The 123,964-nt window shown below is 46.1% G+C and overlaps 2 protein-coding genes across 3 annotated transcripts; both read right to left on the reverse strand.

Moving 5' to 3' along the window:
- Positions 1-7,268: 7,268 nt before the first annotated feature.
- On the reverse strand, positions 7,269-21,395 carry DMRT3 (doublesex and mab-3 related transcription factor 3). Its single transcript, XM_074361422.1, has 2 exons — positions 20,565-21,395; positions 7,269-8,950 (listed from the first exon to the last, which is right to left on the reverse strand). Exons 1-2 carry the CDS (start codon positions 21,019-21,021, stop codon positions 7,986-7,988), a joined length of 1,422 nt encoding a protein of 473 aa, XP_074217523.1. The 5' UTR covers positions 21,022-21,395; the 3' UTR covers positions 7,269-7,985.
- Positions 21,396-28,764: 7,369 nt separating this feature from the next.
- DMRT1 (doublesex and mab-3 related transcription factor 1) lies at positions 28,765-121,202 on the reverse strand. Of its 2 annotated transcripts, none has more exons than XM_074361649.1 (5): positions 120,735-121,202; positions 117,309-117,495; positions 85,707-85,990; positions 69,633-69,780; positions 28,765-29,768 (listed from the first exon to the last, which is right to left on the reverse strand). In XM_074361649.1, the coding sequence occupies exons 1-5, from the start codon at positions 121,068-121,070 to the stop codon at positions 29,614-29,616; spliced, it is 1,110 nt and encodes a 369-aa protein (XP_074217750.1). In that variant the 5' UTR covers positions 121,071-121,202; the 3' UTR covers positions 28,765-29,613. The 2 variants fall into 2 exon arrangements, with proteins under 2 accessions (XP_074217750.1, XP_074217751.1); XM_074361650.1 differs by having other exon boundaries at positions 69,633-69,777; positions 120,735-121,201.
- Positions 121,203-123,964: the final 2,762 nt, after the last annotated feature.

Here is a 123,964-nt window from a genome sequence, read left to right on the forward strand (position 1 = left end):
TGAACCTCCATCTCCACTGTCTCCTCCCCCACGCCTTCCCTCCCTCACAAGGAGCCCCCTGTAAGGCAATGGTGTCCTCCACTTACATTTCAAAACCCTTACTGACTGGGTCTAATTCCAAGTTCAGCGGGGGGAAATTCCCCTTGAGACATTTTTCTTGTAACTGATCAAACCAATACATAACCGTGAAAGGTAAGTAACTGTCCCCTCACCTCCAGCCCTGTGGGGATGAGTTACTTCTGAGCATTAGTGCTGACCACACCCCACCTGGGAGCCCCACCGCAGTGGTGTGGACAAGTTCACATGTGCTGATACCCTAAGAGAATATCTCCTTCACCCAGGTGGGTCATGGAAAGATGGGCAGTCTCTTCTCACATATTATGACCAGTAAACTTCGTCTTCTCCTCTCTCACTGGAGGGCTGGATTGGGGTCTAGAAGGCTGTTCTCCAGACAGGAGTGGATTTTGGTGATTCCTGTTGCCACTGTAGATTCTCTTGGGGGAGGGGGATGTCCCCTCCCAGAGGTTTCCATTGAGAAGGTTTGAGGAGAAATCTGGGATCTAGATTGTCTACTGACATCTCAGGGCATTCCAAATCCAGTGATTCACAGACAACACTCGGAGAAACTTTGCATTAAATTATCTTTCTGGTTTTCTATTATTTGTCTAGTAGGTTTAACAGAGATGTGATTTTAAATTATCTCCTTCCTGGTGACTTTAGAGAACTCATATTTGATTTTAATTAGGGAGCCATTTTACTGTCCGCTTACCTGTGATCCCTTCTTGGGGAATCGCTAGTCAACAGCACAACCACCAGCAACATGGAAACTCACTCAGTGGTGAGTTCACTCCTTAATAGGCTGGGGTGTCTCAGGAGTCCCCTGCAGGTCCAGTGTCGCAGGGCTGGGGGTGTGAATGCCTTAGTCCACAGTCACAACTGTCCTGGAGGAGAGATCCTAGAACGCGAGTGAAACAGAACTTAGCAAAGACGCCTCTGATACAGACTCACACCTTTCTTGTTTAGCCAAGGGATTATGACCAAAGAGCAGAGGGAAAACGCTGACTTCACCCACTTTACCTCCACAGACCTCCAGGGGGCAGCAGAGCTGGGAAGAGCATTCATTCTTGTCAGCGGCAGGACGTCGCCCGTCCCACTGTATTGACGGGATGGCTGATAGATAGGGAGGGCAGCGAGGGTTCTGGTTGCTTGAATCCCCAGGATTCTGCAGCCCCATCCGCATTTCCCACCTCTAAGGGAGGCATCTCCAGATCCCAGGAAAAACCAGGGGGCTGAGCAAAGAAAGGCACAAGACCTCTAAAACACCCTGTGAACTCCAAGCCCAAAGAATGAACCCAAAGTGCTGAGACTGAAACCCGAAGCCAGCACTTCCGGGTAGTGCCCTTGGGCAGGTTACTTCTCTGCTTCCTCATTTAACTCAGGGGAACAGTAATGAAGTGAGTTAATAGATGGAATCTTGTAGAAGAATGGCCAGCACAGAGTCAGGGCTTTATAACTGATTGCTCCTGAGTCAAACCATTTTTGGAAAATGCTGGAGACTGGGTAGCGTTGATTTCTGTTGCTTTTGGATTGGATCTAGACAGAGCTTTTAAAATAATACCATCTAACAGGTGCTTTGAATTGCTAATTTGAGTAAGTCAGTGTTAGATTAACAAGATCTTGTCTATGGGTATAAGCATGGATTTATAGAACATGCTGCTGAGAGATGCACACAGGGGACTTTGGCAAATCAAATACTCCATTTAATAGGGAGTTCTGTATGCATCAAGCCCAGGTGCCAATTCCCAGGACTCTCTATGTAATAAAAAATATCTTTCATACTAAACCACATTAGACACAATGTTTCTTGAAAGCTCAGGGTGTGCAGTGAATCACAGCCATTGCTGTGTTGGAGGTGTCTGGCGGGCGGGTTCACAGAAATCTCTGGGAGGGAGGAAACCATGTATGTCAGTATTTGCTGTGGGAGTTCTGATTCCTTCATCAGCTCTGTTTTCCGTATACTGTTGTCTACTCAGGCAGCCCCATATGACCTCTGTCTGCCTGGTGGCTGGTGGCCTGAGCTGGTTTTGGTGCAGGAACAGTCCTTAGAGACACAATGAGATCAGAATGGCGGCCGGAAACAACAAATGCCAGCGGGAAGCATTCACCAAAGGCTAGTTCTCCCCCTTCCTTCCAACATCCAACATCATATTTCTAATCTCAACTCCAGGGAGTGAGATTTTTCTGGACACTCAGTGAACTGAAACAACTTCCTATTTTGTCAAAGAGGACAGGTTGAGGAGATGGGACGGCAAAGACCGATCACCAATTCTTTGTATACTTTGAGCTGTTCTTTTGCAACTCATTCCGTTTCCTTCTCTCTCTCTTTCCCCAAAGTCCCTGCCACACTTTACTACAGCTTTGTGCAGAACAGAAAAAGGCATCTCCCAAAACAGCACCTTTCCTGGTCTGGCAAATTAGGAAAGAACACTCATTCTGGATCTGAGGTCCCATGTGCCCTCTTGGCTGAGCCCCTTGTTGCAAAACACAAAATACACAACCAGCCACAGCAGCCAGTGTCGCCCAGTGCCCCCCAGAGGCAGAGCCTGAGAGGAAGGCCAGGCCCTGCATGGAGAGCCAGTGGTCTGCTGGTGCACACAGAGCCCACCTGTATCACCCCAGGTCCCAAGCCAAGCTCACCTGCCCTCCCTCGGGAGAAGCCGGCACGCTTCTGGTACCACCATATTTGGCTGGAAGACAAGAGATTCCATCTTCCCCAACACAACCTTCCACAGGCCTCTGGAATCTTTCACTTAAATCACAGTGTAAGTATGAGGTCACGTCTAAAACCACCAAGCAGTGACTCAAGTCCTCTGGAGGGATAATTTTTCTGAACAACTGCTGAGTTTACTTTTGCTTAAGTCCAGTGGCTTTGCCGACGGGATATATGAATCTCCTGACACAGCCTAACCACCCCAGCAAGCTCTCAGAATCCAACAGTAAATAAACCCCATTGTACTTGAAGGAAAAACCACTATCCTTGCTTTCCACCCTTCACCCTGAAATTGTAAATGATACTGTGGGGACAATGAACCCATCACTGAAGAGACCATCTGCAAAAGACAAAATTGCCTCTTCCAAGACTCCTCTGCCCTCTAAGATTGGAATTTGGGGAGGATGCATTCAGAAATGATTTTTCTTCCCAGTAATGACAACGCTCAGCACCACATAAGAAATGAAATTGAAGCACTGATCTTATTCTTCAAATACAGGATAGCTTCAGTATTAAAATTAACATATAAATTTAGCATCCATCTTATTTTCAACTCACTTCTGCTGAGTAAATGCACATATAAAGAATGAATCACTGAAACAGTATGCAGCGAAATCAAGTTCATTTTTCAAAGATGTCAGTTCAAATGCAGTCAGCGTCTGTTTTCTGGGCACCCAACAAATGTTCCCAAGACACACCCCCTCCCAATACCTCCCACCGATCCAGCCACAGGGCAACCTGGGGACCTTGGAACACGAGTCCCTGAAGAGCAAAGCCCACAACATATGACCGCTACACTGTGTACCCCTTCCCCAGTCCTCTTCTTTTCATGCAGTTTAGATGTTCCTAGGCTCTCAGAAGCCAGTCAATTACCTGTAAGCGCCTAAACCAGAGGTCCAGAATCACCGCCTGTTTTCCTTGGTACCTGTCGCCTTTCCAGGTTGCTCTACTGTTCATTTCAACCACAGCCAAGAGCCTGGCTAACAAAGGCCTTGCTTCTCAAGACATCTGTGAGACTACTTTTGCTTTCCTCATCATCAAGTGTTGCTATTTCACAACGAGCTATCACCTCACACCTGTTAGAATGACTGTTACCAAAACGACAAGAGCTAATGAGCAAGTGCTGGCGAGGCTGCGGAGAAAAGGAAGCCCTTGTGCGCTGCTGGTGGGAATGAAAACTGGTATAGCCGCCATGGACAACAGTATGGAGGGTCCTCAAAAAGTTAAAAAAACAACTACCATAGGATCCAGCAATTCTACTCCTGGGAACATACCCGAAGGAAAACACTAACTCAAAGAGACACCTGTACTCCACACACACTGCAGCATCATTCACCAGACGTGGACACAGCCCAGGCCGGTCAATGGGCAAATCAATAAAGAACATGTTACTTATTGAGAGAAATAAGCCAGTCACAAAAAGACAGGTATGACATGATCTCACTTATACGTGGAATCTAAAGAAGCCAAACTGATAGAAACAGAGAGTAGATTGGTGGATGCCAGGGGCTGAGGGGTGGAGTAAATGGGTAGATGTTGGTCAAAGTTGTAGAGACTTCCATTTATAAGATGAGTAAGTTCTGGGGATCTAATGTGCAGACAGTGATTATACTTCACGGTACCATATTGTGTACTTCAAAGTGGCTAAGAGAGCAGGTTTTAAATGTTCTCACCACACACACACACACACACAAAAGTGTGAAGTGACGGATGGAGCGACTAGCCTTACCATGGTAATCATCTTGCAATAATGTGCATATATCAAATCATCACACTGTCCATCTTCAGCAAAGCTGTACGTCAATTCCAGTTTGCTAAAGCTGGTGGGCGGGGAGGGTCTGTTGCTCTCTCTCAAAGCTCCAGGGCCAAGCCTGTTTCAAGGTGTCACTACTAAACCAGAAAAGCACAGACCAACTGAAAAACTGGCAGCATTGACAACCGGAGGCACTTTAAGCAGCACTCCCCTTAGGGGGAAGGGTAACACACTTATGCTAATATCTGGTCCTTTACCAGCCAGGAGTTTCCAGAAACTCCAGAAACAGACATTTCTGATCCCAAATGTATACTCAGTCTAAGCATTAACAGTGACACTAAAGCTCCCCGCACTAGCCCTAGGGCGTGAACGAAGGCTGCGTACACGGCCAAGTTTACACTTGCCAGGGGCGCGTGGATGGGAGTGGGGGGTGGGGGGCGAGAACATCAGAGTGTGTATCCATCAGCTCTCTCATGTGGCCTAGATCTAAGAAGGAAACCCAAGGATGTGCTGCAGAACAAGCTGGTTTTCAAATCTTAGTGAGCTGAAGACTCACCTGGAGAGGATAATAAAAATGTAGGTGCTTAGGCTACCAGGGATTCTGAACTCAACAAGTGGGGCCCAGGAATCTCAACCACAAATTAAGCATCAGCGGGTGCCTGGACCACACTTCAGACACAATGACGCAGAACATGACCAAGACACCCACCCTCACATCAGAGATGAACAAAGCATTTACCCCCAGACCAGTAGTCGGCAGGTCCTCACTAGAAGGGGATGGAGGCACTGGTTTAATACAAACCGACTTTCTGTAAGCCAGGCTTGACTCAACTCCAAGTGTGCAGCCAAGGACCCAGGTACTTCATCAGTGTGACAGACGAGATTTAACAAGGAGTTGGTTGATTTTGTTTTTCTCTTCATCCAGGTGTTGTTTCACGTGAAAGAGTAACTGAGTGCCCACGGGCAGAGGAGTGTTTGTTTCCCTGGAATCCTACATGCCACTGCAGCAGAATGGTCTTTGAGAGCTGAGCTAAAGTCTAAGAGGTTTTGCCGCTTTAACCAGAGGAGCCTCTGTTGTCGGGACTGCAGAGGAAGCAAAACTGAAAGCAGGATATAGGATCTTAACACGCAGTTACTCCCTCTGACCCCTGACTACACTGCCTGCACCGAAGTAAACACGTCTTGCTTCAGAAGATTATACTGAGGATCAAACGTCCCTGCAGTAGCCCATGGATAAGCTGTCTTACAGACAGTTCCATTTTGCTGGCCGTTGTAAAAAGAAGGCTAGGACTTTGATGACCTGTGGGCTAAATCAAGCTGTCAGGGTACCGTGTCTTTGGCCAAGTTTTATGCAATCCAGGTCACTCGACCTGAAGATGTAACAGCTGAAGACAGGTTGTTTAGCATCGTTGTCTCATATAGGATCCGTTATCATTGTTCCTTGTTAGATAATTGTAGATAAACTTTAGAGATGAAAATACACTGTGCGAGGTAGGCCCAGATGTTACCAATCACTACCACACGGAGTGTCCTGGACATGTGTCTTTAGAATCAGAGGCTACCGTGTTGTCCTCTCCGGCCCCTCACTTTCTTCCTTTATGTAACACTAATGTTGAAATATAGCCCTAACAACAAACCCTAGTTACTTTTAAGCAGTCTGGTATGTAACCATTTCAATTAAATATACATCAGTCCAACTAATATAAGGAATTTTTTTCCCCTTCAATGACTTCTCAGTCCGAAGGTGCCCAATAGAAATAAAAATCAGATTGTTTGTTTTAAATACCTCTTTTTATCCTGGGACCCAGGCGAGGGTGTTGGGCAGCTGACATCAGCTCCTGTCCCCCACTGAGGGAGCATCTCAGGCCAAGAGGATTTGCCCTTCTCCCTCCCAGACCGAAGAGCCCGTCAGCCCGTTACTCTTGCACTGAGAGCTCTCTGCATCCTTGTCTGTCGAGGCTTTTTATTTATTTTCTTATTTACTTTCCCTTCCATGTTCGTAAGTTTAAGGTCTGACCTCAGCAGTCATCTTTCTTCTCAAGCACTCTGAAGAATGGCAACAGTGAGAAGTGGCTGGCATGGACACCACTGCATGTCATTGTTTTAAAACTTACTTTTTAAAATATCTGGGCAAAGAAGCTTGCCATATACAGCGCCCCCCAAAATGCTTTTAAAATGAAGGGGGAAAGGCCTGGTTTCCAGGGTTTTGCAGTGGTCATCTTCCAAACCAGGATGGCACCTCCTCCAAGAGAGAATGAGGGAATTCACTTCCACATCCCAAATGCAAATAGGAGTATATACTGAACTTAACAGGAGCAACTGCTCTCCTTGGCTGAGTGCTTTCTCTACGTCAGGCAGGCACGGTGCTAAGCGCTTTGCTTACTGCCCACACTGTCCATTGTTTCATTTTCACTTTGTTTCTAATGGGATTCTCCATTACATACTCCCTGCTATTGTGGCCTCACGGGCAGGGAACTCGGGCAATACAAATGCTTACATGCAACAAGTATCTGCTGGAGAACGAATGAATGCACGGAGGGACTGAAATAAGTCTACTCTTGAACAATAAATTCTCGTCTTTCTGAATGCAGCCCCAAAACTTTAGCATTCATATTTCTTGAGGAGTGTCTCATTTAACTGAAACCTCGATCCATGCACTCTTAAGAAGCTTTTACATCAAGGATCTATTTTTAGAGGTCCTCATTCCACAAGGAGAAATGACATAAACCGAGATGATCTCCTTAGTTTATTTTTTTTCTAGACTCCTTAGCATGCTACATGAACCTGACAAAGCTTAATCTTGTGTTCACTTCACAATACATTTCATGCAGTTCACAGCTGTGATTGGTTTCACACTGACATTACACGTTTGGATTCAGCCATGTGAGAAGAATAATTCTTAATGGAGTTTGTCTCTGAAAACTGTCCAAGCTTAAATAAGCACATGAGCAGTTCACTCTATTAAGTACAGTCTCTCTTTAAAATGCAACAAGGATTTTAGCATAGGAATATAAGGTCCCTGTTTATAGTCCATCTGCAACCGAACCACTTCTTTAGGGCTCACATATCCTGAGGAATCCTCTTTCACAAAATTGCATTCAAGTATACTATTTTATTGAACATTCCAGGCCGAGATTAGGAGCAAGGCTGACCTTCAGCTTTACATCCTCAAATAAATCTTCCATGGACCCAAGGCTTTCCCAAGACTATTCTTAGCATTAGACTCTCTTTTACAACAAACATTCAGCACTAAAGCCACAGAGCAGAGCTATTTGGCATTTTCCAGTGAAGTGCAAGAAATTAAATAAGTTATGGTTTTATTGCTAAGGTATAGAATCAAGCACAAGTCACTTTGTCAAACAGAAGGAAAAGGTATACACAGGACGTGGCCTCCCCTCAAGGGGAGCCCAGGGTTCAAACGCACAGAAAACGTCACCTGGTCACCACCCACAGCGCGCCACTTCAGGAGGAGGTGTTGAGTATTCGAGAGTCTGAGGAGTCAGACCTCTCATCATAGTCGTCCTCAGTGTAGATGGACTGCTTTGACACGATGGGACACCCGTCATCAGGGATGGAGATGCGGGGGTCTTCGGGGGTGCGGGCGGGGAGGACGGGCGAGCTCCTGAAGACACTGGTAGAGTTAGTGGGGAAGGGGCTGACGTACTGGGACCTCAGCTGGTACTGCTGCTGCAGCGTCATGGTGTTCCACAGGGTGACGTCGTTGGGCAAAAAGGGGCTCGACTGGTTTCTTGCCAGAGTATTCCTCAGCATCAGAGGGTAGCGGGGCGGCTGGGGGAACGGATGCTGCAGGGGCACGGCCAAGGGGTTGGGGACCACGTTACTCGAGTCGGCAGAAAACCTCAACGTGTCTGGGACTCTGAAGGCTGAGCCCACGGACCATTTGGACGAGGAGATGGGGTAGGAGCTCAGGGTGTGTTCGAAGATGTGCCCATTGGAGGGCAGGACCAGGCCCTCGGGCTCAGCGGGAGTTCGGTCCGCGGCCACGCCGGATGAGCGGCTGGACAGGAGGACCTCCACGGCGCTCACCAGGTCCCCGCCGCAGCCCTTCAGGATCAGCTCGAGCACCGTCGGCTTCTGGTTGGGGAAGATCTTTTTCAACACTTCCAGGGGCGGTCTGTTGGCTTTCAAGCTGAAGGGCAGCGAGACGGTGCCCGAGGGGCCCTCAATCAGGAGGTGATTCTGTTCCCCGGGGTACTTGGGGCTGTCCGGGCGGCTCTCGGAGCTGCCCCCATTTTTCTGGACCGCGTACCCACCTTCGTCCACCGACACGACCTCTGGGCTCTCGGGTGTGAAGCAGCCCTTACTTTTGGCCAGGTCTGGGGAGCTCCGCTGGTCGATGTCTTTGTCACTGAAGGTCTCCGTGTTGTCGGCTGTGCTGCTGTCCCCAAGTCGTTCTTCAGTCAAATCTGAAAAGCAGAGAACAGCGGGGTTACTCCCTTCCTTTCCGGTGTGCATAAAGGGGAATAGATGTGCTCCGGGGAGGGCCCTGTGCTGGCTTTTTGGAAGGGGAACTGCTCTTGGTGGGTTATAACATACTACCGGACTCAAAAAAAAAAAAAAAAAATCCAAACTAGGTCACTGGCAAATGGCAAAAAAAAAAAAAAAAAAAAAAAAAAAAAAAACCTGTAAATAAAAATCTAGAAATCAGAGGGATTCCTCAGAATGATGTGTGCAGGGAAGCCTTCCTTCAACACAGAACAGCAGCACGATACGTACAACCAGAGATGTGGCTGTCTAGCAGTAACCATCTAAAAAGGGACCAGGGACCATCTGTGGGGCTGAGGATAAACACAACCCAGGGAAGAACAGGAAAATGAGCTCAGGCTTGTCTTTTGGCTCCTCTTCTGCAAATGAGGTGGCCGATGTCATCCAAGGATATCATCAGCTGATGCAACACCCTTGTGCCTACAGGAAATTTTTAACGTTTTAAGTCCATTTTCTCATTGGCGGATTCCATGTTACATGTCTTGTGAACTAGCTGTCAGTGTGCTTCAAATCAGGACACCGTGTACAATAGCTAGTGGATACAACTGCCAGAGTGAAGGGAGAAGCCTCTATACATGGAAAACCCTCTTAAAAGGCCACTCAAGGTCCTGGCAGACTTGACTGCCTATAACCTGCACTACAGGGCAAGCAAAATCAGCTGTGAAACCTGGTTGTGGGACAGGCTGCCGGAGAGGAAGACGGAAGCAGCTGGAGAAGACCTGTGAAACGGGCGGGGAGCAAGACCCTCCCCGTGAAACAGGGCGTCCATCACACCAGGACCTGGGCTGCAAGAGGCAGCTATGTTTTCAGGAACTGTTTCATTAGTGAAGTTTATGGACAGGACTTCAAGATACCTTCCTGCACTATATACATTAAAAGAAGAGAGAAACCAAAAAAGCTCCCCAAATAAAGCAGAGATTTACTATGAAGTAAACCAGTTGCGAATTTAACATTTTGATCTTATGCCCACAAAGGCTGGAATTACAGTGCTAGGCAGGCAGAAAGGAAGTAAGAGGTAAGTGAAGACTGGTTTGCTTGCAGAAGCAGATTCTAGCAGATCTTTATAATAAAGGAGTGTATTCTTTATAAACCAGCTATTGCGTATAGCTTGGGTTTTTATCCTTTTAAAAACATGTACCGGCTGTGTCTACTCAAAGCCAATGTTACTGATCTAAAGATGAAAATTATTAATGACCCAGTTGTCGGGCTGTAAACAACGGGTTTGCCTGTGTCTTCTGCTGCCCTGCCCTGAATAGCCTCATTGTCGCCTTCTCTGTGGGCACACCTGATTGTGTGTAGATAAGCAGCCGGTGAAATTTCATCAAAGCAGCTTCTAAAATCCATCTCCTTCTATTTGTTGTTGTTTTTCATTTCAAAAGCCTTAAACAAAAGCCCATTTATAAACGTTCTCCTAATATAACTGTATTAACTACAACGAAAAACAAAACTTTGATTCTTCACAAAGCAATAAACATGTGCTAAGCATAAATACATACTTTAAAAAATATTCTTACATTGTATCAGTGAAACTTTCAATCATAAATCTGATACAAAATCATACTTATCCCAAATTTGCATTTTAAGTAAACTGCTTCTGTTTCCAATACAAAATATCAGGTGTCCACATAGGGATCATTTGCAACCCACACATACTAAGCCATTTTTGCTTTCTGTAGCAACTCTGGGATATGCACAAAAGACCTGTTTTTGTGAGAGAAATCTGACATACTGTCTTCCCGCAATTTCCTAGGACTGGGGACCCAGTTTTCATCTCCTGGGTTAATATGTTATTTGTCCTTGATCCCAATGAGAAAAACAGCAACAAAAAAGCTTTCATGGCTTCATAGTCTAATCAGCTAGACCTGTTTAAACCATCCTGACTCATGACCCCACGCCTACCTCTTGGTATTACTCTATTATTAAACACTTGACAATGAGCAGACAGTGGCAGTATGTTAACTCAGCACTGAACCCAAGGCACAACTGGATTTTGGCCCCTGCTCAGTGGAGCTTGGGAAAACAAGTCAAATAACCTCCCCGGGGAAATATGGACATAAACTAATGTTTTGAACACTGTGCTCCTCTAAACGGTTTTCTTATTTCTTTAACTTTAGCTTTCATCATTTATTATTATCAGTATCAAGTATTTGTATCCTTGTAACTTGCAAGATACTGAGAGAAACAGAATAAAGGGTAGAAGACACCAGGAGGTGTAACACTAGCCTCTGACTGGTGGAATTTATTGCCAAGTTGGGGAGATAAGACACATGTGCAGGGGGGAAAGCAAACATAGGCAGAATTTGCTAGCGGCAAGTATGTACACATTGAACACATATGTTCAGAGCAGCATTAGCCACAAGAGCCAAAACAGTGGAAGCAACCAAGTGTCCATCAATGAGGGATGAATGATAAACAAAATGTGGTCTATACATATAATGGAGTATTATTCAGCCTCAAAAAGCAATGAAATTCTCACCCATGCTACAATGTGGTTGAACCCTGAATACATGCTAAGTGGAAAAAGTCAAACGCAAAAGGACAAATATTCTATGATTCCACTTATATAACATACCTAGAATAGGCAAATTCATAGAGACAGAAGTAAAACGGTGTCACCAGGGGCTGGGGGAGTGGGGAGTGCGGGCTTACTGTCTAATGGGTTCTGAGTTTCAGTTAGAAATGATGAAAAGGTTCTGAAAGTGGAAAGTGGCTGCACAACACTGTGAATGTATTTAATGCCACTATACTGGTTTCAAAAGTTAAAACAGTAAATTTTATGTTATGGGTATTTTACCACAATAAAAAGGTAAAAGAAATATGATATAATATCACAGCAATAAAGGGGGTGGTGAGGTTTTTTTTTAACAAGAAAAACAACTGGTTCTCCTGGGAAATAATGGGTTTGTAAATATAGCCCCAAAGCTCTAAACTTAGATACTTTTAAACAAAATGTGTGAACCTAAAAATAGCTTCCTATTTTAAAAGGTAATTTTCCACACCCCAAACCCTGGATGAGTTACAAACATGGAAGACATTTGGGAGAAATGTTTTGAGGTCTACCACCAAACTCATTCTTCCACAGAACACCACTTCCAGAGCAGAAATTTAGCCAAAAGGGAACTAAGGAATGATGTTCTGGCTAATCTGATATATCTACCATTATGAAAATGTAGTATTTTTTTTAAGATGGTAAAGGATCTACTGTCCCAATCAACTGGATATTGGACAGCAGGATTATAAACCTAACAATAAAAAATTTCACTTTTGTTTCTTGATCTGCAGAACACGCCACAGCGGAATCTTCTATGGGTGCCAGCTTGTTCACCAACTGTGAGCCTCTAGGCTGCATAAAGCTTTGTCTGAATTTTCTCGTACTACCCTTTGCACCTGCCACCGTGACACCCCCCAGTGCAGCAAGCACTTCTGGTCACTTCTCAGAGAGTGATGGGGGATTGGGCTGATTCATCCACTCTCCCTGCGGGTTTCTGGGCTGATCAGCCTCTCCAAAGGGGTGTGTGGGCTGTGGCCAAAAAGTGAGAAAATCTAATAGGATGTCACAGAAATCAAATCTACAAATTCAGAACATTCCAACCAACCGAGTTCAGCACTGTTTATACTGTATTCAAAGGGGAGGCAGAAGGCGCTGAATGAAGCAGTGGTCTTTGTGCACCTGAGCACCGTATGAAGTCCTGCTAAAGGCTGCTGGGTAAGCAGGATCCCAGTCAACATCCACGGTGTTGGGGTTTCAAACCGGGCAAAGGAAGACTACCCTCTCACCTTGTACCAAGAGTAACTCCTCACCCAGCAGTAATTTCTCAAGGGCACAAATTTCTCAAGGGCTCTGCAAATTTACGGGGTCAAGTCTTGGTTGTACTGTTGTACCTAAACTGGAAGTACTGTAAATTATCTAACATAAATACAGACTTTCACATGTAATTACAGAGGGTGAGTTTTGAGCCCAGTGATAAAGTGTAATTTAATAACAGGTATTTCTTTACAACTGTAGATTTTTTCCTAAATGAACTTTATAAATTGTTCATGTTGGTTCAAAACATAAAGGCCTTCCTGGATATAGAAATGTGAAACTGCCAAGTAGCAAAATGAAAAGGAAATACTCCTCAAGTGTTTTAACCTCTTTCTTCTTGAAACTGACACTCTAATTCCTAGCACATAAAGAGTAAGAACATGTTTCAATTGATAATATTTTTAACCCCTAGTATATGTGGATGCTGAAAGCCAAAACTACTAGACTAAAGTAGAAAGAAATCCCTTTCATCTGATATTACAAACCAGTTACAAAAGTGATACAATCTGCTGTTTCTCCAGCTAAACATCTAGATATTTTAAAAATCTTACTAGATGTTCACTTTCAATTCGTGTTTTTCATGATATACAATTACAGCCACCCCTTAAATAAACTCTTCACAAGGGTAAAGAATTTTGTTTAAAGTAGATACTTAATTAAGAAGGAAAAGTTTTCTACGGGAAACAATGCTACCAACTTCAAAATATACATATGCCATAAGATAGCGACAAGACTTCAAGGAGAGAAAATGAACACACACACAACGGTGACTTCCAATATGAAATTACAGTTTACAAAATTTAACTTCCGTTAGTGGATTATTTTTCATATGGAAATGCAGTTCAAAAAATTCTAAGTATTCATTTCAAAGATTTTGAGTAAGCCCATCATCTATGGGAAGCAGACATTCCGCTCAAGACACATAAAAATGAAAACTCTTACTCACTTAGATATGGGGGATTTTACCCACTCTAATTATATCTACAAAAACAAAATACAGCATACATCCAGTGAAACACAAAAACAATGGCATAGAGATGGTTGTTTTCTAGTGCAAATGTCACTGGACATTTTTTTTTCTTTTGAAATCATGTCACGTATTTTGAAACATGGATTGTCACGTCATCATCTGTTCACTTGAGCTTTGGGGAACACACCTCTAAATAACTGTTCCCTGATGGGTCATTTTTAAAGCACACAAATCTTACAGCAATGGCAGGGAAGACGCCTGGGCTGGATAGGGCTTCCAGAAAAGACCACTGCTCAGTCAGAATTCAACAGGAAACACTTTTTACATTTTCTGCTGTCTTTATCTCGTACTAGAAGTGCTGAATCATAGAAAAGTGAATGGTTGAAAACTTAACATATAGCAGGGGATGAATATCAGTCTAAAATCTTTCCTTTTCTTCCTTTGGAGTGGGGAAGGGTGAGTGAAAAGTAAAAATAAACAGTCATGCTTTGCTTTTTAAAAAATCATTAACAACATCGGCTTAATAACAAATGAAGGAATCAGGATGATTCCTTGGGACCAGCATTTGGGGGGACATTGATATAGAAAAGGCTGAACTTAAAAAATAAGATTTGCAACTGTGGACTTTGTAAGTCCAGCAAAAATTTAGTTTTGATCTCTTTCTTGACTCTGAAAGGAATGCTTTTCAGAAGCAGGAGGGAAATTCACTCTACATGTATATTTGGTACTTATAAAAATGGAGCTGGCTACTCATTCATCCATCTACTTAACAAACATTATCAAATCCTTCACTCTGTGCCCATGCACTGTGCTAGGTAAGATTATACAGACATGATCAAAGCATCTGCCTCTTGGCTACTGAGAGCCTTACAATTTACTAGCTAATATTTTGCAAAATTTTCAAGTTATCTGTGCACTGAGTCATATTTTACACTGAAACACAGCAAGGAACCCAAAGGCCAGCAGCTGGGCAGACTGGTGTATTCATGGGAGGGAATATTTTTGTAAACAGTCACATATAAAGGCTATGGGTAGAACATACACTGAACTCAACTAAGTAATAATCAGTGGGAGACAAAAGCAGAACATTGATCCCAGCTTTGTAAAATTTGTTTGCCTAGTCACTGAAATCAAAAAAGAGTAGAGATTCAATTAAAAAAAAACCTGATATTCTGAATGTTAAGTTTTCTGTAATATTGTTATTCAGTGGTTGTGCTTAATTTTTATAGCTGTTTAGCTGTATAATAAAATGCAAAAAAAAATCCTAGTTATGTTTTAGCTACCCTTAGTTTCTTCAGAGAGCAGTAGTCTGCAGTGTTCAGACAAGAGAGTGACTCACTAAAGCCATGTAGGACTCTCGGGGAGGGATGTGACGAGATCCCAAGGTGATGGGCCTGGATTACCATCGTTCCACCACTCAGACCCCAACCTCTGCCACAAGTGAGCACCCATGCAAACTGCAGTGCAAGGCCCACTGTGTCACCAGAGCCTCATCAGCACTAAACATGGGGCTCAGGGACCTGAGGGCCTAATGGTTGAGGGGCCACAACAGGTTAAAAAGCCAAAGAAAGGAAAAGAGCAGGAGGGAAGGAAGAGAAGAGAGGGAAAGGAGAGGCAGGCAGATGAATAGGTTTTCTTGTTCTGTCCGCCTCCCTGTCAGGAAGAAGTGCAACATTTCCAGAAAGAGGCTCCAAGTCCTCCAGGGATGTTGATTTATGAAGATTTACTCCCTTTCCCTCTGTAAAGCTGTTAGCAGAAAGTGCTGACTGGCTGCAGCAAAGAATTTCTCATCAATGCTCTTTGATTGTATTTTGCAAACAAAATGCCTGTTGCTTGGTAACATTTCACTTGAGCCTGACCTTCCCCGAAAGTTATTGCTATCAGATTCGATTTACACTGTCCTCCTGTGATTACTGTAATCTTTTAAACCCGGGAGCTCATCCATCAAGGAAAAGAAAAGTTGGTTGTGTAAGTCGAGAGCAGAGCTCTCGGCCAGATTTATAACCTGGAGGGGGTGTTGGGTGGGAGGTACATTCTGTTCCGGATGGTAGGGGAACTCTGTGGTTCCCAAACATGAAAACGCTCGACTCTGGATTTTTACTAACCCTGTGCTCAGACCCACCAGATGAGTACCAACGCCTCCCTGAGAGAGCCTGCCCCGGCAGCTCCTGCTCCACCTCGGAGAAAGTGGCTGGGAGACTCCCCAGAGCAACCCCTACCCCAAGCACCTCCCCAGGGGCCTTGGGCTGGGCCCACCTCTGTGGCCTGGGGTTGCCAGATAGAACAGCAGAATGCCCAGTTAAACCCGAACTCAGCATAAATCATGCAAAATGCTTTCGTATAAGTATGCCCCATGCAATATCTGACATCCAATTTTTTGTTGTTGATTTGCAGACTTTTTTGGGTAGGGGGGTTGTAAGTCTGGCAACCTACCGAAGCTGGGAGGCACCGGGGCTGGAGCGGGTGGCGGGCGGCGGGCACTGCCCGCGGGGCTGAGAACGAGCGAGGAAGGAGCCGCGGGGACTTCGTGCCAGGGGACAGTGCAGCCACAGGGGAGCGGCGCTGCTGACACCGCGCGGGCGTCCCCGGGGCCCTGAGCCGCTGCCCGCACGCCGCCTTCCACTCGCGGCGCTCGGCCGCTCCGGGGCTGAGAGGCCGGGCGGCCACTCGCTGGACGCCGGCGGGAGAGGCCTGGAGCCAAGACAATCCCGGCGTCCCGCCCTCCAGAGCCACCCCTGGGCTAAGATTTGGAAGAGACCAGTTGGTCTCGCTTATTCCTTTCCATTTGGTTGGTTTTTGTTTTTTAAAGTGCACTCTGAGTCAGGCCCCGTGCCCCAAAACAAACCATCTTAAATAAGCAGATTCCGTTTCAGTTTCATAGCTACACTTCATGAATGGTTTTGAAATCTCCCCCTCTTCTTTGCTTCCAGCCTCTAGTCACAGAGGATTTCCCACCCTTGCCTGGACCAGTGTTCTGGCAATACTCATTATACCTGCAAGTGTGTCTGTTCTTTAAAAAATTAAAACGTAAAATTAGGAAACTGACCAGATAGGACCTAATCAAACTGGAGGTGAAAAGCCCAGAACAAGCATAAAGATGCTAGGAGGTGCCGGAGGTAAAATAAAATAAAGGCAGTTTTCAAAAATCTTCCAACTTCTTTCCTTATAGGTCTCCTGTTCGCTCCTTTTCAGGAGAAACAAGCAGGAAAGGAGATTCCTGTTTAATCCTGCTCTCTTATTCCTAATCAAATATGATGTTTTCGATTTCTTTTCCTTTAAGAAAATTTTAAACAACTTGTTTATGTATTTATTTAATGGCAGATGTAAACCTAGGAAAAATCTGTAGCCACCATGGACCTTTCCTCTCTCAGCTGGAGCAGACCAAGGATACTCTCTAGGAGGAAGAGTTGGAGGTTGGGGAAGGCAGCCAAACACAGGAGTGTAACTTTAGCTTTTCACCTTGGTCGTGACCCTTAACTTTCCTCAGCTCTAGAGCCCATGTCCTGAAAGGCTGGCTTGGCTGGTTGAAGCTGCTGACTCAGATACACTAAGAGCTGAAAGATGTTCACGCTTCCCAAGATATTTTTATGACGGGAAGGGATGGGGGAGTGAGGAGGATGAAGAGGGAATGGAAAGGAAACAAGTCAGAAGGATATATTTAAAGAAGTTTAATTTAGAATTTGGGGTTCAGTCAAAATCTAATAATTCCGGGCCAGTCACAGATGATAATCAAGGAGCAGGGGAAATGCACACTCAAAAAGAAAAAAAAAAGGGATACTTTAATCCATAGCTAGAAGTAATAACATGAAAATACGAACATTCTTCTTAAAAGCACTGCCGCATTGAAAAGGATATTAAACATAATACATTGTTAAATAAAATAATCCCCATTCCTTTAAGGAATCTGAAGCAGAATTTGGGAAAGAAATTTCCTCTGGCTATGAAACTGAGCTTTGCTATGACTGTTACTCCCTAAACAGGGTGATTTTTCCCCAGTGGTGCCCAACAAACATATCCTTCTCTAGGACATGTGCCTTTCTCAGGGATTTCTGGAGAGCAGAAAGGACTCCGTGTGCTTGTGCACCTGCATTCGTACCCAACAACAAAAAAAAGCATGTCTCTACAGCTATGTACTAAAAAGACTAAACCATGTTTTTGACTGAAATCACAAAGAAACATATCTCCATAATTTGTCAGCAGATATTTAGAGACTCCTAACGTTACTGTACACGTGGACATACCATTCGAATAGAGCTTCACTTACTTCTCTACATGTAGTGAGCTACTTGTCCAGAAGCATATCTGATATGCTTCTCAGTATACATGGTATGTTACGTATGAATACATTGTAAGAACAAATGCAAGAAAGGTATAAAACATACAGCAACCAGCAGTTTCATCTAAGCAGTTTTCCCTAACTTAAACTCCAAATGGGCTTTCTCCGTACAAAGCATTGCCTAGAACTGACCCACTTGCGTGCTTGCCTTCTTAATGGAAAACAATGATCTGTTCCTTTCCTGGCCCCCTCACCATCAGATTGGTGACTGGCTTTTTTGGTGACTGGCTTTTTTGTTGTTGTTGAATGGAATTAGGGGGCTCAAACCAATTGAAAGAAGAAAGCAAAAGTTACATAAATGAATGTGTAAGGTGTACAGCAGGACTAGCCGGACACAGCCTTGGTCCCTGATGGCTCCGTCCCCCAGAGCCATCACTCTGACCTCTTGTTGTGGTAAATCCCATTCTCCTTTGCAATTAATTGTCTTCAATTGAGAAGGCGCAGGCTATCCCTGAATACTTGGTTTTGAGTAAAAGAGAGAGCACCAGGTCTGGTTTGTCCAGTTGAAATCAGTCTCCCTCTCCGGTTCTCTCCAAGCATGTATCCTGCTGCTCCTGCTGCAGCTACTGCTCTGCCTTTCTTCCTGCTCTCACTCCCCGCCTCCAAGGGTTGTTTTTGGCTTGGGGACACTTTAAAAGCCATGAACTTTGGCCATCCCAAAGAAAGGTTTGAAAAGCACAGGATGTGTAAAAAATCCCCTCTTGGACAATCCCTGAACCCAATGCGCTATTACTGGGTTGCAGCTGGGCAGGTGGCCACTGCAAAATGCTACCATGGACACAAACTCAGACACTTGCCCCAGTGTTGGGGGAAATGGAGACTGAGAAACTGGAAACAGTGAAGTTAAAAAAAAAAGTTACTGGCATGGATCAGCTTCTAGAACTGAGACAAAACTCTCCTAGTTACTTGCTCTAACTTAAAGGAGAAAAACAAAAAGAAAGTTCTTTCTCCCCAATTACTATTCTTCTGTGGCAAATCCATAAATATGATGAGATCACAAAAGAGAGACAACTGGGGGAGGGCATTACTCAGAAAAATGCTTATATCCTACCTTGTATTTAATATCTACAAAATCCACGTTCAGCAAACTCCTATCTGTCCTTAAAATACCCAGTTCTGCTCTTCACCATAAGATGTTCTCAGAGCTTCAGGTCTAGAGAGCATAACTGAGCAACAGGGCAGCAGAACTGTGCCTGCCAGGCTGCCTACCAGCTCACCCCAAAACAGCGTTTCCCCAGCTCCACACAGCAGCCCAATGCCCAGCAAAGCCTCTCTCTGGAAGCCAGAGGTACTGTCTTTGGGCAAGGGGGAAGTTGGGGAGTTGGCAGAAACTCTATTAGTTCTACCTACAAGGGGGCTCTGGGCCTTCTAGGGCCTTCCATCTCTGAATTCCAGCATACCTCATACCCTCTCCCTGAGAAGATGGGCTTTTATCCTTTGTACATTTGCCCCAGCGAAAAGGAATCATCAAACACCTGTCCACTGAATTCCAAGAGCTTAAAATCAAAGTAGCACTTGGGCTGGGCAGGACAATAAACTAGAAATTCTCCAGGAGAGACTTAGATGGGGTCGGCAAGGCTCCGGAGGCCTGCAGGAGGGAAATCGCTGGAAAGGAGGGGGAAGGGCCGGGTATGCCCACCTCCAGGGCTCAGGGCAGATCCATGCTCTCTAAAGCACGGAAGTGGAGAGGAGAGGGGAAGACAGCAGGAGGCCCAGGCCCACTTAGAACTGGGGAAATCAAGTTTTGTTTATATTTCTTTAAAAGCGCAGAGACTGCTGTGGGCTGCATGTGGAATGGTGTTAAAGGGCCCGGGCGGTTCTGCAAAGAGCTGACTCTGGGCTAACCAGATTCTGGGTCCCCGCTATCAGTCTGGGGGCCTTTCTGGCCCTTTTTACTACTGCTTCTAAATAGGGCTTCTTTCAACAAATTGCAAGAGGCTGGAGGCCACAGCAGGCTTCTAGAAGGGCTTGTAGTTCACTCTAGTTTCCCGGGAAGCTAAGAAGAACACCCCGAGTCAGCCAAGCCTTGGGCCTTGGCTCCTTCCCGACACCTATCCATATCCACCTCTAAATGCAAGGCCCTCTAAAGCCCGCAGCCAGAAAAGCCCGTCCGCCCGCGTGGATTCCACGTTGGCCCTGTCTCGCCCTCTCTATTTACCCGCGCCCCGTTAACCAGGGGAAGGCACCTGGCTCGCCCGAGGCGCCTTTCCCGTGGGCGCCTGGGTTCTACATCGCTGGATCCAGACTGAAGGCCGCTTCTGCCGGGAGAGGAAGGACCGGCTTGGAGGGAGTTGGGGCGGAAGGCCCCTTCGGGCCAACTTCCCCAAAACTCGCCTCCGGGCCTCCCTGACAAAGGCGCAGCAGCCGCTTCGAAGTTTTTTCGCCCACGCGCCGGGCAGGGGCCCGCGCCGCCGCCGCTCTTACCTGGCTTGGCGAGCAGCGTCCCGGGCTGGGGCTCAGCGGCCCAGCGCAGCGCGGCGGCCGCAGCCAACTCGGCGGCGGGGCGCGGCGGCGGCGGCGGCGGCGGCGGCTGAGACGGCTGCGAAGTCGACGGCGGTTGCGGGGCGGCGGCGCCGTCTCCCGGCGGCGGGGGTCCGGGCAGGGCGCGCAGCGAGTCGGGGATGAGGCTCTCCAGGCTCTCGTTGGCCTGCTGCCGCCGCAGCGCCACCTGCGCCGCCATGACCCGCTGCCGCTCGATGATGAGGATGCACTTCTCGCAGGTGCAGTCTTTGAAGCGACAGTAGCGCTTGTGGCCCTTGAGCCAGGACAGCACGCCGTGGTTGCGGCAGCGTGCGCACTTGGGCGTGCGTTGCAGGGGAGCCCGCGGCGGCTGCGACACAGGGCCGCCCATGTACAGGTAGGGGGAGCCGTAGCCGTTCATACCCTGGGCTCCCGGAAGAGCTGGCAGGCTGGCGGTCTGGGGGCGCTGGACGGCGGGGATGTGAGGCCCGCTCGGGGGCGGCCCCCGGGTGGCGCAGTCCTTGGTCCCGCAGTCTCGACGGCCGCGAGCGCTCCGGGGTAGCCGGACGAGCAGCAGCCGTTTTTACAGCTCCCGCGGCGCTCTCAGCCTCAGCCTCCCGGCTGGCGCTCCACCAATCCCACGCCAGTAGCGTCTCCGCCAGCCGCTGCTTTGGCGCGCACGTCCTCCCTCGCCGAGGCGCTGCGGCGGCCAACAGGAACCGGCGAGAGCTCCGGTTCAGGTGTGAGCCTGCTCGACTGCAGCTCCCGCGCGCGCCGGCCCAGCCGGGCACTGCCTCCGCCGCCCTCCCCCCACTCCTTCTCCCTCCCACTGCCACCCCACCCCCACCCCCGGGGTCCTGGTCCCTTGCACTCCCCACCCCACTCCACGCCTGCCTCCTTCCTTCCTGCTCTCGCCCCTCGAGTCCCTGCACTTCAGCTTCCTTGCCACCTGCCGCCAGGCCACTCTCACGGGGGCGCTCACGGCCCCCTCCTCCAAGCTGTCTGCGCTTCCCCAGCCCGCGGCGGGAGGGACTGCAGCGCTCCAAGAGCGGCAGTGCACGCGGGGCGGGGAAGAGAGGACTAGCCCGGGTGAGGGTGGGGGTAGGCGAGGGAGGTGGCAGTTCCCCTTCGCTCTCTTCCCTCCCTCCAGGTCTGATTTGGCTGCACCAAACCCAAGGCCGCTTTTATTCCCATACTTAGTTTCAGAAATGCGGCTCTGGGAGAACCGGTGCCTACTGGAACATTGCAGGTGCACTCGGGGCCCGGCGTGAACTGAGAGGGTTTTAAGTTGGAGGGTTCGGAACCAAGCCCCGCAGCCCCTGGCGGGAAAAGTTGGGGGTAGGGCAGTGGAATTGGTTCGAGAAATTTTGGCTTTCTTGATTTTCTTTTTCAACATTTGTTTCCTTTGCTGCTGTAGAAGAAAACGAATGTTTTTGAAAATCTGCTGGCCCAAAGATGACAACCCATTTTGCAGGCTATTTCAAAGGGAATAACAGCCCCCCCCCCCTTTGGCGCAGAGTTTCTCTACCCTCCTCCCTATGTTTTAATGAAAAAACAGCCTCTGTCCTGAAAGGCCGGGAAGAGCTCTTATGCAGGATTTGCTTAAGTACTGAGTCTAAACTTTCAGAAAGCGAACGAAGAGCCACACTTAGCGCCCCTAAAGTTACCTAATATGATCGCCCCTCTGTCCAGAAATCTTTGAGAGAAACGGAGGTCTGGCATGACCCAATTCAAATCCCCACGGACTCAGTGATCTAGTCATGGATAAGGGATGGGGCCACACACCCCCACCCAGTGTCTATGGGTAGGGGTGGGAGAGGGCCCTTGCACCAGATGACAGCGTAAAACTGTTTAAACTATTTGTGTTTTTCTTATCTCCTACCGGAACCGGTTTGGCCTAAGGCAGACGACCGCCACAAAAACACAGGCACCCTCCGCCAGTGTAAGAATACCCTCCTCCAATGCAATAAACAAACAAACAAACAAAAAAGTAGGTGGATACAGCGGCGCAGAGTAGCACAATGGCTCAGAGCGAAGCAGTCCCGGACTGTTGGTCCGCAAGCTCCTGGGAGCCGACCCTGAACTCCTCTCTCGGCGGTCTGACGAATCGAATGCGAGACAAGAGCATAGACGAGTCTGCTGCAATGGCCAACCGTCAGGCTGTAGAGCGGCCCTTGTCCTCTCAGGGAGGCCGCTTTTCTCTGCCCTGCCCTGGTGGAAGCAAACAAGCAACCCGAAAAAGCCCCTCTGTGTTTGCTGTGAATTCAAGTACCACCAGGTGTTCTAGCAGCCAACCCCTCCGCCTAGAAGGGTGATTCCAGGAGGCGAGGAGGTTTAAAAGGGAACCTGGTCGTGTGCATTTCCCTTGAAGCCTTTGGCTGCACCCCTCCTCCCCTGTTTCTGACTTGCGGGCCAGATGGGCCACGGGAAGGAATCACGTGCACGAGTGATAACCGTGTGAGAGCTGCCTCCAAAGCCGTGTGCGTCTGGCACTATCCCCAGCCCTCCTCCCCACCACCAGCTCGGCGATCCTCTCCTCCCAAACTTCACGGGGAAAGGGGGAAGACAAGCCCTAAAACAAAAGTGGGAGAAACTTCAGAAGCTCTCGGGACTGGAGGTCACCCGCAGCCCCGTGGCTCAGAGGCCGGGAAGTGGGGAGTTGGCAGAGTCGCTTCATGTGAGGAGAGACTTAGAGGGCCTAGAATGACACTGAATCTGGGAACCTTCGCGCTGAAATCTCCAGGTCTCTTGGGAATGCAGGGACCACAACCTTTTTTCAAAGCCAAATTTCTCCTGATTTTCTCCACACAGTGAAACCAACGGGTATAGGGAACTTAGGAGGAAAGTTTTTTTTTTTTTTTTTAAAGGAAAGCAGCAGAGCTCTGTACCAGATTTTAGGGGGCATGTCCACTACCAAGGCGACCTCCTATCCTCCCTGCTCACCTAGCCACCCTATCCCTTTGCCATTCAAACAGTCCGTCATTATTTGGTCCCCGGCCCCAGTTCACTCCGGTGCACATCGGGGGCTGAAATCTAAATACTCATTTGATATAGTGCAATAATCCTTTTCTCATATTTGGTGGGAATGTTTTCCATATCCCAGTATTTGACAACATCGCCCTATAGGGACAGGTTTGTATTTATGTTGGTAAAATGTCCCCTGCCTCAAAGTCTATTGTAACCCAACACCTGACAACCCCGAGTCCCATTTCTGTTTGCAGAAAGGGTTTATTCAAGCACATAATGGGATCCCAGCAGAAAGCCTTTCAGAACAAGGGGCTATGGTAAACTTCACCACATGAACTCCGTTTCCAGGGCTATTAAACTTTTAATTGGAAAATAGCAGAGGAAATTTCAAGGTGACTATAACGTGTTAGCAGTTAGTGTGGAGAAGAAAAGCCGGAGCGGGGATGAATGTAGAAAGCATATGGTCCGAATCACAGGAGGAGCAGCCTGCTTCTACTAAGTCCCCGCGGCTTAGACACTTATGGGAAAAATCATCAAAGAAACTGGAAAGGGAGGGGGAAGGATTACAAGTAAATATAACCTCACTAGACTGGATCCACTCGCGTTCTGCTCTAGGTGGGGGGGGAGGGGTCCGCGTGTTTTCAAACCACAATTAAGAGTTGTTATAGGTATTAACAGCGAAAGGGTGAAAGTGTGTGTATGTGGTTCTCTTTCTCTTGGCGCACAATCTCATGGTGTGTGTGTGTGTCCATATATATATGAAAGTTTGTAATGCAGGTGTCCTTGCTGAGAAACTGAGGATGTTCAGACTCCAAATCTAGAAGTCCTGGTAGTTGCTTATCACCGCAAGCGGCACTTAATCAAAAGGACAGTTTCATATTGTCCCGGATGTATAATACATCAGGAAATTTTCTGCTTTGCTGCATTCTCATGGAAGGGGAGGTCAAGGTTCCTATTCCGCTGTTTAAAACTCGACCACTGTGACGCTGGAGGGTAGGGCCTACAAAAAGCCCTTTAAAAGCAGGAAAACGGGCTCCCTCTCCCCGGGCATGAACTTCTCAGCTCTCACCCTGTCCGTGCCTCTCGGCATCGCTCTCTGGCCAGCTTCATATTGAAAGAGGAGACAAATGTCTAGCGAGGCGGTGGAGAAGCCAGCAGTCACTTTCTTGAGGTGACAATAATGCCCTTGTCTCCTACAATTAAGTGAGAAGAGGCTCGTGTGCACGTCCATGGCATCCCCGAAGCCGCCCTCTGGGGCGCGGGACAGAGGGCGCAGACCGTGCGACCGGGAAGTGACTTAACCTGCGTCTGGCGGGCCCGGGACGCCGCTGAGCCCAAGGAAGATCCTGGACAGTCCCAACCCCACAACATTTGGCAGTGGGAGGCCTTTCGGAGCAAACGGGGGCCCAGAAAGCACAGGTGCTGCTGCTCGGCCCAGTGTATTCTAGAACTCTGGAAGACAACTCTACTCTTAGGCCTGGGAGCAAGCGCTCCCACCTGTGCAGATTCCTCACACACTGCCCAGACACAAGGCCGAGCTCGCCCCCATCTTCTAGGGTGGCTGCAGGGGTGTCTCTCCTACACTCTAACATCTGAGAAGCTCCTTGAGCAGCGACCTCCGCCCCGCTCTTTCAAGGGGAGGGTCTGGAAGAGGGCGCCCTCGGAGCGCTTCTGCCGGGCCTGGGCTGCCGAGCCACCGGGCGCAGATAATCGCTCCCTCATCAGGCCTTGGCCCGGGTGTACTTCTAGCGGAAGACTCGGCGCCCGGGGCTCATAGGCCGAGTCGCACACACCCCGCGGGGCAGCAGGGGGCGGGACTGAGGACGTCGGTCAGGTCCCTACACCCTTTTGGAAGAGAATCCCCGGGACAGCCGGCAAATCTCGTCTGCCTTCTGTGCCAAAAGAAAAATAAAAAGCACGTACCCTCCAAGGTGAAATCAGAAGAGCGCTGACCTTAGAAGTTTTTAAATAATCTTCCCCATGCGACTTAAAAATTTAAAACAAAACCAAAAAAGGCCGACGAAACCACTTTAGGTAATTTAGAGAACCACTCAAAATACAAGACAGTTTCTTTTCCCCACTGTTTGCTCTTGGGGTGCTGGTGCAGTTCTTCCCCAAGAAAAGCCCCCTTTCCAGAACTTTCTTCCTCTTCCCCACTTCCTCCGCAGTCCGGGAACAAAGCTCTGCCCCAGGGAATGTGGTCGGAAGTGAGGGCTTCCGGAGAAGTCCCTTCTCTGTTCAAGAGGACCAGGAATAAAGATGGGAAACGGCCACGCTGCCGCAACCCAGGGAAAGTTGAATGCGAACTCCACGCACCGAGGCCACACTCGCGGGACCGACGCGGCAAGGCCTAGACGCTGTGCTGAGACTCGAAGGGTGCCCCACCCCCGGGGATCTAGGCCGAGACTCCCGGCTCCCTTCGCCCACGCCAGAGACTCCTGGGCGGGGCGACTTCCGGCGCACTCGGGCTCCGCCCACCCAACGCCACGCCCCGCCCCGAGTCCTGCTTGCCAGGCTCATTCGCCCAGGACCCTCCCCAGCTGTCCCGACAGCAGCTTTAGATTTGCCAAAAAGTTTGCAGATATTTTTGCTGAGAGTTGAGGAAGACAACACTTCCGTGAGGGGGGAGAGGGAGGAGGCGCCTTTTAATGATCTCGAGTCGTTGGCGGCTGAGCTTCACGGGCGCCAGATTCCGGGCAAGCAGCACAGGTCTCAGGCCTGGTCCGCGTGCGTGTGCGTGTGGGGAGAAAAGCGGGCAAAAGCCTCTCACAAGTTTCCAAAGCAAACCGCCAAGCGGGGCGGCAGCGTGCGGGGAAGCCTCCGCAACCCCAACCCGAGGGGCGGGCAGGACCAAGCCTGGGAGCCAAGGAAAGATCCCCTTCCCTCGACAGGCTGCCCCCTGGGTTTCTTTGCGACGCGAAGCGCGTTCTGTAAAACGCTTTTAATACCACTTGGTGCCGAGCGTCAGGTGCAATGCAATCCACGTGTGCCTGTGAAGCCGGTTCAGCACTGCCGTTCCCGTGAAGCGGGGAGGGTCTCGATTTCTAAGCGTGGCAGGAGTCTAGTTCCCATGACGTGGGAGGGAGGCGGTGGTGCCGGCTCCTGCCCTTGACCGGAATTGCGGTCTCGTGCGTGGGCTTTGGGGAGTCTTCGCTGCAGATGTATCAGGGATTGTGGCAGCCGGGAGACGAGTGTCTTCAAGCGCGCCCTGGGCCCCGCAGACGGCCTTTTCCGAGGCCCTAGTTCCTCAGAGGGGCGTCCGCTGTACACTAATGGGGTGAGAGGCAGGGGCACCAGGGTGGGCGCGGGCCTGGGGGCCGCGTCAGCTGGAATTGGGTAAGGGTCGCCCTCACTCCCAGCCCCTGCGGGGAGCCGCAGACAGCCCTGGAGAGAGGCATGAGCTTCTTGTCTCCACAGCCTCAAATCGTCTGGCGGCAGCTTGCCCAGAACCCGGGAGAGGAAGGCCCCGCGCGCCTGCCTTGGTTTCCCCGCGCAGGAGCAGTGACACCCGACACGCCCACAGCAGTGCGCACTCACACACTGCGCACTGCGCCGCTGCCACCCCAGAGCACGCGGCCTCGCTGTTACAGGTTTCCGTTCAAGGGAGCAGAGCTCAGAGAAACTGATCGCCCCTCAAATGTGGGCATTAAAATACGGTTAAAATCCAGTAGCCAAAACTTGCTGTGTGCGCTCTACCTTGTGTTCAGAATGTGGTAAGTTCCTTACGCAGTCTGCCTGGGCCAGGCCCTGGGCTTGCCTGGCGCCCTCCTCCCTAACGATCAGTAAGCCCCTGTGAAGGAAACCTGAGCATCGCAGGGCCGCTCCACCCCACCAGGCGCAGGAGGAAGGCCCCAGGTCCCTATTTTACGGGGCTATTCGGTGGAGAAGAACCTTCCCAAGACTCCACTTGGACTCGTCGCGGTCTTAGGGCCTGGCCCTTGCGCTGGGAGTGGCCTTTCTGGGGCTGGATCGTTGATAGGCGCTCCCACGCGGCGGCTGCCTGGATTGAGAACCCGACTCAGCGATAGAAGCAGGTGGACCCTCGGGGCGTAGACCAGAGGGGTCTCTCCGAAGGGCTGGCGCTGCCCACGCGATAAGTGTGGTTCCCAAAGCTCAAGCGGCAGGAGTCGAGCTCCGGGCGGCAGTTTGCGCACAGCCTTGGAAACCAGAACCTGGTGCCCTGGGGGCACCAGGGGCCCGGAGGGTGCTCAGTCGAGTCTGAGAGCGCGCTGGCACGCTTATCCGGCCTCCGTCATGGCTTTCCAGAAATGTAGGGGCACTGAAGGGGGCTGTGCTGGGAGAGGGCGCGCGCGCGCGCGCACCCACCCCCACCCCCCCATTTGGGGCATGCCGAGTTTCTCCATCAAAAACACCGGGCAAAATTAGTGTGTTGGGGTCGTTTATGGAATGGTAAGAACTGGAAGACTCCTGGATCCGCAGAAGCCAGGATTATTCAAAGAAATGGAGAGGAGTCTGGGCAGTGGACAGCGAGTGCGCAGGTGAGCAAGGGATCTTCATCTGTAAGAAGCCACCATTAACGCTTTGGAGGTGGTGACTCGACTGCCCAGACCTTCCCTGCGCGCCCTGCAGCCGCCCAGCGTCACCGTCACAATAGCTACAGCCGCCCCGAAGGGCACTCGGCTGCAGTAGCAGCAGCCTGACAAGTGTGATAAAATGATCTTCCTTAACTAAACTCGTAAAGCACTGGGCAATAAAACTCAATCTTCTGTAAAATCCAATTAAGTCATTATCTGACTGATTGTATCTTTAATTGAAAACAGAAGTGACAGTAAATTTCTGTGATATATCAGGATCAATCGATACCGCTATACGATTCAGCCCCAAGAAGTGATTTATAATGTCAAACCTATATAGGTAACTCCACATTATTCTCTCTAAAACCACTGGTGGATGAAATTAAGAGTAAGTGCATTTAATAAAAAACAAGATGGTCAGGTTATTGATTACAACAGATGGGGGTGAAATCAAATAGATGTTTTCAAAGCACAGAGCGAAGAAAATACAAGTAATTTCTTTTTTCCTGTTTAATACCTCTCACCAAATATACACACAAGAAAATTCAGTCATCAATAACATTTTTATTTCAGGTACAGCTGCAACTACACAGAACAATGAATTTTTTTTTAGACTAGTTTCATTTCAGGATGGCTTCTGTTACATAAGGAAGTACTTCACAAGCAATTTTTAACAAAATAATGAACTCAGAAATCTGTAGTAACTTTTAAAGATGTACTTATTTTCAAATCAGCTTACAACCTAACGTTACAAAATAATCTAGATTGCATCCATTTTTTTCTTGTAGTAGAATATGTATCGTAAACTCTTATTCTGAAGAAACATACAGGAAATTTCTGCATTACTAGGGTTACTTTAAATTGTACTGCTTTCAAATTACCCTTTACAGAAAAGGCAGCAATTCTCAAAGGCATTAATTTTTCCTTCTGACTATATTTCAGTCATGTTTTGGATTTGAGGAGATGGGATGGGGCTTGGCTTTTCCAACAGCAACACAAACATACAGTATTTCTATTTCCTCTAACCTTCTGCAGATTTCAAAAATAATCACTAACTGTCTGCTCTTCTCACCAGTCAGGTATTTTGGCTAAATTTATATTTTTGCAGTTGTATTAAAATACTAAATTTCAAAAAACCTAAGGCACCTAGGATTTCATTTTAAAACTAAAATATCTAATTATGACACATTTAGATTCAAGTGTACTGCTCTGCTTGAGTGAATTATTGTACTTCTTTAAAACTACATGTAAACTAGTGTCATAAAAAATGAGGGGCACAACAACTATCTGAGATTGAACTCCGTGAGCAAAGCACTTAATTGTTGCAGATAGCAGTCACAGATCCTAAACTATTCCAAATGTGTTCTAGCCTCTGGGCTAAGCTCTACGGAGTAAAAACCAAATGCATCCTCAACAGTTAAGTTGGCAACGTAAGTCAAAAAGCAAAATGTTAACAACAAACCCTGTGTATGAATGGAACAAGCCTGCGGCTCCAAATGAACGCCAAACGCTTACTCGTCGTCCTCGATGACGGGAGTGACCGCGAAGCTGCTGGGCTCCGAGGCGGGCTCGCACTCGAGCACTCCCTTTGTGCTCTCGTTGCTGATAGGAGAGCTGCTGGAGAGGGAAACCAAGCCCGAATCTTGGCTGCTAGGTGGCGAGAATACTGGGAAGTGGAGACAGAGGGAGAAGAGTGAGTTACAAGTGGCTAGTATTTCTGTATTCGGTGTTCAGTTAGGTTCCAACAAAGAAAAAGGTACTCCGCAATTTCTATGTTGAAAGCGTTTTTATAGACACCAATTAAAATCCCCAGAGCTTCTTCAGAATAAAAAAAAAAACCACAGCATTATCTATTTAACTTAAGAGGTTAGTTAGGTAGCAGTGTTTCAATTTTATGTTCATTAAAAACAGTCTGCTCCCCCCTCTTTGGGGAAACTATTTCCACCCTTAACTGAGCCCCTCCCCTTTATATAAAGGATGCTAACAGAAGGAGCCTTGTCAAACGATCCATCTGACAAATTACCCCAAGCAAGATCAAACCAAGTCATTTCCACCGTTTGACAGGTAACCCTAGTTTCTCAGTATATAGCAAGTGAAGGTGAGAGCTTATCAACGTCCCTGTTATTTCCTTGGAGAGAGGGAAACTAGCACTTGGAGGGGGTGGTTAGCATACATAACTTGTAAAAGGTAAAAAGCAGTAAATGGGAAGGAAACCTTTTTAAAAACACAAAAAGTAAAAGAAATTAAATTATGTAACACTGAAACAGAAGTCAGGTAAGTCAGGTAAAGGTTTTAACAGCAAACTCATAAACATAAAACGTCACTGGGAAACCAACATTAAATATGAAGAATGCAAAAGTAATAATATGTTGGACAATTTTTGCAACCTTACAAGCCACAGTAGATACAAAATTTAAGCAAAAGGGTCTCTGACCTTCTTAACCTTAGCCGAGTTTAGATCCATCCCCAGAACTCCCTTCCTGCCTAGTGTGAATGTAATTAAGGGGAAGCTGCAGTGGTAATTTCTCTCCTCATTAACTTCCTGATTGGTTTCAGCCTCAGGATTTTGCCGGGCAGTAGTTTGTCACCAATTCCAAATGGCCAATCGTTAATACTAATGTTTGTGTAACTAACTGCCAGCATCTGCCACGGCTTCTTGTACAACAATAATGGTGAAAGGGTACATTAGTGCTCCTGTGTTAATTCAGCTTGTGTTCATCAATAGGGAAATCTATGATGTAATTAGCAAAATGCACTGGGAGCTGAGTGCTGAAGTCATTTGTAGAGAACTAAATCATAGTAGAAGCTGTACTGGGTCCTGATGTGTTTGCCATCAATACTTATTATGTTTGGAATTTAATAAGGTATATTACCATGCTGAAAAGAGACCTTTTTACAAGAGAACACTATTTACGCTTGTTATGGGTTTGGAAAAGGTTTGCTGCAGCTGGTGGAACGACACAGAAATAAAAGAACAGAGCTGGGATTTAAGCAGCTGATCTTTAACCACTCTACTGGACCAAATTATTCCAGAAAGCCCCTTTCTTCTAACATGACGTACATAGAGACAGACAGATGGAGAGTTTTGGATAGTTACCTCAATATCCAAAAAGGAAAGGAGTGATCTGAAAACTGAGTAAGTTAAAATTTTTGAAAAACAATCTAGGTAGTTTCCTGATAAGCAATTTACTTTTGATATTGATATTATTTGTTCAGTTTTTAGTAACATAAATAAAAAGCAAGCAGGGTACTAGTTTGTAAGCTTTAAAAAAAAAAGGAAAAAGCAGTTAAATAGTACTTTATAGATACCCCAAAAAGCATGTGCATGTGTGTATAAATATATAATAGCAACTCCCTTAAACTGGGAACTTATGAAACATGAAACCTTCATTTTACTGCAGTTCATAAAGGTTGCTCACTAAATTTGAATTGTTACATGGATGTTAATTTCCCCACAAATCCAAGATAATTTATGAATTGTGTTACATGCTCAGGGATGTTGTATACACAGGGGACAGCAGACTTTGCTCAGACATCTTGTTTCTACACACAGATCTGAAGCACCAAGAGCCAACCAGAATCTGTGAGTTAATCTGCCCACCCTCATTCCCACACCTCAAACCAGTGATAGAAGGTCCTCTGAATAGAAGAGATGGGGAAAGGAGGGCACTTTTACTGACTGCTTCTTGTATGCCACTTACTTTAATAATGAGTGTTTACATTTAACCCTCAAACCATCGCTGAGAATTATTCTCCCTACTTTACAAAGGGGACCCTGTGGAAGCTGCCAAGGGCAGAGCAGCACTGGTCAGCCCCACCTTCTGGCCTGTTCTCACCCCTGCACCATCCCACCCTTGGGTGCCACATTTAGTCACTGGCCACGGAACCTTCCCAACTTCTGTGTGCGTTTAAGGAAGCAAAATATAACTGACCCTTGTCAGTTTACTGCAGAGGCTATAAAGGGTAACAGGTAAGCGTCCCCCAGACATGTTCTGAGCCCTGAGTTTGCCTTCTGCTTAGAGTTAACAGCTGACCTAGGGGTACCCCTCCACTCCTCATTCAGCCCACTTGGGACTGAAAAAGGGAGGGACAGGAATTCTGCAAAAGAAAGGAATTTTGGGATAGCCCTTTTTGCTCTCACTTTCCTTGTAGATATTTTCTTTAAAAGTGTTCCTGTGACCTGGGGCTACAAAAACACACACAGTGGGTCACCTGCACAGACTAAGGGAGGCTCTGAGCATACTCAACGCATGACTGCACTCCAGAGGAGATGCAAATAAAGGAACTCAACCTGTTTGGGAAAATACCTGTATTTTTAAAAGCTTTTCTCCATTCAAAATTTAAATCTAGTTCATTTTACTTTCATTTGTTCGAGGCTTAGCATTGTCTTTGAATAATAGGCTGTTGAAGTTAGAGATAGTATCTGTCTGTTTAACTCATTCTGTGTAGCACCTTGTAAAAGTAGTTCCAAGTGCATGAAAGATCTAGTAAGTGTTTATCTTAGTGACTAATGTCCAAAATTTATTTTACTATCATCCTTAAATCTAGTCCCTCGGGTACCCTCTTCCTTTAAATGCAGCTTCATTAAACTTTATTGGGGGGAAAGAGTAATAATTGGTCATTTAAAATCATTTTATACCAATTTTTAAAAAGCCAAAATTCTTTTTGCTTGTTGATTCTAATGAGCCCTGCAGAAGGCTAATTTCAACTCAAAAGTTTCCCCTTCATTATTTTGTAAAAATACTAATGCCTAGTGTCCATGGGACTGTGGGGAAAGATACGCTGTTAGTCGCACTGGAAATTGGTTCAATCTTTCTGGACAGCAATCTAGTGACATAGAATAAGAACCGTAAAACTGTTCATACCCCTTGACCTGGTAATTCCACTCTGGGGAATAAACCCAAAGAAAGAAAGAATAATTGGCCGGGAGATGCTCAACACACTACTATTTGCATGAGTGAAGACTGAGCGCTTTGCTCTGGTGCCGGGGGTGGGGCAGGGATGGGGGCAGCTGTGTTGGGCCTGGGGGGCAGGAAGCTCTCACAGGCAATAAACAATTCAGGATTATGCTACCCTGTAATCATCCATAGGCTCCCAGCATTTATAGACAGGGAAGAAATGACTTCTGGAGAGAAGAGACTAGAGACTGAAAAGTAAGAAAAGGACAAAAAGGGAGGACGTGCCCATCTGATCTGTTTTCGTGTTACAATGAAAGGAGACTAAACCCTGAGGCTGACCCTTGTTTGAACCAGCAAGCCCAGTATCTGTTTTCTCTCAAGCAGCCTATTTGTCTACAGGAGCTAAATGGTCTTTCTTTTATTATATTTTAAAACGAACAAAAAAACCTTACACATAATCACTCTTACCAATGTAGGGGGAAAGGATGAAGTCAGTGATGCCATCTAACTACCAATATTCTTTTTGGAAAGCCTTAGAGACTTCCCCTAAAACCCACCTCTCTAAAAACAAAGCAAAACAAAAACCAATCTAACTGCTAAATCTTTTGACATTGCAAAGACCCCTGACTTTTAACTTGAATGATCTGTTGGAAGTCAATGGACCGGAAGGAATAATTCTCTTCCAGCGATGTGAGAAAACAGGATATTCATGCTGGAGAAAAAAAAATTTTTCTTTTACTATCTGTTAAGTACTATTAAACTCCCACTAAGAAACCATTTTAAAAATCAAAATGCAAGTGGCACTCTTCAACTGTTAGCAACTCTTCACCTAGATGCTGACAGGAAAAAAAAACAAAAGTGCTGGCCTCTTTAGCTTCCTAGAGTTTGCAGGCCCAGGAGTCTGATGAAAAGCTGATGAAAATGTCTCAAACAAGGAATTCTTCCGCTTAGTGATAACCATAGTGTTTGGAAATAAAATCATGCCCAATCAATACCACTTAGCAGATATTTAATGTTTCACAATAGAACTCTTTTCCAGAGTGGAACTCTGCCCTTCTCACTAACATTGAAAATAATTAGGATTATCTCAGCTATCCGAGGCTTGGCAGGTTCAGTTTGTACTTTCAAACAGCATTAATTCTTGGCACTCAGAGCAAGGGATAAAAGGTAAAGATATGAATGGAGATCTTTATTCCACCTGATCTATTATGGATTAGCTCATTCTTTTCCAGTTCATGCCTGCACTCTAGTGAAGAGGAAGGCTAAGCTGTAACTGATGTAATTAGAAACCACAAGCTGAGAAGAGAATAGCCCTTTATTAATCTCCCCCATTTACTATACATTTACTAAAAAAATAATAATCTTTGAAACAATTAAGCGTGCTTTTTTCCACCTATGTGTAATTAAAGAGCAGTGACAAGAGAGAGGGGCTGTTGGGGATTATGCTTTCCCTGAAAACATTATCTTAATTGTCAGCTCTAAAATCTAACACCAGTTTTGAGAGGCGCCGGCTCTGCACTCTGTGTTGTGGAGAGAAGTGGCCAAGCTGTCACACAGGAGAGCTCCTGTCTGTGGAAGGAGGCACATGCCTGGTGCTCCCTCCTGGCTACAACTACAACACCCTGTGCAACCCCTGGGCAAAGCCATCTTCACAAACGAGGGGGACGGATAACAGAAAGCACATAGTTTTCCACCCGCGGCACTGCCTCTCTCCCTCTAAAGTTCATGTACAACATGGATACACAATTCACAAGATAATACTCTAACTTTTTAATTCTCAAAATAAACTGAAGTCTTTCGAGCATCCTTAAGCGGCGCATGGGAGAGCGTGCTGGCCTGGGAGCATGAGGACCTGGGCTCACGGGCTGGCCCTGCTGTCGCTGCAGACCCACTAGCCCGGTGCTGAGGGCTCTGGCGAGAATCTCAGAGTTCAACTGAGACACGAAGGGAAAGACGCTCTTTTGTCTATAAAGTGGTGAGTGCACAAAAAGGGAAAAGAGAAGAAACTGTTCAGCTTCCCACCTCGCCTGGGACCCAGGCAGTATCATCTCAGGTCCAGACATTCCTTCTCGGCCCCGACTCCCACCCTCCGCCACAGACCCTTCTGCACCCCCCACTCCCTGTTTATTTCATAGAAGGGGAGGTCACCAAAACCAGCTCAAGTCTCAAAGCAAGCCTGTGAACAAGCAATGTGTCTGTGACAGCCGCCTGACCCTGGCAGGCACTCACACCCTCAAAGTACCTCGTCATCCACACCTCCCAAGACACCTCTTGCCCACCAGCAGCGGGGATGCCCCGTGGCCTCTCTCTCACCCTCAGTGTGGCCCGAGTTGTGCAGACTCTTCTTCCATGAACTCATTTCTTCCCGCACCCCTCCTGAAGTGGGCAAGTGTGCGCGCAAGGGGTTAACTCACTGTGCCTGGCGCAGCTGGCTGGTCTCATCCAGGGAGGCAGCACTGAGTGAAACACACTCCAAACACTCAAAGGTGCTCTAATCCACTGTGCTTTACCCAAAATATACTCCATCTCAAAACCTAAAAAGTGTGGCTCTTTCTTCTCTTTGGTGACAACATTCTGACGTAAGTCCTCAGACTGACTAACTCTGCTCCGTTTTCCCCATCAGTGAAATAAGCACAAAGTGGACTCTGAAGAAATCCCCTATGCTACCTGGTGATGGGATTAGCATCAGACCCCCATCTGTAAAATGAGGCCAACCGCAGGCCATTGTGATAATTACTGAGTACATATTTAGTTTTCTTACTTCCTTTGTCTGCAGAGTCAGTACTTTAAAGTCAGAAGATTCTTGCTTTTGAAGGTGCCAGAATCCAATCAGGATTTAGCACAAGGTCTGTTCCCTCTGGGCCACACATCCATGGGCCTTGAGAGAGCTAGGAACCAGGAATACACATTTACTTCATTTGGGGAACAACATAATCTTTCTCTGGACAACAGGTCCCTCCTTACATAAGCTCTGCCTTTTTCATTTTTTTGAGAGGAGGGTGAGAAGATGGCTGGTGTCAAATGAAAATCAAGGAGCAGAATGCCTCTCGACATGCTTTATAAACCATACAAAAAATAATGTTATTATCCAATGGTCAAGCAAGCCCTTCCTTCAGACAGCAGTATCTGAAAGCAGGAAGATCTCTTTTTTTTTGAGCTTAAGTTTGTCCTCAAAAATAAAGTTGAAAACTCTGGGAAGTCCTGGGCACAGGCTTTAATGTCCCGAAAGAAGTAGGGGTCTCATGGTTCTTAATCTACAATTATTAAGTACCTGGAGCCCTGGGCTACCAGAAGCTGACCCTCAGTCAGAAGGCAACAAAGGACTGGGGTGAGGTGTGTGGACTTTGGAGGAGGACCTTCTCCTATTAACCTAAGACCTTAGACAAGTGCCCTACCTTCTCCGTGCCTGTTTCCTCATCTGTAAAATGGGCACAGGATAGAGCACTTCGGATGGTTCTATATAAAGTGCTGGGGCCCCGTTAAGCCTGATGCATCTGAAAAGCCCACATGACAACTGTACACAGCTTTACCACTTAGTCACCCACATGTGTGGCCTGCAGCACCTGAGCACTAGATGCCATCTGAACCGAGCCCGACTCCTAGCATCACTTCCCCACCTTCATCCTCCCCTCTGCTGCCCTCTTCCATGCTCCCGCTGCCCTGCTTAGTCTTTCTTCAGTGCTTGTCATCTCTGGTCCAGCTTCTCATCTCTAGGGAGGCAGACCATTTTCCCACCACATACGTGCACAGATAAGGGCAAGAGGGCTGAGGGGTCCTGCCCTGCCCAGCTCTGCTCATTTCAGAGGGTCTGTTAGGCTGGATTGAGCCCACCTCCCAACAGCAGCCACCTGAGAATCTGTGGAAAGACCATGAACTCTGCCATCAGACACTGGCACCTCAATAACACCTTTGAGCCTCAATTTCTTTCACTGTAAAAAGGAGGATAATGATGTATTTCACAAAGCTGCTTTGAGGATGGCAGAGATGGTATATGACAAAATCATCTGTAGAGGTGAAGACATCTCCCCTGGCCTGAGAGTGTGTGCTTCTTCAGGGGAAAAGCGTGACTTAGTCTCCAGACTACATTGCCTAAGACAGGACCAAGAAATTAGCAGAATTTTTATTAAGCACTGGTTGAGAAAGGAAAGAAAAAAAAAAAAAAAGAATTAGTGGCCAGTTTCAATTTCGATGTTCAGGGAAAGGTAACTTTTACTTTATTCGTCCCTCTTTACACACCAGAGGGCTGAAAGCTAAGATGAATTCCACACTGAAACCCAAGCCTGTTATTTTGTGCTTTTCCCGGGACTTCAGGTGCACATGACATTTCCTGCGGTTGGGCCAACGGGAAGGGACTTGGCTGAGCCGGGCCGGGGCCGGGAGCCAGACAACCACCTCCCGGCAGAAACAGGAAGTCTGCCAGGTGGAACACTGACACCTGCTAAACTGAAACCCAGCTGAGAACATCTACGGCACACAATCTGGTCCGGCAAGGTGCGGCGCAGCCAGCGAGTGCTGAGTAACGACTGCGCCAGGGGGAGAGACCGAGACCGTGCAAATGCATCTTCACTAGACACGCTGCCCCCACGCGGCAGGGCTAACCCGCGCACTGGCAAAGGCAGTGCGAGTCTCAAACCAGCTTTGAGGATTTTAAAGTGCCAGGTTTATATCTCATTCCATCTGTGTTTACTCCAAAGACTCTGGGCATCAAGGCAAAAAGAAAAGCCACAAATACACCCTAGAATGTGATCTCAGCTGGGGCTGAGGCCCAGGAGTCTGGCTTCCGGCCCGCAGGACCACGTTCCTTGGGGACTCGGCAATGCAAGGCAGGCCAAGTGCCTGCATGGTGCCAGGACAGTGTGGTCACACGTGCAACTGCATCTGGAAACAGAGTTTAAATGTGTGATCATCTCAAGAGCTGAGGCAGACCAGGCAAACAAGAGGCTCTACAAGTCACCTCTGGAACAGATTTTCCATTTGATTCAGGGAAAGCTGTGGCATTTGCCATCCCAGAAACTAGGGTGCCTCTGTCCAGCTGTTTTGCAACAAGAGAAATTTTTTAAAGTAGCCTTGCTGAGAGTTTTCTTCACACTGAAAAGAACGAACCGCAGATGCTTCAGCCTTAAAGGATAATATATGATGGAAATCTCAACCTTCACAGATGTCTTGTTAAGACAAAGAAAAAGGATTAAAGTGTTGGAGACCACACCACTGCCAGGAGAGCCGGTCATGAAGAGAATGAACACAGCTGCCTTCTGACTGGGGCCCCAAATGAGCTCAGTTTCCAGCTAATCCACCAGCCTGGGGTCAACCTTTCACTTTGGAATTAGATCATCTCCGATAAAACATATTTAACAAAGTATGTATGTAATATGTGCAGCTTTAGCTGTATGGGTTTTAGGGTACTCTTTCATTTAAAAATATTCTGATTCTTTGCAACTAAATGAATATACAGGAAGTTCATGACCCATTTCTCAAGTAGAATGTGAGTAAAACTCACAGCTTATAATTTGAAAATAAATACCACGCCTCAAGTGCTATGCTAGTAGCAGGGTAGAAGATTGTGTCTGGTAAATTATTTTATCTTTTCTATTAGGAGAGTCTGCCTTCTTCAAAAGGCAATGCAAAACTTCACCAGTATCAGCTGCTTATGCTATGCCAATTTCTTCTCTTTCTTTCTAACTAGCATCACAGGAAATTTAAGATGAGTAATTATTAATATTTTTATCTGGCACAGAAGAAGTAAGCAAACACCAAGACACACTTAAATACAACATGTATCAGATGAAATCAACCAGGATAGAAAATTCCAGGCATTTCCAGGCAGGAGAATACATGCCTATTCAGTCACACAGGTTATTCTACCTCCTAAATTCAACACAGCCATCATGGATGGATAAGGTAGTTCAGATTACAGGCTCAAGAATACACTCTTTTGGAACAATTCACGTTAAGGGTAAAGAGAAAAAAAACAGCACAAACTGTCTTTCCTGAAGAGTATTTGCACACTTTGCATAAGACACCCATACTTAATATTTTCATATATGTATTTCTTAAAACATTTTTTTGTTTGTTTAAAATGCCACCTGTTCAGTCAGACCCCAAGAAAAGACTTGAGCCTTTAAAAAGCTGCGGTGATATAAGGCATTCAGGAAATGTGACTGCGCCCTCCCCTCTCCAGGGGTTCACGATATTTTTTAATTGCTTCAGGAGAGAAGACATCGTGTTTTGACAAGTATTTTAGTTTGCTTTCAAGAAAAGATTTTCTTTTTTCCCCCAGCCGCATCCTGTCTGAAGCCAAACTTAACCGTAGTCTTTTTTTAGGGGCTTCTCAGAATAACGCCTGGTCTCTTGGGTGAGGAGCTTCTGGGCAGGGCCTGCTGGTGCTGGTCAGCCAGGCTCAGCCTCAACCAAATGAAGGAAACCCATGCTGGCAGGTATTGACCAAAGCGTAAGACAATTTTTATTTAAGTCTTCCTCCCACTAGTCCAAAAATTGGTCTTCTTTCAGGATTTAGTTTTCTGTTTAGGAAAATTTTTCTATTGTGGTAAAATACAGATAACAAAAAAGTTATCCCTTTAACCACTTTTAAGTGTAACGGTTCAGTGGTATTAAGTATCTCCCAGTGTTGTGCAAACTTCACCAGCCCGCCATCTCCAGGACTTTTTCATCTTCCCAAACTGAAACCCTGTACCTGTTAACAATAAGTCTGTGTTCTGTCTGCGCAGCCCCTGGTAACCACCCTTCTACTTTCTAAATATAACTACTCCAGCCACCTTATGTAAGTGGCATCACACAGTGGTTGTTTTTGTGGCTGGTTTACTACACTTAGCATAATGTCTTTAAGGTTCACCTATGGTGTAGCATGTGGCAGAATTTCTTCCCTTTTTGGGGGCTGAATAATCGCCTACTGTGTGTACCATCACATTCTGTCTACCCAGTCATTCATCAGTGGACACAGGGGTTGTATCCGCCTTCTGGCTATTGTGAATAGTGCTGCTATGAAAACTGGTGTTCAAATATTTGTTCAGGTCCCTCTTTTCCATTCTTTTGTGTATGCTCCCAGAAGTAGAGTGGCTGGATCATGTGTTACTTCTATTTTGAAGCTTCTGAGGAGCCACCACACAGTTCTCCCCAGTAGGGGCACCATTTCACATTCGCACCAGCAACGCACCAGGGCTCCAATTCTCCACATCTTCAGCCACCCTTCTTATTCTGCTGCTGCTGCTGTTGTGGTTTAAATGATAACTATCCTAATGGTGTGATTTGTGGGATTTTGTTTTCTGACTCTTTTCTAGTAATCCTTTCCTCCATTTCTTCCTACTATTCCCCAACCCTGACCCGCCACCCTGTCTCTGATTACCACCAAACTTAACTGAAGAGCCGGCCCACTGCCCATCACTCACTGGGTTATGCCTGGCAAGCTGCTGGCTGTTTCATTCCTAGAAAAGCTTCCTTGAGGTCACTCATGACCTGCTGGTCCCCAAAGCCCACAGCCTGTTGTGGTCTTTTCCTCTTTGCCCTGGAGCTCTGACACCTGACATGCCCCCTCCCCTCACCTCCCTCAGTTGCCCTCCAGGCTTTCTCCCCCGACTATCACTTCTCCTGCCCAAACCCTGGGCACAGACTCTCCTAACTACTCCAGCTGGTACCCTTAGGTCACACAAGCTTTAAATATCACCTCCTTGCAAATGACTTCACAACTATCTCCTGCCCTGGTTTCTCAGTGAGAACTACTTATGTATTTGAAATATCGGCTGAACATCTCCACCTGGATGAGCTTACACACACACACACACACACACACACACACACACACACACACACATGCACATGTTTAGAACTGAAACCATCATCTCCTCCTACGATGAACCTGCCACCCCCTCTCCCTTGGGTCCTGAGCACGCCCACTTCCCCTGCAGCTCAGGGTCTCTCTCAGACCCCTTTCTACCCCCCACATCTAAGCTGCTGCTGAGTCCTGCTCTCCTGAACTGCACAGAAGCTCCCACACATCCCCTTTCCACGGCCCTCATCCGCCAGCCATCTGATCACCCTGTCCAGTCTTTACTTCACTCTAATTCCCCCAGGATGGCCACTTAGTTATTCTTCCAGAAGCATGTGTCTAACAAGATGTTTTCCCTAAACAAACACCTTTGGAGGCTTCTGAAGAAGTCCCATCTCACTGGCCTGGTGTCTGAGGGGCAACCTGATTCCCCACGTCTCCCTGCAGGGAAGCCATGTTCCAGACTCGCTCCTGCTCTCGATCCCCGCACTGACCTGGGTTCCCTGCCTCTGACACCCAGCTCACGCTGGTCCCACTGCCTCCCCAGTCTCCACAGGTCAGCCCGGCTCCAGAGCTAGCTTCCCTAAACCTTCCTGTGGCACTCTCACCCTCCCACCGTCTTCCATCACTGACCTAACAACTGCCCCCCAGCAACAGGCCACGGTCCACTTCAGACTTCGGTGGAGGCCCTCTGGGAGCCGCCAGCTGAAGGCCTCACCCCTGGCCGGCGCTCCGCAAGTGGTGGTGAGGAACGAATGAACGGTCAGTCTCACCGGTCAGAGCCGGCCAATCTGTTTCCCAGACCCCAACCAACACAGCCAGAGTACTAAACAAGTGAGCACAGAAGGAACGGGGGTGGGGGGCAGCGCTAATGGCAGGAGAGAAGTGACAGCCGCCAGCCCACGTCACGGAAGGGGCAAGGAAACCTAAAAAGCGGGTGGGGAACCAGGTGAGCTGGGAGCACAAAAACAGATGTCTGTGGCAATGAACCCGAACCCTCAAGGAAGGTTCAACATCCTGAGGTGAGAAAGAAAAGAATCCATTTTGTAAAGGTGGGGAGGCAGAGAACTTTGGCAATTGCTGGAGAAATTATCAGTTATTTGGAAAACTCATTTAATCAGAGCAGATCATTTCTCAATGATGGTGAATTAGTGTGACTTTATGAACCTATTCTTAAACCCAGTCCTTGGATGAACATAACATCCCTCTGGACACCCAGAGAAATATCAGGACGGAAGCTGGAAGACTGAAAGGTATATAGACTTTTTTTTTCTCCAAAGCAAAAGAATCTTATAAAAACTACCACCTTAAAAACTAGGTAATATGGTGCCGTCAGATAGATTTTGAATAGACTGCTTTCATTATTATTGACTGACTGATGACTGACTGACTGAAGATGTGACAACACAAAGCTTGATTCAACAGATGTACATAGAACTCTGGCCCCAACCACAAGCAAATCTACCCCCCTCCCCAAGCACCCCTGAAACATTAGCACAGAATGACCATGTACCAATCTACAAAGCAACTCTCCACAAATTTCACAGATGTGTATCTTTCAAACCTTTGAAGTCTTGGGAGATTTAAGCCTGTAGTCTATCAGAAGAACAACTAAGGAATAAAACTCTCAACTTTAAAAAATGACAAACAAGAAGAATATAAATTTCACTGACTCTGACTACCCAACAGGCCAGTATTTGGTCACAAGATAATTGATTTCGCCCTCAATGCTACTGTTGAAAGTATTTAAGTGCCAGAGCACTGGCTCCAACCCACACACTCCTCCTCGGTCCCGCATTTCAAGCAGATCAGGTCTTTTCACACTTGGTTCATCTTCAGTGAAGACTGTAATTAAATCTTTAATTTGAAAACAAGAGTGAAAGTCCAGCTCTCACTGCATTATTGGCTGCTCTCGAAGCTTAGAGCAAAGAGCAATCAAATAACAAACGGTGACCTCAGCTCCTTCAAGCTTAAGTAACCTGCTAATTTCAGAAGGTACCAGCTCATCTCAAAAGTGACCAGTTTACATGTGGAAGGCTTTCGGCTTTCCACAGTTATCTGCAAGCTTCCTGGGAATCAGAAACGTTATTTAAATTACGTGAACTGTCAAGTTTATGTGCTGCTAGGCCTTTTGATTACACCATAATTTTTAAAGCATAAATTTCAGAACATGCTTTATTTCACATCCAAGGCGTTGGAAGAGACCTTAGGGAGCCGAGTACTCAGGAGCACGGTGGTTACTGCTGGTCCTCTTTATTTCCTCATCCAGCTCCAGAACTAGCGAACACTCTTCAGAAGCATTAAAGAAGACAGTGTGGTGCTAACTTAATTCACTGAGTATTTACTAAGGGTCTGTTCTGGGCCCAGCACTATTGTAGATGAAAGGATAAAGCACTCTCTGTCCACGTAAGGAAAACGCCAAGGACACCTGCAGTCAGAGACACCTGGGACCAGAGCCTAGCTGGGTCACGTTCTGGGATGTGACTGCAGACAACAGTTTAACACTCTGAATCTCAATCCCGGACATTCATTACTAGGACAATAATGTTAAAAGCTGTTGTAATTTTTAAAAATTATGTTCAATCGACACTGTTCCTTCCTCTGCTTGTGCGTTTCCGTAATAAGGGAGCAGATAACCAGTAACTGCTTCAAATGTACACCAGGGGCCACCTGAAGCAAAGTGAGATGGAAGGTGAGTTTTTTTCTCAGTCATATCTTTGCCTGATCCTTTGTCCCTCCTTCACCTCCGTGCACTACTTTTCTGTTCTTAGGTATCCGGTGCTCCCTGATCCTCTCCCCTAGGCCCCCCTCTGCCAAATTACACCTTACAACACCCCCTCTCCCGCTCCAGACACAGTTCTATCCTCTCAGGATACTGCCTGGGGTTCTTGATAAAAAAAAAAAAAATCCAGTTAAACTAAGCTCTTACTAAGAGATAAACATGGGCTTCATGCTCTGACCCTCCTAATGGCATTTTCATTTCAGAGGTAGCTTCTAGACATTGCACAAATGTCATGTTTGGGGGCAGGACAAGTTTCTCAAGTGTTGTCGAAACCACTCAGTATACAGAAGGTACTGCCATGAAGTGGGTGAATCCTAGCATTTCACCTTTACTATGTCAGGTTTCCACAAAGACACACTCTTGCTAAGTGAGGTTCTGGGCCCAGCCTGGTCTGCGTCCCCACCCTAGGATGGAGTGCACAGCCTCTCAAAGCATCTACCGCTAAGAGACTCTCACACTGATAATCAGCTTTCCTTTCACTTGCTTTGCAAGCGCTTAATTAGAATGTTGTCCTGTGGCTAACCAGAAAACGACTGGCATTTAAAGAACCGAGGTTACAAGACAATTATTTTCCGCTAACAGTAAGTCTCCTGTTTTCTAGCGCTTCAGAGAGGTTCCTGAATTGTATGTGTCAGAGCAGAGAATAAAATGAACTTTCAATTATTTTCGTTAGGAAATACTGCTACTTGTAACACCATACCAGACAAAACTGAGAGAAAAGGAAAAGACACAAATACTGAACGTGCTTGGTAGTTAAGGGGGAAATTTTTTACAGTGCAAAACTAAGGTCATTCATTTATTTAAAAAGTACTTAGAACCTTCTGTGAAAAAAACCAAACAATCAAATAACATCAGATTTAATTTGCTCTCGTAAACATGTATTGTTTTCAGAGTAATAAAAAGTGATATAAAAAGACAGAATCAAGGATAAAAGGAAATCAAAGAACACAGAGGCCACTTCTGGGCGCACCGCTCTCTGCTCGCGCCCTGTAGGAGTGAACTGCGTTCTTTAAGGAGAGCAGGCTGGCAGGTGCCCGGCGATGAAACAGGAAGCCTCAGGAAGGCTGGACTGCCAGCCCCAGGCAGGAGCCGCCGAGTGCTGACTTAGGTAAGCAGGCCTGTGAAATGAGGTTCAGCCCACATTATTTATTAGCATAATTATTAATAATCATCGCTATCATTCACGGAGCCCCGATCATGTTCCAGACATTGTACTTTACTTATCATCTTCACAAAAACCCTTCGGGGAGGTGGGTATTAATATCCTCATTTGACAGATTTAAATAATTGAGGCTCAGAGAGAGTGATTAACATCCAAGGTCACACAAGTGTCGAGAGTCAGAGCCAGAACCTGTGCTCAGGACTCAAACCTGGGACTGACTGTCCACCCCAGTTCATCACGATGGGTCTGCTGGCTTGGTTTCTCACACAGCCCACTCTGCCGGCACGACTCAGGAAGTCCTCTGCCACAAGCCTTCCTCTTCACATTCTCAAAGCTGCTGCCTGAGCTCCCCTCCAAAAAGTCATGATTTTGCTGAAAAAGACAGCTGGGAAGCCCAAGTGTCACCTGAGTTGCAGGTTTGCCTTTTGAAAATGAATCCAGGAAAGCCGCTCCCAAGGGACCCCAACTCCCACATCTTTTAATCTACTTTCCAAGCAGAAGAGACTTTAGGGAGCTGTCATGTGATTCAGTGGAGTGAAGGGTGGGGGAAAGGCAACTGTTCGCTGCATGTCAGTCAGACTCCAAGTGTTTCGGAAACTATGAGTCACTTGGCTGAACCCTACATTTCCGTCAAAGCAATCCCTTGTTGCAGACCTTCTGAGCCCTAAGCAGCAGAGCACAGAGAGGGGATGGTCTCTCCCGGACCAGCGAAGAAGCTGGCAGCGGCCATGGAGAGGATGCTGATTTACACCAAGACTCCCAAGCACCCGGTAGGAGAGTCGGAAACGGAACCATAGGATCCAGGAATCTGCAAGCAACTAGACAACAAAATGTCAAAAAAGAGTGTTCAAGGGGTGTTATTTTCCCCAAGTTACAGGGTCCGGGGGAGAAAAGAACAAAGGGGCACAAAAGACCCTTCCTCGTGTAAAAGGATGCTTTTCCCTTCATCCGACTTAAGATTATGAAGACGTATGCTGTTCAGCAAGGCGCACATCTGACAAAGGAAAGAGCTGGGGTTGGGTGGCACCAAGGCGGGACGCGTCTCACAGGCCTCACGTTCACCGTCAAGCTCCCCAAGCACAAAGAGGCACAAGAGGGCCGAAGTCGGGCCAATCCATACAGGTGAGTTTTCAGAGTAGGTAAGTAATTACCCAATTCCACCTCATGTGACCTTCCATGAAGTCAGGATGGAGATGGTAAAAAATGAATGACTTCACCCCAGCAAGCCCCAGCACCTCACGGTCAGCAGTATCAAGGGCTCCTGATACATCTAACAGAAATGCCACCGTGCCTGCCCGGGGCCACCAGCGGGAAAACCTATCCATCAGTGAAGCTAACACAGTCCAGTTCATGCTCAGATCTAAAGCCAGAGCATTGGGGAATGGTTCTCAGTACAGTAATCAACTCTTGGATTCTACAGAATTTGTCTTTAAGACTATACTGTCCCTTGGGCAAATCATGTTTGGGGCCTCGGTTTCCACATCTATAAAGTGGGGGGCTGAGGTCAATGACCTCTAACTTCTTTCTCGGAATGAAGATTCTTTGTGTATGACTTCTGAAATCTCCATTTCTTTCAAGCTCAAAAGGTTTAAGTGCCTACTCAAAGTCACAACTGATCTAATATAAAACAGAACTGAGTAATTCAGCATCAAGTGATCACTTCTGAAACAAGATAGGAAGACCTTCTCTTCCCTAGTTAGGGGCGTGAACATTTTCTGTCAACAACGCACTAAGCTCTTTCCAATCACTGGGATTTGGCCACTAAATGGGAGGTTCAAATCCTCCATCTCTGTGTAGAAGAGGAGCTTCAGGTGACATGTGACAGCCTCTGCCCCATAATCAATCCCTAATCACGTCAGGAGACTTGGTGGAAATCAGATCATGAGCTAAAACTTCTCACAATGAATTTCCTAAACCTACGGGTTCTTTGGTATCTTGATGGCTCAGTCTATGAATCCAGGCCTTGGAAGAGTGTCAGTCACTGTTCTTTTGCATGGATCTCAACTACTGCCCAGTGTGACCTCGCAGACCAGGACACACACCCACTGGCACCAGGAGGACACATTTTCAACTCTTCCTACAAGGGAGACAGCACATTTTTAGTCCCAGAGGAAATATACTTGTCCCTCATGCTGTATCAATGAGAAAGCAGGTGGAACCACCTTCTCCTTTCTGTTTTTCGGTCTATTTTCTCCCAGACTAGACCCTCTAGTAATGAGAAAGCAGCTACAAGAGATGGAAATGGCTAGTCTTTACAAGCACCTCCGCTTGGACAAATAAGGGCTGGTGTTTTACATGGAGATGGACTGGGACTCAGAGCAAGCTGGCTGTTAGGGAGAGACACGCTCTGCTGGAGGGGCTCGTCTTGTGTGACCTGCTCTTGTGCCCTGGCGCAGGGAGAGGAGGGGGCAGTGGTGGACCAAACAGTCCTGCCACCGGCGTCTCAGGCCCTGTCCAGATGCCGCTGAGGGGACCTTCTTTATTGCCAGGCCGCTCCAGGGCTACTCTGACTCTGATGAAAACGAAACCCACCACGAGACTCCATTTTCCACTCACCGGCTAGACGACAATGTAGACATTCGCCACCACCACTAGCAAAGGCTGGCGAGAAAGTGGTACTTTCACGCACTGCTGCTGGGAATGTAAACTGGTGCCGCTCGTCTTGGGGGTAATTTGTCAGTATTTAATACAATCTATAAGGCAGGCTTTCTTTGAAATGTCCCTCCTTAGCATCTCCCCAGGAAAGCACCAGCACACGTGTACAAGGAGACCGCAGCATTTGTTTAAAATAACATGATTGTCAATAAAGAAGGAAATTAACCAACAAACTATGATCCACCCGAACTCTGGAATAGTGTGTGCCAGTTAAATAGAATAAAGTAGATCTACCTGCACCAACATGAAAGGTTTCTAACTAAGACCAGCTATTGACTGAAAAAGATGCGAACAACAATCTGCTCACTATGATGACTCCTTACGTTAAAAAGCCAAGCAAACTATGTATTTCTACAGAAACACTTGTCCGCACTGCACAGCGTCTGAAATGACATACACTGAGAGTCTAGCTCTTGAGGCAATTTAAAACACGTCAAATAAGGGAAAAGTAGGCCACAACACAATTCACATACCAAGATTACAACTGGTAAGAAAACATGCGTATGGATTAAAAAAGAAACCAACAAACCTTGTCAGGAATTACAGAGAAAATAAAAGCGGTAATTCACTCCATTCATTTAAGAAAAAAGTTATTTTAACTGTATGTTCAGAAACATGTTCTGAAAAACCAGTTTTCCTAAGTTATTTTTGACTGCTCTCTTTGAAACTTCTGACTGGAAGAGTACTTTTTAGATGAATAAAGTACAAAAGATAAAACAAGTATAGCAAGTTTCATCTTGGTGGAGGTATGAAGTAGCTGCTTGCAAACCAGTATGAAAGCAAAAAATTTAACTGTAGTTTCACTGCTCACATAAACCACTTTAAACTATGATTTTTGAAAATGCAACTTTGCAAATGATCTAACTCTCTGATAATATGTGTAGGGGAGGTCATTATTATTCCCAATTTCTTGTAATACAGGTCTTTAATCTATCAGAGGTCTGGAGAGCTCCTTAGGTTAAGTTAGCCATTTTTGAGTGTGTACTTTAGGCAATTATCTTGTTAATAAGTAGTCGTGCACCTTCCAAAGCAAACAATTGACAACTAGATAAAAATATACTATAATGTCTATATTGAAACATTACAACACAGTGATATTTTATGACACACAGTCTGTTATTATAAGTGTGTGATATTATACTAGGAGCACAAATATAGCATTTGGAATAAAGCCAAATTTAAAACACTTCAGTAACCAAGATGCTTGGATCGGGCTTGGCTCCATGTACAGAAAAGAGGTAGTTACTTATAAAAGAGTGATTTGAGAATCAGGGGACAAGCAGGTCTGTCCTTAATATATGCCTGCTACCCAAAGACCAAAATACCTGAAATTCCACCATTAAAGATCCATTTCTTCAGAATAAACACCAACATCCTTTTAAAATTCAAATACTCAGGAGGACTAAGACATAAAATCAGTATTATTTTACCATGTTATTTATCAAACAGTTTTCTCAAAAGAGGGGTGGGCAAGAGGGGAGCAGGCTGCCAAAAGTAAGAGAAGGTCCTCAGTGTGCTCGTACCGTGAGGACGAGGGGAGACGTGACAAAAGTCCACAACTACTAATCACTCTGTTTCTCTCCTGAAATTGGTCCTGGCTGGAGCACTTTCAACTGTAACCTCTCTAAGAATTTTGGCAGGTTCAAACTCAACCAGAAATACTCACTTAAGAAGATCATGAATTCCTAAAAAAATCAATAAAAGTAACTACAACTTACTAAACCCTAACCATGTGCTGTATACGGTGTTAATAAGCCCTCTACATACATGACTTCCCTTAATTCACACTGAAAAAAACCCCCCCAAAACAAAAAACAACCTTAACAAGATGCATACTATCACCTCCAACTTACAACTAAGGTTCAGAGAGAGGAAGACCCTTGTTCCAGGTCATGTGCTACAAAGTGACAAATCAGGTCTAGGAGACTCCAAACTCAATGCTCTGTGCCATTATGCAAATACACGAAGGAAAATGAAGTCATCTGAACACAAATCAGGGTGTAAGCCCCAAAGCCAACCACAATCTCTCACACCTTTGCATTCTTTTCTTTAAGTAGATATATCTTGGTTAAGAAAGGTAAAAATAGCTTCTTTCCCGCAGTGCTTTTTCTGCCTTTCTTAACCAGAATTAATCTTCCTGAGAATGAGGTTCTTCATCAGTAAATTAGAATCTGCTGGCAAATCTTCAACACATTATTTTCAACCAATCCTCCTGGCGCCCCCTTTCCCCTGGCAGATGTTCCCAGGTGAAAAGGAAGTCCATTTGGCAATGGACCATGTGTCCCACCCTCCCAATGACTTTCAGGCTTTAAGGAAATAAAAACAACTCACAGTACTCCAAAACCACGATATAAGTGTTAGGAGGCTATGTGAGTTATGGTCATGGAAAAGAGCTGGGTACATGCACTGTCATGTGTGACTTCAAATGATATTCCTATAGGCAGACTGTAACAGACGCCTCTGGTGCCCAGCACGTCCCGTCGGCATCCTCTGTGTAAGTAAGCTTCACCTCTCCTCCCTGTGATAGCATCTTGCATCGAATGGACCGTGGGCCACTCTTCCTGTCCCAGGGCTTCTCTGATGCCACAAACACTATCCTTCTTCAAGCACACAGTGCAAATCAGAAGCGAGGGGGCTTAACACCTCAGCCAGTGGTGGTGGGAGCCCGTGGATAAAATGCTTCTCCTGCTTTATCTTCAGGTGGACAATCTTGAACAGTTCTCTAGGGGCTTCTTAGAAGCTTCCAGATCTAACACCTGCTGCTATCCGCCATGACTCCCATGACACAACTTTATGTTGGCTTTTCCTCCTGCCCTCACTCTTCGTCTTTGGAGTTACCATCCCATACACTATGGCACACAGCCCTTGCTGTCTTGAGTTCTGCTTTTAAGTAGAACCCAAGCTAAGACACAGACCTCTTTCATACCTCACCAAGCAGCATAATACAGGGGGGTGGGAGGAAGTGACAGATCTTGAGTTTGACCCCAGTTCTGCCATTTATTTACTACATTTTTTAGGGGAGTAACTTCTTTAAGCCAGCTGGCTTTCTTACCACAAATATCTACTTTTGGGGTGGGTAATGAAAGAAATGTAGAAATAAAGAATCTCAAAAATCTCTTTAAGAACATGTTATGTCACAGTAGACAATCTTGTGGTTACCAGGGAAACGGGGTGGGAAGGGATAAATTTGGGAGTTTGAGATTTACAAATGTTAGCCACTATATATAAAAATAGATTTTTAAAAGTTTTTTCTGTGTAGCACAGAGATCTATGTTCAATATTTTATAATAACCTTTGATGGAAACAAACTATGTATGTATATGCATGACTGGGACATTGTGCTGTACACTTGAAAATGACACATTGTAATTGACTGTAGTTCAATTAAAAAAACATCTTAAAAAAAGAGAAAAAAGAAAAAGAAAAAAGAAAAAGAACATTTTATGTCAACCAAAATCTACACTGAACTAGTAAATTAAACTCATATGATGGTGCTATAAAATGACCAATAAAACAAACCAACCTTTGGAAAATCTAACCATGAACACAAGAAAATAAGCATATAAAGAGAAAAGCATTAAATGTGAGAAGGTGGATATAGCCACAGATGTAGTGTTTTCAAAAATTTAAGAGATGATTGCAATTTTATATTATTGTTTGAAAATAACAGTGAAATGTATAGTTCTCTTCAAAGAAAGAAAAACTGTCAAAATTAACTGAGAAAGAGAGTTCATTCAATAGATTACCATAAAATACACAGAAAGGTTAATCAAGACATTCCCCATTTCCCAAAGGTCCCAGACCTTGATGGTTTTATGAGTATTTCATTCAAACACAAAGGCATGATTATTCCATGTCATTTGGACTTCTCCAGAGAATGAAGAATCATGAACAATTTCTGTTTCATCCTGTAAGTTTATAACCATGAGACAAAAACATGATAAGGATACCACACAATAGGAAAAACAGCCAAGCTCGCTTATAGGTATAAATATAAATGTTCTAAATAAATACAGGTAAATTGAATCCAGTAATGTATTAAAAAGATAATGCCTCATGACCAGGTAAGATTTATTCCAGGAATACAAGGGTGGCTCCATATTAGGAAATCCATTAATGTGACTTACTACATTAAAGAGAGGAACATCACAGGTTATTTTGATGGATGCCAAAAAGGCATTTGACATAAATATGACGACCATTCTTATGGGCATTAGTGTATATTTCCATAATATACCTTAGGGAGGGAAGGAACCTTCCTAAAATGTATATCTACACAAAATAAATTACAAAAATTTACTACGAAACTTCTGGTTTTACTATATTTCTGTATTATTTGATTTTTTCCCAATGAGTTTGTATTGGTTTTTACAAAAATAATAACAATAACCTTGCATGAAGCATTGAACTAGGAGTTTCACAGAGAACAATGCGAAGCCCCCTTCAGGCATTGAGGTCCTACGCCAGTGCCAACAAAGAAACGTTAACGGTTGAAGGACAAATGAGGAGAAAGAATATGCAACAGAAAATAGGAATAACTATTCTCAGTATGTGGAGAAGTTTCATATTTCCAAACAGCAGGACCAGGGAAAATCACCCTGCTCTTGGAATGCATCAGGATAGAGGAGTTCTAGAGTTGGCTGACTGAAGAGGACTTGGCGAATGAGGGGCGTTGTGGGGACCTCGTAGGGAGTTTAGATTATTTCTGGAATATGGCTCCACTTGGGAGTAAGTTCAGTAGGAAAGGGCATACAGTTAAAGGGGGACCTGAGTGGTCCCTGGAGCAGAGGGTGGGCACCAGGATCACCTTGAAGAAGAAGACACTGAACTACTCAGGTCACACAGAAGACGAGCAGGGGCGAGATCAGGATCCAGCCGTGGTGTAAACAAAGAGGACCCTTGGGGGAAAGATGCCTAAGGGATGAAGGGGGTGTCCCTGGTACCCTGGAGGTACCCCTAGCAGGCTGTGGGGTGAGGCGACTCAACCAGTGAAGAGGAGTGAGGGTTAGAAGCCACCCCCGCATCTCACTGGTCAGTGACTAACTTTAGCTGGTGGCACTGAACCCTACACTTTAAAATGGTTAAAATGGCAAATTTTATGTTATATATGTCTAGCATGAAAGAAAAAGTATAATAAAAATAAAAGATTCACAGTGCTTCACTGAGAGAGACAGTATTAATCTGTCCCAGCAAGCCCCACAGACAAGGTCTAAGTGGAAGAAGACAACGGCCCAGCACCCCCCAAAAAAAAACAAAGAAAAGAAAATCACGAGATAGTTCTTCCAACTATACTAAATGTGAAACAGAGATTCCATAATAACAGAGCCACCACGATCAAACTCTAACAAACATCTGTGTCCCAACCATGAACGGTCAGACCTCCGGCCACTTCAGCTTGCAAAAGCGATGAACAGAGCCGTGTCCACAGTGTTCCTCTCACAGCCAAAGTGTGTAAGTATCAGGGAGCACACCTCCTTCACAAAGAAGCAGAGCCCAGCAATCCAAAGAGAGAAACGCACATTCCAAAATGAAGTTCTCACTTAGAAACTTCTTGGGCGAGAAACCACGCTCCCTTCAGACCCAGTGCACCACCAGCACATTTTAAGTAGTGGCGGGAGACAAAGCTGATGTGCAGAGTTGGTCTAATTACTACAGTCAAGTGTCTCTAGCCTTGAAAATGACTTCGGGGTAGTATCTCTTACTGTGTGGGGAGACTTCCCCACCTAACTACACACAGAATTTCCTCTCTGGTTTAACAGCAGCAAAGTGCAATTCACAGCATTTTTAAAAATGAGCAAATTATTTGCCTCCATTTCCTGGAGACAAAAGTTTGGTTTGATAAGTAAACAAAAAGTCGTTTATACTTAAAAGACCACTTGGACGGATATAAGCAGTTCTGATTTACTCTAATAGGTCTAGAGAGGGTGTAATTTATTACAGCCCACTTAGCGCTGTAACAACTGCTTTTCAAAAACCGACACTGATTCATGAAAATGAGCATACGGATTCTCTTTGCAGCATAAACCCCAACAGCCTCAGGCAAGTGCTGATAGAAATGTAGTAGACGGTGTGGGCGCGCTAGAGCGGTATGCGGAAGCGGGCAATTACGCAGGTATTTAACTCAATCCATTGCTCATCAGAAAAGTGCTCAGTGTGTGAGTCAGATGAGCTGACAAGGAGCACAGCCACTTAACTGTCCCCTCCAGCGATTGTACTCTCTCAACCCAAGAGTGTGTCAAATTAAAACAACTACACATTGACTTTTCGCTTCTGTAAACATTAAGGGGTGATTGACAACTCTGGGCTGCAGCCGGCCAGCCAGGCATTCTCAGAGTCTTTGCTTATCTGCTCGCAGCTCTGCTAGTGTTGCCTCAGGAATATTCTTACAGGAAGGAAAGGCTTCATGGCTTTGCCACTGGGGCTCACCCAAGAAGGTTCTGCCATCTCTCACGGATAAGCAGCTTTAGAAGACCCTTAAAAACTGAGTATTTAAAAAATTAACATTTGTCTCTTTCTATTAGAAAAATTCTAAGTCACTTCCAATCAGAACAATGTTGTGGGGGAGGGTATAGCTCAAGTGTCAGAGTGTGTGCTTAGCAGGCATGAGGTCTGGGGTTCAATCCCCAGTGCCTCCTCTAAAGATAAATAAATAAACCCAATTACCTCCCTCCTCAAAAAAAAAGAACAATGGAAAATCAGCCACAGTCTCTTCTTCTCGCAACTACTCTCATAGCGCTATGTACTACAATCCTGATTGTGGAAGGCTTCCCTTCCCTTGTTATCCTGTTCTCCTCTATTTAAGAACTGTCAGGAATGGCTAAAAGATACAGATGAATCAGAAGGAAGAGACAAGTAAACAAAAGAAAAAAAATAACTCTAGAAAACCTATTCACCACAGAGATCCAAGTGGATCACCAACTGCCTACTTTAGGTTTGTGCTACAGATTCAGTATGCAGTGTCTAATGTTCTCTGGTGATCACAGGAAAAAGCCACAGGCAATGGTCAAATTTTGACTCTCCTGCCATGTTCCACGTTGGTGCCAACGGTGCCAAGACCATTCAATGAGGAAAGGAAAGCCTTTTCAATAAATGGTGTTGGAAAAACTGGATATCCATATGCAAAAGAATAAAGTTGGACCCTTACCTTACCCCACATATAAAAATTAACTCAAAGTGGATCAAAGCCCTAAATGTTAGAGCTAAAACTATAAAACTCTTAGAAAAAAATATAGGGGAAAACCTTCATGACATCGGATTAGGCAATGACTTCTTGGCTATGATACCAAAAACACTGGAAACAGAAGAAAAAATAGACAAATCTGACTTCATCACTATTAAAAACGTTTGTGCATCAAAGCACACAATGCACAGAGTGGAAAGGCCACCTGTGGAATAGGAAAAAGTATTCACAAACCCTGTATCAGATCAGGGAATCAATGCCGCTTTACCCTCTTGGTTCTAATGTCAGCAATCGCTGGCAAGTGCCCAAGACTCACACGCTGCCCATGGCCACGAGACAGGTTTTCTACCCCAGGCAAGTACTATCATTCTTGGATGGAGATCAACGAGGTTCTAGCTTACTCCCTCTCACCTGCTATTACAGAAAGAAGTATGCACCACTGTTAGGCCCAAAGATCAACTAACGTTTATCAGTGTTCAATTAGTTTACCTTCAGTCAGTCCTCGTCGACCTGACAGCGATCTGAATACTGGCTGATGTTCCCACAAGACTTTAAAGTGGTGTCGGCTGAGGCTGCGATACCTATGTCACCCCTTTGTCTCAGGTTTAAACACTGCTGCCCCATCCTGTCACTCTGAAATTCCCTAACGAAATAGCCTTCCCCTAACTGTCCGAGGTGGCGCTGTCCCCCAGAATTGTCCTAGGATGGAAACGTTCTCTGCTCTATCTACCCATAGCTACCTCCTGAGCACTTGAAACGGGGCTAGTGTGACAAAGAAACTAGGGTTTTCATTTTAATTAATTTAAATCTAAATTTAAGTAGTCGTCCGTGCCCAGTAGCTCCTGTCCTAGATGGCGCAGGTCTAAGACAGCAGCCTGAAGACAAGGGTGTCAATACCGGAGTGACAGCCAGGCTGGAGAGCGTCCTGGAGAGACACGGAGTTCGGAGAACGGAGGGCTTCTAGTCCCGTTCCACCCTCAGCTGCTCCTGTTGTCTCTACTCAGCCATTCTCTCTTCTCTAAAGTAGGGTCCGGGATTTCTGCTCTACCTACCCATGGTGTCACAGAAAGGTATTTGGACTCTGTCTCAGTTCCCAGCACAGAGCTCCTAAAATCCTTGGAATTCCTGAGTGAGAAGGCTGATGGGAGCCTCTCTGTTCTAATGAGGTGACTCCGGGTTAGCTGGATGATTTTGGGATGGGGGCTGGTCACAGATGCAGGGTAGGGCTGATCGCCAGAAAGACCCAGCCCTGATTAGAAGCTTTGAACTTCCACCCCCACCCCTCAACCTCCAGGGAGGGAAAAGGGGCTGGAGATGCAGCCAATCACCAATGGCCAGTGATTTAATCAATCATACCTAGTAATGAAGCCTCCATCACGACTGGGGTTCTCAGAGCTTCCGGGCTGGTGAACACATCGGGTGATGGGAGGGCAGTGCCGCCGAAGAGGGCGCGAAAGCCCTCCATCCTCTCCCCGCACCTTACCTTGCCTTACACATCCCTTCCATTTAGCTATTCCTGAGTCATATCCTTTACAGTAAACCCGCAATAGTAAAGTAAGGAAAATGATTTCCTGAGTTCTGTGACTCATTCTAGTGTATTATCAAACCTGAGGAGAGGTTGTAGGAACCCCCAAATTTGTAATGGGCCAGGCAGAAACGAGGGTAGCCTGAGCACCCCATTTGTGGCTAGTGACTGAGGTAGGTGTGGTATTGTGAGACTGAGCCCTTAACCCACGGGGTCTGGGCTAAATTCAGATAGTCAGCATTAGACTTGAACTGAATCACAGGGCACCCAGGTGCTGTCAGAATTGGTTGGTGTCAGGAGGAAAAAACCTCTTATTACCTAGTAAGACTGTTGTTGCAATTAAACAAGATGATGTAGGTCGAAGTGCTTCAGAGAGTAAGAGATTAGCTCTCCTATTTGGCTGATCCGTAACAGACATTAGCTAGTTTACGGATGCTAATCGTAAGTTTACCATGAAGTGGTCTCTGCATCAGTTCATAGTAACATCTGGAAACAATACATAGCTTTCTCATTCATTTCCCTCTGGCGGAAGGCCCTAATTCTTCCCTGCCATATTTGCTAGGAAAACTGGCAAAGATTCTAATTTGTAGCACTACATCAGGGTTTAACTGCTTAAGGTTACATAGAGCACTTCAAGGGCAAAGATGGTGAGGAATCGGAAATTCTTCCTCCAAATTCAGAGAAAGAGAAACAAAAAGAGAAACCAAGTTCTAGGAGGAGGTGGGGGATGAGAAAAAGAAAAGCAACAATCTGGACAAGAAGTGCTCTCGGTGAGTGGGGCACACCTGACCATGGAGTTTTCTCTCTAAAAACCTCCATGCTTTGGGGACTCTGACCTGCAGATGAGGGCCTGCCATGGGCTGGGCTCAGCACATCGGAGAGCTTAGGAGGTGACTGAATGCGCAGCCAATGCCAGACTTTGGGCAGTGGGACTAGGCAAGGTGTACACACTGGTGCACCCAGCCTCAGCACCTCTCCACCTCTCAAGGACCTCACCATGGAAAGATCTTTAGAGATGGTTAATCCTTCAGCAGTGTTATGGACTGAACTGTGTTGTGCCCCACCCTCCACCCTCAAATTCATAAGCTGAAGCCCTAGCCTCCACCGTGACTGTATTTAGAGAGAGCGCCTTTATGGAGTAAATGAACTTAAATGAGGTCTTAAGGGTAGGGGCCCTGGCCTGATAGGACCGGTGGTCTTACAAGAAGAGGAAGAAAAATCAGAGCTCGCTCCCTCTTTCCCTCTCCGCATACACCAGAGAAGGTCAGAGAAGAGAGGTCTCCCCAGAAACCAACCCTGATTACACACTGATCTCAGACTTCTAAACTCCAGAACTTTGCATTTCTGGTTTTTAAGCCACTCCACCTGTGCTGTTTTGTTACGGCCGCCCTATCAGACTAATATAAATAGCATTTACATGAAACAGGAAAGTCACACAACTGGGCTTGCTGAATGTGGGGAGCCTGGGCCCCCCATTTGTGGGGTCACTTCATTTCATATCATAGGTCTTACTCATTATAAACATTCATGTGTTGAGTTGAAACAGGTGGAGACTTACTAAAATAAGAGAAAACACATATTTCATCTTGAGAACCTTAGGGTTTAATAGTTGTGCTGGGTCCTGCAATAGTTTTTGAACTCAAAATAAACCTAGCCCTTTTATATAATGGAATATTATTGACATAAAAAAGAATGAAGCACTGCTACCTGCCTCCATTTGAATGAGCCTTGAAAACATTATGCTAAGTGAAGGAAGCCAGACGCAAAAGACCACAAGCTACATGACTCCATTCACACAGAATGTCCAGAATAGGCAGATCCACAGAGACAAAAAGTAGAAGAGTAGTTTCCAGGCACTAGGAGGGAAGTGGAAATGACTGACTGCATATGGAGACTTCGGGGATGATGGAAATATTCTGGAATTAGATAGTAATGGTGGTTACACAACTTTGCCAACGTACTGAAGACCACTGAACTGCATACTTTAAAGTGGTGAATTTGATGATCTGTGACTTATGTATCAATAAAGCTGTTATAAACAAACAAGTGAGTCAAGCCCATCCCACCTCCACAGCCCTAACAGGAACACGGGAGGCACGCCTGGAAAGGGCCGCGTGTTGGGAACGTCTATCCACAGTGTTTGGTTGTGACAATGGCTTCTCTAACCGGAGAAGGAAATTCTCCCTTAGGTTTGTGGCAAAGACCTCAACCAAGTCTTGAGTAAGAGCCAGACAGCGGGGCAGGTGGCTACTCCCTTGCACACCCTGCAGAGGTTTTGAGGCACGGCCCTTCTGTGGACAGGAAGGGGAGGGCCAGTGTCCCTAAGATCTGCTGACATTAAGGGATCACGGCAGCCTGTTCTCTGCCACGGTTCATCTCCTGGGCATAATGCTAGGGCCACAGACACATAATTGGCACTCAATGAATTTACTACTTGTTTATTGACTGAGCCATCAGTTCATATCCTGGTGAGGGGCGTGGGGAGACTTCAGGAAAGACACAGAGGAACCAAGAGCTTCAAGAGTGTCTGTAATGCCTGGTTAAGCTACAACGGGACAACTGAACCAAATGCACAAAAACTATACATTTCCATTTTGATTCTGAGTAGCAGTGCATTAATTTTCATTTGCTGTTATATTAATGGAGCTAACCTATGAAAAAAATGAAAAAAGAAACGTCTGGACCTACAAATTACCTAAATAGAGGAAGAAACAATACAGTTCACATGTGCAAGGACAAATTGTGATCCAGAAATTTTTCACCAAGAAACCCATCAATAGCTTCAACCAAAACTGGAAACTAGTCTGAGCACGACCAGCACCGCCCCTTGTACTACTCCTGCAGAAATATAAATGAAACAACTCTTAGCACTGCTGAATATGTCTAGAGAAAGCACTGTTCTCCTCCGCCCACTGTTCATCTCTGCCTTCTACCCCGGTGTCCGAGACCTGTGGTTCAGAGGACCTGACTGAAGCCCAAGGTGGCCTGATTGAGCAAATAAAAATACAAGATGCCGAACTAACTTCAAATACAGAAACAATAAATAATTTTTACACAGTAAGCATACAAATGCTTATTAAGCATTAAAATAATGTTTGTGGTTTATCTGACATTTCACTGTAACTGGCCATCCCGTGTCTGATCTCACAACACTGATAAAGTGATCACACTGGGCTGACTTGTGGCTGCTCTCTGCCTCCCGGGGCTGCAGCCAATGGAAGGCATCTGGCCCCTGTCCCACCCCTAGAGGCCAGCACTGCACACCTGCACCGGCGTCCTTGTCCTGTGCAGCATCGGAAGCTCAGACGTGGCACCATTAACCAATCTTCAGTAAGAAGACATTGCAACTAAGAGGAAACAGAGGGGAAAAAGAACAAAGGGCAATGCCGAGAGGGCTATGTTTACCCCTGCATTTAAAGTGGGGGGACTCCTCCCTAGACATGGTGTAAGTCGGGGAGAGACCCTGGATTCAGTGCAGTGCCAGATGTGTGAAGCCCGCAAAATGGTTCTCCTGACAACCCTGCTACACTGAAAAGAGAATTCTAAAATATGTGTGTTAAGAAGATGGTCATGGAACCGCTGGGCCGGCCGTTATCTCTGAATATTATTTTTTTATGGAGCTCATTTTTAATATCGGCGCTTTTAGGGTGAATGTAAATAAAGCTGATCATGCAGTAAATTCAGTGTGCTCTTTTATTTTGCAGATTTAAGCTAAAACACCATAAATCTTCTTTTGGAAGCAGCATCTTTCAAGATAACAGAGGCAGCACTAGGATTTTGATACCCACTAAAAAGATAATAAATAAGCAACTGACTTCAGAGCCCTCCCCAAATGCATGTGCTCAGCACGACGGGCCAGGTGCTCGAGAGCAGGTGGGGGCAGTTCTAGGGGTTTCTCCTCTCTGCCCTCCCTCCAAGGGATCATTCCAGCGTATCACAATCAGCTCAGGAGAGAGGGAGGGGCCCTTTTTGTTTTGTAAGAAGGAATGGTAAATATGAGCACTTTACAAACAGCAAAATCAAACCCACTTCCGTGATGAAATAACCACCTAGTTCCCCCTAAAGATACCGTTTATGCCAATTTCAATGAACAAACGTTGGAAGGGACATAAAAGCTGGTCCCCATTCTTTACAGCAGAAGCCCAGTTGGAACCTGACCTCAGCATATATTGTATACCCACGTATACGTGCAAGATGGGAAGTATATGCCCATATATAAATATAAATACATATAAAGCTAACTTTCAGTGTTCCGCAAACAAAAGCTATCCCCATATAACAGCCAAATTCTGACATAACTCAATCTGGACACCTCATCTGGTGCGCACTGCACTCATTCGCAGTGTAAACCCCGCCGCGCCGGGCAATGATATACTGTAATGTCACACCGCAATCTGGATTTACTATAAAGGGCCGCTGACGAGCTTCAGAGCAGTAAACACTGCGTGAGGTGTATTTCACACCGAGCTGGTTTTTATGAAGAACACTTCGCCGCCCAGGCACGGCACCTAGATGATGGATGTGAAAGACGCATGACAAGCTTCATCGTTGTTTGTAAATCTTAACTGTTCCTGCTCACTAACTCTGCAGGCAATTTTCAAAGACAGCGGCCGACAGAAGGACAGCACAGCTCTCCTGAAGGTTATTCAAGTTGTACTTGGCCTGGGCTGGGCCTCTGAAGAGCCGAGGAGGGAACATAAACTCCATAGTTACTCCACCCTGTGCCCAAGAAAAAGCGCTGAGGCCGGAGGGATGTGAGTCAGATTCAGGCGAGGAAATCTCGCAGGTGAGGATGCTGGACGCTAGGCCCTCGGCGGCTACTGTCCCCCTGCGTTACGGCCCGCGGGAGCACTGTCTCTCCAGGACTCTTAAGGACGGGTGGTCGCTGAATGAGTAACAGAATCGGCAAACCTGACGACGTGTGACGGGCCCACAACAGGTGGGCTCCCCGCACTGAGTGGGCAGGGAGCAGCCTAAATCCCGTCATGATAAAATGAGCCCTGAGAACGTGGGCCAGCAGATTCCAGTCATTATGTTCAACCTGGTCCCGTCAGGCCACATGAGAGTTCCTCAAAGTGCACTTTCCAGAGCCCTGCTCTCTCTGCCCAGCTCCCGCCTGTCATCTTTAGCCCAGAGGAAAACCCCAGCAAAGGTGCCTTGTTTTTAAAGAAGAAGTTAAAGAGTAAAAGCCACTGACAGACTAGGTAGAATGTAACATTACTGCCTTTCACAAAAATTACCTGGGGAAAATCAATAGGCCTCTTATTCATACTGATTTTAAAATAACTTATGTCCACAGAGAGGAGAAAAAACTATTTTAAAAAGTAGTTTTGTTTCTATTTGTACTTATAATTTCAACGCTAATAACTAGCTATTTAATGTCTGCTTTTTAAAAATAGTACATTAGCATTTCACTCTCTCCTGTCAAATAAAAAGAAAATTCAAATATCACCAAAAAACTAAAGTGACTTTACCATGTTAATCAAGTCATAAAAAGGTGTTCTGAAGTTTACATTTGGCTTTGGGAATAATAATGTAAAAACTATCTGTGACACCCTGTGGATTTTTTTAAGGCTGCTTATGGGGTTTTTTGACCAGCTAAGGCATCACTGTGTTTCTCCACCTGCCACGTGGAAATGAGGACCCCCTTCTCATCCCAATCTCACAAGCACTGGCTCTATGCCTCAGTGCTCTCATCTGCAAAATGGGGATAACATTGCTATCATGAGAATAAAATGAGCTATCGCCACAACACACAGGGCTCTGTCTTGCAGACAGTGTGAGAGCTACGTAAGTGTTGGTGAGAAAAGGAAAGGGAGGGAAGAAGAAAGCACAGAGTTTAGGAGCAGAAAGCACACCAGGGAAGATTCGGAGACTTGAGCTCGTCTGCTGGCTCGTCTCCTTCAACACTAGGAACAGGCTCAGAGATACCAGGGCACCCTGCCTGCAACTCCACCCAGCACCTCTTGACCTTCTTGCAGGGCTGTGTTATTAATCAGAAAAGTCATCCGTAAAGATTTAAGTCTTTAAAATTCAAGTTTTCCAAAGGAAAGATTCTACCTGATACAAATCCAGGATATGGTGCAGCTTGGGGGGGCTGCACCCCTTGTTTTCCCACGTCTGATTTATTTCACCAAGTGCTTCATCAGAATGCCTAACTCTGGGCCAAGGAAGTACCAGCAGAAAGAATCCAGAGGTCAGTTTCTTATTCATACAAGAAACTGTGAACCATCCCAGGAGTCCTCTGAGAGCCCAGGGCCATGCTGGGCACCTGAAGGAAGACAAAGACGAGCGAATGAGATGGCTGCCCTCTGTGTGTGGAAAACACCCTGCTAATTCTTGCTAAGGTGCAGCAGTGGGTGAATTTCTCCCTTCCACGAATGAGTCTGACTTCCCTCAGGGAGGGCCCTGGGAAGTGCCTGCGATTTCTAAACTGGTGGTGGCCTTGTCAAAAGGCAGCTTTCTACAAAGAGGACGTGGTAGAGACCCATCAGCTCCCTCTCTTCTCATGGAGGGAGAAAAGGAAGTTTGAAGAAAAGACAGAAACCTGTGTGCGCTCATCCAGCAGAGTTTCAGCTTGCCTTCTATATCATTCTTTACAGATAGAGACCTGCTGGTGTCCTTATATATTCCTCTTCCCTGACTGCTTCTTTTGAAACACATCATGTATGTGACATATTAAAAACAAGTCTTCAAAGCTGCCATTTCTAAATGTTTATTATATGCTTAAAGTTACTGTGCTTCATTTTCCTCACTCAGCAGACCACGATGTCTAGCCAGTTTTGAGAACCACAATACACACGGGGTTAAGTTAAGCAGGGTCCCTATAGGGCTAAAAACAAGCCCTCCTCACAACTGTGATCACTTTCATTTGACCAGCCCAGTGCTGGGCACTCGCTGAAAGCGAAAGATTTGTAAGACATGATGGTGGGTCTTCACGTGCGATTAAGGGAGTTGATAGCTCCTGCCATGCTTTTATTCAACTTATGTGATCCATATGTAAACACAGATGAAGTTGCTATTATCTTTTTCAACGTTCCAGATGAGGGGTCTGAAGCTCTAAGATATTAACCAAGCATCTTACAATCCAGCCCAGAGCTGGGGATCTGAGTCAGATCTCCCCTCCCGGCAGGGGGACATCCATGCCCTTGCACGCACCAGCCTGCACGGTCACTGCCACTGAACACCCCACTTACCTCTCTAGCCAAAGCTAAAACTGAGAATCAAAAAGTCAGAGGAGAAAAATAGGTTTACCAGCCAAGTGCTCTTTTCTTTGAAATTTAGCAAATGGTAAGTCATTCCTAAAGTGCCAAAGCTTCAACTCAGTATTTTCTAAATGTTGCACAAAACACATTCAGCCTTCTTTAAAAAGCAGGGAAAGAAAAGGGTCAACGTTCTTCCCTCCTGTGGACCTGTCCTACAACTCAGAGCAGAACACACACAACAGAGCAGCCCTCAGACTCCCTGGACTGCTCTGTCTCCTGTCTGAGCAAGACTAAAGCATTTCCAGGAAAGCTTTCTCCTGGACAAGAACTGTCTGAAACATCAACTCGACCCTTGTAGAAAGGAATGTGAAAGTAAGAAGAGTGTCCCGCCCCTCTTGTTGCATTTGTGATTTACAGAACTTGTTTACACACACCGTAGGTCTCATCCTCACAACACCTGTGAGGGTCTGACAGGGCTCTCCCTTCCCCCTCCTTTACCAAGTGAGGAAGAGTCTGATCCTCCCCAGGCTACAGCTGGTCGCAGCACGGATCCATTCAGAGGCTGAGCACATAATGTTTCCACCGCCCTGCCCTTACATCAAAGGCAGCTCTGGCATCCTGGGTTGTGAGCCAGGAGCTCTGAGGGTGCTTCCAACTGGCTGCCTTGAATGAGCAGCATTAAGCAAGTCCACTCCGTTTCACATTCAGTCATGCCAACTGGGGAAGGTAGCCTGTGCTATCAGTAAGATCAGACACTTCTAGATTCACTGGCCTATGAACCTGCCAATGCTGAATGAATTCAAATGAGCACACTTGAAAATACATAGGCCTTAGCAAGCTGCCCAGACATCACAGGAGGAACAGGAGGCCTTCAACTCAGAGGGGCCCCTCTGCTGACCTTGGCCGTCTGACCTTTGGGTAAAATGTAAATGCTGTGCACCTGGCCCCAAAGAGCTGCTGACGTCCTGTGTGCTTAGATGACAAACACCCAAATGGCTCGGGACAGAAAATAAGCACCTCAAATGTGTGTTTCTGTCTCCCAGAAGGAGCAGAGTTTGCATGTAAAGGAAGGGTGGGTTTGCACGGGTGCCTGCTACTACTGTACCTGAGCCAAAGATTCAGAAGAAACAGGAGGCACCATTTCTAACTTTCAAACTGAGATCACGATATAAATAGGCAAAAAGATCTAAGCGTGTTCATCTTTACCATTTTAAATCTAAATCTCTTTGCAAGTGCTGGCCAGCTACTTATACTCCAAGAACTCAGGAATTGAACATGTAGAGAAAGATGCCTGTTTACAGCTGTGGAATGCCACCTACCTGCAGGCACGTGTGCATCTGTCCACACAGAGGTACTCCTGCGCAGTCTGCCTCCTTGTCCCGAGCTGAGGCAGCAGCATTTCCCGGATGCTCCTGTCACTACTTCCTGAACAACCTGCACCTGTTACTAGGAGCTGGCCACTCACACATAAGCCAGCCCTCCACTCGGGCACTAGGTCTAGGTCAGCGTTTCTCAAACTCTCTGCAAGGACGGACCCGTTTTGTTCTTTTTTTTTTTTTTTTAGTTTCCAATCCACCACAGTCTGAGGCTTTTATAAAATATAATAAAAATGAATCACCAGAATGATAATCCAAAAATGGAAAAGAACAAGTGCTGGCTAGAGAAATTGGAACCCTCGTCCACTATGGTGGGAATGTAGAAAGGTACAGCGGCTGTGGATGATGGTGCGGTGGCTCCTCACAGAATTCCCGTATGATCCAGCAAGTCCACACCTAGCTGTGTACCCAGAGGAACTAAAAACAGGCATTCAAACAAAGACTTGTTCATGAATAGTCACAGCAATACTTATTAACAGTAGCCAAAAAAGGGTGGAAACAACCCAAATGTCCATCAACTGATGAACAGGTAAACAAACCTTGGTATATCCAGTTCTGTTAGGCTGTAATGAGGAAGTACTGATACACATCACAACTTATATGAACCTTGAAAATATTATGCTAAGTGACAGAAGACAGTCCAAAAGGCCACATAGTATATGATTATATGATTCCACTTACATTAAATTAAACATCTAGAAGAGACAAATTCATCCAAACAACAAGGCAGTAAGAGGTTCCCCTGGGCTGGTGGAAGGGAGAATGGGGGTGGCTGCTTAACAGGTAGGGGCTCCTTGTGCAAATGACTCAGAACTTGATGGAAGTGACAGCTGCCCACATTGTGACCTACTAAATGCCACTGAACTGAATGCTTTAAAATGGTTAAATGGTTAATTTTATGTTAGGTGGATTTTACTTCAGTGAAAAAAATGAATCACTAGAAAAGTAAAAGACAGAAGATAAGATCCAATTTTTTATTGGTTCAACAGGCATAAAACTGCTCTGTCAAGTTGCTATGAAGTTTCTATGTACTCTTAATTCCTTTACTTACATCCTCTTAGACAGGTGACAAAGTGTGCATGGCGCCCACCCCGGGGGACCACTGCCCCAGGAGGGAGCGCCCGAGGGGGTCCCACCCTGTCTCCCTCAACTCAGAGGCACTGCTATTGTCCCTGACAATCGTGCCCCCCACACACCTCGCATCAGCTTGTCTTCTGGATCCCTCCACAGCACACAAACCTATTATAATATCCTCCTCCTTTAAAAAAAAGGGAAGGAGCTTCCTTGAACTCACCTCTGCACTCCAGTTACCTGCCCCATCTCACTACTCCTCTTACAGCAAAACTCCTTGAAGAACTGTCTACACTCACTGCCCAATGTGTCTCCCCTGAATGCACATCCAGCTGTGCTGCCCATCTCCCCACCATACCAGCCACTCATCCAGCCACCGATCATTTCCCCTTGCCATAGCCAGTGGTCAATTCCAGACCTCATCCCATTCGCCCTGCCAGCATTATTAGCATCACTGGGCTCTGTTCATTGACATGCTTTCTTTACTTGCCTCCCATATACCATTCACCTTTGTTTTCCTCCCACCTCATGGGTGCTCCTTATTACTCTCTCCCTTGCGGGTCCTCCAAACACTGGAAGGCTCCAGAGCTCAGTCCTTGGCCCTTTATTCTTCTCCATCTACACTAAGTTCTTATTTCCAGCAGGGATATCTCCCCTCAACTTCAGATCTCATACATCCAGTTCCTACCTGATGATCCACTTGGATGACTCATACACATCTCACAACGTGTGCAAAATTAAACTCCTAATTCCTGCAAACCTGTTTCTCTCATGGTCTTCTTTACCTGAAAAAATAGAAATGCCCAGTTTCTACTTGATTAGGTCAAAAATTAGGTTGTCACCCTTCACTCCTTCCTTTCTGTCACATCCCAAATCCATCACCAAATCTTATTGGTTCTATCTTCAAAATGTACCTAGAATTCAACCACTTGCCATCACTCCCACACTCGCACCCTGACTAAGCCACTGTCATCCTTTGCAAGAATTCCTGCAGTAGCCTTCTAACCAGCCTCCCCGCTTCCACCTCGCACCCTTGCAGTCCATTCTTAAACAGGAGCCAGGATGACCTTTAAAACCAGAAAGCCAACATGTCACCCCTTTGCTGGAAATCCTCCAGTGGCTTCCCATCTCCTTGAGATAAGAGCCAAAGAGCTGGCAATGGCTCACAAAGTCCTACATGGCCAGGCCCCGCCATCTCTCATCTACCTCCTAACACTTTCCAGGACATAAAAAGGAGAGAGAATGGCTCTTAGCCTCTTTACAGAGAAAAACATAAAGCAGTAGCAACACAGCGAAAGGAAAACTTTCCGTGTAATTCTTTTCCCCTCCATTCTATCTGCATGACGCCATCTTCAGCAAAACCAGAGGAAAACCTTGAACTTGGACTCATTTCTTTAGATGGTATAGAGAGGTTTAAACTTATCTTTTAAGAAACTGAAGAAAAATGTATTTACTGGACATATTTATAGTTAAAAAAGACTTTAAAGAAGACATGAAACCTACAGAAAACATTTTTCAAATAACTTATAAGTCCGCACTCAGAATAATTTACATACTATTTACAAATCATAATTTGTTTGTTAATGCAACCAACCAAAGGACCTCAGCTCAAACTTGATAGAAGTGATCAACGTAACTGGTTATCAGCCAGCCTTTGCCACCTCCTCACAAATGAACATGCTCATGCTCCACCCCCATCCCCACATCCTGCCAGCAGCCGCAGCCACTTAGCAGAGGGCCTAACCTGCCCCCACCTGCGTCGATGCTAATGGTAAAACGAGGACCTAAGGCCCCAGGAGGTGAACCTGGGGTGCTCCTGTTGATCCCCAACTTCCCCTTTCCCCTCCCTTCCAACCTGCTTTGTAAAAATGCCATGCAATGTGGAAGCCCAAGATACCATTACTTGGAAGCCATAGAGCCATGTTTCTGTAAAACATAGGCTGAGATTTTATTTTCTATTAATTCCCATTCTCCTTCTCCATGGCAATTCCAATACAGATATCCCTGAGATTTCATTGCACTTGTTCAGAGCCAACTCCCTCATGTCTGAAGCTTGGCCCTCGTGGATTAATTACCAGTGAGTGAGAGGGGGACCAGAAGGTCAAGCCTGAGGTCTCCTCACACCACACTTTCAAATACACACATCGCCAGAGAAGCTGTGGGACGTTCTAGGTGCCCCTCCCAGGCTCTCCCCAGGAACACCGGTACAGCTGCTCTTTCCCTTCCTGGACTGTAACCTCCCTCCTTCTGAGAGAGTCTCTTCCTTTCCTGCCATAAATTCAAATGCCTATTGCTCCTCTCCAAATTCCTTCCTCTCTGCTCTAATAAATTTCCTCTTATCTTTTTGTCTTTCTGCCTCGCTCTGAATTTACACCTTTGTCTCAAGAGTGCCGGTGCTTCTAGAAATATTCTATTATTCCGAGAGCAAGGAGCTCAGGCCATTTCTTCCTGAAAGTAGGTTTCAGTCCTAATTTTCTGTACGAACCAACATATCTTTTAACTGCTTTATCCCTAAATTGTGCCCCGGCTCCATCAGTCACACAACGAGTTGGGATTCTGATCTTTCAGGATTGTGCTTTTTCTTACAGAGCAAGGTTACTTAAAAATCGTATCTGACTCAAGTATTCATTTGTTCATTCCTTCCTCCCTTCATTCATTCACTCAACCGGTGAATAACAAAAGGCATCATAGCAACTAGAAAAGTCCAGAAGATGTGTCCTCTGTCCTTAAGGAGCTGCTAATTCACATACATACATAGAATCAAAGGCAGTGTGGACAAGGGCCAGGTGGACATACAGTACACGGCGTGAGTTCCTATAAAACAGAGCTGTGCTTGCCCACTCCCGACAAAAAGTGATCATTAATAAAAGTTAAAAAGTGCAATCAACAATGCGTGCTTTCCTCTCTCTCCACAGTTCAAACTGGTCGGTTCCCTCGACCAACAGACTTCATGTTAACGAAATCTTTTATTTTAGTATGGGAAAGAAAGCATAACTTTCCCAGCTGTTTTAGATTTCATTGTTCTCAATTTGGAAATCAAAGCATGGTTCTGATTCTCATTCTCTAAAAACACTTGCTTTACAAAGAAGCCAGATCTCCGCGGAGTCAAGTTCTTCAGAAAACCAGCTTCTCTGGTCCCGTACGGAGCAAGCTCTAGCTGCCGTTTTCTCTACCAAGTCCCTCACTATTGCCCTGACTTCCACGTACTGCCTCAGCTGTGCACATGTCTCACTTTCCTAGATCAAAAGACGGTGCTTAAATGTAAAGAACTTAAAAACAGGGCCTGGAAACACAGCAGCCATAAAAGACCTGCCTGTCATCCTCACAGGGTAAACACTGGGGAGAAAGTTAAAATTGAAGTTGAGGAACTGCGTCTTTCAGAGTGCTCTGGTTCATCAAGCAGTCGTTTTTTATTTTAAAGCCATCATATCAGAGCATGTTGCTACTGCAACAACTCTGAGATCTACTGTATTAAAAAATGTTTTATTATGTTATTTTATTTTCCTCCCCAAAAGATGAAAACACCTTCAGCTTTAAAACGAAGAAGTTTTGGAAATTGAGTTTTCAATATACAGAAATTCGTTTCACCAAAAATACCAGGACTTGAACCACATTTCAAGTGTCCCTGATGTTAGTGATCCTCTAGAAAATATATTTTTAGCTTCTGACGGGAGCCTCCGTCTTATTCTTGTCATTCCAAGCATCCAGAAAAGAGAGAAACATGATTATTAAGAACCTAGCAAAGCAAAATCATTCCATAACTAAACACGTTAAGAGATACTTACATAACCTCTCCACCAGCTGCTACCCGGGAGGCTGACAGAGGAGACCGGAGACCCAGAGCCGGCCTTCGTCTCCTCTCCACCTCAAATCCAGACTTAGTAACAGAAACCTACCGCTCGCTTTGGCTTCCGAGTAGGAGGGGCCATCCTCAAAAGTGAAGATCTGGGACATGCTCTGGCCCAGGTAGGAAGGAGGCGGGTAGTAAGAATGCATCCTGTACTGGGAACTCACTGCGTGGCGGTTCTCCGAGTTTTTCATCTGCTTAAGAAAAAAGAAGGAATATACTGAGACCACAGTTGCATTTTACAATCATTACAAGAATTAACTACTTCTTTAAATTAAGGGAATAGCCTATTAAAGTTGGAAGCATCCTCGCCCATGAATGAGCTCTAGAAATACTAGTGCACAGACTCTAGAAATACTAGAACTGAGCAGGCCAAGGGGCGTTTTCCCTCTTGGGGTCCCCTCTAAAAGTACCCCTCTAATTCCAACTGCTCATATGATGCTTGATTAGTAAGCATAAGAGAGAATAGGGCGGAAAAGATGGCGCTGAGGCGCCAACAGAATCCAACCCAATCCCTGTGACACTGACCAGTGCGTTTGACCAGGAGCAAGTTATTTAACTTCCTCATGTGTTTCGTCATGTGTAAAATTGGCATCTTACTTTGGTTACCTCAGTCTTCACATCAAGAGAATGTTTTTTAAAAACAACATGCAACCCCGTGTGAGGGTCAGCTGTTGTCATCAGCATGATGCTGCGCTGAATACTGTTACTCAGAGTCCATTCCCACCCACTCCTGTGCTTTTCCCTGTAGCAGGGAGCGAAGTCTGGGATCTGTCTCCTGGACTCTCTTGTCACCAGAGTTCTGGAGATGATTTGGATTCTGCTCATAGGACATGAAATGAGATTTGGAAGACAGAAGGGTCAGTGGCAGCTGATCCTTGACTGTCAGACCCTGCATTTGGGAACATCGGGCAGCTTTTACGTAAGGAGTCCCCCACAGCTCCTTGACCTCTCGTTCAGGCTAAGGAGTTGAAACCTCCAGGCTTAAAAGGGGTCCCAGTCCACACTTCTGCTTTTCTGGCTCTTCCTGGCCACTTCCACAAACACCCAGAAAAGTTCTGAATCCTACACGGACTAGACAGTGAGCATTGAAGGCATAATCAGATTTTCACGCAAGAAAGCTAGACTAACAGCTAGACTGCAATTATTTATACTGCCTTTAAAAGACTAAATTTAGATGGTATTAACTTTATTTAAAAAGTCAACATAAGAGAACGTTCAAGGATAAACCAATTCTGTTTAAGAATTAAGAAATAATTTCAAAATCATGTTTTTCAATCAAATCTTTAGAATGCTACTTGATAAAAGTAAGTAGTATTAACTTGACAGAGCCTGGCAGGATAAAAGTAGATACTGGGCTTCAAGATTTTCTATGAGCTTTTAAATTTTGGACAATTTCCCAAGTGATACAGGCCTAGGAATTACGGCTTTGCTTGGAGGAAATGAAACCCGCCTAACTCTCTGATCTCTCTATGCTAATCGGAGAAGCTCAAGGGATTCATTTTTGACCCTCCCAACTGCTCCTCAGCCCAGATGTCCGCTCTAATGGGTGGATTACTTTTTGCAGAAGCAAAAAAAAAAAAAAAAAACTCTATTCCACTCGATTATGTCCTTACAAGTGAAGTTTATCTGGCAAGTTCCCTTTATCCTTCCTACTTTGGTTTTTTTTTTTTTTTTTGATGCATATAAAACAGTGTCTCTTCTAGCTCAATCACACACACAATCATTTTCCACCATTCTATAAATCTTTACTAAATAAGAGGGCAGGACAAGCTGTACTTGGAAATAGCCAAAGGGGAAAAACTGTCTGCCTTTAATGAGTGAGCCCAAGTCAGAAGCCATTAAGGAGCTGTGAAATCACTTAAAGTAAGAATCAATGGTCAGTTTACTGCACAGACCCTGTTATCAATTAGACCAGGGCTTCCCAGGGCTCTCTTCATGGGTATTCAGATAGCCTGGGGATCCTGTTAAAAAGCACATTCTGATTCAGTAAGTCCAGGGTGGAGGCCTCACAGTGTGACGCGCTCTCAATCAGCATCTCAATCAGGGGATGCTGATTTTCTGCTCAAGGGACTAGAATAAATGATCCTTTCTCCCATTCTTGGGGCCTTTAGGGGCTGTGACCAAAGGAGGACCTTCTAAAACATTTTTTTGACCAGCTATTTACAAGCATCAACTTTCCACCTGAACTGAGGGGAGGAGGAAATGATGTAAAAGGCATTTCAAATTTTTTCATTATTTTTCTTTTTATATCTAAGATTCCCCAGAGCTAAAGAACTTCTTTCAGGGGTCTGCCACCATCCAGAACTCCTGCAGCCATAATAATGAACTCAAACATGCTTTGCATTCAAGAGCCATTTCTGCTTCTGCAGGCTTCCCTCGGGTCTACTACACAGACACAGGCTGAGTAACGAACACTGAGCTGGAAGCCAAGTGCCAACTTTTAAGTATGAAGTGCCCTAATGTAACTCATGGAGCTTCCCAGCTCTGAGGTGGTGGTGAGCTGGTTACTTCTTCTGCTCTGACAATACCTTCCAATCAGTTCTTCAGGGAAAATGCTTTTCAGTTTTCTCCACGTACAAGAAAACTGAGAGGATGAGAGCCTGCAGGCTCTGCAAAATGCTGGATTTTTTTTCCCTTTTACTGTGAATTTTGTATAAAGCCTCTTTTCAAAATATTTGAAAAATGTTCACTGAGAGTCTAGATAAGGGGTCAGCTAACTTCTTTGGTAAATGGCCAAAGAGTAACTATCTCAGGCTTTGCGAGCCACAGGGTCTCTAGACAATCAGTAAATGAATGAGAGTGGCTCTGTTCCAATAAAGCTTTATTTATAAAAATGCACCTGTTTCTCAACCTTCACTCCCAGTGCAATACTGGGGAAGGAGGGGGACCAGCACCGATGCCTGGGCTCCACCCAGAGCATCAGATTTCACTGGTCTGGGATGCTGCTGGGGCACTGGATTTTTTCAAATCTCCGCAGATAATTCTAATCTGACACCCAGATTAAGAACTAGTATTCTAGAATTACCTACGTATTTCCCATACCCGGAGAAGCACAAAATCACAACATCCCCAGTATTAACTAAAAAAGGCAAAAGGTTAAGTCTCACAGACTGGTCAACTGCTGCCAATCCCAATATGTATAATATTTGAAAAGAGATTCAGATAAACTGTTGGGTTCTTTTTTCCTTTCAGCTCAAGCTTACTGGAAAATAGACGCAATTTCAAACCCATGTTCATATTTATTTCTCCCCTTAATTCCTTTTCTATGTTTTCAGAAAGCATCAGATAACAAGGATTATTTAGAAATAGGTATTGAGTTAACTGAACTTAGATTTTTCAATTTCTCCCATGAATCCTGAAGACTGAGCTATAAAAGACCTCCAGCAAAAGAAGAAAAAGATACAAAGGGTCAGACTCCACCTGAGGTGATCAAAATGTGAACTTACTGAGGCCTTCACCTGCTCCTAAATGGAAGATTAATCTACAAATAACCACCATGTGACAATTCAGATGTAAGAAAGCCAGCTAGAAGCATTTCTAAGTGCATGTGTAAACCTCTGAGACATGGAGTTAAAAAGTGAATTGTGATTCACCCAGAAAGTATAGAAAATGGCATGGAAAAATGAGACTTATAACTCTAGATCGCTTCTTGCTCCCTTCTAAGTAAAACAAACAAACCAACAAATCACAGTATGCTACTTAAGGCTTAGACAAAAATGGAATAAATAAGGAAAACCTTGAAACGTGCTGTTTTACTTTAAACCAGCAATACTCAACTGAGGGCAGTTTGTCCCCCAGGGGACAACTGGCAAAGTCTGGAGACACTTTCAATTGTCACAACTAGGTGGGGGCGGTGCTACTGGCACCTGGGAGCAGAGACCAGGATGCCGCTAACCATCCTCCAGCGCAGTCCTCGTAACGCAGACGCGACCGATTCACCATTCTGATAGTGCCACGCGGGAGAAAACTTGCTTTAAACTAACCTAATGCCACCCCCTTGTGCTCGCCCTTCACCTCCAGCTGAAACAGCAAAGTTCTACTGAGGGACAGAAGGTGCTCACAAAGGAAAGAAACTGCGCAGTTCTGCTAAAAAGAGATTTATTTTTCATTCAAGATTTTATTTTTTATTCCTTTAAATTAAACAAACAAACCAAGTAAAACATAAAAGCCCAGGATTCCAGTGAATTATGGGTACTATTATTATTAGCATGTGGTAGCTGGCAAGCAAGAGGCATGTTTTATAATCTCATTACCCACCCCAAGTCTGAGTATGTGTGACCTGCGATGGGAGCTGGGCTGGCAGGGAACGTGCGTGCTGGTAGTATTAACCCCGGACGACAACCTCAGAGCTTCGGGTTTTATTTTATTAAACTGTTGAGAACATACAGCACAGTAAACCTGAACCACAGGTTTCCTTCTTATACACCGCAGACACCCTTCTTTATTGTAACAATAAAGTTCCAACATGTAAAAGTGTTAGGCCTCACTTCCTTTAAAAAAAAATCCTAAATACTACTCAGTGGTGGTCTATTAATGCTTCAGATAGGAAGAGGGTCTGGTCTTACCTAGAACCCAACAATCCATCCAGGAAATGGCTGGAAGATTCCTGAGGACCAAGCTGTCCTCTAGTTTTGATTAAGCTTGGCTCAGCTGCACAGAATTGAGAGTCAGCGAAGAAAGGGAATGGTCATCCTAAGAAGAGGGACTGTGGAGGATAATATTCCTAACTGCAAACTCTGACATTTAAACAGTGGCACAGAGTGAGAAAAAGCCAAACTATGAAAATGGCTCCCTTTCCTGGAGCCTGGGAGGGTTTTGATGCATTTTGGGGGGTCACAAAAGAAAGGGGCAGGGCCACCTGGAAACAGCCTCTGGGACTAGCCCAGGGCCCTTCTCTTTTTCCCAAACCACTAACCTTAGAGGGATTTTCAAGCTCCTGGGTCAGAAACTTCTATTTGTGATTCACAAATCTAAAACACAAACCCTGACTTCCCAGCTGAAGTCACACAGAGCCAGGCAGAAAATATGCATCAATTACATAAAAGCCAGGAGGAAACAGCTTCAGTAAAAGAGCTGGTTTGAACTTTAAATTGGGTTAATAACTGTCAAGTCAAAGTACTGCACTCTCCCTAACATGCAAGTCTCTGAGAGCATTACGTCACATCTCTGAAGAGGTGGCGGGGGGCTCTGGCATGGTGACATTCTTCATGTAAGTTTCCCGAGAAAATGTACCTTGCCAAATCTCATGGCAGGTAAGTGGGGGATGGGGCTGGGTTGGAATGGGAACTATAGAGACTTGAGTCCTCCACAATGCAATCAGCATGAACACAGGCAGAAACTGCACAGAGACATCAGAAAACTTGGTTCTGCTCACAAAGGGATTAAGCAGAGAAGGTGAGTTGGCCTCAAAAGTCTCTCTCTGCTAAACCAAGCCACCTTTCCCATCTTAAAGTAAGACATTTGCTTATTATAAGGACCTACTCATTGCCTTTGAATTTTAACAACTCTACATTTTCATTACTCTGAGATTAAGTAAGAAACTTTTTTGAGGGTTGTCAGTCTGAAAATGAGAAGAAAAGATGCCTGTAACCACACATTCAGGAACGCTGATTTTAGGACCAGACGTATCAGAGGCAACCATTTCTGCTCCCATCTTGATGGACAAAGTTAATTAACCTCTGCTACTCTGTTCCAACCTACTGTTTTAGACAAAACTAGTGACCCACAAACAATATGTTACCATCAGAATCTCAACGGCAGCAACACCAAGAGATATAGCTCCATCAGCAGTATCGGGAAATAAGCCACTTGGATTAGCTGCTCTAAGAAATATGGATTATATTCACGTCACACATGAGCTGTCAGAAACATGAGGATACTTTCAGCATAAATCAGCAGTGTGAAGGGTATCTTATGAGTCCTGAACATGACAGACTGCTTGCAGGGCACGGTGAGACTGTCTCGGGCCACCTTCTAAGTGTCAGGACACGCGCATGTGCTGGATCCGAACCGGCACGAAAACTCGGAACGCAGGCTGGTGACCGCCGATGGGCACACCCGCCTCACAGGCGGTCAGCAGCCTGGAAAGGTGCTTCCCACTCCAAAATCCACCTCTCAGCAACCGAAACAACCCAAGAATGACCAAAAATCTGTTCCCCTAAAGTGCACAGAAGTGTTTGTGTATGTGTGCATGTGTGACTGAAGTCTGGTTACTATGATCAGAACTAGGACTCTCCCCACGTTAAGTGTCTGCAAATATTAATTACCTCTTAAAGTAGCTTGTATCATAAGACGCAAGAAGACACTATGACACTTCTCAGGGCTTCACACCAGGAAAAGAAGAAACATGTGCTGACCATGAGGAAGGCAGAGATGGGAGTGTGGACGAGCCCCCATTTGCCACCTGTGATGTGACAAGTTACTCCACCTCCTGAGCCTCAGCCTCCTCGCCCACAAAAGGAGATGTCAATCCAGGACAGGCCGAGTTCCAGGGCTGAGGGGAGCAGCAGGGAGGAGGGGCGCCAGGCTGTTCAGAACTTGTCCTGTCACGCCGTCCCCTCCCCTCTCTGGCCTCCCGCTGTGGGGGCATCAGTGGAGGAGTGGTCACACCCACGGACCCCTCAGAGTTACCATATGACTCTGAGCCCTTTCACAGGAGTCAGGGATCCAGGGGCAGAGAGGGCGGCAGAAAAAACCTGCCCATTACATACTTCAAAAATTATTTAAAGTCTGTAAATATTTGTCTGATATTTGAAAGAAAAATCCATTGTCCAAAATGTTTCTACTTTTCACATTTAAAAACTTGAAAAACCAACTCAAGAAACTACATTGACACTATCACACACACACACACAGAGAGACAGTGAAAAGGCTCCTTCACATTATTTGGTCTCATACCAGGACCCAAGACATAAAATTATTCCGTCTGCCTTCCTTCCCTTAGTACTGGCTAGGAATTGCCAAAAACAGTATTAGTGAGAAAGAATGTGACAAAAAAAGGTGTGAAAAATAAAATGAGGAGAAAATTCCTTTTTCCCTGTTCTTCAATCTTCTTATGAACCCCCCGCCCCTCACCTCAGAAACTCATGCATCTCAAGGATATGCCCTCAGGGTCAGGGGTCTCCCAAGAAGAGGGCACTGAAAGCAGCCTGTCCTGGCTGCACTAAGGGGATGCACTCTCTCCAGAGCACTTTTCAAAAATAATAAAACACACAAAGTCAATCTGCTTCTAATTAGCACCCTGCAGGGGCAATTTTAAGTGACAGTAGTGGTAAAATAGTTATTTTCACCTCGCCCCACCCCACCCCTGGGCCCAGCACTGCACAGGGCCCGCCTGTCCACGAGGCACCACAGCCCTCTGGGGAGACCTCCAGACTCTGACCACAGTGGCCATCAGAGAATGATACGTGTCATTCTCTGATCTCTCATCCAACCACTGTGAGCTGGCGCCGGAGGGCACAGTCCAGCACTGGGCCAAGGTCGGAGCTGGTGCTCAACAAATGAATGATAAACACACCGAGGAGTTTCTTATGCATGCTGTTTCATACGGGGATTTCCCATAACCCTACTCTTTTTGTTTTTCTACTACCATATTCCTAACATAGCTCAAAAAGAGGGCAAATTTGCCTCTGTTAAGCATTTCCTTGATTTCGGTCTTTATTCAACTAATGAGGGCCACTTAACAGGCCACAGAAATATGGACTCCCAAGAAATTTTAGCATCGCTCATCCACACACTTAAACATTCTGAAAAGCAACTAATTGTATACCATATTTACATCTACTTAAGAATAAGGGTAACCTAAAAAAGGCAAACACAAATAGGTAAGATTTTGGCCACCAGCCCAACCAAATCAAGTCTGAAAGCTTTCAAAAACTGTGATCTAATTATCTAATTTTCAAGTAGATTACAGACTCCCCAAATGACTGTATTATTTACTAACCCGATGCTACCGTGTCAGAGATCATGTTGTGTAACAATCTCGCAACAGACTGATGGTGTCTTTCTTTTTACCTGCAATTGAATTGTGGAGTCGTCCCTGGAGTGGACCAGCCCTTTCCAGGATTTCCCAACTCAGTCCAGATTAAACTGAACTCATGGAAGATTGGAAGTGACCCTGCAGGGCGGCCCTGGATTTACTGGAGTCCCTCAAAGGTTCCTCCTAAGAATCCAAGGCTACCCTCCCTCTGGATTTCCTGGGCTGCTACTGGACTGTGTCAGCCAGACTTAGAAACAGTCCCTTGGGAGGGCCAGGGCCCAGCCCTCCCCCAAAATCTTCTCTCAGACCCAGCTGCCTTCCCCCGTGCCCCGGTTTCCAGAGGCCAGCTCCACTTTCTCCTGTAATCCACAGGTTTTTAACCAAAATACTCAGCCAAAGCAACTCTCCTGTGCATTGCTGTAGTGAAGGAACAGTCCTCAGCCCTACCTCTCACCACCCGAGTTCAGCTCCTACAATACCCACCACCTCCCTCAGCTCTGGTTCCAGACCAAGAGACACCAGGAATATCGTCATCACGGGCACCAATTCTCGCCAACAATGGTCCTCTTGTGGGACCAAAAGCTCACAAATCATTAAACTTTGGTAATCCCTCCAAGAAAACAACCATTCCTTCTAGGAAAAGCATAATAAATAACAGACGATAGCTTTCTGATCATGGCTTGTGTTCATCTAGAACGAGACAAAATAGCAATTCCGCTGGGAAAGTCCATGTCCACGAGGAGGTCGCTTAGAAATAGAAAGCCAGGACTGCATTCACGGGCTGCCAAGCTCCCAGGAAGCCCGGGCTTGCTGCCGCCCCTCCGGTACCCCGGCCCACAGAGCTTTTCTCCTGCAGGAAAAGGAGTACGATGGGAAGGCCCAAGAGAACTGGGTTTATTATTTCTCCGTAAACGAGAAGAAGCTAACAAGGAATTACGTTTCAGAAGAGAAAATCGCAGACATGGCTGAGACTTGACAGGTCATTTAAAGGAAAGTTCAGAGTAGAGGCAACGTGACCCAAACCCAGGGAGGCCTGGCACCTTCACTTCACGGGCTTTAGACTTCTGGTGGTCTGTGATGACTTTAATGTTAAAACAGAAGACTCTTCAAGACTGGGTCCCTGAGCAGGGAAGCCCAACCCCTGTGTCCTCACTGTACCAGAAGGCAGGACCGACGTGGGATGCATGTGAGGAGTCCCACAGAATGCTGGCCCAGCACAGGGACGTTCACAGGGCTGAGATCAAAAGACAGGAAAAGACCGAAGCACTCTGCCTGCAAAGAGGCAGGGAGAAACAACTGCTAAAAGCAGCACTGTGAGGACCACGAAAGCTGCACTGTTGTCACGGAGACCCGGCGCCGGGGCCGTGGATTCCAGGCTCCCTCTGGACTTCAGGTTAGTACAACTTTTCTAAAAGGGGGCGAGGGAGACAGGGATAGAGTTGCCAACTTTTTATATTGCTGAGTAAGGGCATTTACCAAAAAAAAAAAAAAATCCTCATTTCATTAAAAAAATGTTGGAAGGGTACAGTCTCAATAAGAAACATTCTTTGAATTGAATACTTTGGCTGTAAGAAAACCCCCTTGCCCTTATTTTCCCCATTTCTCTGTAAACCAGCACAGGTAACATCCTGCACTCAGGACAGTGAACTTCAAGACACATTCCCAGTGAAGTAAGGAACAAGATGACACCGGCGTCCACCTCTGATACCTCAACCGAACAATGCATTGAGAACAGAAGTTAGAACTGGAGGTATTCAGGGGGAAGAAAGATGTCAGCATCAGTATTTTCCTATAAAATATCTGTCTAACCTAGAAACCCCAAAATAAGCAACTATAAAATTATCAGAATTACAGAGTTCACGGAAGTGGCCAGATACAATGCAAGTACACCTCAGCACAGCAACATCAACAGGAATGCACGTCTCTGAAATTCCCCTTTAAAAAACAAATCAGGGTGGTGAGCTCTAATAGTCCAAGGCCATATCTAATTTAATTCTTTTTTCCTGAGGAAAGAAATTGCTTTAAATGTCTTGACTTGAACATGGTCTTACGAATTCCTCTTCTTTGTGCTTAAAACCTTTGTGAGTTTTTCTTTCCAGAGGAAAAAGCCTGTCAGTGTCTATCCACCAACGAACAGTGGCCAATTGCGAATTTGCTCTAAAAACGGAAGCAGGGGCCAGTTTAAGCAGCCGAGGAAGTGGGTGATGGGGTTGGAGGGGCCGCCTAGTGGATCACCGGTGCCTGGGAGAGGGCGCCTAACCCAGAGTAAGAAGGCCCAGGCTCCTCAGACAAGACACTTCATCGCTCTCAGCCAGAATCACTCAGGGGTCTGAGTGACCAGATGCACGTTATCCTGGGGGCCCTACGGTGCAGCTCATTGACCTGAGGCCAGCACAAACGTTTATCTCAAGTCTCCTACTTCACCTTAAAAATTGAAGGAGATTGTGTATTTTACCTTGTCCCTGTTTTTTATTTCACTTAGAAATATTAAAAATTAATGGCTTAATGAATGAATGGCTAACTATCATTGTCTCCCTGGGAACGGGAGCCGGGTTTAAGCCATAGCTGCCTATCCTGCACCCTGGCCCTGGACCCTCCTGTGGGACCCCCGGGGCACATGCTGCCGAAGCCACTTCTCAGCATTCTTCCAGCTAACGGGTTGTTCTGATACTGAACCATGCTAATAAAAAGAGGAGGCCATGTGTAAACAAGGGCCTAGTCTGGCTGCTCGGCAAAGGATGGAGAACATCTGCCTGCAGGCCGCACAATCCAAATGGGCGGCTTTTACAGGAGCCCTGCTGGGCCCTCTGGCCTTTGGCAGGCAAGTGCTGGAGGGCCATCCCAGTAATGTCCACACGGGGGCGCCTTTCTCTGTGCTCCAAGGACTAGACGCCAGAATCTGATTTCTTTCCCACCTGTGTCTCACTTTCAAATCCAGCGCTACTTGGATGATCCCCTAGTTCCATTCTCATTTACCAGATGATAACAACAGCCTTCCTCCAAGACTTCCTCTTCATATTTTTGACTGTGTGGCTCAGTGGTAGATCGCTAACACACAGTAGGACCTCGATGCCTGTTCACTTAATAACTGAATGCATTCCAGTGAGGAGCATAATCATAAATGGGCAACCGTATCTTGAGACCCTTCAGACAGAGCCCAAAAGAACCACCAGGAGGAAGGAAATCACCCACGCTGCCTTCTGACCACACCCTAGCTGTGGCCGGCACGTGGGTCTCCACCTCCAGCGGCACAAGCTTCTGAAAAGCTAATCAAGGGGGCACCTGCCACCGGGACTAAATGGAGATCCCGGTACAGCTCGGAGTCCTCCCATATTTATTTCTCCTCACTTGATATGCACCTCTCCCTTGTCAACCTGGTACAACATGTTTATTTAAGAGGTAATGTTGCCGTGGAGGAGTGCACCAGGCAATAAACAGCTTTTGCAGGCAATTAAATGCAGAAGTGAAATTGAGCTGCTGGTCAGTGGAACCAGCCATTCATCGTGAGTTTGTTCCAGTGTCACAAATGTTATTTCTGTTTCACAACAGGACAGGAATCTGTGATTGGGCCACAAATCTCCAGAGGCTGGAGACAGACCAAAAGCAATTAAAGCAGCTCTCGGCATGCGTTCTGGGCATCGACACGAAAGCGCCTTGGGATTCTGGGATCCTGGCCCAGTAGACGGCTATTTTTTTAAAATAGGCTTTGCACTTAGTAGGTGCTCAATAATTACTTGTGGCTTGCATGACTTTATAGGGAGACTTACAGAAAGTCTCCGCGCTACAACAAAAAGTCAATAGTTTCTTTTGTAAATAATTCAATACTCTGCCCACTAACCTCTAAAAAAGTCTGGCTTTAAAAAAAAATGTATGATGATCTCCACTAGTGTCGATTTTTTTCTAGGAATCAGAAAGGTGCTCTCTGTTGGAAAACACTTCACGCTGTTCCCCCAAAACACACTGATACCCAAAAGCAGCAAAGGAAGGAGGATAACTTATAAAAGTTCTCACTCTGGTGAAGAGTCAGGAGGGAAGTCGGGTCTTAGCAACAGAGCCAAGAAAGTAGATGGAGGAGATGCTGCTAAGATTCAGGCCCTTCAGGTCGAGCCGGGGTCAGACCTGGGGAAGATCTAGTCAGAGAGACCAGCTCGGTGCCCTCCAGGCGCAGCTGTGGCCCACTTTCCACAAAGGAGACAGGAAAGCGTGGCTCCAACCAAGAGGGAGCCCCTCCCCGGCCCTCCCCGGGAGGCTTCCACCAGGAGGGGCAAGGCACCGGCCAAAGAGCAGAGCCAGGGCGCCCTCCCAGATCAGCAAGGCCGGGGGAGGCCCTGCCCCAGATGGCGGTCCCCTGCACCTCTGCCCTAACGGCCCAGTGACAACACGAGCTGTCCAGTTTCTACCCCTTCAACACTGGTTTTAAGTACTATCTGTAGGTGTTAGTATTTACTTATACACCTCTTAATAAACACATTTTGCACCATTATAATTCTTGTCTATGCTTCCAGTTTTCTACTTCCTAAATGGATCGAATTCTTCCCCATCTCGGATAAAACTGATTCCATGTACATTCATACTTGGCCCATATTCACATGTCACGACCTTCCAGTAACAACTAAAATGTGCATTATGCATACCCTATCTTATCCCAGAGGGGATCTGACATAGCTAACTAAAACACACATCAACAAAAAATTAAATAGATTTTTTTTATAAAAGCAGGGCCAAGAGAAAATAATGATTAATGAAATGAATTTACTGAAGTTCATGTCAGCATAGCACTTCTTGGTCTACACAGACACTTCCTCATGCAGTAATCATCTCACTTCAGTCATTAAACTGTCGTCTTGTGTATCCCTGCAGTGATTCTATGAGTGTGGTACTATGCCCACTTTATAAACAAAACAACTGAGATTCAAAGGGTTAAGTACTTTGCTCAAGGTGACACAAACAGTTAAATCACAAATTAGGACCAAATATAGATCTCCAAGTACCAGACTCCATGTTCCTCAAAGCACACCGTACTATTTTCCCCAAATAAATAGGCCTGGTTTCTGGGCCAGGCTCTGTCACCAGCCAGCTGTGGGTGCCAAGCAAACCCCTCCGGCTCCGGCTCTCAGTCGTCCTGCAGCAGGATGGGCTGCGCTGGAGCTATGTGAGACCCACGTCAGCTCTGCTCAGCACTGGACAGGCGTTCACCTATCCTTCTGCAAACTGATGGCTTATGTAGATGCTGGCTCTTGTATTTTTAATATAAGAGTTTATTTCCAAGAGAACTGATTTCTGTGGGCATGACTACAAGGCTGTAAGTCAAGTTTGTGTTCATGTTTGCTTACAAGATTAATCCACAGACTCATAAAACGTCAGGCTTAGAAGGGATGGAGAGGCCACATGGTCAAACCCTCTCATCTCCACTGTGAGGATCATCTTCCGTGTCACAAACCCACTGCAGCTGGGCCCAGATGTGCTTAGGATTAATCACATTCAAAGAAAATATGTATGCAGATTCCAAAAGCAACTTCCAAACTGCAAGGGATTCAGCACATTTTAAACACCAAAGGCCAAGACTGTATTTCAGGGGAGTGTCTGGGGCTCTGTGTTCAGCCACCTGAAGTACCCCACCTCATCACTGTTCTGGAAGTTTCTGCTTATTTCCAGTCCCCACAAATGAAGACAGAAAATCAGAAGAGCGGTGGGTCCAAGAAGATCCCCAGTGAAAAGCAAAGGACTTAGGTAGGAATTCCAAGCCCTGAGAGCTAAAGAGGGTCTCCGTATTCATACTTAATTAACAGCCGTCTCTGCAGCCCCGAGTCTGTTGCAGATCCAGCGATAACCAGACCGAGCAGGGAAACACACTTTGGAGCCAGACAGATACAAACTCCAGCTCCCTGTCTGGTGGCTGTGTGGTGGTGCGGGCCTCTGAGTCCCGATGTCCTCACCTATGAAAAAGGGACAATTCCACCTGCCTCCCAGGGCTGTGGGGAGGACTCACTGCTCAACAAATGACAACCATCAGAATCCGTGTTATTACCAAGAGGAACGGGCATCAACCACAGTAGCAGCGAAGGACCTATTTCTATTTCTGCAAAATAGTTAGATGAGCATGTATTGCCAGTGGTGACTGGCTAGGAAATAGAAAGGCTTGAGCCCAGGCCTCCTTGAAAACAAACTCCAGTGTTAATTGATGCCTCGGCAGGTGAGATGCTGGGCCTCTCACCAGGGACCCAGCTCTCCAGGCTAATTGAGTGATGGTTCTAGAGGGGGCACGAGCAGCATCAAAGCTGCAGGCCCCCCCGCACGGCCAAGAACGTTCGGGCACAGTCTTCCCTCCCACTTTGCTAGCAGGGGTGCTGGACCTCACCCCCAGGGGCATCTCTCCTTGCCCACAGCAGGCGAGGCAGCCCTCCAAGACCAGGCAATGCAGCTGCCCACGAGGACTCTCCTCCTGGCTGTCTCCAGGCCCCTAGAGGGTGGATCGTGGCCAGAGACCTCCAAGGAAATCCACGACCTCTGCCATGTCCTCCCTAGGTCTTCCAGGTGGAGTGAGTAAGCATTTGTGTGTCAGGCATCATATGCCGTCTGAGAGATTCTGACAAAGGAGGGTTAATTAATTTAGGAGATTTCTGATGCTGCTATAGTAAAGCCAATCATGGCTGTCTTTCTTTCAGAAGACGCTTAAGACTTTCCCTTCTCATCCTTCTTCTTATAAGCCAGCAGGTCCACAGACCTTCCCTATTTTCTCCTTAAAGCCTGAAAGTAGCCAGAAAACCAGGACACTCCAGTAGCATGAAGTCCCTGGCTCCTGGGAACCTGCAGGATGAGCTGTTTTTTATGAACTATAAGGTACTTCTTTCTTCTTTCTCAGAGGAGAGTCCCTAACAGAAATCAACCTAAAACCTAACGCAAAATCATGAAATCCAGCTGGCACTTTGAAAGGCCTGCAGGGGTTCAGCCTGAAGATCCATAAATCATCGCACTTTCTTTACATTCATATTACCTCTCACTTCTAACACCAATATGCTTTAAGCTCTTTTTAAAAAGTATGATTCTAAAAATAAAGTCTATGGAAAAGTTATGAAAATGAGTAGCCCAGGGGATTAAAGCTGACATTAATATGCAGAGGTAGTCAGATTCCCTAAGGCTTGTGCAAAAATCTAAAAATGGGCGGATGTGAATATCAACCACTTCCCCACATCTGAAAATGCAAAACGGAATCGAACTGCTCAGAGGAAAACGTCCACTCACATCTTTTTAAAAGTGGGCATAAGAAGATCAAAGATGTAGCCTAAACTCCCAAATACATACATTGCATTGTGTTGGAATCAAAGCCCCACTGGGAAGCCTGAGCGCGGAAAACGCATCCACGATGAGAGCAGTTCTTGCAGAATCGTATCTTACAGCTGGAGCGGGCGTGGAGGTGCCGAGCCCGCGCGCTCACGCGTGCACAGTCCCCCAACGTGCTAATCCAGCCTGTGAATGCTTTCCATGCCTTGACTCTGCAGCTAATATACTGGCATGATAGAAATGGTGAAAACTGAGGAAGTAGACAGTGCTGAATAAATGTTCCCTGATAATGCAAAATGCTTTGTATTACCCCAAATATTAAAAGCTCTTGATTGCACACTATTTTAAAAACACATACTTAGCATATGAGTGACCTCCATTCCCAGCTAAAGATGCACTCAAGTTGGCCCAGCACGATAGTGACCTAATTCCTTTTCTTACTTTTCTTCCACACAAACACACAGATCGTAACACACCTCCCTTCCAGGGTGCAAAAGCATCACTAGGATTACTGCCATCCAGAAGGCTGCACCCAACATTTTCTAAGCTGCACAAAAAAGTGGAGGCAAGGCTGGAGGAGATGGAGCCTCACACTGTAAGCCGCTGGTGACGCTGACTCTGGCCAACTGGGTATTTGGGCAAAATGACGCTGAAGAATGAGAAAAGTAAAATTTGAAAATGCCAACAAATACATGCACAATTCTTTCCAATTCCTTGCAGGCAACCTCTGGGGGTAAATGATGTTATAGGTAGAGAGAACTTTTTGTACCTTTTGCATAATGGTATACACGTGTGCTGAGTTGAGCGTATGTGTGTGTGTGGCTTTCACATGTCCAGTTCACTCTCTGGGTTACCTCTTACCTGCCATTGGTTTCCTGTCTGACCAGGCACATAAGGCGCTGGGAGGCTTCGAAGGCTGTTCTTCACGGGGGACCCCCCGAGGGGGCTTCCCGCGTCCCCGGGAGAGGAGTCCGCAGCCAAGGCCATGGAGTACTGCGGGTAGTTGTACAAGTTGTTGTAGTAAGGGAACAGCGACGGCTGGTAAAAGCTGCTGTAGTAGGTGGAGTCAGACACAAGGTCAGGTGTGTTCTCCACGTGCCCTCTGCTGGTGACAGCAGGAATGTCCTGGATGACCATACGTCCCTCTAGAAAGGAAGAAAAAAAAAAAGAAAAAGAAAAAAACAGCACGGTGTTAATGTGGGGGCCACAAGACTTCACCTCTAAACCTTGGCAACACGCAGGCTTCCTCCTCCAGATCCACAGGGCTGCAGAGCAAGGCACCTGAGCGTGCTGCTTATCCTGCAGCCGAAGTACAGGAGGGTTTCTAAGGCTGGCATGACTCTGGCCGCACAGCTGACCGATTCTTGATGATTATTTTTACTGAGAATACCAAAAACATTTTTGATAGGGGTCATTTTAATTACATAAATCCTGGCCAGGTCTAACTTCTGCCCAGAGATTCCTGTCTTAATGTCAAGAAATTAGAGACCAAATCTTGTTAACTTGGCTGTCTGCAACATTCTTCCAACGTAATTAACTGAACTTCACTTTGAATAAAGTAGTAAAAAATCCCAGTGCCCTAACTGCGGTAGCCACACAGATACGTCTGAAAGCCAAAGCAAGAGGCTAAGAGTTTAAGCAAACATTGTTTCCTTCACTTCCTTCCAACAGCTGATACTGTGTCCTTCAGAAGTCTGGACAGTGGTATAGCCCCGGGGGGACAAAGCTCGGTGAAAGGTCAGTTAGTGACCGCTGCGGGCTCAGCGGCATTCAGCTGTAGGACGTACTGGCTGCCGTGTGGTCGTGTTGCAATAAAGCTTTATTCACAAACAAGGCAGTGGGCCGGAGCGATCCACAGGGTGAAGTCTGCCAGCCTGGGGTCTAGACATTAAACTGCATTAATTTCAATAAATAATTGAATGGACTCCTAACTCGTCCCTCCAATGGACATTTTTTAAACAATGTTCTAAGGTGGGCCAGGGACCAGAAAGAGCTGCAAGGTATCAGGCAGCACCGACTCACAGGGTCCAGCCTAGGATGAATGATGGAATTATGAATTATACAAGGACTCTCATACAAGAATACCATAAACTTTTACAGAAACACAAAAGCTGGAAAGATGACTTGCAGCCTAGAAAGGAACGACAGGGACTGTCATAGAAAAAAACTGCACCTGAGCTGCACTTTAAAAGAAGAGCAGGAGAGTAGGTAAAGATGAGAAAAAGAGAGTACTGAGAACAAAGGATGGAAGCAGGAAGGTGGGCGCGGAGTTTGGGAGCGGTGGATGGGGCCGTCCAGTTGAAGAGTTGGACCAGAAAAAGGCAAGAGAGGTCCAGCCCGATAGGCAAGCGGGAGCGAGGGGAGGGAAAGCCTCAGCCCAGCTCTCTGAACTCTCTTCAGAGGGTGGTGGGAACCACTGAGGATTTCCCAGCAAGGGGCACAAAGGGTCAGAGTTGTGCCTTGGGGTGATTCAGCTGAGGGCAATTCATCAGATAGCGAAGGGAAGAGAGACCAGAGGCAGGGAGAGCCACCAGGGAGCCGCTGAAGTAGGCTGGGAGAGACCCAGAAGACTGCAAACACGACAGCAGGGACCTGCCAGGGACACGGGGGGACGAGCTCACAGAACCACAGGATTGATGGGCGTCTGATCTGAGATCCGGGAAAGGCCAAAGAGGAAGGGCAGGAAGCCTGGGGTGACAATGGTGGAGGAGATGAGGGGGTCAGTTCTGCTTAATCACGGTGGTGCCGCCGGCCACGCAGCCAGGGAGGAGTCAGGGTGAGAAACCTGACACTTGCACTCACACGGGAGAGGCTGAGGTGAGAAGCTGAGATGCCGCAGGGGTCAGCAGGAGTCACCTCCTCTGGGAGATGCTAAGCCCATCTGGGGAGAGGAGAAGGGAGTTGGTACGGAAGGGTATGTTCTGAAAGGAGAAAAGGGTGCCAAGGCCAGCATCCTGGAGAACGGAGGAGGGAACGCAATGTCACAGAGGACAAAGATGACAGGATCGCGGAGGGGCAGGCTGCGCAGTCAAATGCTGCTAAGAGATTCAGCAAAGTTAGTTCTGGAAAAGACCGACAGATGACTAGGCCTCCAGGGCCCTGTGGCTGAGCACAGTGGGAGGACACACAGGCGCCGGTGAGAGATAAAGGAGCAAGTGAGCGAGGAAGAAACAGCGGTGGACACTGCAAAGAGCCTTCTCTGGTCGGAAGGGACGCTCCACAGAGCAGGCACGACGCCTCCTCTTGGCTCACCAAGCATCCTGTGCCAAGTGCACTGCCCAACACACGGTGGTTAAGTATTTCCAGAAGGGAGCCACGAATAACTTTCTTTTTCTTTTTCAAGTAGCCTGGCATCAACATAAACGTGAGGGGAAAATAGAAGTTCGAAGGAGTAACAGAATGTTGTTACCTCGTTTTTAAACCACAGAAAAGGGTTGAGCACACGTGGGCAGGGAGAAGCAGGTGCTCAGTGTCCGCTGCCTGAATGTGGGGGAGGTTGGGGACAGATCTACAACAAAATGTTCTCACAGCCTCACTTTAAAGTCAGCACTGAAGCCTCTTCTCCCCAAAAGGACACCAAATCCATCCACCTCAGGCTCCTGGAGATGCACTGTCAGGGCCACTGTCTTATTATGTTTCTCTCCTTTCTTCTCTCCTCCTCTTCCCAACTGATGAGAAGGGAAATTCTGATTCCATGACTCTCCCCGAGTCTGGAGAAAGCACATGTCCTTCTCCCCTCCTAAGGCCTCCCACTGGGTCCTTTCTCTTATTTTAAATACCAATTTAGCGGCAAGATAGGCAGTTTTCAGCATCTAATTCTTTTGTTTTCAGTGTCATGTCTTTACTGTTAACCTGATTACAAAAACAATACAAATTTAGCAAAAAAAAAAAAAAAAGTTACACAGATATTTAAATCAGAAAAGGACCGAATGACATATTCTTACCACCTAGTCATCATTATTAGTTGGGCATCTGTATACAATCTCACAGGCCTCGAGGAAGGCATTTTATTAGATGTTCATCCTTGTCCCTTCAGTTGAAAAACACTGGATACCCACCCCGAGGGCCTAACCTTCAAAAGCAAGCTTCTTGATAAAGAAAACAAAATACAGCAGCAGGTAAAGAATTAAAGAGAAACCTAAAGACACCAGCACTCTAAGACACAGGTCTGTGAATTTCTACATCATAACATCAGCAAGACCCTTCACCAGGCCATGTTATCCAGCAACAAAATGTTGCCAGTATTACTTCTCAGGGTAACAACAGAACAGCTTCAACAAACTTTACAGTAAACCTCAGATAAAATGCTACATCAGGTCAAAGCAAGGATTTGTTTTGCTGCAGATGACTGTGATTAGTTAAGATACCATCACTTTTCCATTTACCTGTATTTTATTTCCTCTTTCAAATTATATGGTGCTTTAAGAATAAATTAAGATACACGTAAAAGTTTCATTTCATACCAGTATTTAAATAATAAAAGTCATTTGAGCTTTGTAAGAGTCAATGACAAAACATTTTAGACTCTTAACATGTTTTAAGCACTCCTAAAAAGGGACATTTTAAAAAGCACTACAAGAAGTCACCTGTTCCAGGGACACGGGGAACTACCAAATCCTGTATTTTGTAAACCACCCAACTGCATTTAGAAGTTCCAAATTAAAACTCTTAGTCAGTGTTAAAAACAGCTTTATGCCTCCCAGGCTTTATGTGCATGTTACCTGTACATGGAAATTTCCCCAGGCTGAAATAAACATCCATCAAACTACCTGTGTCTAATGCAGCGGCTCTCAGCATGTGGTCCTTGAATCAGCAGCAGCAGCACCACCTGGGAACTTGCAGAAATGGACATCCTCGGACCCCACCCCAGACCCACTGAATCACGAACTCCAAGGGCCAGTCCAGCAATCGGAGTTTCAGCAAAGCCCTCGGTAGGTCCTGATACACTCAAAAGATCGAGAACCACTGATCTAAAGATTCAAAGCAACTGCTCCATAAATTATCCCTAAAAATACGTCAACTCCTCACTGCATTACTCTGACAGTCTTGACTGGCTATCAAATAAGAGCACACAAGTGAATTCCCCTGAATAAAGAAGTTGGGCTTCTAGAGAAATCACTGCGGAGTTTAGATCACAAGCCGTAGGTGCTGCGTGTCCACTGCTGCCAGATGGTTTTCTGACTTTCATGGCCCAACCCAGGCCTTCTTCCTTTATTCTAGGCACAAAAGCTTAACTCACCCTCTCAAGAGCTCATTCCATTTGACAAACCGTACTATTCCTCATAAGGTTTCTGGACAACCAAGAGGAGCAGGTAAAGCAAAAGTCATTATTTTTGACCTCAAGTTCTATTTTTGTACTTACATTTGATTCATTTCATTAGTTATCATATAACAACTATGTCCAAAGCTTTGCTTTAGATGTTGTAAAAAGGCACAAAGAAATATTCAGAATGTCTCATTTCTTCTCAAAGATGTGCCAGCTATTTGGGAAGACTAGGTATAGACTGAGAATCCTACAGAGCAATAACCCAGTGGCCACAATGAGAGCACAGGCAGGTGTCACCATCCGCAAAGGCGGCAGAGAAGTGAGCCAGGATGGAGGTGGTTCAGAGATGGTGGGGCGAGGGGGCATTCAGAAGAGGAAAAAGAAAAGGACAAGACATGTTCCAGGGACAGTGACCAGATGAGCCTGACTGGAGCACAGAGTTCACATCGAGAGACAATAGATGATGAGAATGGAAAGTCACCCTGGGACAAATAGTGGAAGGTCTTGAGTATGAACACCAGCCAAGGACTTCCAGTTTCCCCTTAAGCTCTAGGGAGTCAATGAGTTTTCAGAGCAAGGAAGTAATGTAAAGATGTTTTAGGAAAATTAATCTGATCCAACCACAAAAGACGGATGGAGAATAAGGATGCAGGAGTACAGACTAGGCTAAAACAGTCCATTCTATGTATGTGTGTGAACATGGTCTGCAGACTAGAATGGACTAGGCTCCTTGAATACTCCTGGCCAGAAGAGGTAACTCTAAGCTTGTACAGGGAGCCTGCAGTAACGGGAAAAAAGGAACTGCATGAAAATCACTGGCAGTCTGGTGTTGTGGAATTTCCTTCAAACGACCACATTACACTGCTAATACCTGCCATCCAGGGACCTGGGACCCTGCCCAGCTCCCCCTTCAGATCCATGCTCAACTGCTGAGTGATCACGCTTCACTCACTCCAGCTTGAGAAGGAGTGTGTAGCTCCCACCCAGAGTAAGAACACAGGCAGCACACCCCACCTCTCCAACCTCTGCTACAGCGGAGTTCCAGGAAGAGAAACCGGAGACGTTCTCTTCAACACTGAGGTGTCGTCAAAGCTGGCAGGTCAGGCTCAGCGTCACTGTACCCCGACGATAAACCCTAAAGAGTCCCACTAACAAGCCACGAGATACATAAACTAAGCACATAAAATGCCAAGTAGTACGTGTATATATTCAAAGAGTGGTTTTCCTTATACAAACTCATCTCCTAACCATTTTCTGAATCACAGAAAGAAAGAAAAAAGGCAGTAAAAACTGACAGCTGGCTCCACACACCTGAGCTGAATGCACCAGTGTGTATCAGGCCCCTGACTGTGACTGTGACTTCCTCCTGGCCGTCCCCATGCCTCACGCACACTGCGACAGGGACTCCAAGCTGCAAGGCCAGGGTGACTAAGTCCGAAGACCAGAGAGGTACACTGAAAAGGAAACATCTTAATGAGCTTGCCGAAAATTGTTAAGCTGGATCTCACTTTTTACTTTTCCAGAATAAGAACTGGCCAGAGTGACTTAGCAAGGACATTAATAATAATAGAAAGCCCAGTGGCATTGTTCCAAGAAAATGTGGCAGCTTTCTTAATCAGGGGTCCCTCAGAGTAATTATCAACTCCTAGGTCCTCTGCCAAGATGCAAATGGAGGCATGAAGTCAGCCGTTCTAGTGTTGTTACTTATCACTGAGATGGTCCCGATTTGCCACGTAAGGAAGAAAGATCAGCAGGTCTGGATTCAACAGCTAGGAGAGGAAGCAGGGCCTGGAGAGGTATTTTATCCGGGAAAATGAGCAGCAGGCACCGTCTAACACAGACATTTGCAGAGACGTGGCCCACAGACTCGCTGTCTTCTTACTGCGATGCTGTGATCTGTGGCTCAGTAAGTTCACTGTCCTCACGTCTAGTTCTTTGATAAGGCTTCCCAATCCCTCTGCTACTTTTTTTTTTTTGCACTAACATATGCAGCGTGAAATATGATTCACTCCTTCCTGGGAGATCAATATCCACACATGATAAACACCCTTATTGATCCTGCAGTGTTATATGCTGGTCTCCCGGCCCACGGCATATTAATAGTAGTTAACCAGTAATTCATTTTAAGATATGTGAAGGCTTTTTCTCCCGCCCTTGTCTAGTGTCAAGATTCCTGGAGTTGTTGCACTTTGAGTCCTTTATGTTCAAAGCCGGAGCCACACTCCTTTTTTAATGACAAAGCCAAACCCCACCGTTTTCTACGTGAAACATCACACACGAAACCAATATTTACAAGGTACAAACGATAAGACTATTTGTGATTCACAACGACCTCGTGTAAGTGGTAAATTTAAGTATACCAGGTTTTTATTCTTTGTAACCCCACCCCTTGCCTGCCCTACTTATCTCCTAGCTTTAAGAATTACCAACCAGGAAAATTGTTCACTGCTAGTAAGTCTGAGATCTCAAAATTACCCACCAGCCACTAAACGTGTTGTGCTGAGATCTAGGAAGGTACAGAAAAGGTCCAAGTCATTTTCCTCATTTTTTTAAGGAAAATTAAGATCTTGAGAAAAGATAACATTGTCTGACGACATGTCACGAAATCCAGAGGAGGTAACGGATGCTACTCGCTGGAACAGGATGGAACAAGGAGGCTTCCTCAGCTCCATGTTTTTAGTGGTCTTCTCTGCAGGGAAGCACTACATCCAGACTAATCAGCTCCTGACATTTCCTAGATTTAGGGAGAACTGAGAAATTCGGCCTTAGGACTCTTCCCCTACAAGGGAGAAAGCCCAAAGGGAGCTACACGGGGAGAGAAGCCGTTCTGACGCCTGGGCCCTCCGAGCACTCCTACCACTGCGAGAGGAGAGCTCACCATCCCGACTGAGAAAACGGTGGGTCCCCTGAGGCAGCGCAGAGCTGGCGTGGGGAAGGCTGTGGCAGAGGCAGCGGTGTGCCTACTGTCCCCACCACTAGGTGGTGACTGTGACGGTGGACGAGGGACATCACCACAGCTGTCACCTTCCCCTGCTTCTGGAGAAACTACTCACGTTCAGAGCAATACACTTACTGAGCACCCACTGTGTGCAAGGGCACCTGTCCGGAGCTTTGGGGGACAAAGGACATAGTCCAGGATGCTGCAGGGGCCGTCAGTCAGGGGAGATCCTGAAACACACACACAGAAGGAGAGGCTGACCGGGGCTCCGGGAAAACACGAAACTGTGTGGACGGGAGGGCGAGATGAAGCCCAGCCTTCAAAGCACAGGGTCTGCTGCTGGTGGCTCACTAGCGTCGCTCTCGTCCACAAGGCATGGAACATGTTACAGTCGGGTTCTCCTGTTTCCCAAGAAGAAAAAATTTTTAATGTAATTTGGTCCTGGAGCAATCTGTCAAGGTCACTCTTCTTCACAGAGTGGAGGCTTTGCATTACACAACGAACCTGAAGTTGGCCTTTAAAGCCAGGGGCAAGCTTGGTTCAAGGGTGTGTGAAACATCAGTGTGGGTTGCAAAGGGATGGCGGGGGAGAGACAGATACTGATTATTGAACATGACTAGATCAAAGAAATCAAGCCGGAGACATGGGGGACGAGGGAGAAAATGTAAAGAGGGGAAAAGCAAATACAGGCCTTCCAAGGGAGCTGCCAAGATTTGAAACAGGCTGCCCTGGGGCCACTGAAAAGCCCAGGGAGTACCAAGAATATCCATCGTGTGCAGCAGCTCCCAAAGTGCCGGGCAGGGAATGCCCAGAATAAGCAAAGGCCAATTAATCTGTGGCCGCAGGAGCTTCTTTGTACTGATGCAGTCACGGGAGAATTTAAGGGATCAGAGGTTTTCAGAGTGGAAGACACTTCAAAAAAAAAAAAAAGATGGGAGAGCAAAGGCGAGAGGAAGGAAGCAAAGAAAGGAAACACGGCTCCAAAAAAGTTTCTGCGGGTGTCCGACAGCCCGCAGAGCAGAGCAGGCGGAATGCAAGGTCCCAACAGGATGAGAACGAGGGTGCTTAGGCTCTCCTCCCAGGGAAAACCCTGCCTGGACCTGGAAAGACTGGCACTTCAGCATGCGGTCCCCAGGAGCAGCCGCTGGCCTCTTGGAGGAGGCCCCACCCCGTCCACGTGGGCACCCGCCAGTTTTCCTGGTCACGGTTTCTGCTCTCCCGTCCCTGGCCCCCGCCCTCTGTGTGTGCCCCAGAGTCCCCGACACCAGGGGAGGAGAGAACCCAAAGGGAGCTGCACGGGGAGCTGCCCCCATGGGGCAGTCAGATACGGAGAAAATGCCATGTCTCTGACTTCACTAGAAAATGTCTCATGGCCATGAAAGCCTATCTCAACGGCCAGGGAAGAGGTTCCTCTCTGCAGGCCAATTCAGAATTTCCTGTCATTGGCGAGATGGCAGAGACAGTGTGTGGCTCCGTCGGCACGGGGTTGGGGGGAGGGCGCGGCAGTACCAAGCAAAGCCAGCAGGGGGCGGCGCTGGGAGTGGGGAGCCGGAGCACAGGGACAGGCCCAGCACCTCCCCCCACCCCCGGCTCTATTAGAAGACATCTTACAGGGAGAATCCCTTTTCAAACCTTTTAAATATTTCTTACACTGAGTAAATTTTAAATTAGGAGCATTTTTGACTATGTCCAGATATTTAGGTCTCCACAGAAAAGGTCTGCTCTGAACCATATTCCAACAACTTAAAATGCAGGGGTTTCCTTTATCGGGGTCTTTTTCTTGGCAAGAATGGTGCTCAACAGAGGGACATCCATTTTTAAGTCTGCTCAAGGCCAGCCCCCTAATTTCAATTTGGGATTTAGATTCTGCTTTTTCAACTTTCTTTTTAAAAAAGATTGTCGATGTTTGGCTTTGTTTGTTCCTGAAGGTCACCACCGGCAATCTGAGGTGAAGGAGTGGACCCTTAGGTAACTGTGAGGAGACAGCCAAATTACACCAAGCATCATTTCACATGGCTTTCGTTCAACTCAAGGCTATATCCAGCTCAGTTCAACAGCCCTGGTTTCCACGTACTTGTCTTGTAAAACGTTTCATGTCATCAAGAACAGTAACTTTGCCAACTGCTGAGAAGGACTGGGCCCCCCAGGAATAGAATCTGCCTCTAAGCCAGCCGCTGTCACCTTTGGCTGCATGGGCTGGGGTGGAGGGCAAAGTTCCTCAGGACCCAGCCACACCCCAGACACTGCACATAAGAGCCTCTGGCTGGGGACCCCGGCCTCAGAGCTCATCACAGCCACCAGGGTGACCCCGGCACCAGCAGGTTGACAACTGCCTTAAAGCCATCAGAGTCAGTATTTTAATGCCAAGAGGTCCTGCCCTCACACCTCATCCCAGCAGCTCCATAAATGCTCCGAAAATGCAGCTGAGGCCCCCTGTCCACACCTCCCGTGCGAGGGCCCACAAGGTCAAAAGTATTTCCACAATAACGTAAAGCTGATATTGGCCTTCCTTGCTGTGTTGACATTTGCGCTGATGACGTGGAAGCATTTGTGGGAAAACCCTGGTGCCTTAGCAGGAATCAAAGCCATCCCATCAAACTGTACTGAGAGTCACTGTATTCTTCACTGCTAGGAAGTGAAATATTTTTGTAAGTTTTTACATTTTATGTAAATTTTGCTTAAGATACCCTTGATGAAGCAGGGAAAAGAAAAAAACTTGATTAAATCTCAACCTTTGAGTGCATATTCTTAATTGTGTGACCGAGGGGGAAGGGGTCATGAAGCATGTTTGCTGCGCACAGGAGGGTGAGGATGGTTTCCTTGGAAAAGGCACTTGTACAAATGTTTATGAGCTGTAGTCATTGCCTTTTTTTTTTTTTTTTAAATGGAACGCCATTTCCTCGAAAGAATAACTGATAACAAACGATAATTACTGAGCCCTGGGTATTCAGCAGACACTTTCTTGAAAATGAGCAAAGTGAGCCTGTCACTTCACGGAAAACAACTGAAGTAGTTATTACCAAAAATGTGGGCTTCAGGGTATAAATCAGAATTTTGGAAAGCATGTCCACCACCATGTGCTTAACAGCTTCCCAAACCTAGACTGTTCTGACAAAATCAGCAGTGACATTCATGAGTGGGATTTTCTGATATTTTGTAATGAAATATGTCAACATTTGGAAAATACGTACAATTCAGCGAACTAGTATTTTCCAAATGACTGATGTATGACATTACAAAATAATGCATGGGTGACAGATCTGTCTATAGTGCAAGATGGACCAATGGATTTTAATTTAACCAAGTACAAAAAGCCCACTAGCATGGCTTCCAATCCACACTGCAATTAATCTGTAAGAAATGATCACTTGTCAAGTTTTGGTTTAGCATCAAAGGAGAGTCACAGTGATCTCAAAAGGCTCGTCACACACTTCTCTCCCTTTTCCAACTCTTTATCTATGTGAAGCTGAACTCTTTTCATGTATTTCAATCAAAAAGCCCCAGATCGAATGAAGTAGGTATGGGAACCCAGCTATGTCCTATTAATAAGCCAGACACCCAAGACAGCTGTAAAAATGTGGAACAACGCCACCCTCCTCACTAACTTGTTTAGGAAAATGTAGTTCTTATTCATTAAAATACGTTACTTACATCAACAAGATTTATTATTTTAAACTAATTAACAAATATATCCTTAACTTCTCAGTTTTAGTTTCTGATTCAATAAATATTGAGAGATATAATCCACATGAACCAAAGCTCTTTGAGGTCCTTGAGAATTTTTAGGAGCATAAGAGGTATGAGAACCTCCGTATCCCAGGCTTTTCTCGTTCCAGGAGGACTGATTTGAGAACAAATGGAGTCAGAGTCAGTGTCTGATCCTGAGGCTGGCGCCCCGTGCCGCTCAGTTATCGGTCAGCAAGAATGGTCCAACTGGGCACCTCCAGCTTATCCCTAAGCCTGGAAGGTTCTTTCTCGGTGAAACAAGACATTAGCCAGTACCCAGTGCATCCAGGCAGCAGAGCTCAGGCTGACAGCATGGGCTCCTGGTCAAACTCTGGGTCAGATCTTGAATCTACAGCCCCGTGACCTTGGATCAGTTCAAGTCTCCCGGGCCCCAGAGTCTATACATAACGTGGGGTTAATACTGCTACCTACATCACAGAGGGCAGGCAGGTGGAGAAAGGCCCACAGGGTAAGTGCTCAGTAAACATTCGCTCGTGCTATTCTCGCAATCACAACACAGTGAGAGCATTCTCTGCCACCAAATAATTCTGACCAGAAAAAGGAATCCCTGCTCCAAATGCTCATCGTTGGGGGACCACAGGAGGGCTGAGCTGCACCTGGCAGGGCTTCCCGAGTGCAACAGAACTTGGAAAGGAGCAGAGCCCTCGGCTCCTGGCCTCCTCAGAGGTCAGACAGTAGCCTTGAGCGCAGTCGGTGTGCTATCACTCCCCAGAGTCATAATCAGGAAATGCGGGAACAATCCGTTTCTCCCACGAGGCAATCATGACAGGGCTGTTTTGAACATCACACAAAACCTGGCTCCAGGGAAGCAAACAACCCCTTCACTTGTGTACCTGCCGTGAGAAGGGAGCTGTCTCTACTCAGACAGCTTCCCTTCCCCAAATCCGCCTCTCCTGCCCCACCTCCTCGTGTGGTCAACTCTGCTTTTGAGAAGTGTGGCTACCACGGCGCCTCTGCCTTAAGTCAGGCAACGGTTTTATGTACCTGGGGGGACTGCTGCTGCTCCAGGGCTGAACTTCTAGCTCGCTATAAAGTTAATGTGCTATTCAGTGTCCATTCCAGGCAGGACCGTGGGGCTGTGCGCTTTCTGCCGCCCCCGGAAGGCCATTATCTGTAATTACCCACTACCAGGCATAATTATTGCTCCCAGCTTGGTCTGTGACCTCCCGGGTTGCACGCCGTCACGGCTAACTGCTCCCTCTTAGCAAACTTGTGAAGGAAGCTTTCCTGACCTTTACCGCTTTGAATGGTATATTATTCCAAAGCCGACATTAGAACCTTTTACAGGCAAACTTATGCCAAGTCGGGAATATTTCAGGTCTCCTCCAGATGTTCCTTTGCCACCTCGGTGGAGCTCCCCACCCCCTCAAATGACAAGAAAATAAAGCACCATCAACTCTCCATTATGTGGAAGCAGATAACCCAAGCTGGGAATTACCTGGACCCCTTCATACTCCCTTTTCTTCGATCTGGCTGCTTACGTGTATCACTTTTCTTCAAGACCACTACGGGGGAAGCGGAGATGCGGAAGGGAATAGAAAAAGGGTGAAACTTCCAATTTTAAAGTTCAATATATATATGCTCCCACATTTAGTGTTTTTTTGAGTGGGAGGAGCAACTATGTTCCTGTCAGTGATTAAGATGAGATTTGGGGACTCCAGGTGCATATAAAATATTAATTCTAGAAGTGACATTTGGTAAAACAGCCTGAAGTCACATTTACCTCACTTTTCAACACTAGCAGGGAAAGAGGAGAGGGGACGGGGATTGCTGGCTGGACACGTGGGCACCAAAATGCTTAGCCATGCTCTGGCATCTGTGTCTTTTCCGCTGCACTCAGGTGGGAGTGGGGGATGTGCACTCTGCGCTATGGTAAGATGCACACACACAAAGTTGGGAATGAAACTGCCCCGCTTCTGTGTGGTCGCTAACTCCCACTGCACCTGGGACCGCCCACAGCATCTCCTTCACGGGTAACACCTGCCACGTGTGCCATCCTGATTTCCCTTCCATTTTTCCTTCCCTTTGAATAAAGCTTCTCTGAAATGAAAAGTCGATTCTAAAAAATAAATAATTGTCCACTCCTTCAACCATCAATTTTACCAAAGCCAGGTAGGGTGACCCACAGAGAATTAAACCTAACAGTTTTCACCGATTCTGACAACTGGGAAGGCCGAGGAAGTCATGTCATCCCTTGTTTCGACACCTGGAGAAGTTCAAGTGGTGAATCTACGGATGTGTTCACAACTGGCAGCAGGAGCAGGCTGAGGCTCCCGTCTGACACCTCACACTTCGCCACCAAGCCGTTTCATTAAGGGGAAAGGAAGCCACTTTACATACGGTCCGTGAACACCTTAAGTCAGAAGACATCTGTTGCTACTGACAAGGAGTCAACCCCGACAATTTCCTGGGGAGGAATGTAAGTGACTGACCATTCACAGGCTGGCGTGGAGGTGGGTCAAACACTGAGGTCTAGACAGTTCTCAGACTCCAAAGACAGAGACCGGGACACAGTCAGGACTTCATCCTTGCCGCTAGGAGATGTCAGCAGGACAGGGGCTGAGTTGTGATCTGGCCCAAGGGCGCGTACCACTGGCCCAACAGCCCTAACTTGTGGCCCTTCTGACTCATCCCCGAAGCAGCTTGCTCCAACCCTGGGTCCTCGTTTGGCTCTGCAGCTGTGCCTCGCTGCCAGCCGTGTGGTGCGGTTCTCAAAGCGTGTACACAAGTCACGACACACCATGCGAGGTGATGGCCTCTGAACTCTGCTCTCTCTTCTAGATCAACTGCTCCGCCAGACATATCACTAATGACAGGGACAAGGGGGCACAGTGAAAAATATCACACTTGTGCCGACTCCTGCCTCCCCATGCAGGAGCCAGAACCCAAATACTCAGCCTCTGTGCAATCCAGGCCCCAGAGCACGAAGAAAGCGAGAGTGGGACTTCATCTGTGACAATGCCCTTTTCTTTTGGGGGCTAGAGCCAGAAACCTGTGGCTTTTGATAACAGCAAAGCAGCAGCGGCAAGGCCCTGAGGGCTCTGACAACTTGGGACACATACGTGTATATGCAGACACACGTGCACACCACACGCACATATACACACACACGCAGACACACCTCTACCTACAAGTCAATCATCAGCCCAACTGCAAAGAAAGTCAGATCTTAACTGAAAGAAATGATTACAGAGACCCAGTGTGGGCCTGGCAACCAAAATGTTATCCTGGCAACTAAGAAACAGTGCGACAGAAGCTATGTCACCGGCCAACTTCTCACAACGACAGTCACACTGCATCAAGTCCACCTTTCTCTTCCTCCTCGAGTGACCTGTGTGTGCAGATTTTGTCCATCTGGACCTCTGGAAATCTGACTTGCTCTCAGAAACTCCATTTCAAAGAAAGGTCATCAGTGTCAAGAACCGTCTGGCAACACTCCAAGTAAACACAGAACCTAGGACCATCTCTGCGAGGAGACAGCCTGTGGCACGGGGAGGAGCATGTCAACTCTAAAACGCAGGGCTGCACCCGGGGAGCCTCTCCGCAGCACGGGAGCCGGCCTGGTATCACCTGTGGCTGTGACAAGCAGCGGCCCCGCCCTGCTTCTCAAGGTTCACTCCATCCCAGAAACAGTACTGGGCTGACAAGTGGGAGAAAACAGGTTTTCTTTTCATCAACGGTGAAGCAAGACGAACTACCTGAACACCACCCACAAAAAAGCACACGCTCCAACTAACATCCAAGTTTTAAGATAAAGCTGTCTGGCCCCTCCCCCCTAGGAAGGAAAACAACAAAACAGGCAGAGCTGGGCACTCACCGGGGGTTCTCTCCCATCCCTGGACGAGACCCAGACCAGCTGAAAGGCCTTCTGGGAAGAGATGACAGTGCTATGACTAGAAGGACGTGAGCCGAACAGCTGAGCTCACTGGAAAGACAGTTACGGATGCTGTCACAGGAAGGAGTCACCCAAAAGTCAACTGCAGAGGAGGTGACAGAGCTGCTCCCTCATACGTGGTGAGCAGTCACAGCCATTGTTCTGGCCAACTTGTGAGGGGAAGCTCTCAAAAGCTCAACAAATTCATCCATCCATCCATTCATTCATTCTACACCAACTGGGTACTCCATTGTTTAATTCCAAAGTAGGAAGGGTCATTTTATCGTGACATTACCATGAGCACCAGAGTCTGAAACCAGGAAGCCCACCAACTCCTCAGAATGGGTAGGACTGTATTCATTGCAAGTGGAAATGCTGAGTGCAGACTTGCATTAATAGCTAAAATAAAGCAAACAGGTAGACAAGGGGAAGAGACAAAGAGTGCGACTGGAAATATGACATCTTGAGAAAAACTGAGAAAATAATAGGCAATAGATTATTAAATTCTCAGGGACTGGAAATGTAAAACTAGGGAGGAGAAACAAAGTCACTGCAGATTAAACATGGAGAGTTTTAAGCCAATTATAAAAGATCAAAGTGAACAAGAGAGGGGAGGAGTAGCCTTACAAGTAACCGAGATAGGAGACCTTGGGAGAAATACGGCCAGGGTAAAACCATTACAGGTTACAGTGAAAGTAATCTAGGGACGCCTTTAGAGAGAAAATCACTGGAGACAGCCCCTGGGAGAACAGCACGGGGACGAAAATCCAACAGCTCTTTATTTTCAGAAAGCACACAACTCTGGAGGGAAGGTACTTTCTATGCAGAACAATGGCTAAGATCCGCGAGGTGAAGAGCGCAAAGGAGACGTGCTAGGGCCTTGAGCCACATTCCGGATCCCAGGCCACCCATCTCTGGCCAGGAAACTCAGCGTGGTCTCCATTCCGTGGCACCGGGGCCAAAGGGGGAGCCAACAGTCGTGGTATTAGTAGAAGGTCTCTGAAACTCACTTGACACTTTCTGTTTCACCCACAGTAAAAATCTGACACTGCCCCCTTTGCATAATGTCAACTTCCTCAAGTGTCAACCATCACTAACTGTCCTAGATTTTAACCAAGAGGAGTAGAGCTAAGAGGAGAGCTCCTAATGCAAATGATGTTAACTTTTAGCTGTAATATCATCCTTCATCTATGGAATAATCTACAAATTACATAGATTTTCAGTTGCTACCAGCAATAACGCTATGCGGTTGAGACCCAGAAAGAGGAACTGGCTGTGGCTTAGAAAGATGCCCTGCACACAGAGGAATACAGTAGAAGCTGGAGTCTCCTGAGTCCAGGTCTGGTGTCTTTTTGCAATGACAAGAAAAATCCAGACACCTAGCTCTTCGCCTTGATTTTGAGTAGTTAAGGCCGTGTGTTTTGTTTCTGTTTTTAGTAATCATCAATACACTGGACATTATGAAACAGAGTCAGAAAGCCAAGGGAAGTACAGAACACCACCAAGGGATCCCCATCACAACTAGTGTTTAAGATTCAGGGTAATGCTTGACTTCACGAATTTTCTTTCTTATGTGTACAGATCACTCTGTAACTGGGAAGCTGTTTAAAACCTGTGGTGTACATATGACCCAGGAATCCCGCTCCTGGGCATATATCCAGAAGGAACCCTACTTCCAAATGACACCTGCACCCCAATGTTCATAGCAGCATTATTTACAATAGCCAAGTCATGGAAACAGCCTAAATGTCCATCAACAGATGACTGGATAAAGAAGATGTGGTGTATTTATACAATGGAATACTACTCAGCCATAAAAACTGACAACATAACGCCATTTGCAGCAACATGGATGCTCCTGGAGAATGTCATTCTAAGTGAAGTAGGCCAGAAAGAGAGAAAAATACCATATGAGATTGCTCATATGTGGAATCTAAAAAAAAAAAAAAAAAAGCATAAATACAAAACAGAAATAGACCACAGACATAGAATACAAACTTGTGGTTGCCAAGGGGGCGGGGGGGGTGGGAAGAGATAGATTGGGATTTCAAAATTGTAGAATAGATAAACAAGACTATACTGTATAGCACAGGGAAGTATATACAAGATCTATGGTAGCTCACAGAGAAAAAAATGTGACAATGAATATATGTATGTTCATGTATAACTGAAAAATTGTGCTCTACACTGGAATTTGACACAACATTGTAAAATGACTATAAATCAATAAAAAATGTTAAAAACAAAACAAAACAAAACAAAAACCTGTGGTGTAACTGAAAACACAGAATGAGAAAATGTAGCATATTAGTAACACAGCCCTTAGTGACACTGTGAAAATACAGCTCAAGGGAAGAAAAATGAAAGAAGCTCTGAACATCACTATTTTGCTCACCCCTGTAAGGATACAAACTGCTCACCTGGCTTTGTAACCTGGTTACCTAGTGGGTCCCAAATTACTAACATGACCAGAGAGTAACGGAGCCCAGTACAGGGCATGAGCCCAGGCTGTGAGCCACAGACTGGGGCTTGGATCCCAAGCCCACCACTTAATATATGTGTGATCTTGGGCACAGTATTGAGCCTGTTTCCTTATAAATGGAAAAAATAGTTCCTATTTTACAGAGTTGCTGTAGAGAGTAAATGAGAACGTAAATAACAAAGCAGCTAAGACAATACCTGGCATGAGGCAGACACCCCGTAAATGAGAGCTAGCAGTATCGTAATCATTACCACCACCTCTGAAAACATAATGCCAAAGAGTTGGGAGTTAAACAAACCACACACACAGAAGGCGAAGGATGAAGCACCGTGCGCAGTCCCCTTCACACACGGGATTAGAAAACGCTATTCACAGTCGTGCGTGGAGCCTCAGTTTGAGAAACACCCCTTATTCCTGCCACGCTAGCTCCTGGCAACCCAAACGAAGGTGAGGATTACATTTCTCTGCTTAATCACTCCGACTCTGCCCTGTTTCTTCAGTTCTACCCAATCTTCCCCTGCTCCGAGAGGCAAGCTTTTGTTCCCTGTCAAACTCCTCTCCGTTGCCGTAAATAATCTCTCTCCCTCTTTTATATTACCTTTCAAATATTTATAGACGGTTATTCTCCTGCTCTCCAAACCATCCATCATTTTTGTTGCCCTTCCCCTGGATTCTCTCTAGTTTATCTACATCTTTTAGAGAAAAGCAAACCCCAGGTGCTTCATGATGAAAACAGCACACCTCAAAGCTAACAACCCTCAACCAAGAAGGCCCCTTATTCAAAAGCCACCAGAAAATTCTTTGATGTGCTTCTGTCTCCTTTCACCTCGTAATTCATAATTCCATCTCTCAGATAGAAACGTGGGAGAGAGTGATCGGTGGGGTGAACACCGCCCTCGCCCATGATGCCGGGCTCTGAGAGGCAGCAGCTCCCCGGATGCCAGGGTCAGATACGCTCAAACTTGCTAATGAGGAGAGCTCTGCACTGCAGGGCGCTGGCACCTGTCAGCCCCTTCCCCGTCCACCGCAATCGATGACTGGTGTGAAGGTGTGAGAATCAGCTGTGTCCTTGCAACCCCTCTCCCCTCCCCCAGCAGGCCTGTGCTGACGGTCCCTGCTTGTTCATCCACAGCCAAGGCCCAGGGTTCCTGAATCGTGTGCCTTCTGTCCAAACTGTGCGGGGCAGTAGGATACGGACGGTGCTTTATCTATTTTGCTGACGGTAACTTCCTCGTTTCCAGCCCCGGGTATCCGTGTGGTTATAGAACACGCCCTACCCCCTTTAGAAAGGGTAAGAGACAGCTAACGGCAAAGACATGTATCAGTAAAATCAGTAAAACAAGAAAAGTAAGGCCAAGAAAAGAAGGGGAGAGTTACTCATAGTCTAATGTGTGTGCATTAAGGTGTATCTCTGACACTCCAGGCCGCTGAGTGTGGGCTGGGGTGGAGGGACCTGTGACAATCCTTTCCCAGAGGCGTAATTCTTATGTCAGTTCATGTAGCTTGATTCTGGGGAAACAAACAAACAAAAACAAAAAACTAATTTATGGCTACAGGGTGGATCATGTCTGGGCTCCTTCCTCTGTTCCGCATTTGAATGTCTGAAACTTGAGTCTGCTGGCATGTTTCTAGACTTTGTCATGGATTACAAAGAACATTTACGTTAAAATCTTTGTTGAGCACCATGACAATTCTTCGAGGTAAACTGGGCAGGCACTACTATTTTTATCTTTTCCACAAATGAGGAAACAGACACAGAAATTAAGTGAACTGCTCAAAGTCAGAAAAGGTGATAGTAACGGTCAGGTCTTTGGACTCTAGACCTCATGTCCTTTCAGTGACACTGGGCTTCCTCCCCAAGAATAAAGTCACCCAGACAAAAGCAAATCTCCGCTTCCAGGTGTCTTCAATCTTCCAGATCCTTGATCAAGCTTCTGTGATGCTATACCCTTCTCTTGGGGTGCAGGGAGGGGGGAACCCAGCACTGCCACACAGTCATAACAACTAACCCTCAGCCTGGGGGACACACAACCCAGAATGCGTTCAACATCAAACAAAGAAGTAGTAAAATTATTTTGAAATAGTTGATGGGTGATGTGCATTCTAATTTCCTGTAACGTTGGTAAGAAAATCGGTCTCTAGTAACCAGAACAGCTGACTAGACAGTACATCCCATTCCTCTGCCGAGGCCATGCTGGTTTATTATGCACAGTCATTCTGAAACCTCTAGACCACAACACCAGACATGACTGCCACCTGGTTCACTCACTGGGGCCATGAGCTTAACTCGAGCTCCGCCCGTGGTTAAACTGGATGAAGACAGAAGCTGGAGGAGTGTGAAGGGCAACAGCAGGCTCCCTGTCCCCTGGCTGTGCTCCGCTGACGGGGGCCAGCGGGGGGTGCAGCGAGCGGGCTGGCCCTCGGGCTCCTCTGCCTCTGCAGCCTGTCCCCAGTCTCATCTAGTCTTAGTCTGAAACACCAAATAGTGGGGGGACGCTGCAACTCATGTCACAAAGCGCCAATCTCTATAACAAATAAGGAACTCCTAGATGGGGGAGGGGCTTCAACAGAGAAATGGGCAAAGGACACACACAGATGGATCACAGAAGAAAAATCAAATGGCCCTTTAACATATGAGAAGATGTTCAGCCTCACTAACAAAGGCAAAGGGGATTATAAACTATATCAGTTATATTTGTTATGACAAACTGCCACAAATCTGGTGGCTTAAAACAATTGGAACTTATTATCTTACAGTTTTGTGGGCCCGTAGTCTGGCCCAGCTCTCTCCAGGCAAAAAAATCAAGGTGTTAACAGGGCTGCGTTCCTTTCTGGAGGCCCTGGGACGGATCCGTTCCCTCACTTAGACTGGGTACTGGCAGAACTCAGTTCCTTGCAGTTGTAGGACTGAGGTCCTACTGCCTTGCTGGTTGTCAGCAGAGGCCTGGTCCAAGCTTCTAGAGAACTGAATTCTTTAGCTTGGTGCCCCTCTCTTCCATCTTCAGAGCCAGCAACAGTGGTCAAGTCTCTTTCCGGACTTGAAACTCTCCTGCATCTTCTGTTGTAGCATCTCTGGGGCAGCCTGGAAAGGCTCTCCACTTCCCAGGATTCCTACCATTAGAATGGGCCCACCTGGAATCTGGGATCACTTCCCCATCTCCAGATCCTTGACTTCATCACATCTGCAAAGTCCCTTTGCCATGGTAACTTCTTCACAGGCCAGGGACCGGGGTGTGGACCTCTCTGGGGGGCTGACCACACCCATGTACAGCTCTTCACCTTTCAGGCTGGAAAAGCCCCAGGGACCACCCAGCACTGGCACTGCTGTGGCAGCTGCTCTCTGGAGGGAGTGCCATTGAAAACATCTACCAACATCCCATGTCAGTTCGCCTCCAAAATAGACCTCCTGTCCTGCCATGTCTTTCCATCTCTGCTATCACCACCCTGCCCAGGGCAAGTGGCTTCTCGTTGCCGGGGCAACTGCAGCCTCCACTTTGATCTCTGCTCCCCAGTCTCCCTTCAAACTCCACTCCACACAGCAGCAGAGATCTCTTAAGAAGTAAATCAGATCACAGCATTCACTGCTTCAACATCCGGTGACTTCCCATCGCACGCATAATAAAATCCCAACTCTTTCCCTGGCCTACAAGGGCCTGGAGTCGCAGCCCCCAGGGACGTCACCCCGTGCTCTCAGCACGCCAGCACCCTAGCCCCGGTCCTGCTGTCGGGCGCCGTCTCACCTTGCTGGGCCTTTTGCCTGGAGGGCTCTTCCCCCGGACCTTGACCGCGACGGCTTATTTTCACTCCGGACTAACTCTGAATTAATCTCCATAGAGAGGCCCCCTCTCCCTAACCACCCCATCAACAGCCCTGTCCCTGCAGACACAAGCGTCCTATCCCTCAGTCTTTCTCCACATCACCACTTTCTGCAAATGTCTCGCTCACTGACTGGTGTGCTTGTTTATCCACCATCTCCCCTGCTGGATGTGTGAGCTCCACCAGAGACGGACGTTCTCTGCACTGCAGTATACCCACATCTGGAAAAGGGTCTGGCCCAAGGCAGTCACACAATGAATACGTGCTGAGTAAATGAAAAATAAGATCGAAAACAGAAGGAAGAAGGGGAAGACTGGAGGGAGCGAATCTGACTACCAGCAAAGATGAATTCAACTCAGTTCAGCGAACATTTACTAGTGTTTTATGAATCCAACCTGCTTCCCTGAATTAACATACATTCTATTTTAGATAAACTCCCAAACCTCAGGACCAGAGTGAAAGGGTGGTGCAAAAACGCAGTAGTTTTATAAGTGCTGGGGTCAATTCTAAGAGTCGTCTGTGAGCACACATCAGACTGAAGTGACACTGGATGGTGAAGCAGTATCTGAGAGCTCTTACTGCCATTAAACATCAGACAATCTGCTATTACTAGAAGACTGAATCGATATTTTCTTTGGACAACAAATCAGCCATTTATAGTCGACTTTAAGAGTTTCTTGTGCACTTTTCCTGAAAAGCACATCCAGCGGTTTTGTACAGTGAGACCAGATTAGTGACTGTGAAGTCCACCAGCAGACGTAAGAGACCAGAGGAAACTGCATTTGAAATGAAATTGGGATCAGCAACAGGGATCAGTATTTATGTGGCTTTTCTTAGGGGAGTCAAAAAGCTTGTTACACTGAATTTTTGTATAAGCTGAAAAGTAAGACACCTTGAGGCTGAGACAGAAATTCAGATCTGCACTTACAGACTGGCCTGGGACCATGGCAAAGGGAACCTGGGCAAGTCCAGAATCAGTGAGACCGCAGCCAAGCCCCGGGGGCCGCACAGGCACCCCCGCCCCGCCTCCTTGGCCTTACGGCACAGCATGGCACACTCGTAGGCCCAGAGTCCAGATCATCTGGCAGAGGAACAGAATTCACAGTATCTGGCATAAGGTGACGTTCCCCTGGGCCCCCTACCCTCAGTCCTTTGAGAAACTTCAGCCCTCATGACCCCAGAGGCACAGATTAGACAAGCATATAAAACTAAGAGAGAAGTCTGCAATAAAGCAAGTATCTTGGGCCTGGGAGAAGGAGAGGAAAGAAAGGATTGATGAGACAGAAGGAATCATCTCATGTGAGTCTGCAGGTGATTCCAAAGGCCAAGGAAGCTGGGCTAGCAAAAGAGGCTGTCCCGAGCCAAGTTCACAAGAGGATGGGGGGTTACCACGCAGCGGGTAGAGTTTCAATTGGGGAAGATGAACCAAGTCCTGGAGATGGATGGTGGTGATGGTTGCATAACAATGTGAATGTACTTAATGCCACTAAACTGTATGCTTCAAAATGGTTAAAATAGTCAGTTTTATGTTATGTATATTTTGCCACGATTAAAATTTTGTTTAAGTTAATAAAACAACAGATGGCATAGAAAGGCATCCACAAGACCCAGAGTAGTAAGTGGCTGAGGGGGTGGTCAAGGGACAGGCTCCTGGAGCCAGCAGATAACCAGGAGGACACTGTGGAGCAGGCAGGAGACACTGATGACACAGGCGAGCTTTCCGACACTCCCAGGTTTCGTAAGGCGGCCAGCGCAAGGCCGTACCGCACCGTGACAGCACCCGGAGTCGGCACCTGTCAGAGCGCTCCAGCGCCATGACCGGCCACGGCAGTCAATTCGAAGGCCATCTGTAAACTACCTCTTCCCGCTGGTAAGTGAGGAACTGCTGTCCATCCTCACCAACTCTCAGGTTTCCTCTTTTGCTCTCCACAGCAGTGATGGCATTTTTAGAAATCCAAAGATAAAAATGATTCTTGCCAAGTTTCTAGGGCAAGAGAATTCCCTCTCCCTTGTTCTGAGGAAATGCTTGTTACCCAAGGTCTAAAAAGCTGCTTAAGCCCTTCAGAAACAATCAGCCAATAATACAACAACAACAACAAAAAAACCCGTCACCAGTCCCTCTGCGGTTTAATCCCACAAACAGTATTCCTTTCACTACAGAGTATCTGTGATAATGAGGCAAAAGAGGAAATGTTTTAAAGACTGAATATTAACATACTTCTAGTGACAATAAATTACAAACTTAGAGAATACTCCATGGTCTAAACTTCTGGTCAGCAGAGACACTGACTGGGTTTTATGTTTTTAGTGTTTACCAGAATAAAGGAATCTCATCTTTTAATTTAAAAAAACTTCAGTATGAATTTTCTGAAACCCTCACACAGCGACGGGAATGTAGTAAAACAGTGCAGTCTCTTAAACATTCTGACAGTTCCTCAAAGGGTTAAGCCCAGCATTACCATATGACTCGGCAATTCTACTCTTTGGTACATACCCAAGAGAATGAAACATTTATTCATACAAACACTGGCACAAAAATGTTATGGACGCATCAATCGTAACAACCGAAAAGAGTAAGCAACCCCATAGTCCATCATCTGATGAAGAAAAAAAAAATATGACACACCCATATTATAGAATATTATTCAGTTTTAAAAGAAGGAATAATGGAGAGGGGTGGGTCTGACTCAGTGGCAGAATGCGTGCTTAGCATGTATGAGGTCCTGGGTTCAATCCCCAGTACCTCCATTAAAAATAAATTAATTAATTAACATAAATAAATAAATATATATTTTAAAGCACCATTTAAAAAAAAGGAGTAATAAATACATGCTACAACATGGATAAACCTTGCAAACATCAGATTAAGTGGAGGTTGCCTATAACTGGTATGGAAGTACATGGGGAATGGCTATTCACAGGTACAGGGTTTCTTTTAAGGAGGAAAAAAAAAGTTCTACAATTAGATGCCAGGGACAGCTGCACAACTCTGTGAGTTTACTAAAAAAACAATGAATTGTACACTTTAAATAGATGAACTGTACAGCATATAAGTTACACCTCAGGCTGTTAAACTACATATGAATTTTTAGCTATTTAAAAAAATTCAGATACATTTTAAAAATATCACGGAACAAAAATGCAGACTGAACGTCAGTGATTTTACTCTCTGATCTCTGCAGGTGGGCTCATGACCACTACCACAGTGTTTTAGAACAAAACTTCAAATTTAGCCTTCATTATTCACATATTCAGCAAAGGTTTACTGACCACATACTACAAAGCCAGGCACTGTACTATGCACATGAGTGACACGATAAATAAAATGCACCCCTGCCTTATGATTTCACTTTCACAAAGGAGACAGAGGTGGAAACCAATCAAATATTTTTATATCTTACCTATGCTGGTACAAAACTAATTTGTTATTGTACAGCACAGGCAAATACAGCCCTTATTTTGGAATAACTTTAAATGGAGTATAATCTATACTGAATCACTATGCTGTACACCTGAAACTAATTAATACTGTAAGTCAACTATACTTCAATTCAAAAAAACCTGATTCGTTGACTTTAAACCCCATATTTACTTTTTTGGTCTCTCTATATCTTTTTCAAATTTCCTTTCTAGCTAAAGGTTGATCATCAGGCTACTTCCTACTTACATCATTGTTTTAACTACTTTACAGAAATCCTGTCTGTGGAGAATTTCTATCAAGCCAGCGAATTCCTATATTTGACCTGTAAGCAGAAACTGCCCTTGTAATAAACAAAATTTATTGAGACACTATTTAAAACATTAGGCTATCCATTGTGGAAAACAGTAGGGAGATTTCTCAAAAGACTAGGAATAGACTTAACATACAACCCAGGAATCCCTCTCCTGGGCATATATCCAGAAGGAACTCTACTTCAAAAAGATACCTGCACCCCAATGTTCATAGCAGCACTATTTACAATATCCAAGACATGGAAACAGCCAAATGTCCTTTGACAGATGACTGGATGAAGAAGTTGTGGTATACTTATATAATGGAATACTATTCAGCCATAAAAATAACAACATAATGCCATTTGCTGCAACATGGATGTCCCTGGAGAATGTCATTCTAAGTGAAGTAAGCCAGAAAGAGAAAGAAAAATAACATATGAGATCACTCATATGAGGAATCTAAAGGAGGGGGGGGGAGGGGAGGGGAGGGGGAGGAGGAGAAGATGATGACGACCAATGAACTTAAATACAGAACAGAAACAGACTCATAGACATAGAATACAAACTTGTGGTTGCCAGGGGGGAAGGGGGTGGGAAGGGACAGACTGGGAGTTTGAAGTCTGTAGATACTGACAGGTGTATATAGAATAGATAAACAAGATTATACTGTATAGCACAGGAAAATATATACAAGATCGGTGGTAGCTCATGATGAAAAAGAATGTGACAAAGAATATGTATATGTTCATGTATGACTGAAAAATTGTGCTCTACACTGGAAATTGACACATTATAAACTGAGTATAACTCAATAAAATAAAATTTAAAAATAAAAAAATAAAACACTAGACTATCAAAATGATCAGAACCATTAATCTTAAGTGTTTTCTTTCATTCAAGCCTCCACTCTTGCTTCACTTTAAGGAGATTTTTGTCAAACATCCTGGAAATTTCTTTGACTCTGAAAGCAAAATTGGGGAATGCTTTTATCTGAAGGCTTTTTTAAACCCAATCTCCACATCTTTCATTTTACTCGAAATTGAGAGCTCTGTCTAAAATCAAATGGAGCTCATCTCCTGTAAGTGGGCAGAACCCTCCAAATATCAACTTTCAAACTAATCTGGATAAAATATTTTGGTTTTCCATTTGAATGAAGTACTTCTTTCTGTACAATATGGAATACTGCTAAGACAGAAACTGAAATGAAATTTTAAATTTAAATCACTCCACTTTTAGGGGAGCAAAACTACTCTGTGTGATACCACAGTGATAAATACACGTCACTGGTAATTTATGCAAAACCCATAGAGGGTACAACACCAAGAGTGGACCCTAATGCAAACTATGGACTTCGGGTGATCATGGTATGTCAAGGTAGGTCATCAATCGTAACACATGTACTTTTGGTGGGGGATGTTAATACTGGGGGAAGAAGCCAGGTGCGGGGGCAGGGGAGGTATGGAAAATCTCTGTATGTTTCTCTAAATTTCGCTGTAGACCCATAATTGCTCTAATGAATAAAGTTTATATTTAAAGAAACTTAACTCAACACCTCCCATTGACAGTTCATCAGCCACATTTTTTACTGGTAAAAACTGCATGGGGACATCATTCCATTTTCAACCCCCCACACTGCATGTCTGTAAAGCATTTAAGCACTCAGAAGGCAGACAACCAGGACAGCATGTGTTCCCTGCCGGCACGCGCTCTCTCCGTGGACTGTTTAAGAAAGGGGTGAAGGAGAGGGTCCAGACAGCGTCCGAGGCAGGCCTGGCTGACCCTTGCACAGGGGAAAGGTGTGTGAACGCAGGCCACAGGCAGCTGGGAGACAGGGGGAAGGCCTGAGGGCCGAAGGTAGTTGGGTGTGGGGGAGTGTGGACGTGAGTGTGTGTGGAAGCCCAGGGTGCGCCCGAAGGGAGGGCCCCAAGGGAGATAACATTCAGGTCCTGACTTACAAAGGACACACATGCAGAACCAATTCTCTACAATGCAGCCCTTCATCTGACCGCTCTGTACAGAAAAGGAGAGGCAAAGAACCAGGCAGCCCTTAGGGGCACTGGCTGAAACGGCATTCTACTGGCTGCACCGGAGGTTGAAGAAAAAGCAGAATATAAAATAAAATGAGGGGAGCCCAAATTTCAGAGATGAAGAATGCCTAGGAGATTTTTTTTCAAGTCAGTTGATAACTTTTGAAATTAAAAAAAATATATATTTGAGAATAAAACTTTAAAAGTGAAATGAAACCACAGAAATAATGCTGAAGTTGCTATTAATTCATTGTCGCTTATAACCAAAAATGCTCTCCTTTCATTTCTGGGGGCCTCCAAAATGGCTGGGAAGACAGTGTTTGCTAATCAGTCATGTATCTGTTGGCGTATCTGATTCTGCTCGTCTAAGGGACAGCAATGAACAGGGCACTTCTTCAAAAGGCTGTCTCCTCACAGTAACACCCACAGTCACAGATGAAAATAACAACAAACACCTTTTATATCCATTGCTGGAAGAATTTTCACTCAATGTTTTGGTTGATCTGAACCAATCTTTGGCGAAGGACCACAGAGACTTTCCCCTAAGGCCTGTTACCTAGTCAGAGGGATCAGTCCTCCGACGGACGAAATAACAGACTGGTGAATCCAACTTCCTTCACCGCGGCCTCAGAATTCAGCCAATAATCTCAGCAACAGTTCTCAGGCATTTCTCACTCTCATTTTTGGCACTTTCAGGAGCCAAAAGGAGATAACTAAGAACTCTCAAGGACATAAACGTCTCCTGGATGTCACTAAGCTACCGCCTTGCAGACACTGAACACCAGGTACTAGAAAGGGGTGAGAACTTGCCCCCGTGGGAGCCAGGCTGGTAGGCCCTACTCACCTGTGACAGCTCCTACAACCTCACCTCTCACGAAATAACTGCAACCCCCAGCCTTCCACGTCTATGTAATGGGACACTAGGCCATTAAGAAATTCACAGATTTAAAAAAAAAAAAACAAAACTACACACAAGTGGGAACAATACACCTCCCATTAACTAAATACATAAAATACACACACACACACACACACACACACACACACATACGTATATAAAAACAGACACCTAAGTGTGCACACGCAGCCAGTAATCCTGGGATGACATACAGACCTGCAGGTTGGCATCAGAAGAACAATTATCTTTCATTGACTCTGTTTTTGTAGTCTATAAATGTTTATCATTTACCGACAGAAAGTTAAATGTTATTTTAAAGAAACTCTAACCTCTGGAAATTTAATATAAGCTATGTATTTGTTAGCAGCACACTATGTAGGAAGTTGGGCCCCATGTGCTGCATAAAACTTGAAGAACACTCTTTGGTCCATCTATCTTGTGCCTGGTTTTCTGTTTCTCTACCTCACTCTCTCCCCCTCCCTCCTCCTTTCTCCCTCTGTATATTTAGGTAGTTTAATTCTACTGGCTTTTGTTTGCCCCTTGCTCATGTCCCAGCCCAGGCCAGAAGTCATCGGTCCTGACTCAAGAGCCTTAGTGGACGTCCTGTGAGAGACGATGATGGATGAGGCTCCTGCCCCATGGAGATGAGCTGGCTCAGGGAGGGCCCACCTTCCCATGGCAGGTAAAGCCTCCCACCCATATCGGAGCACAGGAGCACAACTTAACTGCTGGCTTCTGCACTCCCTTCCCTTTGAGTGTTGGTTCAAGACCCTGAAATGGCTCTGTGGTCTATCAGCAAAGAAGGGAAACTGGTCACATCCTCCTTGACCCTGACCCTTCTGTCATGCTCCTCTGCAGCTTCTATTTGTAACTTTCCCTATCACCACTCTGAAATACCCTGCGAGGACTTCTGTATCTTTCTGAACTCCACCTAGCCTGAAATCCTTCTCCAGGGCTCTGCTGTCTTGGGGTGTGCAGTCAAACGCTGACACCTCTCCCACCGTGGTGGAATGCAGGCAGCAGGCTAGACCACGTCCACCTGTGCTTCCCTACAAAGTGCCCAGCATTAACATTTAACCATCACCGCCTGTCCCTGTGTTTCTCCCCATGTAGACCAGGGGCTACAGCCTTCTATCCCAGCTGAGGATGGCACTGGTCCTTACAGTGTTCCTAGTTGCCTGTTAGCCCTAACTCCCTTCTGAGCATTAAATCACAACTTCTAATCATAACTGTCCATTTTCTAAGGAGACATGGCTACTAGTCCCACAGCCACTCTTCACAGACAGATGAAAAATCCATGGGCTTGCAACCAGACAGACTTGGACTGAATCCCAGCTCAACTCAGCTGTATTCTGGGGCAGTCTCCTTACCACTGGTTTCCTTATCTGTAAACAGGAATAATAATTCCTACTTCATAAGATGCTTGTGAACATCAAATGAGTTACTCCCCTCTTTACCCCTCTGGCACACCCCCTGTTCCTGTAACAGCCCTCCAGCTGAATCCACCTGATCAGCCCTGACCTCATATTATTTGGTAATTAACCTTAGACACAGCTTAAAATCCCAAAATGCAAGAATTATCTTTCTGACAGAAGTACTCCTTCCTTCCTATGAAAAGTGAAGTTTTAAAACAGCTGTGAATATATATTAAAGGCAATCAAGTTAAAAAAAGAAAACACTATTCCCTTTGTTAAATACAGAATCTGCAGCCCCAATAACACACACAGTGACAGATACCCAGACATGCCCTCCTGCAGCAGAGATTACAACTCTATCTCTCACCTGCTTTCTTTGGTGCCCTTTAACCTCCTCCTTCCTTATAATGGTCAAGGCTCCTAGAATCTTCAAAAGCCTCAAAGACCTCATCCCTCCTTTTTAAGAAGAGGAAACAAAAGGATCAGAGAGCTTAAGCAAACTGTCCAAAGGTGCACAGCTAGTTAATGCCACGCAGCTGACTTTAGCCCAGTGGTTAAGTGCAGCAAACTGAGTTAACTCATGAAAAGCTTTGTTAAGAGGAACCACAGTGCAAGGCTACATTCCCCATCGCCTCAGAAGCTCAAAAGATTCTGTAAATCTCAACATATGTGTTTAATATGTAATATATGTCTTTATTTGCCAACAGGATGTCGGAGATGATTTCCTAGAGCCCCTCCATCCTAGACCGGTGCCATTAAATGGAACTTAGTGAGAAATGGAAATGTCGATACGGCAGGCCTTAGAGCATCTGAAATATGGCTAGTGCAACTGAGGAATTACATGTTTAAATTTTTTTATTTTATTTTTTTATTGTGGTAAAATACACGGAACATAAAATTTACCATCTGAACCATTTTTTAATTGCACAGTTCAGTGGTATTCACTACATTCATAATGCTGTGCGACTATCACCACCATCCATCTCCACAGCTCTTCTCATCTTGTAGAACTGAAACCCTGTACCCCTTAAACAATAACTTTCCCTGCAGCCCCTGACAAACACCATTCTACCTTCTGTCCCTAGGATTCTGACTACTCTAAGTATGTAAGTGGAGTCATACAGTATTTGTCCTTTTGTGACTGGTTTATTTTACTTGGCATTATATCCTCCAGGTTCATTTACATAGTAGCATGTTCAAAATTTCCTTCCTTTTTAAGACTAAATAATTTTTTTACCATATTTTGCTTATCCATTCATCTGTCAATGGACACTTGAGTTGCTTCCATATTTTAGCTATTATGAATAATGCTACTATAAGCACAGATGTAAAAATATCTCTTTAAGACCCTGCCTTCAATTCTTTCGGGTATATACTCAGAAGTGGAATTACTGGATCATGTGGTAATTCTATTTTTAATTTTTGAGAAACTACCGTAATGTTTTCCATAGCAGCTGTACCATTTTACATTCCCACCAACTGTGCACAAAAGTTCCAGTTTTCCACATCCTCATTTGGTAGTAGCCATCCTAACTGGTGTGAAGTAGTGTCTCACTGTAGTTTTCACTTGCATTTCCCCAGTGACTAATGAATGATAGCAGGCATCCTTCCATGAGCTTTTGACCATTTGCATATCTTCTCTGGAAGAATGTTTTAATTTTATTTCGTTGTAGTTAATTTAAATTTAAATAACCAAATGTGGTTAGGGGCTTCTGTATTGGCCAGTGCAGCTTCAGACTACCAAGATTCCTGAGGTCATTTGGAGACCCAGTGCAGTAAGCACATAGCTTTGGAGGCAGATGGACCAACTCAGATACTTTCTAGTTCTGCAGACGTAGCTAGTGACTTCAACTTTTTTTACCTCAGTTTTCAAATGGTATAAAATAGGGTTACTACTTCCTAATTCTAAGAATGAAATGAAATGAAGTAGCAGGCATAAAGCCCCTGTTATAATCTTAGCACAGGGGAGAGAACGTAAGGCAATGGGACAAGCCTTGCCCCACTCCCCAATGTCCACTGAAACCCAACACCTAGGATTTGGCTTTTTCAGACGCCTTCCCTAAATTAGTTCAGTCTTTTCCAGAGAAATGAGCTTTCGGTGCTAGGAAACAAGGATCTTTAGCTCCCACCAAGAGGACCCCAAAACGGAAGGGGTTGACTGACATGCAGTCTGGACCCCCTTGGCATGGGCAGTCTGTGATTCTGAGTCTGCCCAGATCCAGCCTCCAGGCCGTCGGTCCCTCCCACCGCGCCGCAGCCGAGCCCAGCCCACCCGTCTCTGCGTACCTGAAGCTGCGGTGGTGGGGGTGCTGGCCGGCGGGGGCTGCGAGGCGCCGCTGCCGCTCTCGGTCATCAGGCAGGGGTTGCTGCCATTGGTCTCCCTCTTGACGAGCAGCTCGGCAGCGCTGGGCAGCGGGATGGGGTGGCTGATCCCCAGTTCCTCCTCCTGGGCCTGCTGCCTTCTCAGGGCCACCTGGAAGCACCGAGCAGTGAGTGGGTTATCCTCCAGCACCACAGAATCACCGGGCTGCTTTGCCAAAACCACTGAAGCCCCGCCCAACCCAGACATCACGATTCATCAGCGCCAGGGGTGAGGCCTGAGATTCCCTCCTTTCTTTTTAAAGCTCCCCAGAGGTAACCGATAAGCAGCCAAAGCGGAGACAGGGTTTAGAGCCAAGGTCGCTGGCGCACAGCAGGTGCTCGAAATAGGTTGATTGAACAGATGAATGCAGCGGAGCAGGAAATAAAGTTGGTTAGGTTGGATGAGGAAAAACAGGATTCAGCAGAGGAATTCCATGTAAAGACTAGAAGTCAGCACCGATAGATTAGGAAGGAAGGAGAGGGGGACCGCTCACTCCTGCCTTCCACGCATGTGTCCTGGGAACAGTGACCAGTCAGACACAGTGAGATTAGATTAGATTCCAAGGTACCCACTGTTTAAAGGGAGAAACAGGAGGCAGGCAAACATGCGGCTGCCACTCAACGTGGCAAACACCGTAGGACAGGCATACACTCATCCTCCAGAAGGAATTCAGACAGAAAGAGCTGGAGGTGACACTGGAAAAGGGCCTTGAAGGATAGGATGCATGGGGCTTGGACAGACAAGGACGAAGGGGCAGAATACTCCAGAACAAGGGAGCAGGGTGGGCAGGAAAGGCAGGGGCTGCTGAGGAAATCCCGCAGACCCCTGTCCTCTGGGGTGGAGGGACCATGTACAGAAACAATGGGGGGAAAGGGGGCTGGAATATGCTGTTGAGAGAGAGAGGCTGGAGAGGAGAGAAAAGGAGAGGACAGGTGTGATGTTTCAGGCAGGAGGGGAGGCACTGCTAGTGGGGGCTGGAAAGGACCCAGCACACCTAAGACACTCCTCACAGTTCCTCTTTAATTTATCTTTTTAAATAACATTGTTAAAGGTTGAAAAAAGAGGTGTCAAGAAAATAACTTGTATTTTTGCTTACTACATGTAACAAAAAGGAGACTTTCTGTTGAAACTGACCACTAGGAATAATGAAATGAGAAAGAGAAGTACAAATACAAGCCACATACAAGCCAAAAGCTGAAATCAAAATAGTAAACCAGAAACACAACTACAATTTATGTATTGTCTTAGGAATCTGTAGTCCAAATTCCGAAGGCTGATTAATTTGGAAGTAATTTTACTCATAACAAGAGTTTTCAACTTACAAAATCTATCCTTGAATAATCAAATTAAATAATTAAGCTTAAATCTTGAATTGTCTACTAACCCAGAAGTTGAGAAACAGATTAAGGATTTGCCCATAATTTGTTTTAAATACCCACAAACTTGTGAAGTATGTCAGTGCAAACTTCTACCCTGACTTACACAAATTCTATGCATGCACAAAATGTACAGGGTATCATATAGTGCAAAAAATAAAAGCACTTTTACAAAGATCTTTCAAGGGTTCTGAGGAAATGTTACTTAAATGGGGAAGATGGGGCAATTGATTTAATAAGCAATTATTTTAAAGTCACACCTAAGATCAATTTCAAACTATTTTAGAATGACTAAAAATGCCTGTCTCATGGATGTTAAAGGATTTCATTCAGCACAGCACAAGCCTTCTGATGTGAAAAATACGTAAGTTTCATATTATAAAAGTAATCCTGAGTTGCCTTTGTTTTTAACATAGCAAACAGCCTTTTCCCAAGTTAGTACCCCTATTTACATAGCTTATTCAAAATTAATGGCCCTACTTGGATAAATATTTTTATTACATTTTGAGGAACATTCCCCTCCCAAGCATATTCTCCACACTAAATATCAGAGCCAACAGCTAAATGTTCAGAAAAATTTTCTATCTACAAATACAATTCAAATGTCCCTAAGTTTGAGTCAGCTCACTGTGATGCATTTTAATGCTACACTAAGTGTTTTCTTTTCATCCACTAGAGATTAAGCTAAAAATCTATAAAGAAACTGAGTAAAGCAACCTCTATTTCCACGACTGCACTCACAATCTGTGAAGCCAAGATACATCTAGTTTAAAACACATTTTAAAAACTGGAGGTACATAAAAAGTATAATCTCTAATCATTTGTGCAGTCCTGTTTATCGCGCTTATCTAAATCATTTTCAATGGAGAATATTTATCCATTCCTAACCGAAAGCACATCGTTAGTAAATATTTCTTTGGCATCTTTTATTTTAAATAACCTGTTTTTAAAGGATGAAACAACATTTAGCTGGAAAGAATGTATATTATTCTCTTCTAAAAATCCTTTTAGGATACCGACGACTTTATTTCCGGTAAGATGCTAAATCACTGCCCAGCTTAGGACGCTTTAAAAAACTAACACCATGAACGACAGACAATACCTCAAACTCTTGCATTTTCTCCCATTCGCTTATTTTTTAACCTCGTAAGTGCGTTTTAATATATACTCAGAGTAATTTGTACTGGAGTAACTTGGGTCGAGACAGCAAATTTTAAAAAGCTAATGAAATTTCCGTAGGACACAAAATGGCTGAGACGCTTAGCCTGGATCCACGAGGGCGAATACGAAAAGTGCGCCAAGAGCACAACGAGGACCACGCCACGCTCGCGTCCGTTACAGCGACTTTTCCAGAAAAACAAAGCCTCCCGACACGCTATCCAGCTAAGCAGCAGCCGGCCGGCTCTCCGCTTAGCCCTAACGAGTAGTCCGCGCCAGCACCCTCCAGCACCCTCCCTAATTCAAGCGCACCTCTCTGATCGGGGGCGGAGTCAAGGATCCTACGGCACCTTGAGGAGGCAAACCCCCAAACTCTAAGAGCGAGGTCAGGGATGCCGGAGGCCCCGAAGAGGCAAACTCCGCAACTCTCTGCTGGAGGCGGCGTCGGAGATCCCGGGGAACCTTCCCCAGCAGTGCGAGCCCTGCAACTCTCAGCTCTGAGAGATCAGACATCCTGGGGACCCCCCAAGGGGCAAACCCCACAACTCCTTCTAGAGGGACGGATCAAGGATCCGGAGCCCCGGGAGCAGAGTAAACCCCGCACGCCCAGCTCCGCCCGCGGCATCGGAGACGAGTCCCGGCCCTCTGAGCGCGGCGTTGGCGCGTGGCTGGGAGCCCGGGCCCCGAGCGCACAGCGGCCATCGGCCAGCACCGCCTCCCTCCCGAACCCAGGTCCCGCGGGGCGCCCGCCTGGCCCGAGGGGCTTTATCCAAAAAGTTCGCGGGTGAAACCCGGTTCCGGGACGCCCGCACTCACCTGCGCGGCCATCACGCGCTGTCTCTCTGCGATCAGGTTGCACTTCTTGCACTGGCAGTCCCGCCACATGCAGAAGCGCTTGTGGCCCTTGAGCGGCGACGCGTAGCCGTGGTTCCTGCACCGCGCGCACTTGGGCAGCCGCGGGGACTTCTTGCTCGCGGCGGCGCCCATGCCCGACGCCCCCGAGCCGGAGCCGCCGCTACCCCCGGCGCCCGCGCCACCCGCGGTCCCGAGCAGCGGCCCCGCCGCTTTGCCAAAGCCCCCGGCCTTGCCCTGCGGGGCGTGCGGGGCCTCGGACGGTGCCGAGGGCTTGCTGTATGCGTCGTCGTTGGGCATGGTGCCCCAAGCTGAAGCGTAAGGACTCTCCGGTGGCTGCAAGGGGAGCACCCAGCCGACCGCGACGCTCTGGAGGAAAAGGCTTAGGAGACGTGTGCCTTCCAGCCGGAGGTGCAGCCAGAGTAGCGAGGTCGGGACTCGGACCGCCCAGAGGGGTGGGGGGTGGGCCCTTTTTTTTTCTTTCTGCGCGCGCACTGCTTAGAACTTTTGGATACTTTTCAGAACGTTCCCGGGATTGCCTGGGCGGGAGAGGGCGCGAAAGAGCGCGGCCACGCCCCACGCCCCCCAAATCTAGCCACACTGCTCCCGCCGCGTGCAAGCTTGCACCAGCTGCAAACACCCTGGGAGTTGCTGCAGGGCAGGTGCAAGCTCACGCACCTGAGCAGAGCAGAGGAGCTCGAGAATAGTGTGGTCCTTGTACTCTTCGAGGTGCCAAGGCTGGGCAGCTCGAGCAAGCTGCACAGAGGGAGCTGGGCTCCGCAGGTCGAGAACAAAGCTGTGCATCATCTTGCAGGGTGCTTGGAGGAGGTGCAGACCACCCTGTGGGAGCCTCCAGCTCCCTTCCCCCACCTGACGCTATTCTCCAAATTCGGCAGAAGCCAACTCAGAAAGTGGTTTCTATCTCATTTAAGAAAGTTAAGTATGAGATTGAAGGCCTGAAAAAACGAGAAGTCTCTACGCTTATATCAGCAAATAAGACCCTAGTGTTCGGCTCAAGCGCACCCCAAGTTGGGCCTTTCTGTTCTCTGGTCACCCCTTCCTGCACCTGTGTTCCTTTGCGCACAAGATCTCTACCTGCTGGCTCCAGATAACTTTCCAGGCTAGAGTTCAGTCCTTGTTGCTTCTCATTTCAGGGGCATATAGCTTCTTGACTTTGAGGCAACTTCACTTAAAATCTGCAGGCACTGGAAATTTATTCTTCAAAAAGCTCTACTGTTGGGGGTGGGAGGGTGTAACTCAGTGGTAGAGTGCATGCTTAGCATGCAGGAGGCCCTGGGCTCAATCCCCAGTACCTCCATTAAACAAATATATAAATAAACCTAATGATCTCCCCCTCCCCCTCCCAAAAAAAAACCTCTATTAGGGGAGTGGTTAAACCACTGTAGACATTTATCAAAATTCATTCCGCATATATGATTTGTGCATTTTACTGTACATAATTATACCTCCAAAAAACCCAAATCTTACAGCCTTCTTTTTCCACACAGATTTCCAGTCCCAAATTTTCTGTAGGTTTAAAGCCCTCTATCATAAGTTCTAGTGAGGGGATGCTTCTATCCTCACCCTTACCCCAAACACATTTGTCTTCTTTCTCTGCCCTTGCATAGCATATCCACCCTGATGGCCTGCTGCCCATTTCTTCCTACATACCCAAGTGTTCCTCCAAGGCCAGCCCTTCTGTCTGAATCTCTGCAGTAGCTTTCTGCTGGTCTCGCTATTCCTTAGTCTTACAGTGTATTCTGTATTCCAGGCACACAGCAGCTGGCCTCTGCAGCAGCTTGGTATTGCTTTCCTTGTGAAAAACAAAAGTTAAAGACCTAAGACTGCATCTTTAAGGACTTCAAATACATTTCTCAGCCTCATATAGTTACCTATCAGCTTGGAGGAGCTCTTCGTTGGCCCTTTTCCTACCTCTTTGATCAGTACCAGGTCCCTAACCTTGCAGTGGCTGTTGTCCAGCCAGGAGGCTGCCCTTACATCTCTCCCCAATTCTCCTTTTCCCAGTGTTAGTACTCAGGTTCCAAATTCTTGGTCTCAGCTCTTGAGGGTTAGGTCTCCAGAGGATCGTAGCCACACCATTGACTTCTCATCAGAATGGTTGTCCATCGACCCTCTCTTTTGGCAGATTAGCATTTTCAGCCCTGAGCTCTGAAATCTGCTAACCTGCCTTTCCCACTCTTATTTTGAGGCCCCTGTCACAGGCTCTTTTCCTCAACCTGGATTTTCTCCATTAGTGTTCTTTATCTGAAAAGTATTTCCTAAAGAAGCTTCTAGCTTTACACACTACCTCATATTCTATCCATTAAGCCAAGGAAGCTTTACTTATGACAGAGGCCAGGAAGCAACCATTCATCTCATTCTGGAATCTGGTAAATGATAACCACTATTTTGTTCAGGAATAGCCATTAAGACTTTCATTAAAACACACATACTAATTGCTGTTATCCACTACCTTTCTTTCTTTTCCATATTTATGTTTTAATACATTAACTAGAGCTGCATCATTCCCAAGGCCAAGTCCAGTTTCAAAGAACAAAGTCGAATGCCAGAAGCAGTGGCTGTCAAATCCCAAATTACAGGGCACACATGTTTCTTATGAGCATCCCCTCACTAGAATCTGTGAGGGATGGATTTAAGTCTACGGAAAAATTGGGGCTGGGAATCTGTGTGGCCAAGGTATTAAAACATACAATGTCATGATGAAGTTAATAGCCTAATAAAGTTTTCCTTCACAAACCACAGAGGAGGTACCAGACACAAGACAATATAAAAGGAAAGTGGGAAGACCTCAAAGATGAACAGAGTGGCCCTGGATATTTTGAGAAGTTTGGCCCTGTTTTCCCTTCCTTCTTTCTAGAAACCAAAACTATGAAGGATGAAGATGCAGATCTATATGTACTGAAGTAGAAAGATGTCCAGGGCATAGAGATAAGTGAGGGAGAAAAACGGAGGTCAGTTCTGGAACTTGGCAGGGTTAGGCAAAGACTTCTTAGATATGACATCAAAAGCACAAGCGATGAATGAAAAAAAATTGACTTCATCAAAATTCAAAACCTTTGTGCTTCTAAAGACACCATCAAGAAAGTGAAAATACAAAATATATATTGGATAAAGGACTTGGATCTAGAATACATAAAGAACTCTGTGATGCTATAATGAAAAGACAAATAGCT

Source organism: Camelus bactrianus, chromosome 4 (assembly GCF_048773025.1).
Source record: "Camelus bactrianus isolate YW-2024 breed Bactrian camel chromosome 4, ASM4877302v1, whole genome shotgun sequence".
NCBI lineage: Eukaryota > Metazoa > Chordata > Mammalia > Artiodactyla > Camelidae > Camelus > Camelus bactrianus.

Bases quoted from the DNA above. Each gene is read 5' to 3' on its own strand.
- DMRT3 (XM_074361422.1), bottom strand. From the start codon at position 21,021: ATGAACGGCTACGGCTCCCCCTACCTGTACATGGGCGGCCCTGTGTCG. The intron at 8,951-20,564 runs GTAAGAGCGGCG...TCTGCTTTTCAG, and splicing joins GACGCTGCTCGCCAAGCCAG to ATTTGACTGAAGAACGACTT.
- DMRT1 (XM_074361649.1), bottom strand. From the start codon at position 121,070: ATGCCCAACGACGACGCATACAGCAAGCCCTCGGCACCGTCCGAGGCC. The intron at 69,781-85,706 runs GTAAGAGGTAAC...TTTTTTCTTAAG, and splicing joins AGACAGGAAACCAATGGCAG to CAGATGAAAAACTCGGAGAA. The intron at 29,769-69,632 runs GTAGGTTTCTGT...TCCACTTCCCAG, and splicing joins CTCGGAAGCCAAAGCGAGCG to TATTCTCGCCACCTAGCAGC.